The sequence below is a fragment of the Phaseolus vulgaris genome, chromosome 3 (assembly GCF_000499845.2).
Source record: "Phaseolus vulgaris cultivar G19833 chromosome 3, P. vulgaris v2.0, whole genome shotgun sequence".
In the NCBI taxonomy this organism is placed as follows: Eukaryota; Viridiplantae; Streptophyta; class Magnoliopsida; order Fabales; family Fabaceae; genus Phaseolus; species Phaseolus vulgaris.
Window position 1 is genome coordinate 37,600,964 of NC_023757.2, and position 121,896 is coordinate 37,722,859.

Consider the following 121,896-nt stretch of genomic DNA (forward strand, 5'->3'; position numbering starts at 1 on the left):
GAACTGGAGTTGATCACCGAACATTAAGATTTTAATTGTGATTTGTTTCTCTGCAGCAGGGTTTTGTTTAGTTTTGTGTGATGACCTGTATCTCATCGTGCCTGTTATGAGCAACTAAGGCTCCACCGGTTTTGAATTCATTAATTTATCTTATCCTTTCTTAAATTCTTCCCATGATGTGTCGAGCCTATAAGTGGCTCCCTTGGTTTTGAATTTGTGGCCTCCCTTGGTTTTGAAATTTTGAATTTACCTTAACCTTTCTATACTATGTCATGTCATCTCTTTAAAAGAGAATAGTTTTCTCGAATCTCCATGATTCTTGTTCAGCTTTTATTGGAAGGCAATATATATGTGGGCAGGTTTCAGAAACAGTAAATGGAGGTCGTGTGAAACTTTAGGTTTTTATTATCTTTGCGGTTATTCTTTTGGCTAAACTTGTGGAGTGGGGTTCTTGTAGACAGGCACTATATGACTATGAGAGGCTTTGACATTTGTGTTTGTGTCTTCGACTTTGATTATCTTCTTCTACGTGTTGCAGTGTCTTTCTACATGTTGCACTGACTTGCTATGGATGTCTGTTGGATTGTGGAGACAATTGCGGTAGATTATTGGACTTACTGTGAAGCTTTAGGTTTTATTATGTTTTCATTCACTATCTTATGTGCTTGATTTGAAATGGCTGTATTCTCTCTTATTGGTTGAATAGTAGGAAGCTACACGTGTCAGTCACTGTGTGTCTAAGCTAGGGCGATTCTTAATTATGCTTATCCTTTATCTCATGATCCCAACTATCTTCCAAAATGAGAATGTTCTCCATAATGACAGTAATATTTAGTTATATTTCCAATATGAGAATGAAAAACTATCTCTCAAAGCTATGAGAGACCAATTCCAAAAGGAAAGCTCCAACATGAGAGCTCTATTTACTTCTTTCGGGTTGGGGTCTCAGTATTTGTGATAGGATATGGAAGCAGACTGTATCTTATTTCTAACTATATTTCTCAATCTTAGTCCCTTGCTGATTTTGGTCTTTATTATTTAATGTTTTTGGACTTGATCACTTAACATATGGGCTGAATTGTTGTTTATCTACAATAGTATTTCAAAGTATTTTTGTAATCTTCTTCGTGCTCTTGGTTTTGAATGGTGGCTTCCCTTGATATTTTAGATTAGTGAATTTATCTTATTGTTTCTTTACTTTGTCATGTCATCTTTTTAAGAAGATTAGTTTTCTCAAATCGCCATGAGTCTTACTTGAGCTTTGTCACGAGTCTTATTGAACTTTGCCACGAGAATTCTTGAGCTTTGCAACGAGTATTCTTGACCTTTTACATGAAGGATGCAACGGTCAGGTTTTGGAAATAGTGGATGGAGATACATTTAAACTTAGGTTTTATTATCTTTGCATTTATTATGCTGATAAAAAAACATCTTTGCATTCATTATTTTCTTTGTTGTTATTCTTTTTGCTACTCTTGTGGAGTCGGAGTTCTTGTAATTGGCCATTTTACTTGTGTTGTAGTGAACTTTGAGCTTCGCCATGAGTCTTCTTGACCTTTGCCATGAGTCTTATTGAGCTTTGCCACGTGTTTTCTTGAGCTTTGCCATAAGACTTCTTGAGCTTTGCCATGAGTCTTATTGAGCTTTGCCACGTGTTTTCTTGAGCTTTGCCATAAGACTTCTTGAGCTTTGCCATGAGTCTTATTGAGCTTTGCCACGTGTTTTCTTGTGCTTTGCCATAAGACTTCTTGAGCTTTTCCATGAGTCTTCTTGAGCTTTGCCATGAGACTTCTTCAGCTTTGCCATCAGTCTTCTTGTGCTTTGCCACGAGTTGTTCTTGTGCTTTGCCATCAGGAGTCTTCTTGAGCTTTGCCATGAGACTTATTGAGCTTTGCCATGAGTCTTCGTGAGCTGCCATGAGTCTTCTTGAGCTTTGCCACGAGTCTTGTTGTGCTTTGCCATGAGACTTCTTGAGCTTTGCCATGAGTCTTGTTGTGCTTTGCCATGAGACTTCTTGATCTTTGCCATGAGTCTTGTTCAGCTTTGCCACGAGTCTTCGTGAGCTTTGCCATGAGTCTTCTTGAGCTTTGCCATGAGTCTTCTTGTGCTTTGCCATAAGTCTTCTTGAGCTTTGCCACGAATCTTCTTGAGCTTTTACATGAAGGATGTAGGGTTCAGGTTTTGGAAACAGCGGATGGAGTTACAGTTAAAGTTTAGGTTTTATTATCTTTGCATTCATTATGCTGATAAAAAAAATCTTTGCATTCATTATTTTCTTTGTTGTTATTCTTTTTGCTACTCTTGTGGAGTGGGAGTTCTTGTAATTGGGCCTTTGACTTTGATGATTTGATTATCTTCTAGTTGTGTTGTAGTGAACTTTGAGCTTTGCCATGAGTCTTCTTGAGCTTTGCCATGAGTCTTCTTGAGCTTTTCCATGAGACTTGTTGAGCTTTGCCTTGAGACTTGATGAGCTTTGCCATGAGTCTTCTTGAGCTTTTACATGAAGGATGTAGGGGTCAGGTTTTGGAAACAGCGGATGGAGATACAGTTAAAGTTTAGGTTTTATTATATCTGCATTTATTATGCTGATAAAAAAATTCTTTGCATTCATTATTTTCTTTGCTGTTATTCTTTTTCTACTCTTGTGGAGTGGGAGTTCTTGTAATTGTGCCTTTGACTTTGATGATCTGATTATCTTTTTCTACTTGTGTTGCAATGAACACTTACCATGGATGTTTGTTGGACATATTGTGAAGCTTCGGGTTTTATTACTTTTCTACTCACTATTTTTCTTATGTGCTCGATATGGAATGTCTAAAGTTTTTCTTATTGGCTGGATAGTTGGAAGGTATTGTATGTATCAAAGCAAGAGCGATACGTCTAGGTCCTCCATCATGTACCCTTATTGATTATAGTTTTCTTGAATTCATTGGCCTTACACGAAAGCTAAGCAATGAAGTGTGGTGTAGGATGTAAAAATGGTGGGTGGAAATTCTTTGATCGGTGAAGCTAAATCTTTTTTTCACCAGGACATTGTTGTGTTCATCTGAATTAATTTTTAACTGGCTCAACTTGTGGGTTTGATTATAATCTTGGTTGTAACTTGTTGGTTTGATTATAATCTTGGTTGTATTTTGATAATGTATGGTTCTAAGAGGAATTGTGGGATGAGCATGAAACAAGTGCGGTTGGGCTTTACTCTTTGATTTGATGGTTTGCTTCTTGGTTTGAGAAGTTCTTTCTACTATTTAATTTTGATGACTTCTCTGCATAATTCTATAATATAGGTCTTTTGTTCTATATAGGTCTTTTGTTCTTTTAATAGTTTTCCAAAACCTTTCGATTCATTATTCTTGATCCCAAACTTATGGGTTGAGTGAACTTCTTTGGAATTTTTGCACGCTGAAATTTTTGAAATTAGTATAAGAATGATCCTGAAATTGAAATTATTTAAATGCTTCAGTTTTGTTTCAGCAATCTTCATATGTGTTTCTCGTTCCTCGATTTTTGAAATTTGCATTTATTTGTTTGCAACACATTGAGTCTTTATCTGAGGTTTTTCTTTCAGTTTATTAACTCAACCAGTGATGGAATATAGTGGGACGACTAACATGTCTAATCAACCAGTTATAGATTTTTTTTCTTTTTTTTCTTTATTGTTTATTGAGTTCAGTGTTTTCAAAATATTTCTGTAAGCACTTGGGATTGAAAGTCCAACGTTATGCCTGACATTAGATAATTGGACTTCTTTTATTAGTTATCCAAATCGTTCATATTTTTTTATATTTGTTCTATTTGGACAGGAATTGTATGCGAGAAAGATAATGGAGTTTTGGAGATGAATTTGTTTCATATTTGTTCTATTTGGACAGGAATTGTATGAAGAAAGATAATGGAGTTTTGGAGATGAATTTGTTTCATATTTGTTCTATTTGGACAGGAATTGTATGAAGAAAGATAATGGAGTTTTGGAGGTAAATTTGTTTCATATTTGTTCTATTTGGACAGGAATTGTATGCGAGAAAGATTATGAAGTTTTGGAGGTGAATTTGTTAATTCCAGTCAAAACGACGAAGAAATCTTGATAAAGTAGTTGTCCTTGTTATTCTATTTCTCTACCCAATCCAGGTGTTGCATTAATCCCTTTTCAGCATACAGAACTGTGATCGATCTTAAGTTTGTATGCAACGACGTTTTTGAAAATTTTGTGTCACAGACTTATTATTAGGACTTATTACCTTGATTTTATCTGATCATTTTGGACTTGGTATCCTCTTTTGTGGGTTTTGGTTTGGTTTCAATTTTCAGTAATGTCTGATAAGTTGGCAGTATTGGATTTCCTTGTTTGCATATCAGAAACTGAACCAATCTCAAGGCATTAAGTTTTTATAGTTGGAGTAGTATGAGACAACTTTGTTTCTCTGAAATTTAGATAGTCTGTTTAATATTGCATGGTAGGTTTTTTATACTATGTACAAGTATATCCAGTTTTATTTGGATATTTTTTAGGAACAATGCTTTTGGAATAGGATTGTTTGAGTGCTACCATGGGAAAGTTCAACTTGAAACGACAACAACTCATAATAGCCTAATTTCTTCTCTATGAGGTTTCACCATTTATTTTACTTCTAAGGACTTGAGCACCAACATTAGGATTGAATTGTGATTTGTTTTTCTACAGTGGTTTATGATTGGATTCAATCAATGTCTGGATCTCATCGAGCCTTTAATGAGATTGTTTCTGAGTTTAAGAAAACGTCTAATATTTTCTAAAATTCCTCCCTTGGAACAAGTGTTTTTAGTTTTCTTGAATTTTTGCTCTTTATAGGTAAGACAAGCAAAGGATGTGAGGACATGTAGAAACATGGGGATCAATTGAAGCCTTAGTTTGTGTTAATTCGTGACTAGTTATTTGAGTGCAGTTTTTTTATTTGGTGACAAAGATCTATCAAAATAAAAAAATTAGTTTAAGATTTCCTCTCTATTTGATATTTTCAGATTTGATCACCAAATGTAAGGATTTTCTGTCGTCATTTGTTTTTCTACAGTGATGTTTGCATTATGTTTCATGCTACGTCTAATGGATCATGTTATCTGGAAGTTTTTATGGCTCTTGGTAACAGGCTTTACAAGGGTTTTCAGAGGATCAGTAATTTTAGAGGTGATACCTATTATCATAATTGTGTGTTGCAGTGTGAATTGTTCAAGTTTATTCATCTGCAAAAGGAATCAGTTCTTCATTCATCTTTGCAGAAGATTAGATGGCTTGTTCAAGTTTATTCATTTGCAAAAGGGATCAGTTCTTCATTCATCTTTGAAGAAGATTAGATGGCTAACTTTATTGTCCGTTCATTTGATCCAGTAAGAGCCCATTCTAGAAATGTGGACTTCTCTTTTTTGTTCATTTTTAGATTTGGAATTGTTTAAGTACCAACAACATGATTTCATGGTCTCTTATGATTTCTCCTGAATTCTTAGTTGTTGTCCTACTACCAACCATGTGTGTAAAAGTTTGAAATATACGTTGTGGATATTTTCTAGGGATATATATATATATATATATATATATATATATATATATTTAGTTGCTAGTTTTATTTTTGATTGAATTACATAAATGATTTATTAATATGATTATTTGATTATATCAGAGTTGTAGTGCTTTTTATAAAATTGTTCTTGGTAGTTATGTAATTGTTCATGGTTGTTTTATTACCTTTAATAGTTATTGTTTTTGGAAAAATAATCTAGAAGTCCTTTGTTGGCTTTTGATTCTCTAACATTTTTTTTTTAATTTTATAGTAGTTGTATATTGCTTTGACAATTTAGTTTAGTTTTTTTAATTGACTCTGATTGTTAATTAAATATTTATTTACATTAGAATGTTGATGATGTAAATGATTTCTTTTAATGTTGATTATGATTCTATTTTATAAAATATTGTGTTATGGTAATCATTAATTAATTGCTTTGTATGCACTCATTTATCATATTGTTGTATGACAAATCTTAAAGCTCCCTAAGAGAAAGGTTCATGGGTTGCTGTGTGGAAAGTTCTAAAACACGCTCAATATAGTAAATTATGGATCATGTGCTTTTACGGAAGAATTATTAATAAATTGAAGTACATGAATTCTTAGTATAATTCTCTAGTTGATGATGACGAGTTTTTAACCTTTCGCTTAAATTTCTTTGCACCTTTTAAGCTTATGGCTGGTTCACTGATATTTCTTTTGCCTTTGGATGATATGAAAACCCCAACAGCCAAGGGCTAAGCATAACGGAAGTCTTTTGAGTTTCCCTTTTATTATTTTTTTTTCTGGTATTGATGACCGAACATAAGGATTGAACTATGATGTGTTTATCTGCAGTGGTGTTCGGATTAGTTGGGTATATTCGCATTATCAAGTTTCTATACTTCCTCTTAGCAAGAGCGGTTATTGTTTCCTTCAATTTTTTGACTGTAAAGGGTTTATCGTTTCCTTCAATAAAATTTGATATTCGTGTTCATTCCTTTTCAGCAAGTCAAGAGTCTCTGAGATTTCTTTTGGCGGTTGAGGAACAAGATGGTTTTACAGGATATTCTAATTTCTCTATACTTGATCACCAACATTGAATAGTGATTTGTTCTTATGCAGTAAACATAAAGATTTATTTTTGATTTGTTTCTCTACAGCAATGTTTTGATTTTTTCGTATCTAATAGTTCTTTATTACTAGTTATAGTTCTGTTAATTTCTCTAGCAAGAGCTCAGGACTATTTGGATTCAATTTTTTTATAACAAAACTTTATTTTGTCTTTAATAGTTTCCTTCATTGACAAATAAATTTTGAACTCGGTTCTAGCAAAGCATCAATGTCTTTGCCTAATTTGTGTTTCAAGATTATTGATCTTTCGTATTGAAGTTCTGAAAATTATATTTTTTTCTTAGGTGGAGAAGTATTGAAAAGATGGATCTTGAAGTTATTCCTTTCATTTTAGTAGTGTAACTAGCAAGAGCTCAAGATTATTTGCCGCCATTCTTTGATTACAGAAGTTTTTATTTTGTTTGTTTCTTGCATTGACAAATGAATTTTGAACTTGTTCTTGGATAATTTATCTTTGGGAGAAAATGAATTGGTGGTGTAGGTTTGGGAAACAGTGGATCAGGACACCCTGTGGAAATTTAGGTTTTATTATGTGTTTATTATTTTCTTTGCTGCTATTATTCATGGATAAACTTGTGGATTGGGAATGCTTACCTCTTTATGACAGGCACCGTAAATGTCTGTGTCAGCCATTTAATTTTCTCTTTCTAGTCCACAGACATTTCTTTCAGCAACTGAGTCATTTAATCGCAAAGAGAGTTTTGTTGCCTTTCATGTTCTTTGTTGTCAAAACAACCTTGTTTCTTTTTTATCAGCTATAGTATTTAGTTTCACTGCGATCTCGGGATGTGTTATTTGGAAGTGATGTGGTTACTCATTTAAGGATTGACGTGTTATTTGGAAGTGAGGTGGTTATTCATTCGAGGATTGAATTCCATTCCCTTTGACTTGCATTGTTTGTGTTCATTGCTATCAAACAACTTTCTTCATTTTAAATGTATGGAGTCTATTTTTTTAAGATGAAATCCCCACTAAATGTTTATGTTTTATTTTTTCTTTCTTTTTCATCATCTCCTAGTTATTTGTGTTTCTCATAGGCTTGGTCTCATCCCTTCGACTTGCATATGTTTGTGTTCATTGCTATTGAACAACTTTCTTTTTTGCCATTAGTCTTCTGGAGCTTTGCCATGAGACTTCTTGAGTTTTGCCGTGAGACTTCTTGAGTTTTGCCGTGAGACTTCTTGAGCTTTGTCACAAGTCTTCTTGAGCTTTGCCACGAGTCTTCTTGAGCTCTGCCATGAGTCTTCTTGAGCTCGGCAATGAGTTTTCTTGAGCTTTGTCGTGAAGAATGTAGGGGTCAGGTTTTGGAAACCGTGGATGGAGATGCAGTTAAAGTTTCGGTTTTATTATCTTTGCATTTATTATGCTGATAAAAAAAATCTTTGCATTCATTATTTTCTTTTTTGATATTCTTTTTGCTACTCTGGTGGAGTGGGAGTTCTTGTAATTGGACCTTTGACTTTGATGATTTGATTATCTTCTACTTGTGTTGTAGAGAATTTTGAGCTTTGCCATTAGTCTTCTTGAGCTTTGCCATGAGTCTTCTTGATCTCTGCCTTGAGCCTTCTTGAACTCTGCCATGAGTCTTCTTGAGCTTTGCCATGAATCTTCTTGAGCTTTGTCATGAATCTTCTTGAGCTTTTACATGAAGGATGTAGGGGTCAGGTTTTGGAAATAGTGGATGGAGATACAGTTAAAGTTTAGGTTTTATTATCTTTGCATTTATTATGCTGATAAAAAAAATCTTTGCATTCATTATTTTCTTTGCTCCTATTCTTTTTGCTACTCTTGTGGAGTGGGAGTTTTTGTAATTGGGCCTTTGACTTTGATGATCTGATTATCTTCTTCTACTTGTGTTGCAATGAACACTTACCATGGATGTTTGTTGGACATATTGTGAAGCTTCAGGTTTTATTACTTTTCCACTCACTATTTTTCTTATGTGCTCGATTTGGAATGTGTACAGTTTCTCTTATTTGTTGGATAGTTGGAAGGTATTTCATTGTATTGTATGTATCTAAGCAAGAGCAATACTTCTAGGTCCTCCATCATCTAACCATATTGATTATAGTTTTCTTGAATTCATTGGCCTAAAAGGAAAGCTAAGCAATGAAGTTTGGTGTAGGATGTAAAAATGGTTGGTGGAAATTCTGTGATCAGTGAAGCTAAATGTTTCTCTCATTAGGACATTGTTGTGTTTAACTGAATTAATTTTTAACTGGCTAAACTTGTTGGTTTGATTATAATCTTGGTTGTATTTTGATGGTGTATGGTTCTAAGAGGCATTGTGGGATTAGCATGAGACAAGTGTGGTTGGGCTTTACTCTTTTATTTGATGGTTTGCTTCTTGGTTTGGAAAGTTCTACTATTTAATTTTGATGACTTCTCTGCATAATTCTATAATATAGGTCTGTTGTTCTTTTAATAGTTTTCCAAAACCTTTTGATTCATTATTCTTGATCCCAAACATAGAATTTTTGCATGTAATCTCGTGTGATCCTAGACAACAATGTCTCTTACTATGATGACGGACATCAATGTCTCTTACGCTGAAATTTTTGAAATTAGTATAAGAATGATCCTGAAATTGAAATTGTTTAAATGCTTCACTTTTGTTTCAACAATCTCATGTGTTTCTCGTTCCTTGAGTTTTGAAATTTGCATTTATTTGTTTGCAACACATTGAGTCTTTATTTGAGGTTTCTCTTTCAGTTCATTAACTCAGCAAGTGATGGAATATAGTGGGACGACTAACATGTTTAATCAACCAGTTATAGATTTTTTTCTTTTTTTCCTTTATTGTTTATTGAGTTGAGTGCTTTGAAAATATTTCTGTAACCAATTGGGATTGAAAGTCCAGCGTTATGCCTGGCATTAGATAATTGGACTTCTTTTATTAGTTATCCAAACCGTTCATTTTTTTCATATTTGTTCTATTTGGACAGGAATTGTATGCGAGAGAGATAATGAAGTTTTGGAGGTGAATTTGTTAATTTCAGTTACGACTATGGAGGAATTGTATTTTGGAGGTGAATTTGTGAATTTGTATGAGACAACTTTGTTTCTCTGAAATTTAGAGAGCCTCTTTAATATTGCATGGTAGTTTTTTTATACGATATACAAGTATATCCAGTTTTATTTGGATATTTTTTAGCAACAATGCTTTTGGAATAGGATTTGTTTGAGCGCTACCATGAGAAAGTTCAACTTGAAACGACAACAACTCATAATAGCCTAATTCCTTCTATATGAGGTTTCACCTTTTATTTAACTTCTAAGGACTTGATTACCAACATTAGGATTGAATTGTGATTTGTTTTTCTACAGTGGTTTATGATTGTCTTCAAACAATGTTTGGATCTCATCGAGCCAGTTGGTTTCTGAGTTAAGAATTTTTCTAATATTTTCTAAAATTCCTCCCCTGAAACAAGTGTTTTTAGTTTTCTTGAATTTTTGCTCTTTACAGATAAGACAAGCAATGGATGTGTGACGACATGTAGAAACATGGGGATCAATTAAAGCCTTAGTTTGTCTTAATTGGTGACTAGTTATTTGAATGCAGTTTTATATGTGGTGACAATGATCTATCAAAATAAAAAAATTGGTTTAGGATTTCCTCTCTATTTGATATTTTCAGATTTGATCACCAAATATAAGGATTTTCTGTTGCCATTTGTTTCTCTGCAGTGATGTTTGCATTATGGCTTTACAAGTCTTTCAGAGGATCAGTAGTTTCAGAGGTGAATTGTGTGTTGCAGTGTAAATTGTTCAAGTTTATTTATTTGCAAAAGGGATCAATTCTCCATTCATTTTTGCAGAAGATTAGATGGCTAACATTATTGTTCGTTCATTTGATCCAGTAAGAGCTCATTCTAGAAATGTGGACTTCTCTTTAAAAGCCTTTGGTATTTTAACTATCTTCAAAAGATATTTTTTCTGGATCTATTGTTTTGACAGAGCAGGTCTTCGAGGAAGACACGAGTGTTGTTGATTTTTAGATTTGGAATTGTTCAAGTACCAACAACATGATTTCATGATCTCTTATGATTTCCCCTGAATTCTTGGTTGTTGTTTTGCCAGGGTAGGGTCTGGGTAGATTTGGGTTTTTGGATTCGGAATTGTCCAACTACCAACAATGTGTGTACAGGTTTGAAATAGATGATGTGTTTGTCAGATATTTTCTAGGGATATATATATATATATATATATATATATATATATATTTAGTTGCTAGTTTTATTTTTCATTCAATTACTTAATTGCTTTATTACTATGATCATTTGATTATAAAATTATTCTTGGTAGTTATATAATTATTCATGGTTGTTAGATTACCTTTAATAGTTACTGTTGTTGGAAATATAATCTAGAAGTCCTTTGTTGGCTAATGATTCTCTAACATTTTTTTTAATTTTATGGTAGTTGTATTTTGCTTTGACAATTTAGTTTAGTTTTTTTTATTAACTCTGATTGTTTCCAGCATCGACACATGAATTTTGAACTTGTTCTTGCATAATTTATCATGGGAGAAAATGAATTGGTGGTGTAGGTTTGGGAAACAGTGGATCAAGACCCTATGGAAATTTGGGTTTTATTCTGTGTTTATTATTTTCTTTGCTGCTATTATTCACGGATAAACTTGTGGACTGGGAATGCTTACCTCTTTATGACAGGCACTGTAAATGTCTGTGTCAGCCATTTAATTTTCTCTTTCTAGTCCGCACTCAGACATTTCTTTCAGCAACCAGTCATTTAATCGGAAAGAGAGTTTTGTTTCCTTTCATGTTCTTTGTTGTCAAAACAACCTTTGTTTCTTTCTTATCAGCTATAGTATTTAATTCACTGCGATCTCAGGATGTGTTATTTGGAAGTGATGTGGTTATTCATTCGAGGATTGATGTGTTATTTGGAAGTGAGGTGGTTATTCATTCGAGGATTGAGTTTCATTCCCTTTGACTTGCATTTTTTTGTGTTCATAGCTATCAAACAACTTTCTTCCTTTGAAATGTATGGAGTCTATTTTTTTAAGATGAAATCCCCTCTAAATGTTAATGTTTTATTTTTTTTCTTTCTTTTTCATCATTTCCTAGTTATTTGTGTTTCTCATAGGCTTGGTCTCATCCCTTCGACTTGCATTTGTTTGTGTTCATTGCTATTAAACAACATTTTTTTTAAATGTATGGAGTCTTTTTTGTTACGTCTAGAGATGTTGATTTGCTTGTTTTCATTCCGTTTTAGGTGTTGATTTGTTTGCGTTCATTCCTTTTTAGGTGTTGATTTGTTTGTGTTCATTCCTTTTTAGCATTTGGAGGCCTCAAGAATGGTTGAGGATTAAAATCTGGAAGTGTTTAGAACGACCAATAATTCAGGATAACCTAATTTCATTAGTTTCCTTTCCATTTGATTTCTTGAGATTTGATCACGAAGAATAAGGATTGAATTGTCATTTGTTTTTATGATGTCTTTCTTTGTTTTGAATGTCTTATTGTCTCTATACTTCAACTCTATGAGCCGTTGTAGCCTTCCTGAATTCTTGGGGTGTACAGTACAGGACAAACATGCAACAGATGTTACGTAGGACAGATGTGAGTATCCTTAAAGCTCTAGGTTTTGGTATCCACACATATTTTTGTCTTTAATTGGGACTGGCTATTTGAATTTCTCTGGTTTTTGAATTCCTTCAATTCATCTTATGCTTTCTTAACTTCTTGGTCTTTATTACCAATATCTATTTTTATTTAAATATAGTTCTTAAATTTTTTATGTCTAGGTGTTGATTCGTTTGTGTTCATTTCTTTTTAGCATGTAAGACTGGTTAAGGATTAAAATCTGCTAGTGTACACGAAAAACAAGCCACGGATGTGAGGTAGGATATCTAAATACTGGAAGGAGATGCTTGATTCTGTAGGTTATCCATAATCTTTGATGACAGATGCTTACTTGAGTTTGGATGTAGTTATTTATTTGATGAAAGAGATCTATCATATGTAACTTTGTGTTAGTTCCTTTTCAGCAGGGGATTCTGGTTGAGGATTAAAAAACATAAATTTGAATATTGATTTTGTTTGATTATTGAAATATGACAAATCTAGCTGTTTGATCTTTGAATATGTTGATTCTTTTTAGCAAATCATAGGTTAGTAATAATAAAATGCTCAGGGAAGATGTCTCCCCTTTACTTGAAACATTGTAGATAGAGCATATTTTTCCAGACTGATATGCGAGGTAGGGTGTGGAAACACTTCCCAGGGGATTTGTGAAGCTTTAGGTTGTTACCTGTTAGATATTATTAGATATTATTAGATATTATTAGATATTATTAGATATAATTAGATATTATTTGATATTATGAGATATTATAGATATTGTTAGATATCTCATATTTATGTAATGGGCTTAGCCCATATGTTTCTTTTCCTATATAAACATAACCCTATGTGTTCAATATACACAAGGGATTTACCCTATTCTTTCTTTTCCTTTAATATTACCCTTACCATTCTTGTGTCTTTATTTGTGACTGACTAAACTTCTTGTTTGGATTCTAAGTTTTGGTTGGATTCATTGCTAACATTGTAGTTTGACTGGCAGTCTGGCAGTTCTTGTGGGTTTAGAGGTCGTGTAATACTCTCTTTTTTAAGTTGTCCATTTCTAAGTAATTTAGGCTTCTCTTAGCTTTTACCAGTCCTGGATTCATAGTGAAATTTGACCCTTTTACATGGTGCAATTGAAATTAAGGAGAGAATTATTGATCTTTAGTTTTCTAGTACTGAATTAATTTTGGATTTGTTTTGGTGTAGCAAATCTGAAAGGTCATTTTCTTAGTTATTACTTCATTTACTAAATAATCAAGAGCATTGGACAATTTGATTTTGTAGTGTTTTGTTTGCTGCATTGACAAATGAATCTTGCATTCTATTGTTTTTAGGAGTTTTAGATTACATCCTGAATATGACATGATGATCTCTTCTATCTTCCAAAATGAGAATGATCTGCAACATTAGAGTTGTATTTAGTTCTATGTCCAATGTGAGAATGAGAAAATTAAGAGCTCTATTTAGTTTTATCTCCAATTATCTCTAATATGAGAATGAGAAACAACAGTAGTTGGAATGTTTTCTTGCAATCTTCCTGTGCTATGATTTAGTTCTCTCTCCATATATGAGAATAAGAAAATGAGAAAGAGAAACAAGATTATTTGGAATGTTTTGTAGTAATCTTCTTGCACTATGATTCGGTTCTCTCCCAATATGCGAATGAGAAACAACAATATTTGGAAAGTTTTGTCGTAATCTTCTTGTGCTATGATTCGGTTCTGTCCCCAATATGCGAATGAGAAGATGAGAAACAACAGCTTATGAGAGCTCCATTTGGTTCTATCTCCAATATGAGAATGAGAAACAACAGTACATGAGAGTTCTATTTAGTTTTATCTCTAATACGATAAAGAAGAGAAACAAAAGCATTTGGATTGTTCTCTTTGTAATCTTCGTGTGCTATGAGCAACGCCTCCCCTCGAGGCTATGGTTACGGGTGATGCCTCTCTATTCCAACATGAGAGCTCTATATATTTTTTTGGGGTGGGGTCTCAATTTATGATACCATGTGGAAGCAGACACCATATTTTTGCCGTCTATATTTCTCAGCTCTTGCTGATTTTGCCATGCTGAACTTAGTTTTCTTGAATTGCCATTCTTCTTAAATTTTTACAGTAAAGCAATAGATATGTGGGGGCAGGTTTTGGAAACATTGTATGGAGATCTGGTGAAACTTTAGATTTTATTATCTTTGCATATTCATCATTTTCTTTGATGGCTAAACTTGTGGATTGGGAGTTCTTGTAAACAGGCACTATGTGAGTTTGAGAGGCTTTGGCAATTGTGTTGTTAGGCCTTCGATCCTGGTGATTTGATAATCTGTTGCAGTGAAGACTTTATGGATGTCTGTTACCCAAATTACGGTACATTATTGGACTTACATTTCCATTTCACTATTTTTTTTATATCCTTGATTTGGTTGTGGTATCTCTTATTGGTTGAATAGTGGGAAGGCACATGTGAATCTTATGATGTATTGCCTTTAATAGTTTTTGCTGTTGGAAAAATAATCTAGAAGTCCTTTCTTAGCAAATTATTCTCATTATTGTAGAAATTCTATAACATTTATTCAGGTTTTACTTTCTACAATTAGTTTATTTTTATCCACTCCGATAACTAATTAAATATTTACTTTCTCTAGAAAGTAGACTATGTGATTGATATATTTTAATGTTATTCATAAATTAGTTCTTTATATTAATCATTACAAAAATGTTTGGTATACACTCATATTTATCATATTGCCTTCAAGTAGAAAGGTATTTGTATAGGGCAATTGCTTCCTCCCCCAATCAATTTTGACTAGCATTCAATAGAAGTTTTAAAACTTCATTATGCCTTTTTCACGGCTTACGAATGCCAATATCCAAAAGTGACATATTTGCCTATGGATATTGCCATTTGGAAGTGATAGTTTTGCCTACGGATATTAACATTCGAAAGTGTCAGTTTTGCCTACGGATATTGACATTTGGAAGTGTCAGTTTTGCCTACGGACATTGGCATCTGGAACTGGCACTCTTTGATTGCGTTCATTTTTATCCGAAAGGCACTATCATTTTTCTTAATATACATATCAGGAAGCCAATCATCCTTAACTTTTTTTTTTGGCAGTGTAATGATTTTGTTACTTTTAATGGATTAAAACCACTAAACCGAACCAATTTAAAGAATAAAAGTAAAATCAACATTAAAATTTGTTACTTGCTTTTTATTATAAAATATTTATATTATCATTTATATATTTTCAAATGCATTAACCATTGATGACATATAGAACATTGTTGAGAGTAGAAAAAAAGCACCCAATAAACACATTTTGGATTTTCAAAATGGGACCTGATGAAAAAGACTTTCGTGGTGCATATGGATGTTTATATTCATAACTCATAACACAATTACGGACAAAAATATTCAGAACCCGTGAGAAGCGTGAAGCGACACGTCTCCTTTTCTGGTGTCTTTGCTTTCTGTCGTTGTTGAAGTGGCTCAAAAGCGTTGCTTGCGTGTGTGTAAGACTTTCGGAAGAGAATGTCTACAAGAAACAATGAATGACCTTCTGCACTGTGCTTGATTGTGGGGTGTATGGAACCTAATTTCACTCATTAAGGGTGTCATGGTAATTTCATATAGATCATTAAGGGTGTTATGGTAATTTCAAACAGAAAATTGGGTGTTAGTTAGAATTGATTGGGTGCAGGAGAGTCAGCTTTGTGTAGCAATAAAAAGTCACAAAGAAATCTATTCAACTCTAAAAGGTTGTGATATTTAACACCACAAAGAGTAAAAAACATTCACAAATTAATAAAATAATATTTTAATCATATTTAATTTATTTTTATTTTTAAATATTATTATATTATTATAATGAGATGTTAAGTATACGTTTTTACATGGTGTCAAAAAATTATTTTCCTATTCTAAAAGAACTTAGACAAATGTCTTATTATAATAAAACTAATAATGTGGAAAATATTTTAAAAAACACTAATAAAAGAAATAAGTTTATTTTTCAAATTGAAGTCAAATTAAGATTAAAACAATCTTAAAATTTAATTATATTGACTAAAAAGTTAATAAAAACAAAACAATATTTACAAGATATTTTTAAATATCTTTAAAATAATAACTGCAAATTTGTTTCCCCTGTTTTGTGTCAGCGGTTTGTTATAAGATAAGGATGAAAATCTTAATTGCATATTTTCACCTCACCGCGTAATATAAGCTGTCAATCTTGACCCTCCCTTTCTATATATACCCGAAGATCTTATTGAGTTTATCATATTGAGTTTTGTTGGTATTGGTTCCGTGATTGAGTTTTGTTAGTACTGATTGGGGGTGATTGTTGTGCTTCTTATTATCAAGTCTCCGTGGTTTCGTCGAATTATATCATGTTTGCTATCATCGATGTGGTTTTGATGTGGTTTTGTCGGATTGAAGAATGCAAGAATCTTTTATAGGATTGAAGAACGCCAATTCTGAATATGATTCTTTATGTGATGATGGCGATTTTTGAATCTTTTTTGATCAAATTCCTTTATCCTTTTCAGCTGGTGACTGGGTCTCTGAGATTTTTCTTCTACTTTCCTTTCTATTATTTGATTTATCTGGTATTGATCACGAAAATAAGGATTGGACTATGATTTGTTTATCTGCAGTGGTGTAACACGTTTCTTAGTTAGTTTTCTTGATTTTTGGGCTGTACAGGGAAGACACGCAATGGATGTGAAATGAAGTATTATGTTTTCTTGACTTTCTTATGGGTTTATTCGTGACTGATTATTGGATTTCGTAGCCTAACTTGGTGTTTATGTTCACTCCCCTTCAGCAATTCGAGTTTCTGAGATTTGAAACCCTAAAAAGTTTGAAACGGTTGCAGCTCAAGACATCCCAATTCTCTCTATCTATTGTTTAATTTCTCTCTACTTGATCTCCAGGGATTGGATTGTGTTCGACGTGTGAATTATTTTCCCTTAATGTTATGAGGCCCCAAGGGTTGAATTGGTGTTTGAATTATTTTCGCTTAATGTCCTGCAGAGTATGTTATGAGACATAAGGGTTGAATTGTGATTTGTTTCCTGTTTGGATGATTTGCATAATGTCCTGCATCTTATAGAATATGAATGGTTTGGTTTTCGCACGGTTCTCGCGAGTATGTTATAGCCACCATTCTTCCTTGGTTTTTAAGTCTTCAATTTATCTTATCATTCTATACTTCGTCCTCGATTACCAGTTATACTTTCTTCAATTATTGTTCTTTACAGGGGTGTGGGGGTAGGACAGGTATCTGTGGGGATTACCAGTTATACTTTCTTGAATTATTGTTCTTTACAGGGGTGTGGGGGTAGGACGTTCCTCGTGGTTGGTTGAAAATGGTGGATGAGCCACGCTCGACGGTATGAAAAACACAACGACGAAGGGCAGAACATAACCTAAGTATTTTTTGAGTTTCCTTCTATTATTTTTTTTCTTGTATTGATCACAGTACATAAGGATTGAACTATGATTTGTTTATTTACAGTGTTTCGATTAGTTGGACAACGTCGCATATTCATCTTATCAAGTTCCTATAACTAGTAAATTCATTCACGTGAATTTTGAGTATAATTCTCTATTTGAGTATGATGAGTTTTATACCTTTTGCGTAAATTTCTTTTCAGCTGGTGGCTGGTTTTTTGGCATTTCTTTTGCCTATGGATGATATGGAAAGCACACCGACCAAGGGCTCGACATAACCTTAAGTCTTTTTTGAGTTTCCCTTATATTATTTTTTTTATGGTATTACAAAAGGATTGAACTATGATTTGTTTATCTGCAGTGGTGTTTGGATTAGTTGGGTAATGTCACATATTCAACTTATGAAGTTTCTGTAATTAGTAAATTCATTTAGGTGAATTCTGAGTACAATTTTCTATTTGAGGATGACGAATTTTAAACCTTTTTGCATAAATTTCTTTGCACCTTTTCAGTTGGTGGCTGGTTCTCTGGCATTTCTTTTGCCTATGGATGATATGAAAAGCACAATGACCAAGGGGCTCGTCATAACCTAAGTCTTTTTTGAGTTTTCCTTTTTTTTTTCTTTTTTCCTGGTATTGTTCACAGTACATAAGGATTAAACTATGGTTTGTTTATTTGCAGTGGTGTTGGATTAAATGGGTAACAACGCATATTCATCGTATCAAGTTTCTATAACTAGTAAATTCATTTACGTCAATTTTGACTATAATTTTCTATTTGAGTATGACGAGGAAAATTACTTAAATTTCTTTTCATTTGACCAAGGGCTCAACATAACCTTAAATCTTTTTTGAGTTTCCCTTATATTTTTTTTATGGTATTACATAAGGATTGAACTATGATTTGTTTATCTGCAGTGGTGTTTGGATTAGTTGGGTAAAGACGCAGATTCATTTTATCAAGTTTCTATAACTTGTAAATTCATTTACGTGAATTTTGAGTATAATTATCTATTTGAGTATGATGAGTTTTAAACCTGTTGCGTAAATTTCTTTTCAGCTGGTGGCTGGTTTTTTGGCATTTCTTTTGCTTATGGATGATATGAAAAGCACAACAACCAAGGGCTAGACATAACCTTAAGTCTTTTTTGAGTTTCCGTTCTATTATTTTTTTTATGGTTCTACATAAGGATTGAACTATGATTTGTTTATCTGCAGTGGTGTTTTGGATTAGTTGGGTAAATTTCTTTGCACCTTTTCAGCTGGAGTTCTCTGGCATTTCTTTCTCCTATGGATGATATGAAAAGCAGAAGGACCAAGGGCTTTGACATAACCTAAGTCTTTTTTGAGTTTTTTTTCTATTTCTCTTTTTCCTGGTATTGATGACAGTACATAAGGATTGAACTATGATTTGTTTATCTGCAGTGGTGTTTGGATTAGTTGGATAACGACACCTATTCATCTTACAAGTTTCTATAACTAGTAAATTCATTTACGTGAATTTTGAGTATAATTCTCTCTTTGAGTGTGACGAGTTTTAAACCTTTTGCGTAAATTTACTTTCAGGTCGTGGCTGGTTTTTTGGCCTTTCTGTTGCCTATGGATGATATGAAAAGCACAACGACCAAGGGCTTGACATAACCTTTTAAGTCTTTTTTGAGTTTCCCTTATATTATTTTTTTATGGTTTTACATAAGGATTGAACTATGATTTGTTTATCTGCAGTGGTGTTTTGGATTAGTTGGGTAACGTTGCATATTCTTCTTATCAAGTTTCTATAATTAGTAAATTCATTTAGGTCTATATGAGGATGACCGAGTTTTGAACTTTCTGCGTAAATTTCTTTGCACCTTTTCAGTTGGAGTTCTCTGGCATTTCTTTCTCCTATGGATGATATGAAAAGTAGAAGGACCAAGGGGCTTGACATAACCTATTTTTCTCCTATGGACTATGATTTGTTTATCTGCAGTGGTGTAACACGTTTCTATACTTCTTCCTTTTATTAAGAGCTTAGTTCGTTTTCTTGATTTTTTTGCTGTATAGGTAGTTCGTTTTCTTGAATTTTTGGGCTATACAGGGAAGGCACGGAATGGATGTGAAATGATGTATTATGTTTTGTTACCTTTAAGTATTTTTTGAGTTTCTCTTCTATTATTTTTTTTATGGTTTTACATAAGGATTGAACTATGATTTGTTTATCTGCAGTGGTGTTTTGGATTAGTTGGGTAACGTTGCATATTCTTCTTATCAAGTTTCTATAATTAGTAAATTCATTTAGGTCTATATGAGGATGACGAGTTTTGAACCTTCTGCGTAAATTTCTTTGCACCTTTTCAGCTGGAGTTCTGGCATTTCTTTCTCCTATGGATGATATGAAAAGCAGATGGATTAAGGGGCTCGACATAACCTAAGTATTTTTTTGAGTTTTATTTCTATTTTTCTTTTTCCTGGTATTGATGACAGTACATAAGGATTGAACTATGATTTGTTTATCTGCAGTAGTGTTTGGATTAGTTGGATAACACCGCATATTCATCTTACAAGTTTCTATAACTAGTAAATTCATTTACGTGAATTTTGAGTATAATTCTCTATTTGAGTGTGACGAGTTTTAAACCTTTTGCCTATCTGGTATTGATCACGAAAATAAGGATTGGACTATGATTTGTTTATCTGCAGTGGTGTAACACGTCTCTATACTTCTTCCTTTTATTAAGAGCTTAGTTCGTTTTCTTGATTTATTTGCTGTATAGGTAGTTCGTTTTCTTGAATTTTTGGGCTGTACAGGGAAGACACGCAATGGATGTGAAATGAAGTATTATGTTTTGTTACCCTTAACTTTCTTATGGGTTTATTCGTGACTGATTATTTGATTTCGTAGCCTAACTTGGTGTTTATGTTCACTCCCCTTCAGCAATTGAAGTTTCTGAGATTTGAAACCCTAAAAAGTTTAAAACGGTTGCAGCTCAGGATATCCCAATTCTCTCTATCTATTGTTTAATTTCTCTCTACTTGATCTCCAAGGATTGAATTGTGCTCAGCATCTCATGGAGTGTGTTATGAGGCCCTAAGGGTTGAATTGGTGTTTGAATTATTTTTGCCTAATGTCCTGCAGAGTATGTTATGAGACATAAGGGTTGAATTGTGATTTGTTTCCTGTTTGGATGATTTGCATAGTGTCCTGCATCCTATGGAATATGTATGGTTTTCGCACGGTCCTCGCGAGTATGTTATGGCCACCATTCTTCCTTGGTTATTTAAGTCTTCAATTTATCTTATCGTTCTATAGTTCATCCTCGATTGCCAGTTATACTTTGTTGAATTATTGTTCTTCACAGGGGGTAGGACAGGGATGTGTGGGTAGGACGTTCCTCGTGGTTGGTTGAAAATGATGGATGAGTCATTCTCGACGGTATGAAAAACACAATGACAAAGGGCTCGACATAACCTAAGTCTTTTTTGAGTTTTCCTTTTATTTTTCTTTTTCCTGTTATTGATCACAGTACATAAGGATATGATTTGTTTATCTGCAGTGGTGTTTGGATTGGTTACTACGCATATTCATCTTACAAGTGGTGGCTGGTTTTTTGGCATTTCTTTTACCTATGGATTATATGAAAAGCACAACGACCAAGCATTTCTATTATTTTTATGGTATTACATAAGGATTGAACTATGATTTGTTTATATGCTGTGGTGTTTGGATTAGTTGTGTAACGTCTATGTTCATCGAATCAAGTTTCTGTAATTAGTAAATTCATTTAGGTGAGTTCTGAGTATAATTCTCTATTTGAGGATGACGAGTTTTATCCTTTTGCATAAATTTCTTCTCACCTTTTCAGTTGGTGGTTGGTTCTCTGGCATTTCTTTTGACTATGGATGATATGAAAAGCACAACGACCAATGGGCTCGACATAACCTTCAAGTCTTTTTTGAGTTTTCCTTCTATTTTTCTTTATCTCGGTATTGATCACATTACATAAGGATATGATTTGTTTATCTGCAGTGGTGCTTGGATTAGTTGGGTAACATCGCATATTCATCTTATCAAATTTCTATAATTAGTAAATTCATTTAGGTGAATTCTGAGTATAATTCTCTATTTGAGGATGACGAGTTTTGAACCTTTCGCATAATTTTTTTTTCACCTTTTTAGCTGGTGGCTGGTTCTCTGGCTTTTCTTTTGCCTATGGTGATATAAAGAGAACAACGACCAAGGGGCTCGACATAACCTAAGTCTTTTTTGAGTTTTGCTTCTATTATTTATATTTTCTGGTATTGATCACCGACCACAAGGATTGTAATATGTTTTTTTTTATCTGCAGTGGTGTTTGGATTAGTTGTGTAACGTCGCATATTCATCTTATCAACTTTCTCCTGTTTTGTGTCAGCGGTTTATTATAAGATAAGGATGACAATCTTTTTCAGCTCACCGCGTAATATAAGCTGTCAATCTTGACCCTCCCTTTCTATATATACCCGAAGATCTTTCGTGTTTATCATATTTGACTATGGTGATTGAGTTTTGTTGGTATTGGTTCCGTGATTGAGTTTTTGTTAGTACTGATTGGGGTGATTGTTGTGCTTCTTATTATCAAGTCTCCGTGGTTTTGTCGAAGTATATCATGTTTGCTATCATCGATGTGGTTTTGTCGGATTGAAGAATGCAATAATCTTTTATCGGATTGAAAAACGCAAGAATTATCATTATCGGTAACGCCAATTCCGAATATGATTGTTTATATGATGATGACAAGTTTTGAATCTTTTGATCAAATTCCTTTATCCCTTTTCTGCTGGTGACGGGGTCTTTGAGTATTTTCTTCTACTTTCCTTTGTATTATTTGATTTATCTGGTATTGATCACGAAAATAAGGATTGGACTATGATTTGTTTATCTGCAGTGGTGTAACACGTTTCTTAGTTAGTTTTCTTGATTTTTGGGCTGTACAGGGAAGACACGCAATGGATGTGAAATGAAGTATTATGTTTTCTTGACTTCTTATGGGTTTATTCGTGACTGATTATTGGATTTCGTAGCCTAACTTGGTGTTTATGTTCACTCCCCTTCAGCAATTCGAGTTTCTGAGATTTGAAACCCTAAAAAGTTTGAAACGGTTGCAGCTCAGGACATCCCAATTCTCTCTATCTATTGTTTAATTTCTCTCTACTTTATCTCCAAGGATTGAATTGTGTTCGACGTTTGAATTATTTTCCCTTAATGTCCTGCAGCATCTCATGGAGTATGTTATGAGGCCCTAAGGGTTGAATTGGTGTTTGAATTATTTTCGCTTAATGTCCTGCAGAGTATGTTATGAGACATAAGGGCTGAATTGTGATTTGTTTCCTGTTTGGATGATTTGCATAGTGTCCTGCATCTTATGGAATATGTATGGTTATCGCACGGTCCTCGCTAGTATGTTATGGCGACCATTCTTCCTTGGTTTTTAAGTCTTCAATTTATCTTATCGTTCTATACTTCATCCTCGATTACCAGTTATACTTTGTTGAATTATTGTTCTTTACAGGGATGAGTGGGGATAAGACAGGGATGTGTGGGTAGGACGTTCCTCGTGGTTGGTTGAAAATGGTGGATGAGCCATGCTCGACGGTATGAAAAACACAACGACAATGGGCTCGACATAACCGAAGTCTTTTTTGAGTTTTCCTTCTATTTTTCTTCAACATAAGGATATGATTTGTTTATCTGCAGTGGTGTTTTGAACCTTTTGCGTAAATTTCTTTGCTCCTTTTCAGTTGGTGGCCGATTCTCTGGCGTTTCTTTAGCTTTTGGATGATTTGAAAACTAGAACGACCAAGAGCTAGGCATAACCTAAGTCTTTGTTGAGTTTCCCTTCTTTAACTTTTTTTTCTGCTATTGATCACAGTACATAAGGATTGAACTATGATTTGTTTATCTGCAGTGGTGTTTGGATTAGTTGGGTAACGACACATACTCATCTTATCATGTTCCTATAACTAGTAAATTCATTTACTGAATTTTGAGTATAATTGTCTATTTGAGTATGACGAGTTTTATACCTTTTGCGTAAATTTCTTTTCAGCTGGTGGCTGGTTTTTTGGTATTTCTTTTGCCTATGGATGATATGGAAAGCACAACGACCAAGGGCTCGACATAACCTTAAGTCTTTTTTTAGTTTCCCTTCTATTTTTGTTATGGTATTGCATAAGGATTGAACTATGATTTGTTTATCTGCAGTGGTGTTTGGATTAGTTGGGTAACGTCACATATTAATCTTATCAAGTTTCTATAATTAGTAAATTCATTTATGTCTATATGAGAATGACGAGTTTTGAACCTTCTGCGTAAATTTCTTTGCACCTTTTCAGCTGGAGTTCTCTGTCATTTCTTTCTCCTATGGATGATATGAAAAGCAGAAGGACCAAGGGGCTCGACATAACCTAAGTCTTTTTTGACTTTTTTTTTCTATTTTTCTTTTTCCTGGTATTGATGACAGTACATAAGGATTGAACTATAATTTGGTTATCTGCAGTGGTGTTAGGATTAGTTGGATAACGACGCATATTCATCTTACAAGTTGCTATAACTAGTAAATTCATTTATGTGAATTTTGAGTATAATTCTCTATTTGAGTTTGACAAGTTTTAAACCTTTTGCGTAAATTTAGTTTCAGCTGGTGGCTGGTTTTTTTGCCTTTCTGTTGCCTATGGATGATATGAAAAGCACAATGACCAACGGGCTCGTCATAACCTAAGTCTTTTTTGAGTTTTCCTTCTTTTTTTCTTTTTCCTGGTATTGTTCACAGTACATAAGGATTAAACTATGGTTTTGTTTATCTGCAGTGGTATTTGGATTAGATGGGTAACAACGCATATTCATCGTATCAAGTTTCTATAACTAGTAAATTCATTTACGTCAATTTTGACTATAGTTCTCTATTTGAGTTGACACTATAGTTCTTTATTTGAGTATGACGAGGAAAATTACTTAAATTTCTTTTCAGCTGATCAAGGGCTCAACATAACCTTAAATCTTTTTTGACTTTCCCTTTTATTATTTTTTTTAGGTATTACATAAGGATTGAACTATGATTTGTTTATCTGCAGTGGTGTTATGATTAGTTGGGTAACTTCACAGATTCATCTTATCAAGTTTCTATAATTCATTTAGGTGAATTCTGAGTATAATTCACTATTTGAGGATGATGAGTTTTGAACATTTTGTGTAAATTTCTTTGCATATTTTCAGTTATTGGCTGGTTCTCTGGCATTTCTTTTGCCTATGAATGATATGAGAAGCACAACGACCAAGGGGCTCAACATAACCTAAGTCTTTTTTGAGTTTTCCTTATATTTTTCTTTTTACTAGTAATAATAACAGTACATAAAGATTGAACTATGATTTGTTTATCTGCAGTGGTGTTTGGACTAGTTGGGTAACGACGCAGATTCATTTTATCAAGTTTCTATAACTAGTAAATTCATTTACGTGAATTTTGAGTAAAATTCTCTATTTGAGTATGACGAGGTTTAAACCTTATGCGTAAATTTCTTTTCAGCTGGTGGCTGGTTTTTTGGCATTTCTTTTGCCTATGGATGATATGCAAAGCACAACGACCAAGGGCTCGATATAACCTTAAGTCTTTTTTGAGTTTCCCTTATATTATTCGTTAATGGTTTTACATAAGGATTGAACTATGATTTGTTTATCTGCAGTGGTGTTTTGGATTAGTTGGGTAACGTCGCATATTCCTCTTATCAAGTTTCTATAGTTAGTAAATTCATTTATGTCTATATGAGGATGACAAGTTTTGAACCTTCTGCGTAAATTTCTTTGCACCTTTTCAGCTGGCGTTCTCTAGCATTTCTTTCTCCTATGGATGATATGAAAAGCAGAAGGACCAAGGGGCTCAACATAACCTAAGTCTTTTTTGAGTTTTTTTTTCTATTTTTCTTTTTCCTGGTATTGATGACAGAACATAAGGATTGAACTATGATTTGTTTATCTGCAGTGGTGTTTGGATTAGTTGGATAACGACGCATATTCATCTTACAAGTTTCTATAACTAGTAAATTCATTTACGTGAATTTTGAGTATAATTCTCCATTTGAGTGTGACGAGTTTTAAACCCTTTTTGTAAATTTACTTTCAGCTGGTGCCTGGTTTTTTGGCCTTTCTGTTGCCTATGGATGATATGAAAAGCACAACAACCAAGGGCTCGACAAAACCTTAAGTCTTTTTTGAGTTTCCTTCTATTTTTTTATGGTACTACATAAGAATTGAACTATAATTTGTTTATCTGCAGTGGTGTTTGGATTTGTATAACGTCACATATTCATCTTATCAAGTTTCTATAATTAGTAAATTCATTTAGGTCTATATGAGGATGACGAGTTTTGAACCTTTTGCGTTAATTTCTTTGCACCTTTTCAGCTGGAGTTGAGTTGTGAACTTGTTTGGAAGTTTTGCATGTAATCTCCTTTGAGCCTAGACTGCAATGTCTCTTATGCTGAAATCTTTGAAATCAGAATAATGAACCGGAGTGACAACAATGCTCTAACGCTGAAATTTTTGAAATCAGTATAATAATGATCCTGAAATTGTTTAAATGCTTCACTTTTGTTTCAACAATCTCCATTTATGTTTCTCATTCTTCGAGTTTTGAAATCAGCATTTATTTGTTTGCAGCACATTTTGTCTTTATTTGAGGTTTCTCTTTCAGATTGTTAACTCAACCAGTGATGGAATATAGTGGGACGGCTAACATGTCTTATCAACAAGTTTGAGTGTTTATCCAAAACCATTCCATTCATTTCTTTTTCATATTTGTACAATTTGGAAAAGGATTGTATCCGAGAAAGATAATGGAGTTTTGGAGGTGAATTTGTTAATTTTAATCAGATTGACGAACGTCTCTTGGACAGGATTTCGTCTCTATTTGATATTTTCAGATTTGATCACCAAACATATGGATTTTCTGTTGTCATTTGTTTTTGTGCAGTGATATTTGCATAATGTTTCATGCTACGTCTAATCAATCATGTTGTTTGGAAGTTTGTATGACTCTTGATAACAGGCTTTACAAGAGTTTGGGAGGATTAGTAATTTCAGAGGTGATACCTATTATCATATTTGTGTCTTGTAGTGTGAACTGTTCAAGTTTATTCATTTGCAAGAGGGATCAATTCTCCACTTTTGATGCAGAAGATTAGATGGCTAACATTATTGTCCGTTCATTTGATCCAGCAAGAGCCCATTCTAGAAATGTGGTCTTCTCTTTAAAGGCCTTTAGTATTTTACTATCATAAATAGATATTATTTCTGGTTCTATTGTTTTGACTGAGAGGAAGTCACAAGTCTTGTTGATATATGATGATCTCTTATCATTTCCCCTTAATTCTTGGTTGTTGTTTTGACAGGGTAGGGTTTGGGGAGTCTGGGTTTTTGGATTAGGAATTGTCCAACCACCAACAATGTGTGTACAAGTTTGAAATATATGATGTGCTTGTCATATATATATATATATATATATATATATATATATATATATATATATATATATATATATATATATATATATATATATGCTAGAGTGGAAAGAAATAGATGAAATATATTTCTGAGATATCTTACAAATGTGATTACAGTCTCTATTTATAGACTGTTTTACAAACTAATTAAAGAAAGAAATAATAGGCAATGAAAGTCAGAAATAATGAGTGTTTAAAGCTGTACAAATCAAATAAAATCAAATCACTAACAAATCTGTCCTAATAAATATAAAATGGAATCTGCACTTAATTATAACATAATTCTCCTGATTATGCAACACTCCCCCTCAAGTTGGTGAATGTATATCTATCATTCCCAACTTGCAAGTAAGATCTTCGAATTGTTTTGTGGAAAGTCCCTTAGTAAACATATCTGCCAATTGGAGTCTTGAAGGGATTTTGATAGAATCAATAGCTGAAAGAAAACTCTGGTGCTGCATAGAAAGTTTTTCTGTAGACACAAATTGGGATATAGGATATTTGGCACAAGATCTTTTTTCTTTTCTCAAGGCAATAGGTAAATCATTTAGGTTAGGTTCAAAAGCAGTATTTAAGGTGTCCTCAAGAGTCTTGTTGCCTTCGCTGATATTGTTTTCCAAAATATTTGTCTTCATTATTCTTCTCTGGTAATGATGTTGGTGCAGGGTCTTTGTCATCCTCCCTAAGAACGAAATCCTGCAACAAAGGAAAAGGTAGCAACTCAAGGTCCTCAGCTTCTTGAATACTCTCCCTCTGAAGTTGAGAACTAGGAAAGAAAGACTCTGTTTCATGGAAGGTGACATCTTTGGAAATATACACTTTACGACTTTGAGGATGATAACATTTGTACCCCTTTTTGTTGGGGGCATAACCGATGAAGACACATTTGATGGCACGAGGATCTAACTTACCCCGATAAGGACTATGAACATGGACAAAAGCAGGACAACCAAAGACACGATTCTGAAGACTATTCAACATGGGAATAAAAGGATAGAATGTGGTCATAACCTGAATAGGAGTAACACCCTCTAAAACCCGAGATGGTAATCTATTAATCAAATAAGTGGCAGTCAGGACTGCTTCCCCCCAGTAAGATCTAGGAACAGATGTTTGGAAAAGTAAAGCTCGAGTAACCTCAAGAAGATGACGATTTTTCCTTTCAGCAACCCCATTTTGTTGAGGAGTGTCCACACAGGTTAATTCATGAACAACTCCATTTTCCTCAAGGAACTTGGAAAGGTTTTGGTTCACATATTCTCTTCCATTATCATAAAGCAATCTCTTAATTGGACTTTCAAATTGTGTTTGAATCATTCTGTAAAACTTTACAAACAAGTGAAAAACTTCAGACTTATCTTTCATGAGGAATATCCAAGTAACCCGAGTACAATCATCAATAAATGAAACAAACCATTTTGCACCCGAGATATTAGGAATAGGTGAAGGTCCCCATACATCTGAATGAATAAGATCAAAAGGTTTAGAACTTTTATTACCATTGGGAGGAAAAGTTGTCCGATGGTGTTTAGCAAACTGACAAACATCACAATGAAATGACTCAGCAGACACTTTTGTAAATAAAACAGGAAATAAGGACTTTAGGGTACTAAATGGAGGATGACCAAGACGTCTGTGTTGAAGCCATATCTGAGAGGATGACCAAGATTCACGACCTTGCTGAAAATTAGAAGTGTGTGCCTGTAGTCTAGCACCCTTTTTACTTTCTTCATGTTGTAAATAATATAACCCGCCCTGCTCTTTAGCAATTCCAATAGTCTTCCCCGTGGCAAGATCCTGAAAAACACAATGGGAAGGGAAAAATACCACTGCACAATTTAAATCTTGGGTAATCTTTTGAATAGACAAGAGGTTATTGGATAGTTTGGGAACATGAAGCACATTTTTTAAAGGAAATGAAGGTTGAAGGTGAATGTTACCACAACCATTAATGGGGGTAGTGGAACCATTAGCAACAGTAATATATGGCTTACCGGATAAAGTAGTGTAGGATGAAAAAAAAGAGGAATGAGGTGTCATATGATCAGTAGCACCAGAGTCTATAATCCAGATATTTTCAGTACTAGAAGCATTAAAGGATAAAAAACTAGAACTCTTACCACTCATAGTAAAGGAACAATAGCTAGATGGCTTACTAAGGGAGTCCATGAGAGTTCAAAACCAACTTTTTTCAGATTGGCAAAATTTGATCATGTTCACGCACACAAAAAAAAAAATCCGCCGGAAAAATTTTCCGGTAGCGGTTTCCGGCGAGCAGTGGCAGTTCCGGCGAGCGACGACAGTGGTGGTCGGTGGTGGTGGTCGGCGGTGGCAGTAACGGTCAATGGTGCAAGGTGGTGGTGGTGGTCAATGGAGAAAGGATAAGGAAAATAAAAAGTTGCAGCAATGAAGGCTGTCCAACAAAAAAAATAATTGCAACAATGAAGGCTGTCCAAAAGAAAAATAATTGCAGCAACGAAGGCTGTCAAGAAAAATGATTACAGCAATGAAGGCTGTCAAGGAAAATGATTACAGCAATGAAGGCTAAAAAAAAAAATTGCGGAAGCAGAGTCTCCTAGATCAGGAGCTCTGATACCAAGTGGAAAGAAATAGAGATGAAATATATTTCTGATATATCTTACAAATGTGATTACAGTTTCTATTTATAGACTGTTTTACAACCTAATTAAAGAAAGAAATAATAGGTGATGAAAGCCAGAAATAAATAATGAGTGTTTAAAGCTGTACAAATCAAATAAAATAAAATCACTAACAAATCTGTACTAATAAATATAAAATGGAATCTGCACTTAATTATAACATAATTCTCCTGATTATGCAACAGTTAGTTTGAATTTTATTGAATTACATAAATGCTTTATTAATATGATCATTTGATTATAGCAGAATTGTAGTGGTTTTTATAAAATTATTCTTAGTAGTTATATAATTATTCATGGTTGTTATATTACCTTTAATAGTTATTGTTGTTGGAAAAATAATCTAGAAGTCCTTTGTTGGCTAATGATTCTCTAACATTTTTTTAAAAATTTTATAGTAGTTGTATTTTGATTTGACAATTTAGTTTAGTTTCTTTTATTGACTCTTATAGCTAATTAATATTGACTTTCATTAGAATGTTGATGATGATGTGAATGATGTGTTTTAATGTTGATTGTGTTGTGATTCTATTTTATAAAATATTGTTTTATGGTAATCATTAATCAATTGCTTTGTATACACTCATTTATCATATTGCTGTATGACAAATCTTAAAGCCCTCTAAGAGAAAGGTTCCTGGGTTGCTTTGTGGAAAGTTTTAAACTCGCTCGCAATGGTAAAGGATGGATCAATGTGCTTTTATGCAAGAATTATTAGTAAATTCATTTACGTGAATTCTTAGTATAATTCTCTAGTTGATTATGACGAGTTTTTAACCTTTTCAGCTTATGGCTGGTTCCCTAACATTTCTTTTGCCTATGGATGATATGAAAAGCCCAACAATCAAGGGCTCAACATAAAGAAAGTCTTTTTTGAGTTTCCCTTCTATTATTCTTTTTGCTGGTATTGATAACATAAGGATTGAACTATGATGTGTTTATCTGCAATGGTGTTTGGATTAGTTGGGTAACATCGCATAGTCATCTTATCAAATTTCTATACTTTGTCTTAATAAGAGTGTTTATTGTTTCCTTCAATTTTTGGACTATCGTTTCCTTCAATTAAATTTGGTGTTTGTGTTCATTCCTTTTCAGCAAGTCCTGAGTCTTTGAGATTTCTTTTGGTGGTTGAGGAACTACAGAATGGTTGTAGATCAGGATATCCTAATTTCTCTATACTTGATCACCGAACATTGAATAGTGATTTGTTCTTATGCAGTAAACATAAGGATTTAATTTTGATTATTTTCGTATAATGTCCTTTATCTCATGGAGTATGTTATGTGGCATAATAGTTTAATTGTAATTTGCTTCTTTGCAGCGTGAAATTGGCTTACCGTATTGCATCTTATGGGGTATGTTATGAGTGACCGTGTCTCCCTTAATTTTTTAATTTATCTAATAGTCCTTTATTACCTGTTATAGTTTTGTTGAATTATTGTTCTTTATAGGGATGTGTGGTAATTAGCAAGAGCTCAGGACTATTTGGTTTCAATTTTTTTATAACAAAACTTTATTTTGCCTTTATTAGTTTCCTTCATTGACAAATGAATTTTGAACTTGGTTCTTGCAAAGCATCAATGTCCTTGCCTAATTTGTGTTTCAAGATTATTGATCTTTCGTATTGAAGTTCTGAAAATTTAGGTGGAGCAGTATTGAAAAGATGGATCTTGAAGTTATTCCTTTCATTTTAGTAGTGTAATTAGCAAGAGCTCAGGATTATTTGCCTCCATTCTTTGATTACAGAACTTTTTATTTTGTTTGTTCCTGCATCGACAAATGAATTTTGAACTTGTTCTTGCATAATTTATCATTGGGAGGAAATGAATTGGTGGTTTAGGTTTGGGAAACAGTGGATCGGGACCCTGTGGAAATTTAGGTTTTGTTCTATGTTTATTATTTCTTTGCTGTTATTATTCACGGATAAACTTGTGGACTGGGAATGTTTACCTCTATATGACAGGCACTGTAAACGTCTGTGTCAGCTATTTAATTTTCTCTTTCTTGTCCACACTCAGACATTTCTTTCAGCAACTGAGTCATTTAAAAGAGAGTTTCGTTTCTTTTCATGTTCTTTATTGTCAAAATAACCTTTCTTTCTTTCTTATCAGCTATAGTATTTAGTTTCACTGTGATCTCGGGATGTGTTATTTGGAAGTGATGTGGTTATTCATCCAAGGATTAATGTGTTATTTGGAAGTGATGTGGTTATTCATTCAAGGATTGAGTTCCATTCTCTTCGACTTGCTTTTGTTTGTTGTGTTCATTGCTATCAAACAACTTTCTTCCTTTTAAATGTATGGAGTCTATTTTTTTAAGATGAAATCCCCACTAAATGTAATGTTTTTTTTTTCTTTCTTTTTCATCATTGCCTAGTTATTTCTGTTTCTCATAGGCTTGGTCTCATCCCTTCAACTTGCATTTGTTTGTGTTCATTGCTATCAAACAGCTTTCTTCTTTTTAAATGTATGGAGCCTTTTTTGCTACGTCTAGATGTTGATTTTCTTGTGTTCATTCATTTTTAGGTGTTGATTTGTTCGTGTTAATTCCTTTTTAGCATCTCGAGACTGCCGGAATGGTTGAGGATTAAAATCTGAAATTGTTTAGAACCACCAATAATTCAGGATAACCTTCAACTTTGTTTTAGGTGTCATTTGTTTTATGTCTCTCTTTGTTTTAAATGTCTTATTGTCTCTATACTTCAACTTTATGAGCCGTTTGTAGCCTTCCTGAATTCTTGGGGTGTACAGGACAAACATGCAACAGATGTGAGGTAGGAAAGATGTGAGTATCCTTGAAGCTTGAATACTGGCAGGAGATCCTTGAAGCTTTAGGTTTTGGTATCCACACATATTTTTGTCTTTAATTGGGACTGGCTATTTGAATTTCTCTGGTTTTTGAATTCCTTCAATTCATTAATTCATTTTGTCCTTTCTTAAATTCTGGGTCTTTATTACCAATATCTATTTGAATTTAAATATAGTTCTTAAATTTTTTATGTATAGGTGTTGATTCGTTTGTGTTCATTCCTTTTTAGCATGTAAGACTGGTTGAGGATTAAAATCTGCAACTGTACACGAAAAAACAAGCAACGGATGTGAGCTAGGATATCTGAATACTGGAAGGACATGCTTGATTCTATAGGTTATCCATACTCTTTGATGACAGATGTCTACTTGAGTTTGGATGTAGTTATTTATTTGATGACTGAGATCTATCATATGTAACTGTTTATCTGCTTGTGTTAGTTCCTTTTCAGCAGGGGATTCTGGTTTAGGATAAAAAAACATAAATTTGAATATTGTTCTTGTCCGATTATCAAAATATGTAAAACCTAGCTATTTGATGTTGATTCTTTTTTAGCACATTAAAGGTTAATAATAATACAATACTCAGGGAAGATGTCTCCTCTTTATTTGAAACTTTGTAGATTGAGCATATTTTTCGAGACTGATATATGAGGTAGGATGTGGAAACACTGGGATTTGTGAAGCTTTAGGTTTTGTTATCCTTACATTTCTTATGTTTTTATTTGTGACTAACTAAACTTCTTGTTTGGATGCTAAGTTTTGGTTGGATTCATTGCAGACCTTGTAGTGTGTCTGACAGTTCTTATTGGTGTATATGTAGCAATCACTAGCAGACTATTAGAGGTCCTGTAATTTGGGGAGGATTTGTCTGACAGAATTTCTAACAACTTAATATGAAGTACTGAATTAATAGTGAAAAAAAAGATAAAGAAAAAATATCATGGCCATTAAAAGTTTATGTTTCTTGTCCTGTTCAGCCATGGCACTTGTCAGTGAGCTCTTGCTTCTTTCTCTATTGCCCCATATGCATACTTTTTCGCATTTCTTACTCTTTTTTTAAGTTGTTCATTTTTAAGTAATTTAGGCTTCTCATACTGGTTTCATAGTGAAATTTGAGCCTTTTACATGGTGCCATTGAAATTAAGGAGGGAATTAATGATCTTTAGTTTTATAGTACTGAATTAATTTGGATTTGCTTAGGTGTAGCAAATTTGAAAGGTCATTTTCTTAGTTATTACTTCATTTACTAAATTATCAAGAGCATTGAACAATTTGATTTTGTAGTGTTTTGTTTGCTGCCTTGACAAATGAATCTTGCATTCTATTGTTTTTAGTAATTTTGGGTTACATTCTGAATATGACATATGATGATCTCTTATATCTTCCAAAATGAGAATGATCTCCAACATTAGAGCTGTATTTAGTTCTATCTCCAATGTGAGAATGAGAAAATTGAGAGCTGTATTTAGTTTTATCTCCAATTATCTCTAATATTAGAATGAGAAACAACAGTAGTTGAAATGTTTTCTTGTAATCTATCTTCGTGTGCTATGATTCAGTTCTCTCTCCATATATGAGAATAAAAAATGAGAAAGAGAAACAACATTATTTGGAATGTTTTGTCGTAATCTTCTTGCACTATGATTTTGTTCTCTCCCAATATGCGAATGAGAAAATGAAAAACAACAGTATTTAGAAAGTTTTGTCGTAATCTTGCGCTATGATTTGGTTCTCTCCTCAATATGCAATGAGAAGATGAGAAACAACATTCCTTAACTTGTAATTGATTTTATATTAATTGTTTAACTATTCACTTCATGTTTTTCTAATTTGAAGATATCTCTTTACTAAAAACAATGTAATTAATTTTATATTAATTGTTTAGCTATTCACTTCATATTGTTCTAATTTGAAGATATCTCTTTACTACTGAGTGAATTCATACTAAAGATTATACCTTGATTTTTAAAGGTACACCTTTCAAGTAAAATTTGTGTCCATCAATAACACAAAACGCCTATAGTATATAAAAGTGCTAAAACAAATGTTGTAAAACTATAAGAAAATTTTAAAATCTACAAATAAAAACATAATACCATAAAACATATTATACTAGAATCAAACTTGTTCAACTTCAAATTACACACTAATAATAAAACTAATAATGTGGAAAATATTTTAAAAAAAACATTAGTTAATAAAGAAATAAGTTTTTTTTTTCAAATTGATAAAATATATAAATATTTATTAAAATAAAATGCATTAAAATTTTATATAATTTGTAAAATTTAAAATGTTAGTAATTGTACTTGAATTAACATTAAAACTCTTAAAATTTAATTATCAACTAAGAAGTTAATGAATGATCTTCTTAAATATCATAAACATATTTAAGTAATAACTAATGTAATGTTGTTTCTCCTCCTGCTTTAAGTCTGCTGCTTTAAGTGTGTGCTGTTTTAAGTCTGCTAACAGCTGTTTATAGGTTGTCTCAACAGTGAATCTTGACCTCCATTTCTATATACATCCAAGATCTTTCCTTAGTAGGTTCTGGTATCTTTCATTTATCATATTTGACTATTGACTTTGATGATTGAATTTTGTTGGTATTGCTTCGATGATTGAATATTTTTAGCATTTTTTCGGGATTGTTGTGCTTCTTACTAGTTCACTTCTTGACAAGTCTCCACAAGGTTTTGTCGAATTATATGATGTTTGCAATTCATCGATGTGCTTTTGTTGTATTGTAGAATCCAAGAACTATTAGTAAATGATCGATTGATGTGCTGTTATCTGTCGGATTACCTTTATGTAATGAGGCATAAGGGTTGAATCGGTGTTTGAACTATTTTTGCTTAATGTCCTGCAGCATCGCATGGAGTATGTTATGAGGCACAAAGGTTGAATTTATGTTTGAATTATTTTCGCTTAATGTTCTGCAGCATCTCATGGAGAATGTTATGACTCATAATTGTGATTTGTTTCTCTGTAGCGGTGTTTGGATGATTTGCATAGTGTCTGCATCTTATGAGTATGTATGGTTTTCGCTTGGTGTCTTGTACCTCATGGAGTATGTTATGAGCGACCGTCTCTCCCTTGGGTTTTTAATTCTTGAATTTATCTTAACGTTCTATACTTCGTCCTCTGTTACCTGTTATAGATTTTTTGTTGAATTCTTGTTCTTTCCAGGGATGTGTGGAGTAGGACATGGAAACAATGGCACGATATTCCTTGAACGGTTAAGCATTAGTATTTATTTATTTTTTACTCTTACATCAATTTTTTCTTTTACATTAATTTTTAAGTGGCCAAACTTGTTGGTTGGATTTTTATTTTTTCTTCCTAGGCATAACCAAATTTATAATGGAGGCCACTGAACGTCCAATTTTAATAGATGATAATGACAAATGGATTGAATTATGATATTGTCTCTCGGGATGCTTGAATTTATGATCGTGTCTTTGTGCACTGTGATTTTAGTCACATATTGGTGGTCTCAGGCATAGATAAATTGAAAAGAAGGATCTTGGAGTCATTTCTTTCATGTTATTAGTGGTAAATAGAAAGAGCTCAGGACTATTTGGATTCAATTTTTTTATTACAAAACTTTATTTCGTCTTTATTAGTTTCCTTTGTTGTCAAATGAATTTTGAACTTGGTTCTTGCAGAGCAACAATGTTCTTGCCTAATTTGTGTTGCCTCTTATTAATTTCTCTGGACTTGATCACCTAATAGTAAGGATTGATTTTTTTTTGTCAGGTGTTGCATAGCATTGAGCTTGGTATGACTTTCTCTATTGGCTTTTCATTCTTGAATTTATGAATTCATCTTCTCTAGTTTCTATAACTTCTATTAAGAGCGTCAGTAGTTTTCTTTAATTCTTGGGTTTTACAGCTAACACAATCAATGAATCATTTTGAAGGTATTACAGTAGTTTTGGACTTGATCACCCAACATATGGGTTGAATTGTGAACTGGTTTCTCTACTGTAATATTTGGAAGTGTTTCTTGTAATCTTCCTGTGTTGTGTCGAGCCTACGAGCGACTCCCTTGGTTTTGAATTTGTGGCCTCCCTTTGTTTTCAAATTTTGAATTTACCTTAACATTTCTGTACTATGTCATGTCATCTCTTTAAAAGAGATTAGTTCTCTCGAATCCCCATGGTTCTTGATGAGCTTTTACGGGAAGGCAATAAATATATGTGGGCTGGTTTTAGAAACAGTAGAACTTTAGGTTTTATTATCTTCGCTGTTATTCTTTTAGCTAAACTTGTGGAGTGGGAGTTCTTGTAGACCAGCACTATATGAGTATGAGAGGCTTTGACATTTGTGTTGCAGTGACTTACTATGTGTTGCAATGTCTGTTGGATTGTGGAGGCAATTGCGGTAGATTATTGGACTTTCTGTGAAGCTTTAGGTTTTATTATGTTTCTATTCATTATGTGTTGGAATGGCTGTATTCTCTCTTGTTGGTTGAATAGTAGGAAGCTACATGTGTCAGTCACTGTGTGTCTAAGCTAGGGCGATATTTGACTATGCTTTATCCTTGATCTCATGATCTCAACTATCTTCCAAAATGAGAATGTTCTCCATAATGACTGCAATGTTTAGTTATATTTCCAATATGAGAATGAAAAACTATAGTTTTAAAAAGTATAGTTTTCTCCCTCAAGGCTATGAGTGACCTATTCCAAAAGGAAAGCTCCAACATGAGAGCTCTATTTACTTCTTTCGGGTTGGGGTCTCACTATTTGTGATTGGGTATGGAAGCAGACTGTATCTTATTGCTAATTATATTTCTCAATCTTAGTCCCTTGCTGATTTTGGTCTTTATTATTTAATGTTTTTGGACTTGATCACCTAACATATGGGCTGAACTGTTGTTTATCTACAATAGTATTTCAAAGTGTTTTTGTAATCTTCTTCGTGCTCTTGGTTTTGAATTTGTGGCTTCCCTTGATAATTTAGATTTGTGAATTTATCTTACTGTTTCTGTACTTTGTCATGTCATCTTTTTAAGAAGATTAGTTTTCTCAAATCGCCAAGAGTCTTCTTGAGCTTTTACATGAAGGACGTATGCGTCAGGTTTTGGTAACACTGGATGGAGATACAGTTAAACTTTAGGTTTTATTATTTTGCATTCATTATTTTCTTTGTTGTTATTCTTTTTGCTACTCTTGTGGAGTGGGAGTTCTTGTAGTTGGGCCTTTGACTTTGACTATTTGATTATCTTCTTCTACTTGTGTTGCAGTGAACACTTACCATGGATGTTTGTTGCAGTGAAGCTTTAGGTTTTATTACTTTTCCACTCACTATTTTTCTTATATGCTCGATTTGGAATGTCTACAGTCTCTCTTATTGGTTGGATAGTTGGAAGGTATCTTATTGTGTGTATTTAAGCAAGAGCGATACGTCTAGGTCCTCCATCTTCTACCCAGATTGGTTATAGTTTTCTTGAATTCATTGGCCTTACAGGAAAGCTAAGCAAAGTAGTGTGGTGTAGGACTTAAAAATGGTGGGTGAAAATTCTGTGATCTGTGAAGCTAAATGTTTTTTTCACCTGTACATTGTTTGTTCATCTGAATTAATTTTTAACTGTCTCAACTTGTTGGTTTGATTATTTATTTTTATTTTATTTTTATCAGCACTTGTTGGTTTGATTATAATCTTGGTTGTAACTTGTTGATTTGATTATAATCTTGGGTGTATTTTGATGGTGTATGGTTCGTAAGAGGCATTGTGGGATGAGCATGAGGCAAGTGGGATTGGGCTTTACTCTTTGATTTGATGGTTTGCTTCTTGGTTTGGAAAGTTCTACTGTTTAATTTTGATGACTTCTCTGCATAATCCTCGAACATAGGCCTTTGCCTCTTTTATTAGTTTTCCAAAACCTTTCGATTCATTATTCTTGATCACCAAACATATGGGTTGAGTTGTGAACTTGTTTGGAATTTTTGCTCTTTACCGCTATAAGACAAGCAATGGATGTGTGTGGGGACAATGTAGAAACATGGGCAGGGGATCATTTGTGACTAGCTATTTGCATGCAGTCTTTTATTTGGTGACAGAGATCTATCAAAATAAAAAGATTGGTTGAGCATTAAAATCCATAAGTGTTTAGAATTTCCTCTATTTTATTTTTTCAGATTTGATCACCAAACATAAGGATTTTGTTTTCATTTGTTTCTCTACAGTGGTGTTTGCATTATTTTTCATGCTAGGTCTAATCGATCATATTATGAGTGAATATCACTCGTATATTTAGTCTCTTTGAGCAACAAAAGCAACAACTATGAGGTAGAATGTAGACACCCTAGCACGTGATCCAGTGAAGCTTTATGTTTGAATTTTTGTGTGCATTTATTCGTGACTGGCTAAACTTGTTTGGATTTTCTGTTTTTGATTGGATTCTCGTGGCTAGGTTTTGGTAACCTGAATTCTTTAGTGTAGTTATCATTTCCCCTGAATTCTTGATTGTTGTTTTGACAGGGTAGGGTTTGGGAGAAGTTATAAGTCTTCTGGGTTTTTTGGATTAGGAATTGTCCAAGTAACAACTGTGTATCTACAAGTTTGATATATGTGATGATTAGAAATTGTCCAAGTACCAACAGTAAGTTTGAAATCATGTGATGTGCTTGTCAGATATTTTCTATTAATATATCTGTATTTTGTATTGTTAGTTTTATTCTTGCATTGAATTACCTAGATGTTTTGTTAAATATGATCATTTAACTATAATAGAATTGCAGTGCTTTTCATAAAATTTTGACATGAATGGACCAATTCCTGGCTCGAAGTACTAATGTTATCCATGTGCGATATCATGTTTGGCCAGGTCTATGATGATTAAAGAGGATCTGGAGATCTTGATTTTGGGTCTTTCCTATTGAAGTTCTGAAAATTATATTTTGTTTAGGTGTAGCAGTATTGAAAAGATGGATCTCAAAGTTATTCCTTTCATTTTAGTAGTCGTAATTATTTGCCTTCATTCTTTGATTACAGAACTTTTTATTTTGTCTTGTTTTGTTTCCTGCATCGACAAATGAATTTTGAACTTGTTCTTGCATAATTTATCATTGGAATTCATGGTTTTGTCTTTGCAGGGAGGAAATGGAGGGTTAGTGTAGGTTTGGGAAAGAGTGGATGGGGACCCTGTGGAAATTTAGGTTTTATTGTTTACGTTGATTATGTTATTTACCGTTATTATTCACAGATAAACTTGTGGATTGGGAATACTTACCTCAGGCACTATAAGTCTGTGTCAGACATTTCTTTCAGCAACGGAATCATTTAATAGCAAAGAGTTTCGTTTCCTTTTATTTTCTTTGTTGTCAAAACAACCTTTGTTTCTTTCTTACTTCTCAACTAAGGTATTTAGTTTCACTGTGTTCTCAGGATGTGTTATTTGAATCCCTTGCTGATCTTGTTGAATCTCAGAAGCTTGTTATAATTTGGTCTTATCATGTAATTTTTCTGGACTTGATCACCAAACATAAAGGTTGTATTGTCAACCTGTTTCTCTCCATCAGTAGTTGGAATTGTTTCTTGTAATCTGCCTGCACTGCATTGTTTGTATTCTGTTAAGGAGTTTAGCTTTCTTGATTTAATTCTCCAGGTTTCCTCTCGTCTTTTACAGGGAGATAATGGATGTGTGTCATATGTTTGGGAAGATCCTGTGAAACTTTAGATTTTTTTTATCTTTTGCATTCATTATTTTCTTTCTAGTTATTATTCTTTGGATAATCTTGCAAAGTGTGATTTTATGCCTAATTGTAATAGGCATAAGAGTTTAAGCAGGATTCCGGTTGAGGATTAAAAAATATAAATTTGAATATAGTTCTTGTTTGATTATTGAAATCTATCAAACCTAGCTGTTTGATATGTGATTATGCTGATGAATTTTCAGCACATTAAGGTTAATAATAATGCAATGCTCGATGAAGAAGTCTCCCTTTTATTTGAAACTTTGTACACTGAGCTCTTATATGTGAGGTAGGATGTGGAAACACTAGCCAGGGATCTGGAAGCTTTAGGTTTTGTTACCCTTATATTTCTTATTTCTTTACGAGTCCTTGATTCATCGTGAAATTTGACCCTTTTACATGGTGCAATTGAAATTATTGAGAGGAAAGAATTATTGATCTTTAGTTTTATAGTACTGAATTAGTTTTGGATTTGCTTACGTGTGGAGCATTCTATTCTTTTTAGTAGTTTTGCATAAAGGTTGGCAAGAATGTACGCAAATACTTGTCCACTACCTTACATTCTCCTTTGCGGTATACGGTTTAGTAAAGCTCCCTGAAGCTTTACCATAACATCTAATGCGTTTATTCGTGACGGATTATTTTCTCTAACTTGGTGTTTGTGTTCAACAATTCGAGTTTTAAACGGTTGTAGCTATCCTAATTTCTATGAGTTTCCTCTATATTGTTGGAATGAATGGTGTTTAATGATTGAATTATTTTCTCTACTTGATGGTTTGAATTGTGGAAATTCTCTTAAGCTAAATGTTTCTTTGTTGGTTTGATTATAATCTTGGTTGTATTTTGATGGGTATGGTTCATAAGAGGTATTTTGTGGGATGAGCATGAGACAAGTGTGGTTGGCTTTTCCTCTATGATTTGATGGTTTGCTTCTTGGTTTGAATGTAGTTATTTATTTTATGTCAGAGTTCTATCATACGTAACTGTTTATCTGTTTGTGTAACTTTCTTTTCAGCAGAATTCCGATTTAGCATTAAAAAAGATAAATTTCAATATAATTCTTGTTTGATTGTTGAAGTTTGAAATATATGTTGTGTTTCACTAATTCTCTAACTTGATATTACATATACTAAAATTTGCATATTCACCAATCAAAGCTTCTACAAGAATGTTGTCATTTTCCCTAGTGTTCCTCATGCACCTCCAAAATAGAAGATAGATATACACGCCATCTATATAAACTGTGTCTCCAAAGTGTAACATAAATAGACATGTCTTCAATATATAAATTACAATAAACTTACCAAGAAGGTATGAAATGTCATATTCATGAATTTTATAGTCACATATTTATTACAATTGTATATAAATTTATAGGTTTTCTGCAATACATTTTCATTTTTCACTTAAATTATAGACACTCGGGTCTTATTTTTATTTGAAAAACGTTGAGTTTAACTTCCAGATTATGTAATCCGAAAGTCTTTTTTCAAATGAGTTTCCGAATTACATAATCCGAAAACTATTCTATGCGGGTGACACAAGAAGGACAAAAATGTATTTTCATGTTGTGTATGGAGGTGACAGAAGAAGATATGGAGGTGCAGGAAGAAACAGTCCATACAATAATGTCCCTACCTCAAAAAGGTATTACATTGTGACCCTGCCCAATCTTCCACCTATTTTTTTGCTTTTTAATCCTATCTTATACAAACCATCAGGGTTCAAATTAAGTCCAATCTTGCAATTTTTAGTTATGCAGATGAAGTTTTGTTCAATCAATTTGTGTTAATCAGACATATACAAACTAGACCGTTTGAGTGGTTCATTGAGCCACCGTTACCAATTACTATATTTCAAACTAGTAATCATATGCACGGTAGGAGCTTCTTGAGAATGAGCATAATAAAGATGGACAATATAATCTTCCATGAATGAATGATACAAAAATAAAATAAAAGTTCCATTACATGATCACTTGCCTTGTGTGTTTTAATTAACCATTCAAAATATGATTTAATAGTGTCAGTATTTCTACTTCTCATGTTCACATTAAAAAACCTATTCTAGCTAGATGCATCCATGAAAGGCATGTTATTTAGTTGCACCACAATGACCAACTAATGCATGACCCTTTTTGCTGACAATGAAAATTTTCTGACAACAAAATCAATTTGTGATGCCATGTGTTTCTTTGGTATTGACTATACCAAACTGTCAAACAGATACTAAAAATGTTATGTGTCGCTCTTCTAATCAAGAAAATATATGAATGACTGTGCTCTATAACCAGATAGTGCTGTCATTCAAATGTTGATGTAATCCACATAACCAATTGGAGAATGAGAATACAGCAGTATAGGAACAACTAACAGTCTAACACCAGAGTTACAAGTTTTTGAACTCTGGGACCTTTTGGTCACAATCGCTTCTTTTGATGAATTCAGAAAATGTACCAACAAGCGATTGCAGTAAAAAATGAGGTCAACAGTATTGATACAAAGTTCACTGCGTTGTTGTCAAGAACGTTGGCACCAGAAATCCTTTTAACTGTTGGTCCTGGCTTTCCAACAACCTGCAGAAGGGAGTGAGAAATTTCAAGTATCAGATATCTAAACTAAAATAGGAGGGTTCTATGGTGCCTTTTATTATGGTAACTTTGCCCCCGGAATCATCTCCTAATAACATGGAGATTTGTTCAACAAACTCCCAATGCAATATAGTAATTCAAGCATTATGCCAATTGGAAAGAGTATTCTTTATAGGTGGTGGTCATGGTGTCAGTAAATTTACCTTGCGGCGAACAGAACAAATTCCACTGAATTGTAGTGTTGCACCCAAGAGAGAGTCAATGAGACTTCCAAATAGTCCTGCAAGGGTGGCAATGGGTAAGACCAGTAGTTGCTTAAGAACTGTACTAGACTCACATCTTGTAGTTGAGAAACCCAGAAGAACAAACGACAATCCAATGACGCTTCCAGCTGCTGCAGCTGCGAGAATTCCTGTTTTTGTCACACCACCGTTTGTACCTTTCTTCACATGCTGATAATCACAGAGAAACGAATTAGTAACCACAATTTCTGAAACTCAGTAGCAATATTCTATCTGAATTTTCTATTTAAAGATCCACAGTGTAGTAAGCCACTTGTCATATCATGGATTCCAAGCCAGAGTTTGGAAACACTAGTAAGTAGACATGCGGTTTACACAGATGCCCACAGGATAAGTGACAAGAACAGAATGTGAGAAATAATTTAGGGAGGCTCAGAATCTTAAACTCCCTTTGAGCTTTCAAACGTCACAAAACAAAGTTGAATTCTTGACAAAAAAAGTGGTATTTTCCCTCCCTAACCTATTTTTAGTCTCAATTTAGTCCCTCGAGTAAGCAAGTTTCACATTTAAATCCTTCAAATCCATAGCAACGTGAGACAGATGGAACAACTGCCTATCATCATTAGAATCCTATGCAACAGTGCCCATCTAGTACATGTCACCCAATTCAGCAATTTATCACTAACATAAAGCTAACTTCACCTTGTAAAGACTATTCTAATAATATAACAAAGTGAAGCTAAATTTGGCTACATTCCATATTTCTTACAATCAGGTGGTCCATGGATGGACCAATAGGTGTGGGTTTCATTTGGGAGCAACTAGATTGTAAAAAAAAGTCTAAAAGAGATTAAACCGAGAGCCAAAACATTAACAATCTAGGAAGCATGGATACAAATACAACACATTGGGCACAGAAAAAATACAACACGGAACTAGGGATATGACAAAATTTAGAAATGGTAAGACATAACATGGCCATAGTGCAATATATAAAATTAGCATTTAATTAGAAGAATCCAAATGTCCATTTGTGTTGAATAAGGGAATGTCTCTGACACGGTTAGGATAAGTGACAAAAATTAATGATGGACCAAAATTAAATTTTCATCAAAATTAAACAAAGGGAGTTAATGGCCAAGATTATGGGGAAATGGAGCTTGTAACATCAACTACCAAACATATTAATTGAGACTTATGACAAACATTCATAAATGTTTCTAATAAACTAAACACCAAACCCTCTGGTCGATACAGTTGCCTTAAAGTGGTGTTTAAGTTGAACTAAACAAGACAACACAAAATATGGATAAAATGATCCAAGAATGAAGGACTTTGACCAAGACATTATTCACCTTGAAGGTTGTAATTAGACGGGGTTTATCTTCACTGAGAATTCCAAGCTCCGAAGACCAAGTATCCCCATTGCAACAGGAATAATGGCCGATAACAGCACCAATTAGAGCCGTGATCAAAGGTGAATCTTTAGAGTTCAAGCATTTATCCTGTCCTTCAGTGAGCACCCATATAGCTACAATTAGAACCGAGGCAATGCCACTATTGGCCAGAACTTGTATCCTGAAAGAAAAAAACAAGGAAAATTAAGTCAAAAAGAAGAGAAAAACTAAGTGTGGATAAACAAACTTGGGATCCTCATAAAAATACCGTAAAAATTCCAAGGACAAACTTTTATCTGAAAGATTGTATGAAAACAAAAACAAAAAAACTCATCCCTCAATTCAGTGACAGCAAAGAAATATTTCAATCATCATATCTGTTACTCCATAAAATAATTCATCCAAATAAGGACACAATCAATCATTCCTAACTAACAAAACAAACAACCAATCAACCTTTTAAAACAAAATATTCAAAATCAAAAACCTCCAAACAGACAAAAAAGACAGAACTCACCAGTTTCTTTGCCCACCTTCTTTAAATTCAGGATCGAGTGTTCGCTTCCTATCCTCTCCAATCTTTGTGAGAGTGGACGAAGAAAAGAAGAAGGCAAGCAGCACAGCCCCAAACCTTGACGACCCACAATCCAAAGGAACACAAAGATTATTTTTTGGAGTCACCCAAGAACAGAGAAGAAGAGAGAAGAGTGAAGAAGAATTACCTGTATCCCACAAAAAAGTGAAGAGCCATAACGAAAAACCCTGCAATAGCGCCAGAATTGCTGAGGGATTTCTTCTTGTGAGCTCTGAATGCGATTAGGAACGCAATGAAAACAGACACAAGGAGTTGAAAAAACCAATCCATTTGAAATTAGAAATTGCTGTGCAGAGAGTTGGTTTTAGAACATAACTGTAACTACTTCATCAAACAATTGACTCTGTTATAGTTATAGTGGCTGGTCTGGTCATCCTCACTGCACAACAACCATTCACCACCAGATTTAGCTTCTCTCAAATGAGAGGATCTGTTAGTTTTATAAAATAAAATGTAATAAAAATCATAACAAAAATCAATTGAAAATGGTTATAATTAATTTTATATTTTATAATATTCTTAAACCATATTATTTATAATTTGGTTTAATAAAATAAAACCAATTGAAATGGGAGAATCTATTTCTTTTATAAAATAAAATATAATAAAAATCAAACAAAAATCAATTGAAAATTATTATAATTAATTTTACATCTTATAATATTCTCAAACCATATTATTAATAATTTTAAATTTTGTGAAACATATTTTATTCTATCATAATTTTAAATAAATGATGTTTTAATAATAATTGTATAATATGGAGTCAAAAAAAATTCCATGTTGGTCTTTGTTTTAGACATAGATGTGACTCTCATACTCAATGTAAACCTAATCAACTCTTGTCAATATTCTTTTATCAAATGAATATTAGCAAGTAAATTAATTAATCATTTTAAATTTGAATATTAAATACAGATATAAATTGGGTCAAAAAAGTATCATTTATAATAGGTTTATTAGACTAAAATAGAGTTACCTTGAACAAAAGAATACACTTGGAAAGAAATATAAAATAGAAAATGAATCTAGCAACTTTCTCACCAGGCTAATTGGATATCGTTTTTAAATAGAAACTTAAATTTTTTATATTTGTTTAAAAAAAATTATGACATTTCATTTTTTTAAATAATTTTTGAATTCTTAATATTGTTATGATAATTTTTATTTTTATTTGCAAGATTCACGTGTAGTCTTTGCAGGGTCGAAGAGGAGATTAATACTCATTTGTTCTTTGAGTGCAGAGTTGTTTGATTATTGTGAAATTATTGTTTGGAAGTAATTTGGATCGGAATAGTCAACAAGGTTTGGAAACATAAAAACAGGATAAAGGAGGAGTAGTACACATACTGGAAGTTTTTGTTTTGGTCCAATTAAAGGTTTAGGTTACATCCAAGTCACAGTCTGTGCATTTTTCCTTTTCTGATTGGTGCATAGATTCGTTGGTTTGTATGAAGATGATCTCATGATGTATTCATTTAAGTTCTATGATTATTTGTCTCAGGTGACTTTATCAAGTTTGTAAGGATGAATAAAATACATAAATTCAAGTTTGTAAAATTAAATTAAATTTTAAAAATGATTTGAAACAACAGATAATAAGTTAAATGAGTGGGAATCTCTTGAATGAACTAAACTAACTGCTATATTATTTAATATTTGAACAAATTAATAATTTAATATTTTAAATACTTATCTAGTTAATTGAATATATAGTTAAGTAAATTAAATAATAGTTATATTATTATCATTATTATTTAATAATTTTGGTCAATTAAGTTTAATTTTGGGTTTTACATGTAAAATGTCATCATCCAATTTTATAAAAGATTAAATTAAATTAAATTAAGTTTTACTAAATCATAAAGAAAATTCAACTGTTTGAATGGGATTGAATTGTGGGATTATCCAACTTAATGCATATTATTTTAGTTATAAATTTAATTTAAGTAAACTAAAATTACAAAGTTATCATGGAGGCTTGGGTGTTATCTTGGTTGGACTGTTTCTACCTGCACCTCCATACACAACATGAAAATATATTTTTTCCTTCTTGTGTCACCCCTATAGAGTAGTTTCTGGATTGTGTAATTCAGAAACTCATTTGAAAAAAGACTTTCGGATTACATAATCCAAAAGTTAAATAAGACTTTCAGATTATGTAATCTGAAAAATAATCATGCATCTGAAAAATGACTTCTGAATTATGTAATCCGGTAGTTAATTACAAATTTGAAAAATGACTTCCGGATTACGCAATCCAAAATATTATAAAGGGGTATTTTTGAAAATTTAAAAACTTATGGAGGTGAGAGAAGAAGGTATGGAGGTGCAGGAAGAAACAATCTCTTGGTTGTTGACAGTTTCTTTGCTAGTTGCTAGTTGTTGGACGTTTATCTGATTAGGTCCAGGTTGGGCATTTTGACATTTTTACTATTGACAAACCTCTTATTTGGAACATAAGAAGAGTCTCATCTTTCTACTAAAACTCAATGTTCTGATGTCAAATTCTTCTCAATCACCCTTCTAAATAAAGTTTGTACTAAGACTTTATTTTATTATGCACATGTTCTCTATCTTGGATATGTACATTATATATAAGAACCTCTATCTTTAAAATAGATCCAAGTATGTTCCTGGAACCATATCTCTGGTAATACACTGTCATTCTGAATTTCTGAAAAAATAAAAATAAAGTGTAATTTATATTTTAGATTATATAATTTAATCTGAAATTTTGTAAAATAAAATTAAAGTGTAGTTTATATTTTAGATTATGAGATTATTTTCTAGAGTTTGAATATTTTTTTAATATTTGTGATTAATTTTCGAATTATGTAATCCAGAATATATCCAAATTACATAATATTTTTAAATATTTTTTAAAATATATATACATATATATATAATCTAAAATATTAATTTTTTAAAATATATTTTGAATTATATAATTCAGAAGTTATTTTCATATTAGAATGGATATTTTTTAAATTATTTTCAAATTTTATAAATTCAGAAAATACGTCTGGATTTGAAAATATCGGTGTTACAAGAATGTATGGAATTGGAAGAAAAGCTAGTTTAAATTGGGCCATAAGTTCATGAAATTCGAACAACTGTTCACCTAGAAATAACTGCTTCTTCCAGCATCTGCATCTCTATATGTTCCTGCAAGATGGTGAAAATACCTTTTTATTTTTTTGTGTCACTTTTATAGATTTATAAAATCTGAAAGTAATTTAAAAAAATATAGATATTTTGAATTATATAATCCGGAAGCTAATCTTGAATTCGGAAATAGCTTATGGATTATATAATTTAGAATATATTTTTAAAAAATGGTATTCCGGATTATATAATCTATAAGTTTGGATTTAAGAGTAGCTTTCGAATTATGTAATTTGGACGTACATATGAAAAAAGACTTATAAATTACATAATTCGGAAGTTAATCTCATATTAGAAAATATTTTCAGATTATGTAATCTATAAACTAATCATGCATTTAAAAAACAACTTTCATATTATATAATCCAAAAACTAATTACAAATTTGAAAAAAACATTCAAATTATGTAATTCATAATATTATAGAAAAATATTTTTGGAATAAAAGAATATGGAGGTAAGAAAATAATATATGAAGGTGCATAAAGAAGCAATCCTATAAGTTGGAGTTCATTCCTTAGTTGCCCCAAGTCCAAAATATATTGTATTTAAGAAATAACTACTTTTTTTTATAATAAACTGATGTTAGAGAAAATAAAAAATCATAAATAATTGTTATTATGATTCTTAAAAATAATTAAAAAATATTTATACAAATTTTACAAGAACAAAAGAGTGATGTGTTATTTTTATTAAAAATCAATTCTTTATCATACAAAATAAATAAAATAAAAATTTTACTTTTTAAAATAATAAAACTTTGATTCACCTGATTGAAAAAAAATGGAAAGAACTTGACCATAATCATTTTCAATCTTTTTCTATAATTTTAATTTGTAAAACTAAAACTAAACACGACAATTTCTTACTTTAGGAAAACTGAGAAGTGGATTAGATGTGAATAGTCAACAGTCACTCACAAAATTTATGGTAAAATGATTGATAGTTGATTGTTATGTAGTAAGTAGAAGAGGGTGTTTCACTTATAGAGTCGTTAAAAAAATACTTAAAATGTTATAATGAGAAGAAAGTGAAAAGTTATAGAAAAATAATCTTTCTTTCACCAAATATAAGATTTTTAATCCAAGTGTATTACGAAATTAACTTTAGACCTAACTCAACCCCCATAAAATCGTTTCATGAGGTTGAGGTTTGCACCCACTTATATACCATAAAAGGTTTTAATCTCTAGTTGATGTGAGATCTCCAACAGTGTGCAATATAAATTTCTCAAAATAATTTATTCTAGTATTTTTCTTATAATTTATGCCAAACTTGAAAAAACAAAATCAAAAATTATATTTATTTACCTATGAATTTAAAAGAATGTCATGACTTAAAAAAATATGTTGTTGAATTTATATATCAAATTAGACACTGTTATGTATGAAATGAAATGAAATAATAAAATTTATATTTAAGTTATGCATTTTTTAGTTGGTTACAAAATTATTCACACAAAAAATTGTTACAAAGTAAAAAAAAATATGATCAATAAAAAATTGGGTATAACAGAAGAAACTAGTCTTTTATATGACGAATATACAACTAATGCCTTAATCTCCTCAAAATCTCCTCAAAAAGATAGACATCCACATGTCCGAAAAGAACTGCCACAGTCCAACTTGCATTAATTTTAAATTACTCTAATTGGCATACATAGAAAAAAATGTGTTTTACATAAAAAAAACTCTAACTAGAGATAATTGAGAGATAATATTGGTTTACATTGATTAAAAAACTAACATTAATTATGATGTTAAGCAAAAATTAATCATAATTAACTTCAACTTGAACCCTTGTTCGCATATGTTGAAAAGAAGGATTTTTAGGTTTATTACTTTTTGTTTTGATAGAATTGATGTGTGTGTATGATATGTCTTGCGTCTTTAGGTTTCTAATATTAGAAATCGTATTTTTTTTTTGTCTTTTCATTATTATCATGATATTAGAATTAAAGTTATGAGTTCAATTCTTAATGGGATAATTGTTGAAGAGAAAACTATTGTATCTAATTATCTAATGATTTAGGTCAAGTGTGTCAAGTCACAATTGAATAGTGATTTGGATTGTTAGTTCTTAAGTTATAGGTTTTGCACGAAACTTAACATAATGTTGTTATTAAATGTTTTCAACATGATTTGGATGGTGAGTACACTTCTAATAAATTTTGTGAATTACTTGTCACTAATGGTACTTTTTTATCAAACTTCTTGTATTGATATTCCTCAATAAAACGAAGTTGTTGAAAGAAAACACATGCACAACCTTGAAACTACTCGTTATCTTTTATTGTTTGTTTCAATTCCCAAGGTGATGTTTTTCTTATTATTGTTTATGTTATTAATTGAATTTCATCTTCTCTTATCTCAGGCATGTATCCTTTAAAAAAATTGTATGGTTGTGCTCTTGAACATTCATCCTTAAATGTTTTTTGTGTCACTTGCTTTGTTCATCATCTACAAGTAAAATATAGTAAATTGTCCCCGTGTTCTGCAATATAAGTTTTTCTTTGTTATAGGGATGGTCGTTGTTATGATCTTATCAACCACAAATCTATATTTCTCGTCATGTTATTTTCCTTAGGTACATTCTATTTGACTCTCACAATCCCACAAGGTTTGATCTCATATGTATTGATCCTTTTCCAAAAATGATAATGTTGTAAGCAATCTTGAAATTGAGAATACAAGTATGATATTGGTACTACTAAAGCTCAAGATACTCTCATGACTTCCCAAGAATCTCGTGTGACTCTTGACCCTCCACCTTCTTATTATCTTCTATATGTTCGTAAGTCCACCCAATTACTAGATTTTTTTATTTTTTTAATTATTTTTCATTTGCAACTCTTATTATCCTTTAGGTCCCGTTTGGTTCAAGGCGACGAAAATGATGCATTCACTTTTTGTATGGAAAACATAAATACTAATGCAGTAAAAGTTAAAATTACACGAAAAAAAAAAAAATCACTCAGAACTTTCTTCGATGGATTGCGAAGAAAGTTAAAATTAACTAAATAAATATATATTTACTTAATTAATTTTTTTATCCTTTTTATCTTAAACTTAAATTATTATTATTTGTATTTAAAATAAAATATAATTTAAATATTAAAAAAATAATCAAAATTGTAAAAAATAATTATTATAAAATAACATAATTAGTCATATTATATAAATTATAAATATAAATAACAATAAAATAAATATATTTTTTAATAATAAAGAAATAAAATTATAAATAATTATATTAATTACAAAAAGTAAAGATAAAAATAATAATATTATTTAGTGTAAAAATAAGTTTTTAGCAAATATTTATGACTATAAATATTTATATAATATTTTAATTAAAAATAATTATAATTTGTTATAAATTAATTAATTAAATTAATTATTTAATAATTTTTAAATGTAAGGGTACATTGGTAAACTTATATTTTTATATATTATATATTTATAATATAAATATAATAAAATAATTTATCAGAATATAATATAATAGTAATAAAATAAATATATTTATATAATAATAATATAAATGTATTTATATAGTAATAATAAAAGAAAATAAACTAGTATTATAAATGTAAACTATGAAATAATAATAATATATTTAAAATTTAAAATAGGAATAATAATAATAATGATAATAATAATAAATTATAAATAATAAAAAAATTATAAATATAAATTACATATTTAATAATAATTAAAATAAATTTATTAAATAATAATATTAACAAAAATAAAAGTTAATTTTAATTTTGATTTGATTTTGTGAAAATATTTTTTTTTAAAATGGTAAATTTGTAAACTTACATTTTAAAAATATAAAAATCTCCTCACAACCATCCTATCACACACAAACTTCAATAAACTTTTCTCACAAATCCACTATAATATACCATAATCCAAACAACCTCACTTTCTTTACACTTTTCTCTCAAATCACTCTAAATCCACTCCCTCAAATCCTCTGCCCAATCCAAACACACCCTTAGGGAAATAAGTTATTGACTCTTGGTGGGTTTAGAAGATTAAAACAAAGTTGAACGGGTCTATTGAGTGTTAAGACTCGTTTAGTCACTAAAAGATTTTATACAAAATATGACATTGGTTATACAAAAACCTTTGTCTTGGTTGTTAAGATGATTGTCATTCATACTTATTATTGTTGTCTTTATCCATTAGTGGGATGTTTTTCCAGATGGATGTTAAAAGTATTTTCTTAAATGATGATCTAAAAGAGGAGGTTTACATGATGCCTCCTCCAGATGTTTCTCATAGTCTAGGAAAGTGTGTAGTTAAGAAAGATTCATTATGGTCTTAAACAAAAAGCTGCCCAGGCTTGATTTGAGAAGTTCTCTACATTTATTTCATCTTAGATTTTATTCTAGTGATTGTGATTTTGCTTTGTTTTTTAATACTACTTTTCATGGTCATGTTATTCTCTCCTTATATGTTGATGACATGATAATGTAGATTAGATGTAAAGTTAAGATTGCAGTTGACAAAATAGTCTAAAATGAAGGATTTATATTTTTTTTTGTTATTTATAGGTATTGAATTTGCATATTTTTCTTGAGTGCTTTGGATAGAAATTCTATGTATTCCTATATATATATATATATATATATATATATATATATATATATATATATATTTGTGATACTCAGTTTTAGAGTCTTATATTTTCCTCATTATCTTTCTTAGAATTGTATACTTATTTTGATGTTGATTGGATTTGTGACCTTACTGATCGTAAGTTAACTACAATTTTTTTGCATTTTTCTTGGAAATTCTATTATATTTTGAAAGAACAAGAAACAATATATTTTTTATCATTCATCTACAAAATTTGAATATATTGTCATGACTCTAACCACTATTAAGATTGTTTGGTTGCGTTGACTCTTTTGTAAGATAAGTGTTTATCTTTTTAATCAAATTTGTGTACACTGACAATAAGAATGTTATTCAAAATTATTTATAATTTAGTATTTTGTGAATATTGAAAGATTGATATTTCATTCACTATTATCTTTAATTTCATATATGTAGATTGCCAATTTATTTACAAAATCTTACAATATTAAAGATTTATTTGCTAACAAACTCTCAATACTTTCTAGAGAGATGTTAGATGACAAAAATATATAAAAATCTAAAATTTTGTATCAAAGTTTAGGGTCACATTTTAATTTCTATTAAAATTTCCTGTAAAAATAACACATTTTTATTACAAACCATTTAAAAAAAACTATAAAAGAAATTATCCTATAAAACATATCCATCTAAATACACTATGGTGAACTAATTTGCATATCTGCTGCATTTATTACGCATGTACTTCAATTTCTAAGGGATTTTTTATATTCTTAAACTAATATTCAGTTTTTTTCTCATTTGCACAATTGGAGAGGATTGATATGACTACCATACATATATTAAAAAAAATTATAAAAAATAATGATGGTAGAGTTTCTAAAAGAACTGACACAAAGAAGAAAAAAAAGTTATATGAGACTGGTGTGTACTTAGCATCCCAATAAAAATGAAAGTTAATTTTTTGGTGGTTATGCATTAGAGACAACCAATGGAACACAAATTTACAAAATAGTGTTGGTTAAGCCTAGATAAAGAAAAATATATTATTTAAGTAAGTTTAGGGGACACTAAAATGAATATAAAATTAAATAGTTATTAAGAAGTGAATTTTAGGTTTAACTTAACCTCATAAAACCAACTTATAAAGTGAGGTTTACACCCACTTATATACTATGAAATGTCCTAATCTCTAGTCAATGTGGGATCTCCAACAATAATTAAAATTAGCGTCGCCGTTAGGAACACTACGTGAGAAAGCAAATGTGAGTAAATTGTCACCATTGGAGACACTACCTAAGAAATAAATATGAGTAAAATGTACTTAAGGAGAACAAAATGGCAACGGAGACAAAAACGAAAAACAAAATTAATGAGAGTGAAATGGCCATGAAGAAGACGTATGGTTTTTGGGAGAAATCTCAGGATTATGAGTTTGGAAGTTTGAGACAAAAATGAGAAATTGAAAGTTTGATAAAAAGAAATTGTGAGACAAAAATGTTTTAATGTTTTGTTTTTGTTCTCATTAAATAACTTAGTCTTGGCTAAGGTGATAATAAACGTCCACGTCACCTAGACATATGCTAAATGTAATCAAATATTAACTTGCATTCACTTTGTGCCCCTCATTCTCGACGTAGTATCATTCCGCAACTTATTATGTGATTGCATATACTTTGTGTCCATATTTTAGACGTTAACTTATTATTATTTTAATAATTTATAACGTGCATTCATTTTGTGTCCCTATTATAGATTCAATATAATTTTGTCACTTAATTTTTTTTCCATTATATCTACTTTGTGTCCTCATTCTAGACGTTAACTTATTATTATTATAATTATTTTAATAATTTTTAGTGAGTTAAAGATCTTCCTTGTGAACACAATATTTGACATTTATATTTGTGTCCAACTTGAGTAGACTTTACCCATGCTAGTGGTTTCTTTTTTATAGTCCCAGTAGTTAAAATGATTTTTTCTGATAAAACTAGTTTTTTTTATAGATAAATTCTTCTTTCACCTTATAAATTATGATGTGTAACCGATATTTTTTTTTTAAATTTCTAAAATTATTCTGAAGTGAAAAATCTAAAAATTCAAAAAATAAATTTAAAATATATTTTTGAATTCTGTAAATAAAATTGAAAAAAAAAACCTTTAAAAAGGGTAATTCTAAAATACAAAAAAATACATTAAAATTTGACCACAAAGTTTTGCCTTCTTTAAAATGTAAAAAGCACATTTCCTAACAAAAAGAACAGGAGTGCATAAACAAGGAGAGAGATAAAACAAAAGTGAGAGAATTATCAGTGAAAAGGAATTGAAAAGGTGAAAAGGAAAAATACTTCTTCGGGTTCTTTTTACAATTCTTTTTACAAGAAATAAATAATAATGTATTTATATTATTTTATTATTATTTTATATAAAAAAAAGTATGCAAAGACTGTGAAAGTGGGTTGGAGATGTTCTAAATTTGAAATGTGGTGTGTTTAGATTTTCAACCTATAGAGTTTGATGCAAAAGGCTTCAATTTCTTTGTGATGAATAACACAGCTGTAGACAGCGATGTGTCGTGAGAGTGCAGGCCTACTGCACTGTCTTTTTTCAACTATAATGCATTTAATACTTAGCTCTCTCTTCTACTTTTCATTCACTACTATTCATATTCAAGAATGGGACTATGCTCTATAACAAATAAGTGTGTGGAGTTTATCACCAACATTAGCCTTCTTCCTACATTTTACAACAATAACAATTAATACCCACCAACAATAATGCACTTCAATTCATGACTTTCCTCACCCAAACCCTTTTCTTATTATTATTAAACTTCAACAACTATAGGAATAATCAAACCATGGAATGTCAAAAACATATTGCTATTAACTACCCATTTTCTAAGCAAACATCTGAAAATGATTTCAAAACCCTCATAAATATTATACCTTTTTTTTTCTTATTATCACTTCACTTTCAAGAGTGTGTGATATATGACATTTTCAAAATTTTGAAGCCCTAAAATTATGAAAGATTTCTGAGATATATAACATAAATTAAACTTTAATTTCTCATTTCATATTTAATATAAAGATTTAAATGTTATTTCTAATTCATTTTTTATATTTTATTTTATATAAAATTAATAAGACGGAGTATTAACTATCATTGTATTGTTTGATTAGACATAATTTGAAAGATTACTTATTTTTAATAGTTCACTGATGCATGTATTTTAATTAACATTTCATATACAATATGAAATTTAAGTTGATTACATTTTATTTTATTTTTGGTGTCATGAAATGTCATTATTTTTTATAGAAACAATGAGGTCTCACTATGTATGTGTATATGTCTTGGAGATTCTACCAAGCAACCAAGAGTTCAATGTGTTACTCTCCCAGTCAACAAAGAGCTTAACAATTAATTATACTTTATATAATTTAGGATTTAGGATTTAAATAAATGAGTTGTATGTTTAAATGATATGTGAACGAGGGAAACGAGGAGGTGTATGAATTCATGGTGTGTTAACTCATTCAACCAATTAATGATGAGAAAGTTGAAACACAAATATATATGACATAAGAAAACAAATAAATTTATGTTGCATCATTTATGCTTTAATAAATAAGTTATATTAAATTATTTAAAAATGTTAAAATTATTTTATAATACAAGTGTTATTAGCAACTACTTATTATATCGTTCCACTATCACACTTATTTGTGATTTTACTTGTTGCACAAGAAGTTGCTCTCATGCTTTAAACAAACAATAAATTCATTATTATGAAAATCAATTTTTTTATATCTTACATAAAACTTATATATAGGTCCTAACCAATTTTATTTTATTTATTATAGTCTACTCCAAATATAATATTTTAAAGGATTGACCAAGTACAAAATAAAAGAAGTTGATGTGAATACAATACAAGATATTCATTTAAAGTACACATTAGCTGTTCTTAAAGTTGTTATATCCATCTAATATATAACATGTATAGCTGGAAATTGCTTTGTGACAACTCTACCAATGACAGTCAAATAACTGTTGTTAAAATCCTATTTTGCAGTGATGTTAACAAAGATGTATACTGTAAATCTATATTTACTTCATCACCACAAACATTCAATTCATACTATAACACAACATTTCAATTATATTAGAACAAGCAAAAATTCAAAGAATTTAACTATTCAAATTTCTAATCCAAATTTGCATTTCAAACATCATCATCATTTAATTTCAAACTATACCCAATCTTTCCTAATGTTTATTTCTTACTTTCATAATTTATCAAAGCCAATTTCCCTTACCTAAAATGTATTCATCTCCATTGAAACTATTAAAAAAAAAAAGTTAAATATTACAAGAAAATCTAAAATTATATGCTGTCCAAATTCATATAGGCGAAAAAAATCCGTATATAATGCAACATATTTTATTTTTAATTTTTTATTATTTATTTTTATATTTTTTATTATTTTCAATTATTATTTACAATTATTATTTATGCTTATTTTTATTATTATTAATTAGTGAAAATTAATATTATTATTACTCATAATATTATTAATATTATTATCACTGATAATAATAATATTATAATAATTATTATTAATAATATTATTATAATAATAATTATCAATATTAATAATATTTTTAATACTAAATAAGTGCTAAGAGATTATCTATTTTGCTTCTAAGATGTTAAACCTAACTAACAAACACATAAATATATGGAATCAGACTAATATAGATTAATTTTTTTTTAGGTCATTCACATATATACCTCAAAATCACATGCAAACCAAAAAGAAAGAAAACTTTAAGAGAAGAAAAATAACTTAGCATGAACAATATTTTCTTTAATTGAGTTAGATTTATTCTCAATAATTTAACTTATAGATTAAGTGAAAGGGGGAGGAAGTTTTTTTTCAAGAAAATTCAAAACCAATGGAAATTTAAAGGTGACTTGATTCAGGTTTTGCATTGAGAAAGTAAAATTTTGATAATTAAGTTCAATTTGGGCGTAGGATTTTGGTGTGAGAACTCGAATCAATCTCATTCATTTGATTAAGCGAATTATTTTTCATACTTTTATTCCATTTCATCGGATTTTTTCACCCTTCTATCCGTTCGTTACCCACATTATGCATACAAGCAAAGTGTCTTTATTAAATGTTCTTACAAAAAGGGACCAAGAACACTCGAACTAAAACAAGATGGCCTTTTACACAAATCTTCTGATTTCGGGCTATACTCTCGGGTTTCTATTGGGCTGGATTGCTTCTTGGGCTGGATTACTTCTTGGGCTGGATTCTCAACTGGGCTAGGCTCGCGGTTGTTCCTCTCGGCTGCTTCTCTCGGCTATTCATCTCAGCTGTTCCACTTGGCTACTCCTCTCGGTTGGTATTCATCACAGGTGGGGGGATGTACCTGCAAGTCGCTCCGATGCCAAAGTCAGAAACAATGTAATGGTTTTTCAGATAAAATCACTCTTACCTTTTTCTTGTGCTAACCTCCTATTTATAGAGTTTCGTTGATGGGCCTTCTATAGTACTTTTGGACTTTCTTATCACACCTTTTTATTACTTTTACACCCCCCTGTGCAAGTTCCTTATTTAAATTGGGCTTTATTATCCTTTCAGGTTTCGGTCCAGACCTTTCGGTTCTAACTTATCATTTTGATTATTGGACATGTAGTTCTCGGCCTATACCTCTCGGTTTTAGGCTACCAGTACATTAAATGTTTGTATTAAGAAAATTTTTGCAATTTTAGTTGTGTTTTTAGCTTTTATCCATCGAGATTGATTTAACACTAATAATAATAATAATAATTAATTTAATGATAATAATTTAGTGTACTTCTTTGAGACCGAGGCAGACAAATATCACCAGAGGCATTACTTCAACATTAATTTCTTTTTTATCGTTTCATTGCAAAAGGGAAATTAAATGGAATTGTAATGGTATATGTTAGAATTTCAAGTACAGATTTATGAATATCTGTAAAGAAAAAATAGAAAAAATATAAGTACAAGGTTTTAGATTGAAAATAATGTTTTAACTTTATTATATTAAATATTCGTAATTCGGTGATATCAAATTATTTGGACATTTTTTTAGAGAAAAAATAAAATAAATTAACGCAATTATTCTGCATTTCCAAAAAAATCCAAAAGTATACGTAAAAGTCCAATAATGGTTCCCTTATAGGTGAAGCAGTCCATGTGAATCATAAATAAGGATCGATGTTAACGTGTAGATATGGCTCTGATTCTGTGATAAATGTGTTCTAAACTGTACCTACAAAATGTTAGTTAAGGTCAAATCAAATCTTTAGATGTGCGTAAAAAAGAGACTAAACATATAAAATTACGTATTTATTTACCATATTTAAATTTAATTCATTATTCAATATTGCATATTATTCTCTCCATACTAAGATCTGTTTCTTCTGGTTTAGTAAGGATGTTTATAACAAAATAAATATTAAAATTATAAGTTGGGCTTAAATATATAAATTAGATTTCTATGTAGGACACGGACACTGAAACGACAGGACACAGAGATACGTAAAATCTCTAAAATGTAGGACACAGGAACACAGATCTATATATTATATAATTATGAATTATATAATTTGACAATAAAGATTTATGTGCACAAGTATCTTCTAGATTATTTTTTGAAACAAAAAGATGATTTACAAATATTTGTTTCTTATTTTTATAATCGTAATAACAATTTATACAATAAAATTTGAATTTTAAAAAAAATGTATTTTTCATTTTTAAAATTGTTAAAACTGTACTAGAATTGTCAGAAATCACGGATACTTATCTTATAAGTGTTATAAAAGTGTCGATATCCCAATTCATAGTTTCTAATTATATATTTATTTCTTTAATATTTCTCTTTAACTTTTTGAAGTTATTTTTGCGCCTTTTTTAAACGAATCTCTCCTAGTAGTAGGTGATCCCGATCAAATCAATCTTATTTTACTATAATTTGTTTTATGGTAAGTTTTTTTTCTTTGTGGTAAACATTTTTCCTTTTCCTCCATGGTTTAATTAGTGAATATCATAAAGTTCACAGCCCTACAAGTTGAGAACTTTTATTTTGATCGTTCTAGTTCCTAATTATTATTATATTTGACAAGTGGTTTAGTTTAGACTTTTTTTTTTAAAATAGTTCTTATTTTTTTTAATTAGAGTTCATGCAATTATTAGGTATCTGGAACTGAAGATTTTGGTGGAACTCAGAGTTTATACAGTTTATTTTAATTGGTTGAACTTTTCATCGTTACTTTAATACTTAAACAATTATCATGTTATGTAACTCGAGCGATAATGTTTATTGTCTAAATTATAGTTTAATGAGAAAAAAATGTTGAGATAATTTTATTTTTTTAAAAACTTTCATCCGTCAAGGAGACGGAATTTGAATGGTGCTTCGAAATTTGTTGGTTTTTGCACTAAGTGATGTTTGTCAAGTGATATTTTAGTGAAATAAGATAATATAATTAATGAATATAGTATTATATAAATAATAACCATAATACTATTATCACGATAAGTGTGTATATGTGTGAATGTAAAAAGTAACTTTGTAGGTACTACTAGGATGCTTAATATTTTATTGGTTTTTAAAATAATTATTTTAAAAGTTATATTAAGTGAACGTAGAAAGAAGAGATGTTTTTTCTCCAACAGTAGTCACCTCTGGTTTTTTTAATTGTTTAAGTTATAATTTTCTTAACCTAAAATAAGTGAAATAAGTTGGTTAATTTAAAATTTATTTATGTATAATCAATTCATTAGTATAATAGATTTTCATTTAGTCTATATTTTTATAATTTTTTATGAATATCTAATGACGGATGATTGTTGTTATTTAAAATGTCAGCCTAACTAAAATATCAAGTTGCATAGTGATGTTTAAAATAATTTTTTTTATAAAAATAAAATAAGTGAAATAATTATTTTATCTATAGTGGGAACAATTGTATACCATTGTTTGTATTTCCAAGTAATTATAAATTACTATAACTATAATTCATAAAGTAATTATTAACAAAATATATTTTCAGCCAGACTATAATTAATATGAATGTAAAAATGATTTATATTATAAATGAATTAACATAAAATCTCTAATATGATATTTTGAATTGGTTTAGAAGGTTACCTAGGTGGGAAAAGGGAAGAGGATTAAACTATCCCTTTCTATGCTACAAGTACACCTTTCTCTGGGTTTGTTTGGAAATCCAGAAACCACTACACCTAACTCATATCTCACTAGTCTACAGCAGATCCCCAACTCAAAGAACAAAGGCCAATGATATTCATGACCTCATAAGTAACTAACCATACATATGTTTTCTTCACTTATAAAGTGCTACACCATTCAAGTGGGTCACCATACTCCATTGCTAAACACACATTATTAATTAAATCAAATCTACCAAACTTTTGTAGCTACCACAAACAAACAACATATTTGTTTTAATTTCATATATGTTTTTTTTAATTTAAATAAGATAAAACCACCACTTGTTTTTACCATGAGATAAAGGTTGGAGGACAAAATTTGCATGCCATAAACTCAATCTCAGTTTTTACCAACAAGAATGCCCAGTTATAACTCACTTTTATTGACTTTTCCACCTCTTATGTCCTGTTTGGGGAGGTTGCCTTTGCATTAACTAATTCTTGGAAGTTATTCCATTGAAAGGTAAACATAATGTGGTAAGACTTTCGAGGGTTGTTTGGTTTAAGAAAATATTTTCCATTATCATATTTTTTTAAAATATTTTTCATTTTCTATATTTTAAGACTTGAAAAGTATATTTGATTTGACTGCTTTTAAATCAAGTATAATCATTTTGTTGTTTTAGTCTCCATGAATATTTTGTTATTTAAAAATAATATATTTAATACTTTTTTTATAAATAAGATAATTACTTATTATTTTTTAAGTTTTAATAGATCTGGAATGATAATTTCATATTATTTTTAGAATGATCATTAATTTTTTTTAAATATTACTTAAATAAAATTACTACATATAGTAACTATTTCATTGTTATGTATGTATCATTTTAAGTGTAGAGAATAATTTGTGTGAAAATATATTTATATATTGCAAATAAATTTACTTTATATTAGTATTAAATTATGTAAGGAAAAAAATAGTACTATGTATCCCTCCAAACACTATATATCAAAATCATTTTTTTTATCAAACTTATACAGAAAAAGGGACAGGTTAGTTACTTTTTAAAACTCGCTCATATTCTACATAAATTTTAATATGATTGACTACTACTTGAATTTATAAACTGTTTTCATTAATTATTACAGAAATTTTACCATTTCAACCAACAATCATGTTACCAAATAAAAATCCAATAGCACTTAATTCAAACCAAACATTCTAAAATACCAACCTAACAATAATACTAATATCAAAATTTTAATACTAATACCAAATTTCAAAACCAATGTAAACACAATATTGTCAATTTCAATATTCACCATTTATAATCATAATTAAATTTATTTATAATTGGTAATAGTTTCGTCTATTCCATACTTATTTTTTTCTCTACACCATAATAAAAGAGACTTAAAAAATACACCAACATTTATAGATACTTAATTAAATATAATAAAAACACAAATCAAATAATAAATTAATTGGGAAAATAATTTTTTAAAATAACATAATCTATTTATAAAATTTGTACTTTTATTCAGACACCTTCTAGTTGACACTACAAGAAAAATCATGAAATAGATACCATTTTTTAGAGACCAAAATAATTAGTTACAATAGGAACTAAAATAAAAATCATTTTAGAAACTAAAAAAAAAATTGGTTTTTAAATTAGTTTCTATTATTGTCTATTATTGTTAAATAGTTTTTAAATTGGTATTTAATTAGCAACCAATGTTTTAACTACTAATTATTTAGTTTCTAAATTTGGTAGCAAAAACCTTGGTTGCTAATTAGATACCAATTTAGAAATTATTTAACAATAATAGACAATAATAGAAACTAATTTAGAAACCAAATTTCTTTTTAGTTTCTAAAATGTCTCTAATTTAGTTACTATTGCAACTAATTATTTTAGTTTCTACAAATTGGTTTCTATTTCATGATTTTCTTGTAGTGTGATATACTCTATTTGTTAAAAAGATGAGAAATGTTTTGATAAATTATGAAATAAAAAAAAGAAAAATCGTAGAAAGAGAATACTACTTACAAAAGAATAAAAGTAGAAAGAAAAAGAAAAGAAAAAAAAAAAAGGAGAAGGGAAGGAAGATGAAGAAGTAACGAAGATGGACATCCTTCTTACATATTGTTATTCTATATTATATATAATTCATTATAATTGATAATTATAAAATTAAAATATATTTGATTTTTTTTATTTATTTTAAATATAATTTTTTCTTTATCACATTAGAAAATAAAATAATTTTATTCAAAATTATAATTTATAAAATATTAAAAACTAAATTTTAAATAAAAATATAAATAATATATATAATTATTTTATTTATAAATAATATGTTATTAACTAAACTACATACATACAAAATATAATTAACTTAATTTAAAATACTTTTTACCTTAACAACATTAAGTAATATTTCTTAAATTAACCATAATTTACCCATATCATTCTATGAAAGGATAAAAAAATTATAACTGATTTTAGTGTAAATTTTAATTAGACAATTAGAAAAATAATAAGCAATCGTAAATTATTTGGTTGGAAAAATATGCCCGGACATTTCTTGCTATTTGTATTATTCAAGAAGTAAATGATTAAAAATTTTTATTATAATTTTTCATCTTACAAGTGGTTGAAACAAAAATTTATTTGAAATGAAGGAACACACCTAAAATGTCCCTAAGAAATTGTATATTTACTTTATTCTAAACTTTTCTCTATAAAAAGAATATTAATAGATAATATTTGTTACAAGAGGAGTATTTTATTCAATTTTCCTAAGTTTTTTTAAATAGATATATTGAATTTTTGTTTTATCTTATCTAATTCTTGTTTTTTTTTATATAACTCCCATGGTGGACTCTTTGTTGTGGAATTTCATTGTTACATATGTAGTTTTTACTTATAAAAGAGATAGAATAACATGTGTTTGGAAATTTTTTTTTTAAGAAAATATTGAACATCTAGAATATTTTGATTTTTTATTTATTTTAAAGGTTTTATTTGAACCTTTTACATTTCAAATTATTAGTTTGAACAGAGTAATTTAATTTTTATATATTAAGTATATATTATTTTTTTCAAAAATATTATCAAATATGAGCTAATTTTAAATGTTTAATATAAAAGAACATAGACACGATAAAAAATAAAGAAAATTTCCAAATTTTTAATTTGTTATATGTACTGGTAGGCTAAAACCGAGAGGTTTAGGCCGAGAACAACATTGAATAAACAAGGGAAAAAGGTTGAAACTGAGAGGTTTAAACCGAAACCTGAAAGGATAATAAAAATCATAATAAAGCCCAATTTAAATAAGGAACTTGCACAAGGGGGTGTAAAAGTAATAAAGAGGTGTGAGAAGAAAGTCCAAAAAATACTGTTGAAGGCCCATCAACGAAACCCTATAAATAGGAGGTCAACACAAGAAAAAGGTAAGAGTGATTTTATCTGATGAACATTAAACCTTTTCTGACTTTGGCATCGGAGCGACTTGCAGGTACCCCCCACCTGTTGTGAGGAGAAGCCGAGAGGAGAAGCCGAAAGGAGAAGCCGAGAGCACCAGCCGAGAGCACCTGCCGAGAGCCCGAGAGCACCAGCCGATAGCATCAGCCGAGAGGAGAAGCCGAGAGCACCATCAAGGAGAGAAGTACCCGGCCCAAGACAGTATTCAGCCCAAGATTGAAGGATTAGTCTTGATTAACCCGTTTCAAGTGTTCTTGGTCCTTGTTGTAAGAACATTTTGGCGCCCACCGTGGGGCCGAGGGTCAGTTGAGAAGGGTTAAAGACAAGATGAGTCAAGGAGGAGAACAAGGTGGAGATCGGGAAGACAATGTTAACATGCCAATGACAATGTTGGTCCAATTACAAAAAGAATTCGAGATGTTAAAAAAGAATAATGAAGAAGAATTGAGTATGTTAAGAGCCGAAAACGCACACATGAGGAGAAAGTTACAAGAGGAAACGGTTTTGAATTCATCTTTCGAAACTGTCCAACCAGGGATACAGGTGAACGAGAGGATGTATAATGAAAACTCTCAAACCAGAAGAAGATGGCTTGAAAACTCTGGGGTTTGTGCAGGAACATCTTCCAGAAAACATCCATTTTATGATGTTATAGTCGATACTCCGTTGCCTGACAATTGGAAGAACTTAACCATTGACAAATATGATGGAAGTACGGATCCTGATGAGCATATTGCAATATATACTACTCAAATCAGCTTGTATACATGGAATGATGCTGTTATGTGCAGAGTATTTCCTACAACTCTGAAAGGGGCAGCATTGAGCTGGTTTACACGCCTCCCACCTTTGAGTATAGATTGTTTTGATACGTTGATAGAAAAGTTCGGTGCTCAATTTGCGACTAGTCGCCCCCATCATTTAACGTCAATCGCCTTAGTGAACATAAGACAAGAGAAAGGGGAGTCTTTAAGAATGTTCATGGAACGTTTTGGAAAGGTTGCTTTGGGAATCCGAAATCTTAGTCCAGAGGTCACCATGCATCATATGATAACGGCATTAAAACCGGGACCATTTGCCGATAGTCTTTGCAAGAAACCTGCGATCAATCTGGATGAACTAAGGCAACGGGCATCAAAATTTATGCAAATGGAAGAATTAAGGGAGTTTCGAAACCAAGTAAGAGTTGATGGAGGCGAGAAGAGGGTAACAGAAAGAGAACATCCGCCTGTTGCAAGAAGAGCCCGAGAAGAATTCAGAGCTCGAAAGTTCCAGCAATACACACCTCTAAATACGAACAGAGCAAGAATTTTACAGGAAGCCATGGCAGCCGAAATAATACCATCACCAAGAAAAGCGAGAACACCAGAAAGGGCAGACCGCACCAAACATTGTGAATATCATAAAAATCATGGTCATCATACAGAAGAATGTATTGGGTTGAAAGATAAAATAGAAGAGTTGATTCATGCCGGACAGTTAAAACGTTTTGTTCAAAGGGGAAATTCAAGAGTATGGTTAAGTCCAGAGAGAGATACGAGGGGGCGAGAGCTGGGTGAAAGAAGGTTTGAAAGGTTGGAAAGGAGAGAAAAACAAGTGGAAAAAAGAGATGAAAGAAGGGTTGGAAGGCCAGACGAAAGAAGAGATAGAATATATCAAAACACTCAATCAGTAAGACGAAGCAGAGAGCGAAGTTTGGGAAGACCGGTTAGGGGGTTTATAAATACGATCTCAGGAGGTTTTTCTGGGAAGGAATCCTCATCTGCACGAAAGCAACATTGGCGAAATATCAGGTCTGTTAATCATGTTTTCAAGAGAAGAACTTTACCACCAATGCTTTTCACAGACGAAGACTTCCAAGAAATTGATCCAGATCATGATGATCCTATGGTAATCACGGTTGAAATAGCCGAATATGCTGTCATGAAGACCCTGGTTGATCAAGGGAGTTCGGTCGACATCTTGTTTTGGGATACGTTCAAAAGGTTACATTTGAAAGAAGAAGACATAGTGCCTTTTCGAGAACAAATCATCGGCTTTTCAGGCGAAAGAGTTAACACAAAAGGATATGTTGATTTGGTGACAACATTTGGAAGAGGTAGCAAAGTTAGAAAAATTAAAATCCGATATCTGGTAGTGGACGCATCCACATCATACAATGTGTTGCTAGGACGATCTTCCTTAAATAAGTTAGGAGCAATCGTGTCAACACCACATTTGGCCATGAAATTCCCAACAGAAAAAGGAGAAATAGCTACAGTTTATGTCAATCAAAGAGATGCTCGAGAATGTTATGCAGCAGGTTTAAAAATGAATTTAAAGGTGGATAAAGAGGCTGAAAAAATAGTAGCCATGGTGGACTTGGATCCCAGATTGAATGAGGAAAGACTGGAACCAAAAGAAGAAACAACAGCAGTACTGTTAGGCCAGGACGACAGACAATGCACTTATGTCAGTGGAAGTATGCCTGATGAATTGCTTAGCAAACTTATCACACTGTTGCGTAGTAATAAGGATTTATTTGCCTGGCGGCCGTCTGATATCCCTGGAATTGATCCAGAGGTAATGTGTCACAAATTATCTGTTTGCCGGGAAGCAAAGCCAGTATCTCAAAAACGAAGAAAGTTAGGAGAAGAACGGCGACAGGCAGCAATTGAAGAAACTCAAAAGTTAATACAAGCCGGTTTTATCCGAGAAGCGAAGTATACCACGTGGTTGTCTAATGTGGTACTCGTCAAAAAACCAAGTGGACAATGGAGAATGTGTACAGATTACACCGACTTGAACAAAGCTTGTCCGAAAGACACATATCCATTGCCTAACATAGACCGACTAGTTGATGGGGCATCTGGCCAAGAGATGATGAGTTTCCTTGATGCTTATTTGGGGTATAATCAAATACAGATGTATGCACCTGATATCCCGAAAACAGCTTTCACCACTGATGTTGCAAATTATTGTTATAAAGTCATGCCTTTCGGCTTGAAGAATGCTGGGGCAACATACCAAAGATTGATGGATAAAGTGTTTAAAGAACAGATTGGAAAGAACCTAGAAGTGTATGTTGATGACATGGTTGTTAAATCAAATGAGATACAGAAACACCTGGAAGACCTTGAAGAAGTGTTTGCTCAAATAAGGAAATACAATATTCGACTTAATCCAGAAAAATGCGTTTTCGGCGTTAGAGGAGGAAAATTTTTGGGATTTATGTTGACAAATAGAGGAATTGAAGCTAATCCTGACAAATGTGAGGCAATCATGCAGATGGGAAGACCAAAAAATCTAAAAGAGGTACAAAGGCTAGTAGGGAAGTTGAATTCACTATCAAGATTTCTGCCAATATTGGCTGAGAAAACTAAACCGATTATAAACTTGTTGAAAAAATCTGAAAATTTTGTGTGGAGTGAACAATGTGAGCAAGCTTTATCTCAAATAAAGAGCATGGTGGCTGAACCTCCAGTTTTAGTAAAACCTATACCCAATCAACCCATCATAGTCTACTTAGCTACTTCAAATGCAGCAATAGGAGCCGCTTTAATCCAAGAAAACCCAGAGCAGAAACCGATATATTTTGTGAGTAGAACCCTACAAAATGCCGAAACCAGATATCCCAAAGTTGAGAGAGTTGCCCTAACATTAGTGTATGCTGCAAGACGCCTTCGACCATACTTTCAGAATCATCAGGTAATAGTGAGAACAGATTTTCCAATATCTAAAATTTTAAAAAAACCAGAGCTTGCAGGTCGAATGGTGACATGGTCAATGGAGCTTTCGGAATATGGAATCAAATACGAACCAAGAGGACCAATCAAAGCCCAATCTCTTGCAGATTTTATCATTCAGATGCCAACATCAGCACAACAGGACCAGTGGACTTTGTATGTAGATGGCGCGTCAAGCAAAAGAGGAAGCGGAGCAGGAATAGTACTTGAAGGACCCGATAACTTCCAAGTCGAAATGGCGCTCAAATTCGAGTTCAAAACATCCAACAATCAGGTCGAATATGAAGCTCTTGTTGCAGGATTGTTATTAGCCAGAGACATGGGAGTGGAAAATGTCCTTTGCAAAACGGATTCACAGCTGTCGGTAGGACAAGTGCACGGGGAGTATCAGGTAAAAGACCCTTTGTTAATGAAATATTATCATAAAGTCTTAAATATTATGCAATGTTTTAACAAGGCCGAGATGAAATACATTCCAAGAGAATTAAATATGAAAGCAGATTCATTGTCTAAGTTAGCAAGCCAACAGAGACAAGTGCAACACAATTCCATCATACAACAAACCCTCAGTCATCCGACAGTTAGTCTCGACGAATGCTTCAATATTGTAACAGCCAAAGATGACTGGATAAACACATACATCGAAATCATAAAGACCCAGGAGCAAGGTGTTCAGCCGGATGTCAAAATAGCAAAGAAAGTCGCCAATTTCATTTTAATCGGTGATGAGCTATATAAAAGGGGATACTCTGTGCCCTTGTTAAAATGTTTGACCAAAGAACAAGCAGAATATGTGGTCAAAGAACTTCATGAAGGAATTTGTGGACTGCATTGTGGAGCTCGAACAATGGCAACAAAGGTTTGTCGAGCTGGTTATTATTGGCCAACAATCCGAGAGGACTGTGAAGTTTATGTCAAAACATGTAGAAAATGCCAAGAGTTTGGGAGCTTAAATCATATCCCAGCGCAAGAGTTGCAAGAAATCATATCTCCATGGCCATTTGCAAAATGGGGAATTGATATACTTGGCCCATTCCCACTTGGACGAGGCCAAACAAAATTCATGATAGTAGCTGTCGACTATTTTACAAAATGGATAGAAGCAGAAGCATTGACAAAGATAACGACACAGCAAGTCCAAACGTTTATATGGAAAAATATAATATATCGATTCGGCATCCCACATACTATTGTAAGTGACAATGACCGACAATTCATTGACAAAAAACTTATGGAATTTTATGCAGATTTGGGAATCAAGCCCACAACCACTTCGGTCGAACATCCACAAACGAATGGACAAGCTGAAGCCGCAAACAAGGTTATTCTTGGACAATTAAAAAAGAGGTTGGGGACTGCTAAAGGATTATGGGCAGAGAAATTACCGGAGATTTTATGGGCGTATCGTTGCACACCGCAAACATCAACTGGGGAAACGCCGTTCAATCTCACTTACGGAACAGACGCAATGTTACAAGTAGAAGTTAATGAACCCACATTAAGAAGACAAATGGAAGACTGGAATATCAACAATGAGTGTTTGAGAACCGATCTTGATCTTATTGAAGAACTTAGAGAAAAAGCAAAAATAAAAGAGACTGCAGTCAAACGAAGAGCAATGAAGAGATTTAATGCAAAAGTCAGATTTAGGGCTTTTAAAGAAGGGGATCTGGTGTGGAGAATGCGAACTGATGCTCGAAAGGATCCACGACATGGAAAATTGGCATCCAATTGGGAAGGACCTTTCAGAGTGCTAGAAAACTTACAAAATGGAGCTTATAGGTTAGAAACTTTGGAAGAGAAAATGATACCGAGAACCTGGAATGCAAGTCATCTAAAATTTTATTTTAGTTAGAATGGATGTAAATTACTTATCATATAATGAAGAGGAATTCTCAAGAAACAATCCGTTTTGTTATCTTCCATTATGTACATATACATTTTTCGTCTCTCGGCTTTGGATGCTTTCACTTCAGGTGAAATCCCACCCGAGAATAAAACTACATAAACTCTCGGCTTTGGATGCTTTCACTTCAGGTGAAATCCCACCCGAGAATAGATTTACATAGTTTTCTTGGGTTTGGATGCTTTCATTCCAGGTGAAATCCCACCCAAGAATCGATTTACATAATTTTTTCGGGCTTGGATGCTTTCATTTCAGGTGAAATCCCTCCCGAACAAACATATATAATTCTCATTCTTGAAAATCTTCAAATCACATGAAAACCGAAAGATCAGAATTAGTTTTCGTTTCTTGAAAATTCCTATTATCAGAATCTTCCTTTAAAAAATTTGTCAAATTTAAACATTTTCTTTCAAACGAAAACCGAAAGATCAGAGTTAAAACCCAATTCCAAAAATCGAAAGTCACTCGTACAACTTACATTACTAAACCGACAGTTGCATATTCCAGTCAATAATATATCAATTATGAATCAACCTTAATAAATTAAAGGTTTTTGATTAATAATTTTATACTTCACAATTTTGACTAATATATATAAAAAAAAAAAACCCGAAAGGTCCAAGTCATAACAGTCAATATCTTCATGCTCCAACAAAATGTCATCTTTAAATTAATAATCATTAAAACCGAGAGGTAAACTCAAATAATAGCATCTCTAACGCTTTCAACAAAAGAACCCAAAAACTAGCAAGCACAACGATTATAACAGAATTATCAGAACATAACAAAGGATAAAATTACGATGATAACCACAAAAGCTTAAACATTTATATTAACAAAAGTTCTCAAAAAATGGAATTACATCACGAATGCAAATATCCAACAAGCTTAGCATTCCAAAACAATTATACTTCTCCACAAGTAAACCGAGAAGTATCCGACAAACTAAACCTTAAAACCCTATACCTAATTTTCAATATTAATATCTTCAGCATCATTATCTGGAATCTCATTAGCAGGAACTAGCTCACCATTATAAAAGTCCTTCTTCACATCAAAATTACCTTCATCAATAGGAATTTTATAAAAGTATTTTGCTTGTTGAAGAGCCTTCTCAAAGCCAAGTTTGTGTTGTTCAAATATAAAACTTTCGGCTTCAAAAACATTGGTCTTTAGCTGATTAATCTCCTCATCCATAAGTTTAATGGTGTTCTTGTCAGATTCATTAGCAGAAGATAGCGCCGATACCTTCTCGGTCAAAAGTTGATTCTCCTTGCACAATTGAGCATTCTCCGTTATACATTTCAGGTTTTCATTCTTCAAATCAGAAATTTCTTTTCCGAGATCTTCATTTTCGATTTCTTGTTGTTCTTTCTGTTTCGTCACCTTCTCTAACTCCAATGATAAAGAGTTCAACCTATCCTTATACTCAGCAACATCATTCTTCAGCTTTTCAAATTCGGACAACGACACGCAGTTTCCATTCTTCTCTTTCATCATTTTTCCAATCAAAAGATTTCTACTTGATAATTCAATAACAAAATCCGCTAATGAAGCAGCATCCATATTCTTCAGCATATTGTAAGTTGATTCACTAAAGGATGTTTGAACAAATTTTGCATATTTATTCGTAGCACTAAAAATCGTCTCGGGAAGAGGTTCACATGAAACATTTCCACTATGGCGATGGCGCCGAGAGGATGAGTGTGACTTCTTGCTGCTCCTATCTCGTTTCTTTGATTTCTTCGAAGGACCAGCAACATCAACATTACTTGCCGGTTCCACCACGTCAACATTAGCAACTGGCTCCACGTTTTCTACCTCCACAACAGGATTTACCACATTTTCGCGTCGGGGAGTAACATCACCCACTTTGTTAAGCAGTTTCGAAAAGTAAGATCGAGCTTTCGGATTAGTACTTGTCATCAGAGCTGGAAATCAATAAAAAATTTAGCAAAGTTAAAAAACTTATCCTAAAAAGCAAGAAAATGCGGAATAACCACATACCAGTAAGATCTTGTCGGGGATGTGATGAAGTATACAACTGAAGCAAAGCACGAGTGGGAACTTGATACGAGAAACGACTAAAAACTTCAATAACATGACGATCGGCCACACCCATCGAATGAAAGGATATTGAGTTAAACTTCACAGGATCTTTCGTCCAATACAGAGGAAATTTTGGAGAATTTCCATTAAAGAAATATTCTCTTCCTAGTGGCTCTATTAGAATTTTGAAAAAACTTCCTTTAAAATCCTTATACGACGACATAAAAGGCTTAAGAAAACACACATTGGACTTGCTAATAAGGGATAGCCACCCTGGCCGTTTACCAGGCCGAGAACTATAATAGTATAGAAATGCAGAAGGACTAGGAGAAAGTGACAATAATTTACACAAAATATTGAATGCTTGCATTGCAGCCCAACCATTAGGATGAAGCTGAGTAGGAGCAACATTAAGAAAATTAAGAACGCCCATTTGAAAATTGTTCAAAGGCAATCGAATATGAAGATCTCTGAAAAAGCAAGCATAAAAATAAAAAAATTCATAGCTATCATCTTCTCGGCCATGACACACATTATCAACATCACCAACACGCCGAAATGAAATGATATCATTTTCAATATCAGAATAATAAATTTGAGAACGGGAAAGAAAACTCCGAAGTTCGTTAGCAGAACGATACTTCGAGAAATACTCTCGGACTTTAGGATTGACCCATTGATAACCAGGACGAAGGTTTTTCTGGGGTACGACAAATCCAAATTCTTGTGGAACATCAACAGCAGGAGCCCCACTTGAATCATTCATACAAGATGGAGTAGCAGAAGAAGATTTTGACTCAGGAGGAACTTCTTCTCGAACCACTCGGCCAGTTGATTCACCACCCGCGCTTGAAAATTCATCAATAGCAGAAGAACTTGAAAGAGACATTACCTTCGCAAGAATTGAACGAAGATTGACAATATGCTTCCTTCTAAACAGCAGCAAAGCTCACACAATCATAAAAAACCCAATGACAAACCTATTTATAGCCCAGGCAAAACCCTAGAATTTCAAACGATATAAACAATGTGGCACCATTCAAACATATGTCATCTAACGGTCAAAATAGCAAGTTCCTGTCAAGTCATGAAAACTCAGCAAAATAAAGCGCAGAAATCAAAGCGTTCCATATCAAATCAAATCAAACGTCAAAAATTATTATATTATATTAAGACACAAATATTTCTTTAAAAACTTGAAATAAAAATATTTTTGTCTCGGGGGCTAGTGTACTGGTAGGCTAAAACCGAGAGGTTTAGGCCGAGAACAACATTGAATAAACAAGGGAAAAAGGTTGAAACCGAGAGGTTTAAACCGAAACCTGAAAGGATAATAAAAATCATAATAAAGCCCAATTTAAATAAGGAACTTGCACAAGGGGGTGTAAAAGTAATAAAGAGGTGTGAGAAGAAAGTCCAAAAAATACTGTTGAAGGCCCATCAACGAAACCCTATAAATAGGAGGTCAACACAAGAAAAAGGTAAGAGTGATTTTATCTGATGAACATTAAACCTTTTCTGACTTTGGCATCGGAGCGACTTGCAGGTACCCCCCACCTGTTGTGAGGAGAAGCCGAGAGGAGAAGCCGAAAGGAGAAGCCGAGAGCACCTGCCGAGAGCACGAGAGCACCAGCCGATAGCATCAGCCGAGAGGAGAAGCCGAGAGCACCATCAAGGAGAGAAGTACCCGGCCCAAGACAGTATTCAGCCCAAGATTGAAGGATTAGTCTTGATTAACCCGTTTCAAGTGTTCTTGGTCCTTGTTGTAAGAACATTATACAATTTAAAAGGATATAATTTCATATAATCAAACCACTTTTTTAAAATTGCATAATTTAATTTTTCTAAAATTATTTATCTTAAGAACCTATTTTTTCAGAAAATATTTAAAAATTTCAATAAAAGTAATTACCTTTTAAAATTCCTCATCAATTATATTTTTCTATTTTTTGACATTTTGTTTTACTAGGAGAGATTCAAGTGATAGAGAATATGGGAATGCGATTTTTCGTTCTTATTCCAAAATAAGAAAATCCAAATAAATTGAATAACCAGGGAGCAAAAGTAGATTGAGCAAAACTGAAATAATATATTTTAAAAGTTATTAACTGATCCATAATTATTGTCTTGTTTTATCTGAATGATTCATGCAAAAAGGCAGAGTGTAGAAGCTAGTCCCACATCGTGAAACCATAGGCAGCATGTTCCCAAAATAGAAATGGCGAATCACATCATATTCACCATTGGATCGTCATCACTCGAGGGCAAAATGATAAATCTCACTGTATAACCGTTTTGGGAAAAGGGGTATCATCCCATATGTTACTACTTCTTAATACTAATATGCACTATATTATATACTATAGAAGTATGAAGTTGTTAAAGTTACAACTAGGTTACATGGGAGAGTGTTTTTTTCCATCTTCATAATAAATGAAGAAATTTCCGCTGATTTCAGTATAATTATTACATTTCACCCGGAATTTTTTTTTATATTTTTTATTATAATATACAAAATTAATATTATATAAATTTATTTAAAATTTTTAAAAATATATAATTAATTATACTATTAATAAAAATATATAATCATAAATAATAAAAACAATAAAATACAATTATAATATTAACCATTCATATATATATATATATAAACTAATAAATATATATAATAATATTATTTTTTATAATTTTTAATAAATTTATTTTAATTTAACACAAAAATATTTTTATTATATCTTTTCAATTTTTTATTAAAAAATATAAATAATTATGAATATTATATATTAAAAAAATTAATTAATTTAAAATTACAGAATAATTTTCAATCATCCCATATCTTCTCTAATCCTTATATACTACCACCTCTTCTCCTCCACAAATTCACTATTGAATCCAAACATAGAAGTAACAACATGAGAGCGCGTGGGAACTGTAGAGGAGCCTTACTTGTCTTTCGCGCGGCTATTAAATGAGGGTCCTCTAACAGCACGCAGACATTATGCTGCACTTTAACAAGGAAGAAAGAGAAGGTGCGGCCATTAATGCACACTCTCAAGTCTCAACTACTCCTATCCAACGCTAACAAACAACTAGTAGAAGAAGTGCTGCACCTCCATTCATCCCTATCACTCAAGCCATTCTGGACTCTTTTACTTTTTTCAGTGGCGGTGGGAGGGCGCAATGTGGAACTCCGCGGAGAACGCCTTCGCCAGATCGGCCTCCTTCAGGGAGGAAGGAGAAGATGAGGAGGCGCTGCGCTGGGCGGCGCTGGAGAGGCTTCCTACTTATAAACGAGCGCGCCGGGGAATCTTCAAGAATCTTACTGGTGACATGAAGGAGATCGACGTTAGAGATCTACAGTCACAGGACCAGCGCCTTCTTCTTGAAAGGCTCGTTGACTGCGTGGACAATGATCCTGAGATCATGTTCCACCGAATGAGAAGTCGATTCAACGCGTAATCTCTCTCTCTCTCCATCTCTTGTTGCCATACTGTAGAGTTACCGAGTAGCAGGACTTGCGATTCTAAGTCTATTACGTTATTCTTCACTTACAATTTATTACTGGATCTTCTTGATCTTTCAGTTCTGTTTTAGTTTAAATATTATGAGAATGTAGGTGGTAATTTTGTTGAATGTGTTTTACTGGATGCTGAACTCCGCAGAGTAGGTTTGGAGTTTCCGAAAATTGAAGTTCGATTTCAGAACTTGAGCGTTGAGACTTTTGTACATGTCGGTAGCAGAGCTCTGCCAACAATTCCTAATTTCATTTGTAATATGACCGAGGTGCTTATTTTTTCTTTCCTTTAATTTCCTAATTTCATTTGTAATATCTTCCTTTCTCCTGTTTAGAACGTAATTCTAATATTACATATGTTGTGTAATCAGGCTCTTTTAAGGCAGTTGCTGATATACAGAAGGAAGAGAAGCAAATTGACAATTTTAGCAGACATCAGTGGGATTATTAGACCTTCAAGGTCAGTGTTTAACAAAGTAATGTGGTAAAAAAATTATCCATGGTCACCACTGTTGTAAATGAACCGAGGAAGTATTCCAGATTCGTGTGTTTAATTAATAAAGCTTTAGTTGTTTATTTTTTCTCTATATTCATACAATTTTTTTATGTTTTAGTCTCTTCATATTTTGGACCTTTAATCATGCATTTTTAATAAGAAGTAAAACGAGTTAAATAAATTCACAGAATTATAAGAGTATGTTTTATATGTGTAAACTAAAATATAGATATTATAGAAGTCTGAGTCTAAATGTATAATTTAATCTTAAATTAAATTTTGAGATCAACGTTAATTACTTAAATTTCTAAAAAGTCAAGTTTTACAAGCTCAAGGCAAATACTTGGTGAATAACTTGACATAATTCTTTTTACATAGATATATACTATTTCATACCACATGTTGCCATTTATTACCAAGTGTTTTTAAAAGAAATCTTTCTCATAAATAAACATAATTAAGTTATAAAAGAATCAAGGTTGATAAATCTATTCCTTTTCTTCATAAAATCAAACCTAAACTTGTAGCAGTTTGACTAGTTTGCATGTTATCGTATATTAACTGCTAAGTAGGTAGGGTTTAAGTCATGGAATTAGGTTCAACGTGGCCTATTTTCCGTCTTTTCATTGACTGTTAAGGAATAAGTTCAACCTAGCGTTAACTGCCATTTGACAAATCAAAACGATAAAAGGGTGATTTTTTTTTTTCATTCAACTACAAATCCCATTCAAAGAACATTTACATGTATAAAATCCTAAATTTTACGAATCAGTTTCTCCTGTTCATTATAACGAATAAATTGACTCCAAAAACATTGTTTAATACTTCTATTTTATTTAAATTGTTGAATATTTATAATTTTATTTTCTATAAAACTTCATTTGTTACATGCATTGTGTTACACAGGCAGACACATATGTCGTTGTCGTTTTTTATTTATTTCTGTGGGAGAAGGAACTAACATCCGGAAACAAAAAAAATGTATTAAATGATACTTAAATAATTTTTTCAAGACCTAATTGTAATTTTTGTGTGTGTATATATTGGATAGATTGTGATTTTGTTATTCTTGCAGGCTAACGTTGCTTTTGGGCCCGCCAAGCTCCGGAAAAACAACACTACTATTAGCACTTGCTGGTAGACTAGGACCCGGGTTGCAGGTACTAAATTTTCCAATTACTCTGACAAATTAAAATGGGGTTTCTTTATGCATGGACGCCCAACTACTTTGCCAATATTGTTGGAAATTCTAAACAGACAACTTGCTGTTTAAGCTTAATGCCGATCGATTATCTGCATAGATTGCTTGGAAATTGAAATGAATACGAACAACTTTCGAAGTCCCAAGTCCTAACTACTGGAGACTCTATTCGGAGGCTTTTCTGCACTCTGTTTGGAGTTATCCATACTAGAGATTTTTTCTTTCTTGCTGTCATTATCCATAGAGTTTGCGCATACAGAACAGCTGGAATAGTACTGCACAAAACTTATTACTTATTTGTGTTGTTCTCCAATTACATTTAAAGCTTGATGTCGCTGTAATGAAAATAAAATCCCGTCCGTTAATATTGTAAATGAAAATAAAATCCTGTCCATTAATATTGTAAGTTGTGTAGTAGTAACTAAAGTATGAAAGTTCGATTTTAAAGATAAAGTCGACAATTTTACTGTTTTTTTTGCACAATGTTATTGTTGACATTATGTCCTTTTTTAAACAAGTACATAATCAAATTGTCGATTTTATCTTCAAAGTTGTTTTCTCGGTATTATCTTAGATAATGTAAATAAATACCTTTTTATAAATGGAATTTTATTCTTCTCTAAAAAAAAGAAATTTTATTTTTCGTTATACGAATTGGATAAAAAACCCTGATAAATGGCTTCTATATTTTGATTTATATTTCATATTTATAAATAACATAATTGGCCAAATAGCCAATACTTGCTCTACTCCACTTTGGATATAAATATTGGTTTCTTCCCCCATCTCATATATGTATTTATGCTCTTTGAAGATGTCTGGGAACATTACATACAATGGACATGGTCTGAAAGAGTTTGTTCCTCAGAGGACTTCTGCTTATATCAGCCAACAAGATTGGCATGTGGCAGAGATGACCGTGAGGGAAACTCTCCAGTTTGCTGGTTGTTGTCAAGGCGTTGGATTTAAATTTGGTATATTCTTATGTGACCATCTTAATATGTTCAATTTGCAACTTTATATGCTAATACTAAATTGTGGGCTCTTACCAGATATGTTGCTGGAACTTGCAAGAAGAGAAAAAAATGCTGGAATAAAACCAGATGAAGATCTTGATCTATTCATGAAGGTATACCCGTGCTTCTTCTTTTTTCTCTGAAATTGATAAACATCGTTCAGGGATTCAAATTAATTCACTCTAGTTTCTTTTGTAGTCATTTGCTCTCGGGGGACTAGAGACAAATCTTGTGGTGGAGTACATCATGAAGGTATGCTATTCTTGTAAAAAAAAATTTACTCTTGAATGCACAACGACTTTTCTTGTGATTATGACCTGAGGTCCTGAAATTTCTTTGATTTTTTTTATTAATGGGATTCGTTATGCCAAATAATTCTTCTGTTGGATACAATACGTGAGTGTGTTTGAAGTGAGAAAGTCCCGCATAAGAAGAAATAGAGAAAGAATGAAGGATTATTAGCTTGGATAACGCGCCAAAATTGAATGGTGGACTAAGCTGATGTTTGGATCATGTTAATATTATTGTGACGACTCGTAAACTAAATCCTGACAAGTTAACTAAAATACTCACACTAAATCTAGTACTGTAACATTATGCACGAGAGAATACGAAATCCACGTCTTAATATATATTATATTATTGGATGAATGTTAAATTAGAAAAACATAAGAAGTAAGATGATTAACAAAAATCACGACGGGTTATACTGAAGGTCCACAAAGCAAGGAAGTCATACAAAAGAAGTAACAGCGGTGAAATTATCTGAATTTTCTTTCAGCATGGGAATCTAGATGGAAAAAAACAGACAAGGAATGAGATTTATACCCAACTTTTTCATTCGCTAATTAATCTAAAATATAGAAAATATAAGAAACTAAAATAAAATTTTGGTTTGTATATTTTTTTCTTAGTATTGTCTCTTAAAATATCTTTGTTAGATAATATTGGTTATTCTATCAATTTACAACACTAATTTTGTCAACTTGCTCACGTGCACGTGAGAAGTGGCATGTTATGTAGACTATTATTTTGTCAAACTTGTTTAACATCATTTGTCCATAATTATCCACTAAGGCCAGATACTAAACTTGTTTAACTTTTTCAACAAGTGATCTCAATGAAGATTCATAAGCCACTATTAACGTTTTCTACTAAGCGTCCTTTTGGATCTTTGAACACCAGAAATACTAAAATATTTCTTACAAAGATATTAGGTTTGGACATATGTGGTGACACATTGGTGGGAGATGAAATGCTCAAGGGCATCTCAGGGGGGCAAAAGAAGCGTCTTACAACAGGTTAACTACATTATTACTTTGTCGTGTCTACTAGCACGTTAGATCTGTTTGGTATATGCTAATCAGTTTATGTTTGATTTTTCAGGTGAAATATTAACTGGTCCAGCAAGAGTGCTATTCATGGATGAGATATCAACTGGTCTTGATAGTTCAACTACTTATCAAATTATCAAATATCTTAAACATTCAACCCGTGCACTTGATGCGACCACAATTGTATCTCTTCTACAACCAGCACCCGAGACCTATGAATTGTTTGATGATGTTATTCTTTTGTGCGAGGGTCAGATTGTATATCAGGGCCCCCGTGAAGCTGCTGTTGATTTTTTCAGACAAATGGGATTCAGTTGTCCAGAGCGGAAAAATGTAGCAGATTTCTTGCAAGAAGTGAGTTAGTACTAGTAGCCACATTGGAATTTATGTTTCTACTATATTTGATTTAGTGACGGTTCACTTCAGACTTCAAATTCTTCTCATTAGGTTACGTCTAAGAAGGACCAAGAGCAGTACTGGTCTGTTCTCGATCGCCCTTACCGATATGTACCTGTTGGAAAATTCGCCGAAGCATTTTCCTTATATCGTGAGGGAAGGCTTTTGTCTGAGCAACTAAACATACCTTTCGATAGACGCTATAATCATCCAGCCGCCTTGGCAACTCTTAGCTATGGCGCCAAAAGGCTCGAACTTCTCAAGACTAATTTTCAGTGGCAGAAGCTTCTCATGAAACGGAATTCATTTATCTATGTTTTTAAGTTTGTTCAGGTAATCTCGCCGGTTAAAATGTATAACAGTTAATAATTTATATTTGTTTTCAAGCAATTCGCGTGATCAAAAAATGACCTCAAGAAAAGAAAACAATAATTCTTAACTAGATAATTGTTTGTTTATTTTGTTGACAAAAAAATGTTTTAGTCATCTCAAAATCTCTTTTTTTGTACGTGGCCGTGAAACATTTTTTACTTTTTATTGGTTCTAAGATGGATGTAATAACTATGTAAGGTTTATTTGGAGCTGATTTTGACCATTACCCACTATTTTCAGCTACTTTTGGTTGCCTTAATTACGATGAGCGTTTTCTTCCGAACAACAATGCACCATAATACAGTGGACGATGGGGGCGTATATCTTGGAGCAATATACTTTTCTATGGTTATTATTCTTTTCAATGGTTTTACCGAGGTGTCAATGTTAGTTGCAAAGCTTCCAGTTATTTACAAGCACAGAGACCTGCACTTCTATCCTAGCTGGGCATATACACTTCCTTCTTGGTTCCTTAGTATCCCAACTTCCATAATAGAGGCTGGATGCTGGGTGGCTGTCACATACTATGCAATTGGATATGATCCTTCAATTACTAGGTAAATCTTATATTCACTTAGTGATTCAGTTTATTCTTAGAGTTTCTCTTACGTGAATATTCTGTGTACCTCTGGATTTGCAGATTTTTTCGGCAGTTCTTGCTTTATTTCTTTCTGCACCAGATGTCTATAGGTCTGTTTCGTTTGATAGGATCCTTGGGCCGAAATATGATAGTATCCAATACCTTTGGATCCTTTGCCATGTTGGTTGTAATGGCTCTCGGCGGATATATAATTTCAAGAGGTTGAACGGCAGTATATTTTCATGTTTCTAAAGTCGATTTGGTAAAGTAATTTTTCTTAGTTTTTATCTCATTTTTTGGGCAGACCGTATTCCTGTTTGGTGGATATGGGGTTTTTGGATTTCTCCTTTGATGTATGCTCAAAATTCAGCTTCAGTGAACGAATTTCTTGGACATTCGTGGGATAAGGTATAATCCTTGTTCTGATTATAGGAACGTGATTCTTTCACAACCATTGTAACTATTTTTCTAGTGTCAAAGCGAGGATGATAATGTTAATTTTCTTACTGCAATTGAAAATGTACTCACTATTTAATCATTTTACAGAAAGCTGGAAATCAGACGACCCACTCATTGGGTTTGGAAGTATTAAAACAGCGGAGTTTGTATGCAGAAAGCTATTGGTATTGGATTGGTCTTGGTGCAATGGTTGGATACACAATTTTGTTCAACATTCTATTTACAATCTTCTTGGCTTACCTTAATCGTAAGACACGTTATTCTCCATATAATCTCAGTCTAATGTTACGGTGCCTTGTGGTGCTTCGTAGACCAAAATGAACTGTTATGTTTTTATGATATATTCCTAAACTTTATTTCAGCCTTGGGAAGACAACAAGCTGTAGTTTCAAAGGATGAGCTTCAAGAAAGAGAAAAGAGAAGAATGGGTGAAAGTGTTGTTATTGAACTGAGAGAATACTTGCAGCGATCGGCATCAAGTGGTTTGTAAATTATGAATTGTTCGTGTGTGTGTGTGTGTTGGATTGTGACATTTCATCTAATCCTCACATATTCTCCCAGGAAAGCATTTTAAGCAAAAAGGAATGGTTCTCCCATTTCAACCACTTTCCATGTCTTTCAGCAATATCTATTACTATGTGGATGTTCCTTTGGTATGTAAAATGATCATTCTTTTTATTTTGTAAAATTTAATTTCAGTACATTAAATGCTAATTTATTCAATTGTTGCTTCAGGAATTGAAACAACAAGGGATTTTAGAGGACAGGTTACCGCTGCTTGTTAATGTTACTGGAGCGTTTAGACCTGGTGTGTTGACAGCATTGGTTGGAGTAAGTGGTGCCGGAAAAACGACGCTGATGGATGTGCTAGCTGGAAGAAAAACCGGTGGAGTCATAGAAGGGGGTGTATATATCTCTGGTTATCCCAAAAGACAAGACACTTTTGCAAGAATTTCTGGTTACTGTGAGCAGACTGATGTTCATTCTCCTTGTTTAACTGTTTGGGAATCCTTACTGTTCTCTGCTTGGCTTCGATTGTCTTCAGATGTTGACTTGAATACACAAAAGGTGTGAAACATAGTATGCCCTTTTTCCACGTTATAGACACCTTCTGGAATTGTTTTAATACAAATAAATAAATAACTTAGCCTTTTTGACTGCCAGGCCTTCGTTGAGGAGATAATGGAGCTTGTGGAACTCACTCCGTTAAGTGGAGCACTAGTGGGTCTACCTGGAATTGATGGTCTGTCAACTGAACAACGAAAACGGTTGACTATAGCAGTGGAACTGGTTGCCAACCCTTCTATAGTCTTCATGGATGAGCCCACTTCTGGATTGGATGCCCGGGCCGCAGCCATTGTGATGAGAACTGTGAGGAATATAGTTAATACTGGGCGAACAATCGTCTGCACGATCCATCAGCCCAGCATAGACATTTTTGAATCTTTTGATGAGGTATTCTCTTTATCAATAAGCAACATATCCTCTCTCCCGTGGAGCAACCGACTTTTTTACTTTTAGTTGACATTATTATATTACTGTTATACCGTCCGTAATTTCCTTCTATTTTGACCGTGTGCGTGTAACAGATAGCCGTAGTTTTTTTATTTGTATATTTAAGTTTTCCTAATCCTGTCTATAATTCGAAAAGATCGATGGTTTCTAAAGCGGGGCATCATATATTATCTTTCTATTTGATCTTCTCTTTTAACACTGTCTTTTTCTTCACTGGTCTGACGAAATCCCAACTTCTTTTACAGCTTCTGTGTATGAAAAGGGGAGGAGAGCTCATTTATGCTGGTCCACTTGGTCCTAAATCTAGTGAACTGATCAGTTATTTTGAGGTAAGCTGATGCACCTTCAGCTCTTACTGAACCTGTGGTATATGGTTGAATGGTAATGAAGCAATATAATCCTTAATTATTCATAATATCTATATCTTTGTAGGCAATAGAAGGAGTTCCAAAGATCAGGTCTGGATATAACCCTGCTACGTGGATGCTAGAGGTTACTTCTTCGGCTGAAGAAAACCGGCTGGGAGTGGACTTTGCAGAAATCTACCGAGGGTCAAGTTTATATCAGTATGTATATTTTTTTATGGAAAAATTTGTTCAACTTTTTGTTGGTTTATATAAACATACCATGTTTTTCTTCAGGTATAACCAAGAGTTGGTTGAAAGGTTGAACAAGCCAAGTAGTAATTCAAAAGAATTGCATTTTCCAACCAAGTACTGTCGTTCATCCTTTGAGCAGTTCCTAACTTGTCTGTGGAAGCAAAATCTTTCTTACTGGCGTAACCCTCAGTACACTGCTGTTCGCTTTTTTTACACCGTCATCATCTCAATGATGCTCGGTACAATATGCTGGAGATTTGGTGCTAAAAGGTCTTTTCCTCTCAGTTTTCCTTTATTTTATGGATCTTCGATTTCAAATAACATTTTGGTTCATATGCTTCAAATTTGGGTAGCGTACACTTTCCAATTTTTTTCAGTATTTGGTACATCTCTGCAATGTTTTCCTGCAATGCCCATTTGTAAACTGTATTGACAAAACCCTGCCAGACATGAGCTATTGACAGAGTCATCTATCCTTTTGTTGAATTAGTTTTAGTTAGTGTGCCAAGGAGATTAGTTTACATTGTTTTATTTGGAGATTGTCGGAATAGTTAGACTATATGCTAAATTTAGTTTATTTATACTGTCACTGAATCCGATGTACTTTCTGTTTTTTAACCATCAGACTTTATGTAACAACCTTGTTTTTTTTCAGGGACACGCAGCAAGATATATTTAATGCCATGGGATCCATGTATTCGGCAATCCTCTTCATTGGTATAACAAATGGCACAGCTGTTCAGCCTGTTGTTTCCGTGGAAAGATTCGTTTCTTATAGAGAAAGAGCTGCAGGGATGTATTCGGCCTTGTCATTTGCATTTGCTCAGGTATTTTTTCAGACAATATTAATTTAGAATTTGTGCATGGAAATAGAAGGTTTCCGTAAGTTAGCTCACTCGTTATGCTACAATGTGCAGGTTGTTATTGAGTTCCCTTATGTGTTCGCACAGGCTATTATATACTCTTCAATATTCTATTCCATGGGTTCCTTTATCTGGACTTTTGATAGGTTCATTTGGTACTTATTCTTCATGTATTTTACGATGTTATATTTTACCTTCTATGGAATGATGACAACGGCTATCACACCAAATCATAATGTTGCTGCCATCATTGCTGCTCCATTTTATATGTTGTGGAACCTTTTCAGTGGTTTTATGATTCCTCGTAAGGTATGGAAACTGATACTTCATTGCTATCTTTGTGATGTTTTACAAAAAATGCTGAAAATTATAGTGTAGCAGACCCATTTGAATAATGAAATAAGCGACCAAAAAAAGCAATAAGAACCGAATTGTCCTTGAAAAATTCTCAAAATACCAAATTAAGTAGTGATTAATAATATCAAATGATAGATTTTTGTCATTGACTGCATTAATCTATTTGCTCCCAACTAATAATTAACTTCTGAACTATGTGTCAAACATATGTCGTCCGGTATTATACTGCAGTAAAATCTTTCAACTAAACTGATATGCCAAAATGTTTTTAGAAATTGTTACTCGTAAAAATAACTATTAACATGATGTGTTCTGTGATTCTCTGAGTTTTATATGACTAAGGTTTTTAGGATTTTAACTAGTTAATCTAACAAAATAGTTCCACCCGAAAACAAGTCATATAATTTCGCATTGCAATAAGACAAGATCCGAACTCCACAAAACTGTTTTCTTATGACTGTATTCTACGTTCGAAACTTGGAGAGATGCAACCTCTAGGCAGATCCATTTCATACATGGATAACTGATTCTTTCATATCCTCTTAATACTTTGATTGCAAGTTATTTGTATGTGGATTCAGAATTACACCAACCTGTGCATAAGTTCTGTGATCTAATAACTTTTTCTGCTTTAATTTGTCAGAGAATTCCTATTTGGTGGAGATGGTATTACTGGGCAAACCCTGTAGCCTGGAGTCTGAATGGTCTCCTGACATCACAGTATGGTGGTGACAGTCATATGGTGAAGCTCTCTGATGGGAACTTGATGATTATAAGAGAGTTACTTAAAGAAGTGTTTGGGTACAGGCATGATTTCTTGTGCGTTACAGCTGTTATGGTGGCTGGGTTCTGCATATTTTTCGCAGTTATATTTGCCTTTACAATTAAATCCTTCAATTTCCAAAGGAGATGATGGGATAGACACTAGACACCCTGTAGCCAATTGTATGTTAATTTTTGAATACCTCATTACAAATAAGCGTGACATCTGTATAGCGATATGATTATATAGCATAACATTAATAGCCTGCTTTTACATCATTCAGGAACATATTTGTTGTAAAGTGACCTATTATTGGTTCATAAGGTTTTTGTTAGATATCAACTCAGATATTACTGATTGGTAAAGACAGATTTTGGTGAAAGTGAATAATAAAATTATATTATTAACGTTGTGTTTTTTATCTCACGTTATACTTCCGCATTTTCTTTTTTATATCTCGTATAAAAAGTTATTGTATAAAAACTTTGTATGAACTCTATTCTCATTAGTATATTGAGGATGTGTGGTGTTTATAAGATGTAGACAATTATCTCTATTGAAAAGTGAGAAAAGTTAATGTTGTGAGATATTTACATAAGTTGATCAAGAATTTGAATAATGATGATATAAAGAAAACATCACTAAAAATGTCTAATCTCATGGACTAAAATTAATGTATCAGTTAATCAAATTCAGATATCAAATACTAAATAGATCATTATTTGTTACGTAATCAAAGTTACTGATTTCATCCAATCCTAGCTACTTAAAATAACATTTCATGAATTGGAATACTAAAATATAAATTTTAATTGATAGAAAAAAAATTAATACTTCTAGAAGTTTAAAAACATATTTAATTCAAATAATTAAGAGAACTGTTATGGTATATCTTCAAAATTAAAGACTGTGTAGTACATATGGTCAACAAATTTCCTCATTTCCACAACGTCGACATGTAATGAAATAGGTCGAGTTGGTCTTATCAAATGAAGCCCAACAAAGTATCTTTTTATTATAGGTTGTTGTTTCTTGCTCTATACATTTTGATACCTACACTATACATATTTTTTAAATGCCCAAAATACCCTTGCAATTTTTATTTGAAAGTGCATTCCAGAAGAAGAAAAATTTGCAATACAAAGAGTACATTCTGGAAGAGGAAAAATTTGCATTGCAGGAAGTGCATTCTAGAAGAGAGGAAATTTCTATTACAAAAAGTGCATTCTAGAAGAAGAATATTGGCTTAGGATTTGGATTTCCAGAAGTGAAACAACACAACCGAACACTTTTTAAAAAACTAATGAGACTATTTTGATTATTTCACCACTCTGATATAGTACAGGTTTGAAATTGATATATTGCTGGAAGCAAAAGCCTTTATTATAATAAGACTATATATATAGACATTCAAACTCATTTTCGTAATTACAAATTACAAATCGGGTTTTAATTACAGTATCCAAAGAACATCCACAAAGTTACCTCGTGCAAAATCAAACATAATTAGTTACATAACATTACTCACAATTACACAATTTTTCTTAGCAAACATATTTTTACTAAAAAAACAACGGTTGTCTCTCAAGCATTCTCTCAAACTATTGAAAATCCAACATCAAGTACAAATAAAATCAATTTACAATATATAAATGTACGGCACAACTGACCGAATCATACGACCTAAATCTATGAAATCAACCGACCTCATGAATCCAATTATGCAAGTAAGATCAGCAAGGTTAACTCATCATTAGGAGTTAACTAATGCAATCTTAATCACGGTCCAACTCCCTAATCTGGCCCAACAAGGTAAGGCCCATGGTAGCAATATAAATAACACACATTTCAAAAAACTAGGTATGTTATTTATTATTGTACTCTGACAACCGAGTGTCGAATCCCCTTTCCTAACTTAAGTGTCGGAGTACCTTCTACAGGTACCCTCATTCGATATTCTCTAGAAGACCAAGCGATCGAGTAGTTGAGACTAAAGGAGTAGCAAGCAGTTGAGAAGAGGAAGCGAAAGCATACATCAACCGTCCGACAGAAAAGAAGAAGATGAAGTCTCTCAACCGTTCTCTAAGTCTCATTTCCCTAACATAAACAATAAATATAAACAATCCTCACCTTACAAGCTAGTTTACCTTACAAACTAATTTTGTGAGGATTACTTAAGCTTAAATTTCCTTCTTAATATAATCTCAGAATTTATCCTAATAAAGTTTGATAGACTTATCAACCATTCATTATTAGACCACTATGAATATCTAGATCACTTACCTTACAAATCAATTTTATGAGGATAAATTAAGTCTAAAACTCAATTTGATAAGCTTATCATACCACTCATTATCCCCCTGTTTGCTTCCATGGATGTACGGTTCAAGAGGAAGGATGTGAGTGGATATCCATGGTTTGGATCAAGGGATGTGCAGGGGAGTGAAGGAGAGGATATACCTGTGAACAATAAATATCCTTACCCCTCAAAATGAAGAAATGTAGAGGGAAAGCCATGTCAGCATCCCTTATTTCCAAATTTACCCTCATTTGAATGTATCACAATGCTTCATTTGAATGTATTAGTATTTTAAAAAATTTATTGTACAATGTTTAAAATATATATATATATATATATATATAATATTTAAAATGAAGAAACAAATCATAATAAATTTTAAGGAAGTTTTAAGTTTGTTTATTATTTTATAAAATATTATAAATCAATGTAAAAAAAAATATAGTTAAATAAAATCTTTCATTTATATATTAGTTATTAGAGTAGATTAGGTGATACCTATTTTTCAAGTTTTAATTAGATATTTTATTAAATGTGGTTGGATTTAGTTTTTTTTAAAGAAAATAATATACTATATCTAATTAAAATTGAAAATATTACTTGGATCATGGTCATCACCAAAAGGTTATACTAAACATTTTTCATTTTATTTTATACTAAATATTTAATTTATTTAATACAAAAAATCTCTAAAAACAATCCATCACTTAAAATAATTTTATTCTAACTTAAATTATTCATTAGAAACTGAAAATATAATTAATATATTAAAATGTATTATGTATTATGTTATGTTCTATTGTTAATTACGTTATATTTTTGTTGTTATAGTATTTTTTATTTTTCATTTCTAGAGGGTTTTTAATATTAAAAAATAATATCTTTTTATTTATACAAGATTTGATTTATTTTTCAATTTTATTACTTGAAGTTCTATTTTTATTTAATTTGTTGAATACATATTTTTTTTCTAATTATAGTTTTTATATTATACATATTTATATTTAACATATATATTTTTAATTATAATTTTTAAATCTACGAAATGTGTGAAAGTTTTTCATTTTAAATAAAAACAACTCATTTTATTATTAATTTTTTTAATAGGCAAGGGTTAATCTGTAAAGTAACATTTCACACCTTTAAAAAAATTAAAATTCCCTCATAACCATCACATCACTCACAAGCTCCCATGAACTTTCTTCAGACATCTACCCTAACATACCTCAATCCAAACACCCTCACTTTCTTCACACTTTCCTCACACATCCTCACACATCCACTCCCTCAAATCCTCACACATCCCCTCCCTCAAATCCTCACACATCCCCTCCCTAATCCAAACAGAGCCTATAAGACCACTCAAGAATACAAAAATCCATGCAAAAGATGTACATTCATCAATGTAAGAAAAGTCGGTATATAAGTAAAGATAATCCTTACCTTAGAACTCGTTTTATAAGGATAAGTTAAATCTAAAACTTACTTAATACTAACTCATTTTATAAGGATGAGTTAAATCTAAAACTTAATTATTTTATAAGGATAAATTAAATCTAAAACTTACTTAATACAAACTTGTTTTATAAGAATGAGTTAAATCTAAAACTTACTTAATACAAACTGGTTGAGTTAAGTCTAAAACTTAATACAAACTGGTTGAGTTAAGTTTAAAACTTAATACAAACAGAATAAAAATATACTACGCACGACCAAGAATGCAGAGGCTAAAAAACAGAATATAACATTTCATGTTTGTCACTTCCATTGTATATACCCTTTCCTATTTTTAAAATCAAAGTGGAAGGAAACTTTCCAGAGAAGTTGTATGACTTGTACAGCAAATAAGGGACGGGCCAAAATCCAAAACATCCTTTTCAGTGTGAAAGAAGACGACCAATATAAGAAGGAATAAAAAAGGGGCAAAAAAACACTTCAGCATGTTGGGTGAAGCTTGACGGAACATCTATCTATCTACATAACAAAAGGCTAAGAAGAGCTGGTCACTTCCAGATCTTGAAATGTTTGTCATGACTAGTTGAAGCCAGAAACCCAGTAACATTTGATACTGCCAAGGAAGATACAGCCTTTTCGTGTGCATGCAAAGTCAATGTCTTGTTCTGACCGAAGTCCCACAACTCAATAGTCTGCAATTCCCATGATTCCAAATAGAAACAAAAGTTACAAGTACGAAAGAAAGGATGCTAATTTTTATTGGTGCACAGACAGAATTAACATGTTTTATTCTGATATGATTAATTACAAGACAGAAGACAACTTACCTTATTGCAGCCAATGACCAACAAAGGATAGACGGAATGGAAAACACAGGTGTTGAATTTGTTCCCAGATGCAGCAAACTCGTGAATGCATTCCCCTTTGCTGCCAGATCCAACAGTCCATATTCTAACCAGATCATCACTAAGAGAAGCCAGACATTTTCCAGACGAATCCCAGCACACAGAACGCACAACATTATTATGGCCCTAAAATGAAGCACCACAACAAGATTCATTAATAGTCAATAGACAAGAGCTCCATAAAATGGCAGATTTAAAAAGGAGACAAAGATAACATCAATGGATAAATTCTCGATCACTTTGAGAAAAATAACTAAATCAGTGTTCGAAACAAACCAAACATAATGAAACATTATTGTTTCGGGTGAAGGATAAGAGACTTAAACATGTCTCCCACCATGTGAGAGAGTCAACTTCAACCATTTGATCCGATAAAAGTGAAATTAAAGAGATTTTGTTATTGTTTTCTCTTTTCACTTTTATTTTTTTTCCAGAATTACTCATCCTTCTTCCTTTTCCTTCCAGTACCACCACACAATCAACTCCTCCATTTTCTCTTTCACCCCACCACCAAACCCCATAAGATATCTCATATGTATAATGCCATCAAATGCAGGCCCCACCATAACAACCACAACTTTCCAACCTCCAAAACAACAAGGAATTGAACTAGATTTGTTGAATCTTATGTCACTATATAATCATTTTAAATTATTAATATGTGTGTGTGTGAATGATCAAATAGTCATGGCAGTTGCGATGAAGAAAAAGAATCGAAAGCCGATTCAATGAAAAGATGGACTGTTTTCAGCCAGTAATCACAATCAAGTACTATCGTGACAAAATATATCAATGACAAGCTTCACAATCATCGACTTTAAATGCAAAACATACAAGATCGATAGATAAGGTAGAAACTTGCAGTAGCAATCACAAAAGGCAAGGCAGAAAAGTAAGAAAGATATAAATGGTATTGTAGTAAAAAAATAATGGAGTGATTTTATTCTATTCCGTTTGATTCCACCCTTTTTCACGGAACCAAACCATTCTTTAAGTCTAAATGCAGTTCAGTTGTATTCATAAAAATACATACCAAAGATAATAGAATGCGAGTTATGTTGTTTCATTCAAACAGGCCTACCAACAACAGCTACATATATTACATAAAAATTCCAATTATTGACCATATTATTGTACTACAAAAAAGGGCAAAATTATATTTAACCAACAACTATGTATTGAATTTCCTCCAACTGTCATGTAACAATAAAAACTAAAGGCATTTCCCACAAACTGGGGTTGTTATACTGATTAGATGATGCCATTATGTTTTGTCAAATCAATTCTTCAGAAATATCACTTAATTTTAAATCATTTTTAATGGTGTCACCTCATTTGAAGTCTTCCTTGGTGGTTAAAAGCCAAAGGTAAAGAAAACAAGAGAAAAGCCATAGAAGGATATTCATAAAAGAGCTGCCGTGAATGATCATAAAAATTTTACCACTGTGTGCAGCTATCAATTTTGATCTAAGTAAAAATGTCAATTATTGATCTTCATAAAGTTTGAGTTACCGAGCAAAATAATCTAACACGGGAGAGATTGTGTATGTGAATAAAAAGTTGCTATCAATAGTCATCAAGATGTTCTAAATTTGTTCATGGTCAATTAGAAACTTGAGCAGTATACTAGAAACTAAAATGTAACGTTAGAAGTAAATACGGATACTCTCAACAGAAAATTCACAGCTGACCTGTAATTTAAGTCTGCAACCCAGGGTTTCTACATCAAAAATGGATACGAAATTATCTACGGCAGCGGCAAGAAGCTTTCCCAAACAAGGTTGAAATCTCATCTGAGTTGCACCACCCTGATAAAAAACTGGACAATAAAGTTATTGAGTAAATTTCACTAATACACCCCCCCCCCCGAGGTTTTCTCGAACTACACATACACCCCATATTTTTTTCATCATTAGAATGACCTACCTTAAAAGTGGGTGCATATGTAATATTTTTAAAACTTAAGGGGATGTATGAGTAATATAAAAGGGGAGAACAATGTAATGTTTTTAAAACAACGGGAAGATTTATATAGAATTTTAAAAAAATTAAGATGTGAGTGTAGTTTGAGAAAACTTCAAGAGTGCTAGTGTAATTTAATCAAAGTTATTATTAGCAATCAAATTACAAGAATACAATGGGAATTGGGATGCGCTTCACAATTCATGTTATAGATTTCGTACCTTGAAAACCCCAGTACAACTACCATTTTTAATACTCCAGTATCTTATCTCACTACTGTCACATGAGCAAATGAGGTCATCTTTGCTAGGATGAAAATCTAGAGACGTCACAGTTGTAGCATGTCCAGTGAATGTTCGAATAGAATAACTTGGCTGCAAAGAATAATCAAAATTCCAACACATATATGAGAAAAATAAAAGAAAGGGTCATCTAATTAAATAGCACCTAAACTTGTATAAGAAAAATCTTTGATGCACCCTTTAGACTAAAGAAATGGTAAAACGTAAGAATTAATTTTTTAAGCCAGTCAACTTTCAACACTAATACCAACGAAGTCAAATTTTTTAAGTTCCCATAAAAGCAGGAGCACAGGAAGAAGATTTACTTGCCATCAAAACACGTACATACATACATACAGGAAATGGCAAGGGACCAACTCCAGGATAATTTACTGACAGGATACAGCAATAGAAGACACCTAACCCTGCCTTTGACCTATTTCCTCTACTATCTATCATCTATGACCATAACCTAATTCTCAGATTGATCCAACCAAATTATCATATCAAATTCATTAATAATTAATAGGCTATAGCATTTCATAAAGTTGCTGGAGATTATTAAAGAAATAGAAGGCTAATGAAAAAATAGCGTGTATAGTGATTAATACAGTAAGATATGTAAGAAGTGAGATTAGACTAATGTCATAGTTTAACATTATGTTTGGTTATGTACAGTAAAGGAGAAAAGAAAAGACACAACAAACATGAATTTTATTTTATTTGGTTGAAGAGAAAATCGTCTTACATTATCAATATCCCAAACCCTAACAGTTTTGTCTGCTGAGGATGTAGCAACACGCAACATGCTTGGACAAAATCGAACATCAGTTATCCATTCACTGTGCTCTTCAAGAGTAGATGTCTGGTTAAACAATTCGGTGCACCACAGAGAAACCTGAACCACACAAAGCAGATAAATGATTTCATCAATATACCTGTCTGGTTTACTTGCCGAACCAACAAATCCAGTCCTGGTTTTATGACCATATTTAACAGTACAAATAATTCAAATAAAAACAAAAGCTTCTCCCTACAACCACTAAATGCAACAATTCTATTGAAATGGATATCATTCATAGTTAAAGTCAGATCAATCTGCACTTACCTTGTTATCATGGCCACCAGTAGCAAGAAGTTTTCCATCCGACGAGAAGTGACAACACTCAACTTTATGTGAACCTGCCATTATATGCTTGATCTCCTTGAAAATGAATCCTAGTGTAAAATCAACCATTTGAATTTGAATTCTTAAGCTTATCTATACAGTCATACAAGAAAATTCAAACCACAAAGCGTTTGTTCATCTATCAGATTTACCATACCTTTGCCAACTTTTTCTCTAATGTCTGAATCATCAGGAGATATGAATGAGTCAATATTGTCACCCAAACATCCATCACCCACAAGGTGATCCATATCGGCCTGCATTATTCATTGGGGGATAAGAATGTCTCGATATTGTCATTTAGACTGTCTACATATTTCCATGCTTACAACCCTATGATACAACCGGTACTGAGAATTAATAGAATTTACACACAAGGTAGAGGTAAAGATAGCAAAAAATTATCAGTGATTTTGCATTGACTACTGAGTTTGAGAGTCTCGAAATGAGTTTCCAAAAAACCCCTTACTACAGTAATTACATTGCTATTAATACACTATGACTGCCAAACTGACCGACTTGTGTTGTGGGTCGGTTGGGTTTGTTTTGCTCTTATTTCTTCTAAAAGTACACTTAAGTAATAGGCCTTGTATTCCTAATGATACCCCCCTCCTAAAAGACCCACCTTGTCCTCAAGGTGAAAATGAAGCAAGGCTTGTTGTAGAGTAGATGTTGCCTCCCCATCTTCACAAGGAGGGAGGTTGTGCCACCTGATCAAAACTTCTAAATCATCTGCTGCTGCTTGTCTGATATCCAACACATTTGCTGGTTAACCTGGAGCTCCATGTCACGTACCAAGGTTATGGATAGAGATTGAACAAGTTGTGGTGAGCTGACTGCTTAGTCATAGGCCAACACCACATGGCTTCCAATTTCTTAGGATCTGCAGAAATTACTTGTGCTGAAATAATGTCCCAAGTATTATAAACTTCTTTCACCACAGGTGCACTTCTTATTGACCTTTAATTCATTATCACTTCATATTTGGAACACTTGTCTTAAAGGCTCCACGTGAACTATTAAATCCTTGTTGTGTATTAGTATATCGTAAAGAAAAACAGAAACTAAACGGGTTTAAGCACATAATTTATCAAACTCTGAAATGTGGAGGGGGCATTAGTCAAACCAAATGCCATGACCAAAAATTCTTAATGTCCCCCATGTGTTCTGAATGTTGTCTTCTCCACAACTTCACCCCTCATCCTTATTTGATGATAGCCAACTTTGAGGTCAAGTTTCAAAAACACTGCAGCCCCCAATAACTCATCCAACAACACTTCTATGAGGAATAGGGAACTTATTTGGAATGGTAATCTTGTTCAAAGTCCTATAGTCAGCACAACCTCTTAGCACCATCCTTCTCTTTTACTAATATAATGGGTCTAGAATATGGGCTTATGCTAGGCCTAATGATTCCAACCTCTAGCATCTACGTAACTAATTTTCCAAGCTTAGTCATTTGACAATAAGGATATATGCCTATATGGTCACAAGTTGTTAATTGTTGATTCATCCTTCAAGTGAAACCTGCCTCCCTTTTAGTGGGAGTGCTTCAAAGGGTTGGAACACTTCTAAAAATTGCTGCAACACAAGGTCCACCTCTGATGGCAAGAGTTCTTCAGTTACAGGACTCTGCTGAATCAATCAACACTCCACCATGACCCCAGCCCCTCTTTGGTTAGATCACACTGTACAACTCCTTGATTGAAGCAGCCCCTCTTGCATGGTCTGACTCACCCTTCAATATTCTCGTTGTCCCCCACCTTAAACTCCATAATCAAATCCTTAAAGTTGACCACCTAAGGAAGCGGACAAATTCAACCCCAACACTACATCAGCACCACCTAATTCAAATAGAAAAAAGAAATCTCCATTCTCCATTCCTTGTAGCTGTAATTTGAGTCCTTTAAAAATCCCTTGGCATTGAATCTTATTCCCATCATCCCCCACTTTCATAAAATAAGTGGGAGTATCTTTAACTGAAAAATCCAGGTCTTTCATCAATTGATGTGAAATAAAATTGTGCATTGCTTCGCAGTGTATTAGCACTATTACCCTTCTTTCTACACACTCCATAGATTAAGGGACCTTCTTGATGTGAATCCAGCAATAAATGTAATGATAGCTGAAATTCCCTGTCTTCTTCTCTTGGGCTGTCACAATCTTCCACCTCCGCTCCCTCTTGCTCCTCCACTAAAATCATGACTCTAAACTACTTGGTTTTGCATATACGATCTTGACTAAACTTTTTGTTACGTCTAAAACATTCTATTTTTTTCATCTTCTCCGTGCAATTTTGCATTTTTCAGCCTTTATATTCTCCTTGTTTCACCCTTGCTTGAAACCTTCCATTATTGGCAGCTTTGGCTCCAGATCCTATAGATGCACTTCCTCCATTGGCCTGTCCTTGACTAGTAAAAGTTCTGTTGGTGTTGCCCACATTGTTGTTTTGTATCCCTCAGAAACTCCTACAAGAATTAGCCAGTCTAGTCCCACTATTTCCCATCATTTGGGTGACTGCCCTGTTCTTTTCTTCTACCATAAGTGCTTTATTTATGGCTCCAATTAATGATTATGGTACATATAATATAACAGAAATTCTGCCCGCACATCTTCCCTGAGGCCAATTTCTTACAAATAATCTTCCTCAATTCTTTGCATCACCCCAGCATACTTTTCAAACTGATCTAAAAACTTAGCCACTTCCACCTTGTTTCAGCCCCAACAGCACTGCAAAAGGGGAGTTCGCAACACTAGTTGGAACCTGTCAACATTGGCACTTTTGAAAACCTCCCAAATTGATCTTGGGTTGCAAGACTCCCACCAAAGGAACCAACTAAGTGTCCGTCCCTACAAAGAAACCAGTACACTTCCATCTTCTTGTTCTCTAATGCTCCTCTAATTCGGAGGTACATCTTCAATTGGTGGACCCATCCGTACACTCTTCCTCCACACTAAATGAAGGTTTCTCTAATGGTTTCCAGAGATACAACGCCAGGCTAACCCACTCTGCTTCTGACTCCATTCCATCACCTCTACTCTCTGATTTGTTGTTCTTCAAGCCTCCTAACCCTCCCTGATTTTGATTATCTATTTTCTGCACCATGCTTTCTATCTCTCTGTCAGAATCTTCACTCTGACTCAGATTCAAACATTTTCTCTACAATTTCCATTCTTCCTTCCATTTTCTTCTTAGCCATTGAAGTCCTCTATTTTCCTCACTTGCGTTAATTCTTGATACCCACAGCTCCGAGATCAAATCTGATACCATTTGATACAACCGGTACCAAAAATTAAAAGAATTTACACCACAATACATAGAGGTAGAGGTAAAGACAGAAAAAGGTGAACAGTGAATTTGTATTGATTACTGAGAATTTAAGAGTCTCAGTACTTCCCCAAAATGAGTTTCCAAAAAATACCCTAGGTACAGTAATAACATTGCTATTTATACACTATAACTGCCTAACTAACTCACTTGTGGGTCAGTTGGGTTTGCTTCGTTCTTATTTCTTCTAGAGTACACTTTAGTAATAGGCCTCATGTTCCTAACCTAACACCTTACATTTCCACACTATAGTAATGGAACACCGATCACAAAGATGACCAATACCCAGTAGTAAGTTTTATTTCTTGAGGGGTAAGAGACATGCAAACATTTACAAATAAATATTTTTTAGTCCATTATTGTAGTGTAACAGTAGCTTAGTTCTCAACAAAAAAAAGGTGCAATATTAGGATACCACAAACAATTTTTCAGAAGATGTTGATCTCAAATCAGGCAATGGATATATTTAGTTATCCTAAAAAAATATGAATGAAGGAGTCTCTGACCAATTGATTTTGTGATGATGTAAGTGAGCCCAAACCATCAGTACCAAACACAAATGCTGACTTAGAGGAAGGAGCATTCTGTTGCAGAGTTGACACTGTTATCATCTCTCCAGGTGTTTGTGTAGATGGTGTTGAAGGTGAACTGTCAGGTGAACTGGCAGGTGAACTGGCAGGTGGTCCGGTGGTGTTTGCAGTTCCAGAGCTAATGCCAGGACCTGAAGACGATGCTGATTTTCGCTTTCGCACTAATTTAGTTTTTGGAGCCTTAAATACAAACAAGCTGATTAAAATACCTAGATATGTACTGAAGCCAATAAATGCTGAACAAAGGCAGTAGATAAAAACCTGATCGTTTCCTTGTAAGGAATTGGACACATTTCCCTCTATAGTCATGCTTCCAAGACCACAACCAATTTTTTCTTGCTGCTGGAGATTCTCACACGGTTGGCTTGGAAGAAGATGTTGAGAATATTGTTGAAGCTGCTGCTTGTAAAAGACAATTTAATATATAACAAATAATTTGGTGAAGCTCAAGGCAACAATTTATTGAATACATACAATGTGGATTAGGTGACCAGGTGATACCTTAAAGAACACATCTGAGTCTGGATGGGGCAACATTGGGGAACCAACTTGTGCAGGTGATCCATTACTCAGAACTAAATCATCTACAGAATTTGATTGGCCATCTTTCACAAGACTCATGTTTCGATCATTAAAAAACATCCCGAGTCTTCTGCTCTCGATATCACTGACAGGAGGAGAAATCAAATTTTGTTCTGCCAGAAGCATAAGTTGCTGCCGTAGAGAAAGTTGATTGAAAGATTGTGGACAGTGCATCAAATTATTTGGCTGGAGAAGACCAGAACGAAGTTCATCTAGTCCCTAAAATAATTACAATTAAATCATACATAGGATTAAAATGTTGATGTACCTAAATTACCTAAAATATCCATGTCACTAGCGATCTTGGCAATTTCAATTTTACAAGGACATCTCATTATAAGTTAAAACTTCAACAGAGGCCAATAGTAAAGTTATACCCAAACCAGCAAAAGATGATTCCCCTAACCTTGAACCATACTGATGCTCTATCAGACAGGTAATCCCCCTTACTGTAGGACTTATACGAGTTTGCTTCAACAGTGCATACTATTCCCTAATTATATTTAGATTTATAGTTTGAAATTTTAAATTGACAAAACAATGATCCAAGATGGATTCAGGAAACCATCATATAGAAAGTATCATAATTTTCATTTTGTTAGGGAGAATTAGGTCAATATTAGTCTTACAGCTAGAGGCCATCCTTTCAGAGTCAAATTGCTACCACCTGGATTAGAACCTGAAATGAGAATGATTATCAAGAAAAATCAAATGCAGATAATAAACCAAACCATTAAAATTACAATATAATTTATGAGCATATTTTTATTCACACTCAATAGCTTTAATCATAAATTATTGAACTTTAATAATAAATAAATCCATTGTTTTAATTAAGATTTATATAATTGGATTTATTTGAGCCTTAACTATTATTTATGTTCATTTTATGTTTTTAGAATAAATAGTATGAAGGAAGTGTCGACCTTTGTAAATGGACCAAATATGCAAAAGTCCAAGTTCCTTCTTTGAAAAAAATCAAAAGAAAATATTTGAGAGAATTTTATGCAAAGTAGAAGAGTTTTACTCCACCTAAGTAGAAGTTGGGTCTTCTCCATTATTTTCTCCACTATCTTCACCAAAAGTGGTGCCTCCAACATGGAATGTGGAGGAGGTTGCATGGAGCATGCATATTTAAGGAGGGGAAACACTCAAAAGACCAAGATCTCTGAGTGCAAAGTTGCTTCCTTTGTTTATTTTTGTGCATTTTTTATTTTTGTAGGTTTGTCTTTGCATGGAAGGCTAAACCTTTTTGGTTGATTACTTTGTAATTCTTCATTGAGTTAAGAGGTTTTGATAAATAAAAGTTTTTAATATTCTAATCTCTTGGAAAACTGGTTTTTATGAGAGGTTGTACTTGATCGCATGATTGAGAGTTTTCCTTATCTTAAACTTTAGTTTTTTAGTTAGTTCGCATTGTTCTAATCAATTTCTTGGACGCATAATTCAAGAGAGAGGAAATAAGCATTCACATGGAATATACGCATGGAACAAAGTGGATATTGATTAAACCAGTAAACTATACTGGTGAGTTTCAGTTGAATCCGATTGGCGCATGTTCAATCTAGTTTAACTTTGTTTGAAAATTGAGAAAGCACTAATCTTTAGAGAACCTATGAAGAATTCAATGGTGAAATAACTTGGGGATCAACTCTTTATTTGTTGTTTTAATTTCTTTTATATTTTCTGTTAAACAATCTTAATCCTTCTTTTATATTTTTATTGTTATTGGTAACTTTTTTTGCTTACAGATAGAATCTAAACATTGATCTACTAATTTCACTATTGGATTCATTGGAAAACGACTTGGGCTCATCTAATCACAATTATACTATCATCTCTCTATTATTAGACAAGTCTATGCTGAAATCATTTTAATTTGACAACAAAACGACAAATATCAGTAATACAAAACCAAGAGATATCATTATTGAGGGGGCACATAAAGCAACTACGAGTCTGAGTAGGAAATGTTAAATGTTTCAAGATATCAAAGCTGACATATTTGTGTTGAGGTATCCACTCCAATAGCTTAAAAAGCATAGAAAAGTCTGGAAAATATTGAACTGATTTAGATGTTCTTTAAAAAAAAGGAAGGCATTTTCATAGTAATGAGGAACATAAAAGTCATGCACCACATTCTTATACATAATTGTATTTATAATGTCTTTAACTTAGAAAACAACATCATGCCATGGGATAAGTAAAGTCCCTTGATGTCCATTTACTGTTACAATTTTTAAGGCTCAAAAACCATATAAATGAATTTAGACTTTGGACTCTATAACTTTTATTTTGCATCATAGTTCTCGTAACAACCATTTTATAAAAGAACTAGCATTCAGAAAACCACATCACCGAAAATATTAGGATGCCAGGAGAAGGTCTACCAGTGAATGATTTTGTATCTCAGGCATGATGTGACAGAGACTTTTAGAAATATAGTATTATGCGTTTTTATTTTAACCATGCCACCATAGCCAAAGGGAATAATTACAAAATAAACTTAAAAAAGTTAAGACTGGTCCCTGACTTTATTTTAATAATGTAAATTGGAATTGATGAATTTTAGGAGGGAGAAATCAACTATAAATCAAATTAGATCTGTGATAACAGGAGGCACATTTGCATGCATTGATGGTTGAGAAAAGAAAAGGGAAAACAAACTAGAGACAGTTACAGCAAATTACAGATCTGAAGCTATTAAGCTAATGATTCAATTGCCTCAGCCATTTAAAAGCTTTGAATCACAACCAAATTTCTGACTTCTGACAAATATTTTTCAACAAATACCAGAAACAAATAAAACTATTCAAAGTGAAATACTCTTTTTTAATTATATTATACTATAACAGTGATGCATCCATACCCAATAAGAATAAAACATTTTGCATTTCTTTAGCATCCAAACACAATTTATATTCTCATGAAAGAAATGTTAAGAGTAAACACTTCATGGGCACACAGATATTATGTACAATTATCTTCAGTTAACAGGAATATATATAAAGATTCCTTATTGAATTTAATTACCAAGTCAATTCTCTATTGAACTTACCAAGTCTTTATTCAAAAACTAACAAGTGAATGTGATATGATTGAATAACTCCTTTAGTTGTAATTTGTTAGCTTATTATAGCTGTCTTCTTCTGTTTTGTGTTTCTCAGTTACAGATGTCATCATGTCACTGTCAGGATTATTGTCAGATGAGCTTCTGTAGTCCACATATAATTGCTAAAAACAGAAGCTCGATCACTTGTAAACACTCAGATATTGAATACAGTTTTCTGAATAGTGAAAGTAAATTTAGAAACAATAAATCCGTACCATGACAACCAATAAAGGATCCTTCTGAAACAACAGCTTGAGACCCCAGCAATGCATTCATCTCACTCTTCATATCCTGTTTAAGGACCCAAGACCAGTAAGTACAAAAATATTATAAATTTAAAATGAGTTTGTACACAAATCAAGACACTAGTTATGTTCATAATTACTTGTGTAGACCCTAGAAGCTTCTGGTTCAGATTTTGAACATGTTGAATATTCCCAGGTAAAATGCAAGGAGGAGCACTGAACAGTGGCTGCCTGCAGACAGAAATTTGACAACTAGAAAATTCAGCCCAAATTGAGATAAATAATCAATAATAGATGGCATGAATAATGAATTGTCTCATCAAAGAAAACAATTGGTAGGTACCCTGAAGCCATTTCACCAGATGTTCCTGCTGCTTTCAATAATACTGCATGGTTTGGGTTTAGAAGCCTACCAACGTCATCAGCTATCTTCTGCTGCATGAAAAACAGTACAAACAATGTCATTCTAATCATATAAAAACAGTAGGGCACTGTTATAATCACAGACAGACTATATACCTTAACGTTTGCATCTTCTGAAGCATCTCTCTGACATGGAAGCTTCAACCTGTCCTCATATAATCTTGTTGCCATAGAATTAGGAGCTGCCCGGTACTGCCTTATTAAAGGATCATTGATAATAGGACATCTAGCACTGCCACTAATAAGTTGAGTTCCGCCCAGACGCTGCTGCTGAGCACGTCTTTGCAACAAGAGTTGCATTTGTGTTTGTTGATTCTGGTTTATATTCTGAAACTCTTGTTCTTGTTGTATTAATCGAGCTTTAGTTTGTTGATTCTGTCGTTTTCAAATTTAGACATTTATTATTTATCTATGCTACATATTAAACATATTGAAAAATGGGCTAACCAGAGATATTGAAACAAACATCTAGTTCTGATCCTGACAGCAACGACAACTTAAGATGAAAGATATCAGTATTAACAATCTTAATCATCTTAAAACCACAGAAAATGGTATATGAAACACGATGGCTAGTAACAAAAGATAAATACCAAATCATGTCTGTTACACTAATACACACATACACATACTTCATCAGATTTATAAAAAAAAACATATAGGCATGTCTACAAAAAGAAAGAACATCACTGAAAGACACATACTAACCTTGATTTCCATTTTCCAATAATAGAAGCAGGAAGATAAAAATTAGTATATACCAAGCAGGATAACAAATAATTAGTCACAGGGATTAGAACAAAATAATTAATGTATATGAAAAATACACACCTTACTGTAAGATGCTGCTGCTTCTGTGTGCTTCTGATTTGCCCGGGCAATATATATGTCCCAGAAGACAGACCACCACTCCAAGAGAAAACCACTAGGTGCTTCTATAACTGGGGAATGTGGCCAAAAGTAAAGGTCAATTTCAACTTAACACCTTTGCATATACCTTATTTCAGTCCCCTAGGAATGCTCATATAATTATCTTACCAACAGGACCCGTTGAAACATTTCCTTCGGCCTGAAATACTCTTGCACTAGCATGCAATTGTCTCTTCATGAGATAATCGTGGATATACAAATCTAACCTGTTCCCCAGACCCCCCAAAATTGATAAAAAAAGAAAAAAGCTAATTAGAAACGTAGACAAAACTATAATAAAATAATAAGTGATGGCAATCAGAGACCCGCACAGCAACCAAATTTTGTTCTTGCAAGTAAAATATCAAGGTATACCACACCATGCAAAGAACTGTTGATAACTACAAGACAAATTCCCATCAATCATTACATATTTAGGACTAAAAATAACAGGTTAAAGACCAAAAGGACGTATAAGATTGCATATGAACTACTCCAAACAGAAAAAAAACCAAACGAAAAACAAAGCTTGGGATGAAATGCAGAAGAAAATCAAAGGAGAGACTCGAGATAATGATAAAACGCAGATAATGCAAAATCTTGCAACACAAGAAGTTGTGAACAGTAACAGAAGAGAGTGAAGAAAACCCAAAAACTCAAACCAACGTGATCACATGAAAACCTGAACCCTAAAACACAAACAAAAAGGTTAAAGCGGGCACAGAAGTCACCAAGAGAGAAACTGAATGAATCAAAGAGGAAGAAGAAAGAACAAAGAAATGGGTCAAAAGAAAAGAGAAAGAAAAAAGTTTGCAAATTCAAAGAGTGAGAGGTTTTGATACATTTTATCAGCTTCCCAGTTGGAATGAGACATGGTTTGATCTCCGAAGAGTGGAAAGGTTTGATCTTGGCGATGCCCAGCGTAGAAGAAGGAGTGTGAGTGTATGGCTATGGTGACTGCCTCAGAAAATATGTTTCCCGCTACACAGTATGCAAGAGACTGACAAAAAGTCCTTAGATTTTTCCAAAATAACTAATGTTAAAATAAATAAATAATTAAGTTTTTATTCTCATAAAGATCCTGATTTTATCTCTCAATTTAAAAAAATATTTTAATTCTTCATATTTAAAAATAATAATTTAATATCTCAGTTATTGTTTAAAAAAATAGTATTAAAATAATAGTTTCATCTTTCACATTAATTTTTAAGACTAAAAATGTACGTATTTTAATTTAAGAGGTTAAAGTTACCTTTTTATTTCGAAAGATCAAATATGAATTTTCTTCAAGTTTAAAGACTGGAAATATAATTAAGAACACGATTAAGAATACAATTCAGTCATAAAAATAATAAAATAAATAATTTTTATTTTCAAAAATTAAATTAAAATGCTCAAAAAAATTGTTTTCTTTAAATAAACTAATGCAACTGTTTATCATGAAATTCATTGTAAATTGTAATGTATGGTGAAATGGTTCATACGTTAATATATTAAAACTAAATTCTGGTTACTAATATTTTTTTTATGACTATAAAATGTTTTGTGAAAGTAAGTCTTGTGAAAAAATTGTATTGGTATTTCTAATAATGATTCGTTTTAATATTTTGAAAAAATGTCAATACTTGATTTTCAAATCTTATGAAAAATTCGGAATCGATGCACTAAAAATAATTATATTTCTGTGTAGAAATCCATTCACCACCAATATTATTTACATAATCATTAGATAATTATTTAATTAATTAATTATTAAAATGTTATTGAATAATTTAAATGTTATTATTTCTATAACCATTGTATAAAATGAATTCTCCTTTTTAATATACATATAAAGAAATTCTCCCTATATATTTTATATTTATAATTCACCTCTGAGAATTAAATGAAAAAAAATAGAAATAATATATCTAAATTTATTTTTTATTTTTACTATTATTATATGTATATTTATATTTATTTAAATAAAATATAAATTTATGTGTATTCGTATGTATGAGAGATACAGAGAGCATGAGAGACACAGAAAAAGTATATAAGAACTAATTATTGGGTTTTAAGAGATATGGTGATAAAATCTCAAAATTTCAAATTACAAAGAACCGTAAAAATTAAAAAAATGGAGATAATATATTTTAAAAAAATAAAAAAATTACTCTACATTCAAAACTGTTATACATATCTTAACAATAAAATATAGTATAAATTATCCTTTATTTTATATAATTATTATTTTTATTTTCTTAAAAAATATAGAGAAATATGAAATGTCTATTTTTTATTAGCTATTATAAAAGAATAGTGTGAAATCATTTTTTTTTCATTTTGGCTGCTAATATAAAATAACTGAGATGAGATGTATGCAAAATAATTTTCTAATTTTAGTTAAGTGTGTATAACATGAATGACAACATATTACCCATTTATATTCTTTTTCTATTTGTTACATGTGTACTACATGATCTATAGTGTAATATAATGTTATTTTTAAAAAATTTAAATATATATTAGCTTATTTATTTATTTAAAAATGTGAGATGTTTTTAGAGTATGGTATTGAATTGGTGGTAGTCTGGTGAGTATGCAGTGATGTCTCTTTTACTTTTTATGTTTTGTCTTTATTGGCAGGAAAGCACCTTCTTTTTTCCCACGCAACAGTGTCTATACTAAGCATTTAAATATAATTTTGTTTTCTAATAAATTAAATATACAATTAATTTAAAATAAAACACGTAAAATCAACTAATATCTTAATAATGTTTAAATTTGATATTTTTTATTTTAAAAGTTTAATAAAAAAATTAGTTGAAATGTTAAAAAAATTATTTCAATGTTACATTTTCTTATATAAACTCAATGTTAGTTTTATTATATTGTCTACTCATTCAATCCAATTCTCCGTTGAATTATGTTTGAATTTTATTATATTTAATATGATATGATAGTTATTAAAAATTTATGTTGGATTTATCAATTGAAACCATCATTTTTCATTATCAATGTTCTTCGTGTGAGATAAGTGATAGTAATCTCAATTTTTTTAATCAGTAGATCTTTTTTCTTATAATTAAACAATTTAACAAAATAAAGTGAATAATATATCAATATTTTATATTAAAAAACAATACACGTGTGATACTGCAGAGTCGCTCATTACAATTAAACAATTTAATAAAATTAAATGGAACAGTATATCAATATATAATTACATATAGAAATATTGTCTCACGTGCTTAATTTATTTCCATAACAGTTATGTCCTCTGGTAACTAAACAATTTAATAAAATAAATTGAGTAATAACTCAAAGTTAAGACGGTGAATATAATTAGTTTAGTGTAACAATTATTAACTTATTTCGTATTTAGTATAATATAAAATTTTATTTTTTTTATTTTGTTTGAGTTTGAATATATGTATTTAATAATTATTACATGTGTTTATTTATAAAGAAAATGAACGTTAATAATTAATTTTGAAAGAAATATTTTACCTTTTATTTTTTGTTTTGTAAAATTAAAGTTCTTAAGTTTCTTTTATTGTTAATTGTATATTAAATTATTATTTTTTAATGAACATGTGATAATTATTAAAAATCAAAACACATGTTTATTTATCTCAACTATTGAGTCGTTACAAGAAAATTATTAAATAAATAAAAAAATACGTAAAAATAATTATTATCTGTATTGATAAGTTAGACATTATTTTAGATAATAAGAGGTTATTGGTATCTAAAATGACTTTTATTAATAATAAAATAAATTATAAAATATTTTTTAAATGGGTATCTAAATTAACTATAAAGGTTTTAATTACTAATATTTTATATTATAAATTAGTCTCTAAGAGACTAAAAAACTAATTTAGAATATAAAGTAAATAGTAACTAAGACTTGATAACTAATGGTTAGATACCAGCTTAGGAATTATTTTATAAATTTGTATTAATAATAAAAACTACTTTATATACCAATAATTTTTTACTTTATAAAATTGTCTCTAATGTAGTCAAATGGTAACTAATTATTATGAATTTTAAAATATTTTTTTATTTAATAAAATTCAAATAAAATTGATTTTTTTTATTAAGACTCTTATTTTATTATATATTAATACTTATTGATATTTATTGTATTGAAACAATTATTTATCTAATATATTATATAACTTTTTCTAAATGAATTATTATTTTATAGTTAAAACATATTAAAATGGTATGCCTACCTATCATAAATTCGTGAATGTCTGAGGCTCTAAGTTTCAAAATTTCATAATAGAACTTTAATTATTATCAATGACAATCATAATACAACAACCAATTCAATGAGATTTTAATTCAATGAGATTTTATTGTTGAGTAGCTATTTATGAACCATAATGATTATCTTAATATTAGCTTAAGGGTTACTATCCAAAGAGTCTATAAATGCAAATTCTTGAAAAAATACATCTTATCTTATTTAGTATGTTTATGCACTTATACTATCATTCTTTGTGTTTTTATTAGTTTAAACATCACATAGTCTTTCTCAAACAAACTTCAACCTCTATCAGGAGACTAAATGAAAGCATATTCATGGAAGAAACCAAAGCGTTCCCCGAACTCATCTCCCGCTAAAAACAAAAGGTACAAACATTATATGCTTGTATCAATAAAGTAACTCAACATTTGTATAAAAAAAATTCATACAACATGCATAATCGAATAATATGTAGATAAAATAGAAATTAGTAAACTATTTAATTTATGAACGAAAACCAAAAACCACCATACAATTGATAAAGAATACAATCGTTTCTCTTTTCCATTTTCTAAAGTTTTTCTTTGGAAATTTTATGAAGGGCGACAATTTTTGTTCTTTTTACTGAAATGGAGTTCTTTTAGAGAAAATTATATATATGTGAAAGTCGTGTTAAAGTGACATGATTTCATTGTGAAAAAATATAAAGTCATGTCAATATGGCACGAACATTTGCATAAAAAATCATACAACAGGAAAAATCGAATACTATGTAGGCAAAATAGAAATTGAAGTAAACTATTTAATTTATAAACGAGAATAAAAAATCATCGTAGAATTGATAAAGAATACAATCGTTCCTCTTTTCCATTTTCTAAAGTTTTTCTTTAGACATTTTATGAAGGGGGACAATATTCTTTTTACCAAAATGAATTTCCTTTATAGAAAATTATGTATATGTGAAAGTTGTGTTAAGATGACACAATTTTATTGTGAAAATAGAAATGTAAAATCATATAAAGGTAGCACGACTTCATTGTAATAGGTTACAAAAGTCGTGCCACAATTACACGACTTTACATTTTATTCACAACTAAGTCTTGTTATGTTGACAAAACTTTTTCTTATCTATCACTACAAGAAAATTATTAAATAAAAACTAATTTTAGATCCCAAAAGTAATTAGTTGTTATAGTGACTAAATTAGAGATTATTTTAGAAACTAAAAAAGTTATTGGTTTTTAAATTAGTTTATATTATTGATAAATAGTTTCTAAATTGGTATACCAAGGTTTTAACTACCAATTATTTAGATTCTAATTTTGGTAACAAAAACCTTGGTAGTTAATTAGATACTAATTTAGAAACTAATTATCAATAATAAAAACAAATATATAAACCATTAATTTTTCTAGTCTTTAAAATGTCTAATTTAATCACTATAATAACTAATTATTTTTTGTCTCTAAAATTAGTTTTTATTTAATAATTTTCTTATAGTGTATAATTTTATCAAAAACACTCTATTTTTTTTTTAAAAAGGTAAAATTGTTCCACTTTTAAATTTTTTTTTTCTCCACAGTTATGAAATGATATAAGTACATAACAATTTTATTTGATCAAAATTACTTTTCCAGCTTTATTTTTCATGCAGGTTGAAATAAAACAACTCTCGAGCAACAACAAAATATTTAGGTTTTTATTTTATTTTGAATAGAGCATAATTGACTTTTGAAATTGCTAATATGGCATTTAGAGGTATTTGAATTAAATTTGATGATGTTGTGTTTTTATTGGTTATACACTTCAACGGGTCAAAGATAATCAAATACTGAATAATATTTATTGTTGTTATTCGTACTAAACTTTGGTATTGGATATTTTTTTTTCCCTCGACGAATCTGTTTGAGAGACTCAAGTTTATTTATATACTTCATTTGTTATGTGAATTCCGCAATACTCAATGACATTGATAAATTTATTGAATGGGTGAGATTTTTTCATGTGAATCTCAATTAGAAAGTAGTAAAATGATTTTCTATTTAAATCCGCTAATACATTAGATTTTAGAATAATATTTTTAATTTAATTTTATGAACTAAAGTGAATAAAAATTAGCACACATATGTATTGTATGTAAGTATTAGGACGGTTTTTATTGATATCATTAAATTGATGTATCACATGTTGGAATTGAATTAGTTTGGTCGTATATCCAAAATTTTATGTTAATTTTTGCGTTTGTAGTATTAAACAATAAAATCATAAATAAATAAATAAAAATATTTGTCATGCACATTAAAATATGATGTGGTAAGAAGTCAATTTTTTTTAACATCATTAAGATATATTTTAGGTGTAACAGCACCTTTTTTTAAAAGCAGAAAGAGCGTTTTTCCCTCACCCTCCACACTATCACTTTCTTCTTCTTTCTTCCAAATCATTTTCTCTCTTTACCAACTTCTCTCCTCTCCCTTCTCTCTTAATTTCTCACTTCATACCTCATCTATTTTAGAATCTAATCATATCACGTTGTAGCAGGCGAGTTAAGGAACATTTTTACCCGGTCAGATTTTTAAACAGGAGTGAGTTCATTTTTACTCTAAATATCTTTTGTTAGTATTTAGTCATCAATATTGACGGGGTTAGTTGAGAAGTTTAACCCTCTCAACTTATTCTACTATATACTGAATTTTTGTTCGGTTTGGATAATTTGCATTAGGCCCGTAAATTTTGAAGTTTATCCAGATTGTGGGGAATAAAATTCTAAAAGTTGCTTGGAAAGCAAGCAATTGAGGTAAGGGAAGCTAAATTTAATTTTGAATAGCACCTAAGATAGAAGATTTGAATGCGGAAGGGATGTGGTCCCAATATTCAATTTTTCTTGCAGGGATGTTGTGTATTTATATATTGGGTTGTTTGTTTGTATATTATTTAAATTTGTAAAAATATTATATTTTGATGATTTAGTATTAAAGTGTTATTTTTTATGTCAAATAGACTTTTGAATATTGTGGATCACTTTTTGAATGATATTGTATGACGGAATGGTATGGAATTGAATTCAAAATAATGTATGGACTGATGTTTGTTGTGTATTAAGTATTGATGTCTCTGTGGTAACAGAGATCTCCGAGCTTCACTGATGATGTAAGTCACATAGACTAAGATATCAGGTGGTGAGAAGGTGATGGGGGAGTTCATGCACACCGTGACATATGAGATGCACGGCTTAACTTATATTGAACTTACACTGATCCTTTCTGGTGGATTCGCTGGTAATCTTTGGATCAGGTGTTAGTGTCTGGTAGGAATATGGGTCTTCCGGAAGACATTGTTTGTTGAGTATTCTGGATGTGTAGATCCATGTGAGATCTATGTGATTGTTTTATTGTTGAGATTTGTAGAAAATTGAATAATTTGAGAAATTGATCATGTAATTTGGTGTACACGAGCAAATGACCATACAAGTGCAAGAGAGCCTTAGACGTTTCAGAGTTTTATTTTGAGCTGTGGATATGTAAATATTTGTATTTTTATGAATCCTAATCATGTATTAGGAATGTTTTGAAAAACTCCAAGTTTATATAGAAACTGGTAGAACTTTTATTGTAATACTTATATGTAAATTATGGGGTGTTACATTAGTTGTATAGTAAACTTACTCTCACATAGAAAGTTTAATATCTTTATATACACTAAAATTGTTTTAGAATGAGTTAGATGTTAATATTTGGTAAAATATACTTAATCAAAATATTTTAGAATATTTTGTTTGATATTTGCTGTTTTTTTTTATCTATTTGAACTTAGGTGTTGTTCTCACCGGCTCGACGTCGGTCAGAGTATTGATGAGCTCTCTTCGAATTCCCTTTTGTTGCTCGGTCGCCTAACGGATGAGGTGCGTGCTTGGTGAATGACCTATAGGCTTCAACAAACCGATCTCCCAGGGATGAGGAGGGCTCCACTTGCGATTGCACTCTACGCTCAAGTCAGTGAGAGCATTAAATATAAAGTATATGATAAAATATGTTGCAAAGATGCAAGTTGAAATACTCCCTGTAGGTGGTCGTCTATTTATAAGCGTCTACGGGCTTGGATTTCAGACCTGGGTCTTTCCAGGCATTAATGTGTCATTTTTCAATAACTCTCTATAAAATATGGATATAAAGCATGTAAATCAGAATAGTTAATGAGCATAATCAGGGATATCGAGGATAACATTCATTACGTTATCGGGGATATGAGCATTTACATTTATTACGCTATCGGGAATATGTGTGTGCAGGAAAAACGTTATACTTTCCTTTAGTGGAATTCGTTCCTTGTTGTCCTGTCGCGCAATACCGGGCCAAGGCCAAAACAGACCGTGTTTTTGGGCCTGTTCATTCGGTTTGCAGCCTATGCCAAGTTCTCACATCATCACTTCCCTAGTCAGACCCTTAGTGAGCTCGACCAAATACCTACCCGATTCGGGACAGGACAGGTGTGTGTATTAATCTAAAATGTTTTAGAATGGATCAAATAAATTCCATTAAATTTGTGATTTAATTAAATTCTGATTGAAGTGTGTAATTATCTTATTCTTATTTTGTTTACTCTTCTAGTATTTATTGTGTGATTTTCTATTACGGTAACAATGGTTTTGAATGAATGTAGACAATGTAGTTATGTACTTTTTGTGTGTGTACATATTACAGTGGCCTTTATAGTGATGTCACTATATCAATGCACATGTAAAATGGTATATTTATGAAACTAAGTAATTTGAGGTGTTAGAAAATCTCCTCTTAGTATTTATAATAAAATTTATAAATGATAATAATAAATTATATGGATATTTTTTAATATAAGTGATAGTGATTTGTGTTTTTTAACTAAGTAGTCAAGAGTTTAGGTCCTGTAATATTGTTTTGACTATGGAAAAAACATGTTGAGGGAAAACAAAATTATGCATAAATCTTATTGATTCTTGCAGTGTTTTTAAGATTACAGGTGGTGTTTTTAATCAGATAAAAAAAATATTAAAGTAACATCTTACCAAAATTAAACATTAAAAAATAGAAACAATGCATTTACTGTGTAAATATTTTTTATATCTTAAATTATGTATTGTCATAACATTGCAAATTATTGTCTCATGTAGTAACTCTTTTTAATAGAATGCAGAATATGAAAACTTAAATAGTTGAAACAGTTAATCTTTTAAAAAATACAAGCATTCAAAATGAATCAAAAACAAATTTTATAATTACTTTAAAATATATTTTAATATGCAAAATATAATTAAAAGTTGTACAAAAACATTATATAAACTAGTGGGAACACAGACACTCATGAACGTTTGTGCATCCACATTTTTTAGTTTTTATTTTTACTATTATTATATATATACATATATTTATTTAAATATAAATTCATGTGTATTTGTATGTATGAGAGATATGTATTTGAAGAAGGAAACAGAAAAAATTAAAAAATTGCTCTAAATTTAAAACTGTTTCTAATAAAAATGTTTTAAGGAGGAGAATCAATCTCTTCACCTGGCTGTCAATTAAGTTACCACAAATAAAATATCAATCTTTCCACTTTCCTACCAGAGTTAGGTGATAACAAATAAAAAAAAATTAAAAATTTACTTATTTAATAAAGAAGAGTATCAGTTTAAAACAGAAAAGTAACCAATATTTTCACTCTCCTGCTATGACAACAAAATAAGATTAATGTATCAATCTCTACACTCTCATGTCACAATTAAGTAAGAACAAATAAAATAAAATTTTAAAATTAAAAAACTATTTTATTAACTTCTAAAATTATAAAATATCTAAATAACCAAAATAAATTAATAAAAAAAAATATTAAGCAAAATATAAAATAGAAAAACAATTTAGAGCAGTTAAAGTGGAAATCTCTTTATACACAGGTATAAATATATAATTATGTCTAATATTAAAATTAAATAAATAATATTATTATTCACACAGAGCTCATGCGCAATTTTTAGTTTTTATTTTTACTATTATTATATATATATATATAAATATAAATTCATGTGTATTTGTATATATGAGAGATATGTTATTGGGTTCCAAAAGATTTGAGGAAGGAGAAAGATAAAATAAAAGAGCAAAAAATTAAAAAAGTGTTCTACATTCAAAAAACTGCTTCTGATAACTGTTTTAAATAGAAGAATCAATCTCTCCACTCACTCTTTTATGAGTTAAGTGACCACAAAATAAAATAAATTAACGTTATAATTTCTCTACTTTCCTGTAACTTAAGTGAGAACAAATAAAATAAAATTAAAAAAATTATTTTATTAACTTATAAAATTATAAAATGTCCAAATAACCAAAATAAATCAACAAAACAAAATATTAAACAAGAATAAAATAGAAAAATAATTTAGAGCAGTTAAAGTGTGGAATCTATAGGTATAGAAGGTATAAATATATTCATTTACCATTTTATATTCACCAACTACTTAAAATAAATTGTTTTCATCAAAACATTTAAAAATTTACTAAGTTAACCACTTTCAACCATGACCAAACAATGGTAAATTAATAGATGATTTTCCAGCGTTACATAACTAACATATTAGTTTTAACTTTATTAAGGACATCTCGTCGTGTCATTAAAAGGTGGTCAGTCAATTAGACTCCTTTAACTTTAATGGATTATATGGTAATTAGATTATGTAATTTTTAATATGAATTTATTTGCTTTTTAAATTTAAAAGTGAAATTTCATACAATTTAGTGATTTTTTTTTTTTTTTTAAAGTACGACCCTTTTTGAATAAACTTGTGTAAACACATAAAAGAATAAAAAAACTTAAATTGTCATCATTCCAGTTGTAGGTAGTTATAGCCATTTTTCTTTCTCTCAAATTACTAAAAAGATCAGTTTAACACCATATATTTAGAAAGGTTAAATAAGATTTTTTTGAAGTGTATAAATTAATTTTAATGCATGAAAAAAAATTAACTAATTGGATAAAATGTGGTTGGTTCCTTAAAATGTTACTTTTAGACACGCTTTTGGTAGATGTAGAGACTAAAGTATAAAATCATTAAATTTTTATAGGAACTAAAGTTAATATTTTAAATTATTTAAAGGAAAAAATATATTTGACCCAAAATTAGATTTACATTTATTTTTCTTATATGTTTATGAAAAATTTCATCAGACGTGATGTTATTAATTCAGGAGGACCCTAAAAGAAACATTAGCCCCAAGGAATATTACAAACTAGGGCATATTTGTTGTGACAGTCCCTGTTTTAAATTGTTGTAAGCTCATCCTAAATCCTTAATCTAGCATGTTCCCACATAAAAATGAGGGTACACAATAATAGTCAATGATTTTCATTCCTTGAAGTCATCTTTGTCATCAAGGGGAATTGGTCTGTTTCTCCAAAACACAGCAAGAACACTCCCACCAAGCTGCATGAAACCAGTGAAAAATATTCGTTGACAAAAGTTAAAAACCAACCCTTTTACAAGAAACAGACAAAACAAAACAAAAAAGCATTCAGAGCAGGAAAATATCCTATCTTACCGCCATGCAGACAACACTGACAGCAGAAGGAACAGACACAAGGGGATTTTTAAAGTGCTTCTGAGCAAGTAAAAAGCCTAGAGCAGAGCTCTGCAGATAAAAGACAAAAAAATAAATAAGGTTAGACAAAATGATTAAGCATAAAACATTACCAAGAGGAGTTACTTGATTTTGATTAGAGAGGTCTATGGAGCATAGTACAAGTTTAAGCATGCATTGAGAATACAAATGTGTTTTACTGACGCTATACAACTTTTCACCTGCGACACAAGCCACATAATCTGTGTATATTTGGATTTCAGTTAGGAAATTAAGTTGAGTTGAACTTAATTGAAGTAAAAAAAATTGTTTATTGTAGGTTTTAATGTTAACTGAAATTTGAATGATCCCTAAAAGTTGGTTTGGACAGTCCGATTAACAATGCGCTTCAAGCTTCTCTAGGTATAGGGTTCCAAATATCTTCTACAAAATCAGATTGAATCAATAACAGAATCCTTTCAAACCTTATTTATACACGCTATGAATGAATGCATTTCTTTATGCTAAGACGTCAATTCTAGAAGAATTGATACAAATTAAACAAAGGCAATACACATCTGGAAAAGTAGAATGATTCATACATTTTTCAAATGGAAGAAATGCACCCAACCCAGATAAATAATTTAAGAGAACAATGAGGTATGACGAACAGGTCTTACCTGCATCCCACACTCTATAGAAATAGTGCGTGATGTGGATTCGCCAAATGATATTCTTGAAATCCAATAACCTAGAGTAAATGCAGCAGCATGTAGGAAAACAACTGGCAATATTAATTGTGCTCCTTGAGCTTTTAATACATCAGAAACTAGCCCAATCTGAAGAGTTAATGCATGTCAAATTTCAGTTCAAAGCAAGAACAGCATATGATAATTTATAATGAAGTAAAATGCTAGAAGATAATACTTTTGATGAACTTCATCTTCTAGAACTTAGTCAACTTACTGGGCTTGCACAGAGAAGAGTGGTCAAAACGACTCCAATCAAAGGACACACAATGATTATCTTTGAAGTGAACTTAGGAAAAAACTCATTTGCCAAAACTGCCAGATAAAGCAAATATATTACAAATCATCCTAATCTTTAGGAAAGAAACCATAAACCAAAGTACAGGCATGTTTATAAACCAACCAACTCACATTTAACTTAAAATATTCATCATCTCTTACCTCCCACAACCGTTGGGACTAAAACAACCTGAAAGGTACTAAGTGCCAGGTCCTGCAAAGGAGAAAGAATTACAGATTCATTCTAAGAGTGAAAATAAAAGATACAAAGAGGATCTGTTCAATAGAAATGATGAGAAAATCCAAGAGAAAGAAAACCACTGAGAATGTAGTGAAGAACGACAAGCTATTCAAAATTCAGTACATATTCACTTTTCACTTGGTTAGGAGAAACTGTGATCAGTATTGTCAAAGTGTCAACTGTGCTTTATTTTCATAACAGTTTGGCAACAGGAAACTGGTTTTACATATCATTTAAATGAAGACTTTATTTGACATTCCTTTCATGCCCAAAAATTGGCAAGCAACAACTTACAACAGCATCAACTGGAACGAGTTGACCAGCAAGAAGCTTTGTAAGAAGAGGGGTCATTATAATAGCTCCAATAGTTGAACACCTGTAGCCCAGTAATAACATCTTTAAATATCTCTGAAACCTAATTTCTGAAAAAGACTGTTCTCTTAATTAACATCATTAATATACACCACATAATTTACTTGCAGCTAAAAATACAAAAAATAAAAATAAATAAAAGCCAAGGGATAACATGATTCCAACCATGTCAAGCATTTAGTACTTGCATGCTGTTCTCGTATTATTCAGATCTTGCTGTTTAAAGAGGATATTTAGATTCAATTGCTTTGCATTCAGAGACGTCAGTGCATAACTCTCATGTTTCAAAATGTATTCTAAGTTTCGAACCTTGAACTGTCAAAATTGAACAAATTACGAGGCTCTGATTAGAGCAACATATAAATCCGAAATCTTCCATTTCTCCTTTCAAGTGGTAAGAAAGCACACCTTTTGAAAGTAGTTTCAACAAGGACTAGAAACTCACATTTTAGCGTACAGGCAATTGACAATAAGAAATTAGTAATTAGTATCACTTACTAATGTATTCGTTAATTCCAGATTATTTGTATGATATCAATCTTTTTAATCAAATAACAAACTATTTTTTCAATTTAAAATGACAAAATTTACAGATACGAAGAGAGACAGGAGCAAAAATATGTTCTACAAATATAAGTAGTGTGCGAGGATGTAGATTACAGAAATCACCAAAATTTTATAAAATCAACATTAATGGAGTATAAATATTAATCTTCAAGTACAACATAGAATATAATTTATAAAGATAAACAAACAAGTTAATACATGTTAAACATACGTTGTCATAAGAACAGATAGTGCAACATTTCCCTTGGATATGAATGTTGCAACATTTGATGCCTGACCTCCAGGACAACATGAGACCAGAATAAGACCAGTTGCAAGAGGAGCTGAAAGTTTTAGAGTCTGGGAATCAGATATTGATGTTAGTTCTTATGTTGCATAACACACTAGCCAGTATAATAAGATAAATTATACAAACGTTGGGATCTAATTATAAAGGCACAAACTCTTCAGAAAGATAAACAATAACAGGACCAGTAAACAGAAGTGACAGACAAAACAACCATAGGTATTGAACTACAGGCTCTATAACTGTAACCATAATCAGAACAAGCAATTGCAGATACCCAAATTGACCTAAATAAATAAATACCTATACTCAGTCATATTCATGGAAACTACAGTTGCCTTCAGCGTAATTATCATTGATCTTATATCTTCATAAGGATACTAAATTAAGAGGGAAGCCCTGATAATCAAATAAATAAAAGCCTTAATTACATGATTAAGAGGCCCATAATTATCTGCCACTCTTAGCTAGGTTCTATATCGTTTCTCCTTCAATGAAATAAAAAATGGGATTCATACAATAAAATAACATCAAGAAGTAGCACACATAGTTTACATTAAGCTCCATGGCACCTGTATGTTTATAATATTTAAGAAAAAAAATCTTAGGCTTCTAATTTTAATCCTGTCATGAAAGATAACTCTGCCACTCCACTAAGAATAACCTTGTCAAAGATATAGAATACCTTGGAAATATAGCATAGACTTTGTCTCAGTTTACAATATTATTGACAACAGAATTAAGGGGCAATCAACCAACACATGACCAATATCATCATTTCCATATTATCAAAAAGATATCTTTAATTCTTTGATTAAACAAATACTAAAACACTAATCAAAAGATAATATCAAATGTAGTATAAATAATCAATTGATCATTACCATGACATAATGTTTTTGACAACAATCTCATGAGGCAATATAAAAGAATAAGAAAATGTAACACGTTTCAAGAGCTGACCTAAACAAAGCAAAGAGACAGTGAAGTATGGAAGAGCTCAGGTAAAACAAAAAATACCATTACAATGGCAAAGCCTAGCATGGGTTTAATTAAATATTGTGCAAGAAACCCTACACCCACCTGCAAAAACAAAACCAATAACATTTAAAAGAGAAAAAACATATAAATTTTAGTTTAAGCATGAGTTATCGTCCCTTACAGTCCACGGATTTCGAAAACACCGTCTGAAATCCTCAAATGTCAATGTCAATCCCATAGAGAGCATGAGGAAACCCAAGCCAAGAGTAAAAAGATCTTTCTCCAACCAAGTTACCTGGAATAGAGCCATAACTTCACAGCAGTTAATCAACATATTTCCACTCAATCATGTACATAGCTGAAAAAATCGGAGTAATTACAGCAGTTGGCTTGCAAATGCCGACAATGGCCCCCAAGATGACCTGCCCATGTAAGTTAGCAAACTCTCAAAGTACAGACCAATACAGAAAATAGAAAAATTGAGATGTTATATTGAAGAAGTATCGGACTCACCCAAACAGGAAAAAGAATTATTAAGGTTTCAATCACTTTCTCATACTGGCTCATCTCACCAGCACTTTCAGGAATATCTCCAGATTTGTCTGCAGTAGCCTTGTAAAATATTTGAGAGTTCCTAAACATGGCAACAAATACGTCACTGGCACTTAAAATCAAGAATGAGAAAGTCAACGTTCAAGAACCAGAAAATAGATCAAAAGATTACCTACACCAGATGCTGCTTATATGTTAATCATTAGCAAATTGTTATTCCAAAACTCATCAATAAAAGCAACTTTTGGAAATGTGAAAGGGAGCACGGGTTCTTTTTTTTTCTTTTCTTTTGAATACAAGCGTATGCTGTTTCTTCTTCATAGAAATTGTAGCTTCATCATTCACTGCAAATACTTCAGTAGATTTATTTTCTTAAAAAAGTTCAGGACATCAACATTTGCCAGCCTTTTTCACATTAATGCCTCTATAAAACAATTTGTTCCGAGGTCTAGTAACTTAGTGTTGTCATGAAAGGTAAAAAAATTTCAAATCCAATGGGGAGTTGAAGGAAAAAACATTGACCACCTTTCTCAATAGTAGTACATTGAGAACCCTCAGTCTATTGTCTGTTACACAGGAATTAACACTCTGAACAAACAATATGACTCATTTCATTTTTCCAGTAAGGAATCTAATATGCCTTCATTTTTATTATAAGAAATTTAATGTGACTTCAATTGCTTGGATATCATTATCAGCTGAAAAGCAAGATATCAAAAAAGGCGCTACTACAATGTTTATTATTTCACAAGTGGTTACAGTTGCCACTCACAGTATTGTTTAGCCTTTTCCAGTTTTCCTCTTTTCCCCACTCCTTCACACCTTCTTCAAAATAGAAGAATCGAAAACTTTTTGCCAAAGGCACATATCTTCACTTGCAAACAAACCCAATCAATGATTCTATGCACGCGCAAGAAGAGCATTTGCCTTCGTGGAATACTTAACAATTTGCCACCTTTCCTAAACCCGTGATTGCAGAACTTCATCCGTACAATAATGGTAAACAGAAGCTCCCCCAGATACTCTCAGAAGATAATAGCTGTAAAGTTTCACACTTATGCAGATTATTGAGATAAACCAACAGATTCTAAATTCTAACAATTAGGGGGCCTACACCTATCTGGCTTCTCAGGAAAGAATTTCAATTCCATCATATCCCGCAAGTAGTGTATCCGTATCGATTCCATTTCTCAAATCCCTCCTCAGAACAGTCAACAGCATGTGGCACTGGTCCAACAGCTTGTACACCACTCTTCAATAAACTGAACATCATAAGCATATACTAACATTGGAATCAGAGACTGGTTAAAATATTACCTTCTTCTAAACCCTTGAAGGGTTAAGGGAAATTCTACAATAGCAACAACTGGACCTCGCAAGTCGCTTCGAATTGCACGGCTTCTTCCGCTCTCAGACAAATAAAAGTGGCCTTTCACTTCTATAAAGACAAACAAGAACACGAAGCTTATCAACAAGGGAAAGAAAGACCCCGTGAGAGGGAAACATCCAGAGAAGCACGGAGCATACCCAGATGGGAATTACGAAACTTCTTCCAAATGGGAGTACGGAAGCTCGGCTTAAGCAGTGCATCATACGCCCCTATCCTATGGTCTCTGAGAATGTTGATAGACATAGAAGCCATGGCTCGATGCGACAGGGTACGAATCTGCGTACGTTGGAGGTTATAGTTGAAAAGGGTGTGGATCCTGTCGTGTGTAGTTTTGAAATTGGAAGGGAGAAAGCAAAGCACGGTCCTGGAACTTGCGAATTTACTATGGTGACTCCATTCCGCATTAGAATAACAATTTTGGGTGCTTCATTGAGGATGTTCTGGAAACCAAAGGATATCATAATACAAAACAAACATTCTTTGGCCTTATACGCAATACTTTTTTTTTTCGAACTATGAACAGTAGAATTGAGAATTATAATTATTACATATAAATCGATCATAATTACAATTAAGCCAAAATATTAAAATTATAAGAATTAAAAACCATAAAAAATTATAAACAGTAACATATATATATATTATTATTATTATTAACTTTTTAAAGTATGATAATTACCTTAAAATAGTTTTACTTAATTGATAAACTTCTGGTTTTGTATATAAAAGTTATATTTGTAAATGGAAATTAAAAACTAAAATATAACAAATGAAGTGATAAAAAGAGATAAAATATTTTTTTATCATTAATAAATAATTAATAAATATGAACGATTTTAGAGGGGAAGTAACCCTTATACAAATTACGTTTTTTTTCATCTCTTATTTCCAAAAAATACCTACCTAACCGACAAAATCAAAGATACAAACAAAACAAAATAACAACAAGAGTATCAACAAACCAACCTCATGCAAGCTAAGGGATCCAACCACCAATTAGGATAAGAGAACGACCTACATCGAGTTTTTTAATAAATCCAAGATCAAACATTATAGAGTTCGAACTGAACAAAATTTGACATAGGCTCAATGTAAATGACAGACTTTACATCAAACCACTCAAAGCAATGACACCAAACAAGTCAAACAAATCTGAAATCGAAAAACAAATGACGGTGAGATTCATTTTCCTTCTCGCAGAAACAACACAACAGGTTGTTAACCACAATTCCAAGTCTTTTCAAGTTGACTGAGGTAGCAATCTTATTTTCCAACACCCTCCAAGCAGTGAAAAGTGCAGAAGGCAAAATTTTACACCTTCATAACTTAATGTACACAAAAAACATCTTCTCACTATCCCACCTAACAAAACATAAATAGAATTAACCGAATAAATTTGAAGCTCTTCAACCTTTCAAACCCAATTATCCTTTAAAGAAAGGGATAAAATCATACAAAATGATATTTTATAAATGGTTGTAAGAATTGTTTTACGTGCATCATGACACTTTTATATACGTGTACAATGTAAAAATATA

General features: G+C 31.8%; 4 protein-coding genes and 1 long non-coding RNA gene across 9 annotated transcripts; 2 read left to right on the forward strand and 3 right to left on the reverse strand.

Annotated features, from left to right (window-relative positions):
- The first annotated feature begins 16,472 nt into the window (after nucleotides 1-16,472).
- LOC137807477 (uncharacterized) lies at nucleotides 16,473-25,738 on the forward strand. 4 transcript variants are annotated; one of them, XR_011080541.1, is made up of 3 exons: nucleotides 16,473-24,583; nucleotides 24,750-24,808; nucleotides 24,932-25,738. It is a non-coding gene; the product is annotated as an uncharacterized lncRNA (long non-coding RNA). The 4 variants fall into 4 exon arrangements; XR_011080542.1 differs by having other exon boundaries at nucleotides 24,750-24,803; XR_011080539.1 differs by having other exon boundaries at nucleotides 16,473-24,808.
- A 16,800-nt stretch (nucleotides 25,739-42,538) lies between these two features.
- LOC137807478 (protein PGR) lies at nucleotides 42,539-45,641 on the reverse strand. Its single transcript, XM_068608136.1, has 5 exons — nucleotides 45,337-45,641; nucleotides 45,132-45,245; nucleotides 44,573-44,795; nucleotides 43,179-43,427; nucleotides 42,539-42,960 (listed from the first exon to the last, which is right to left on the reverse strand). Exons 1-5 carry the CDS (start codon nucleotides 45,477-45,479, stop codon nucleotides 42,829-42,831), a joined length of 861 nt encoding a protein of 286 aa, XP_068464237.1. The 5' UTR covers nucleotides 45,480-45,641; the 3' UTR covers nucleotides 42,539-42,828.
- Nucleotides 45,642-75,273: 29,632 nt separating this feature from the next.
- On the forward strand, nucleotides 75,274-86,267 carry LOC137807479 (ABC transporter G family member 32). The gene is made up of 24 exons (XM_068608138.1): nucleotides 75,274-75,846; nucleotides 76,054-76,174; nucleotides 76,277-76,365; nucleotides 77,477-77,561; nucleotides 78,417-78,576; nucleotides 78,655-78,731; nucleotides 78,817-78,870; nucleotides 79,829-79,919; nucleotides 80,005-80,306; nucleotides 80,400-80,681; nucleotides 80,961-81,277; nucleotides 81,361-81,521; nucleotides 81,605-81,708; nucleotides 81,847-82,006; nucleotides 82,122-82,241; nucleotides 82,321-82,412; nucleotides 82,495-82,827; nucleotides 82,924-83,214; nucleotides 83,520-83,603; nucleotides 83,707-83,840; nucleotides 83,916-84,143; nucleotides 84,529-84,700; nucleotides 84,791-85,045; nucleotides 85,737-86,267. The coding sequence occupies exons 1-24, from the start codon at nucleotides 75,572-75,574 to the stop codon at nucleotides 86,004-86,006; spliced, it is 4,257 nt and encodes a 1,418-aa protein (XP_068464239.1). The 5' UTR covers nucleotides 75,274-75,571; the 3' UTR covers nucleotides 86,007-86,267.
- Nucleotides 86,268-89,881: 3,614 nt separating this feature from the next.
- LOC137807480 (transcriptional corepressor LEUNIG-like) lies at nucleotides 89,882-104,140 on the reverse strand. Of its 2 annotated transcripts, none has more exons than XM_068608139.1 (18): nucleotides 103,958-104,140; nucleotides 103,245-103,342; nucleotides 103,038-103,147; nucleotides 102,303-102,581; nucleotides 102,127-102,218; nucleotides 101,924-102,014; nucleotides 101,754-101,829; nucleotides 99,056-99,105; nucleotides 98,346-98,645; nucleotides 98,106-98,243; nucleotides 97,761-98,024; nucleotides 94,084-94,183; nucleotides 93,867-93,976; nucleotides 93,507-93,656; nucleotides 92,699-92,851; nucleotides 92,207-92,323; nucleotides 90,438-90,641; nucleotides 89,882-90,302 (listed from the first exon to the last, which is right to left on the reverse strand). In XM_068608139.1, exons 1-18 carry the CDS (start codon nucleotides 103,987-103,989, stop codon nucleotides 90,159-90,161), a joined length of 2,508 nt encoding a protein of 835 aa, XP_068464240.1. In that variant the 5' UTR covers nucleotides 103,990-104,140; the 3' UTR covers nucleotides 89,882-90,158. The 2 variants fall into 2 exon arrangements, with proteins under 2 accessions (XP_068464240.1, XP_068464241.1); XM_068608140.1 differs by having other exon boundaries at nucleotides 102,127-102,215; nucleotides 103,958-104,089.
- Nucleotides 104,141-114,492: 10,352 nt separating this feature from the next.
- Nucleotides 114,493-120,819, reverse strand: LOC137807481 (sodium/pyruvate cotransporter BASS2, chloroplastic). The gene is made up of 13 exons (XM_068608141.1): nucleotides 120,496-120,819; nucleotides 120,286-120,406; nucleotides 118,930-119,050; nucleotides 118,797-118,838; nucleotides 118,598-118,711; nucleotides 118,456-118,518; nucleotides 117,361-117,488; nucleotides 116,505-116,586; nucleotides 116,132-116,183; nucleotides 115,908-116,005; nucleotides 115,622-115,780; nucleotides 114,924-115,013; nucleotides 114,493-114,808 (listed from the first exon to the last, which is right to left on the reverse strand). The coding sequence occupies exons 1-13, from the start codon at nucleotides 120,608-120,610 to the stop codon at nucleotides 114,731-114,733; spliced, it is 1,263 nt and encodes a 420-aa protein (XP_068464242.1). The 5' UTR covers nucleotides 120,611-120,819; the 3' UTR covers nucleotides 114,493-114,730.
- Nucleotides 120,820-121,896: the final 1,077 nt, after the last annotated feature.

Excerpts from the sequence above, each read along its gene's own strand:
- LOC137807478 (XM_068608136.1), bottom strand. The coding sequence starts at position 45,479 with ATGGATTGGTTTTTTCAACTCCTTGTGTCTGTTTTCATTGCGTTCCTA. Across the intron at positions 45,246-45,336 it reads CACTTTTTTGTGGGATACAG|GTTTGGGGCTGTGCTGCTTG; the intron begins GTAATTCTTCTT and ends TGGGTCGTCAAG. Across the intron at positions 42,961-43,178 it reads TTTGTTCTGTTCGCCGCAAG|GTTGTTGGAAAGCCAGGACC; the intron begins GTAAATTTACTG and ends TCCCTTCTGCAG.
- LOC137807479 (XM_068608138.1), top strand. The coding sequence starts at position 75,572 with ATGTGGAACTCCGCGGAGAACGCCTTCGCCAGATCGGCCTCCTTCAGG. Across the intron at positions 76,175-76,276 it reads TCATTTGTAATATGACCGAG|GCTCTTTTAAGGCAGTTGCT; the intron begins GTGCTTATTTTT and ends TTGTGTAATCAG. Across the intron at positions 80,682-80,960 it reads ATGTTTTTAAGTTTGTTCAG|CTACTTTTGGTTGCCTTAAT; the intron begins GTAATCTCGCCG and ends CACTATTTTCAG.
- LOC137807480 (XM_068608139.1), bottom strand. The coding sequence starts at position 103,989 with ATGTCTCATTCCAACTGGGAAGCTGATAAAAT. Across the intron at positions 93,657-93,866 it reads CTGGTGGCCATGATAACAAG|GTTTCTCTGTGGTGCACCGA; the intron begins GTAAGTGCAGAT and ends TGTGTGGTTCAG. Across the intron at positions 90,642-92,206 it reads GTTGCAGACTTAAATTACAG|GGCCATAATAATGTTGTGCG; the intron begins GTCAGCTGTGAA and ends GCTTCATTTTAG.
- LOC137807481 (XM_068608141.1), bottom strand. The coding sequence starts at position 120,610 with ATGGCTTCTATGTCTATCAACATTCTCAGAGACCATAGGATAGGGGCG. Across the intron at positions 117,489-118,455 it reads TAGGCTTTGCCATTGTAATG|ACTCTAAAACTTTCAGCTCC; the intron begins GTATTTTTTGTT and ends TCTGATTCCCAG. Across the intron at positions 115,014-115,621 it reads CTATAGAGTGTGGGATGCAG|AGCTCTGCTCTAGGCTTTTT; the intron begins GTAAGACCTGTT and ends TTTTATCTGCAG.